The following is a 143,716-nucleotide window of genomic DNA, read 5'->3' on the forward strand; positions in this document are numbered from 1 at the left end:
TTGGCTGTTTTAAAAGTAGAGAGAGAGAGAGAGGGGAGGGGGGGAGGAGAGAGAAAAAAAAAAAACACTCCAGCCTGCATATCTCTGCATGCGCTGACTTCCTGTGCGTGTGTCGCCGAATGCCAGAGAAGCCACAGGATCTGAGTGGGTGCCAGCTGGACTGTACTGACAGTGAAGAAGAAGAAGAAGAAGAAGAAGAAGAAGGTTTTTGATTTCTACAACCACGGTTTTATTCCATTTTTCGGAAGAAGAAGGAGAAGAAAAAGCTCTGGCAACAGTCCAATCTGCGCTTCCCTCTCTGTTCCCATCCTAAAGGAAAAAAAAAAGGCGCAGCGTTTTCTCGGCGATCGCCGCTCTTGTCTCGCGTGACTCGGCGCTTCGTGTCGTGCCAATTGCGGTTCGGCAGGTGTCGGCGGGCGCCGCTCGCCGCCGATACTGTCAGTCACCGTGTTTTCCAATTACCGCGGCCGGCGCGCCAACATGATTGCCTGATTGGCAGCAGTTATTTCCGTGGCAATTATTACCATTCTGATTATGTCAATCACTCCGGCTCTCTGCTGCTCCGTGTGGCATCAAATAGCAGCGGCAGCCCCGAGCCGCCGGCGTTTCATTTCACCCCCGTGTGTCTGATGCCTATTTGAGGTACGTTCTCTTTCCGTTTTTTTTTTTCTTTTTTTTTCTTTTTTTTCTTTTTTACAATGGAGGGAAAACTTTTAAAAAATTCATGTCCCGCTTCCCTCCAGAGCTATTACCTTTGAGGCGGCACGCTGAAAATTACTAATGGCCTGTATACGGTCCCCATAATGATCATTTTCGCTTTCTATCGGTAATAATCGCGAGGTTGGTTCTATTTTAGTGCGAGCTCAGGGCTCCGGTGTTTTTTTTCTTCCATTTTTTTTTTTTTCCCCTTGTATTATTCATGTCATCGGTGTGTCTTTGACTTTTCTTATAGCGGCCTCCGTTTAACCAGCAATTATGGCTATTACCGCCTCGAAACTTCTGAGGGTTTTTTTTTTTTTCAAGGGAGGGAATTTAAAAAAAAAAGAGAGAAAAACGGGGGGGAAAGAGAGTCATTTTCTTCATTATTATCGCCACCATCGCTGCCGCTACCATTATCATGTATTTACTACATGATTCAATTAGTGTGCCATCAGATAAAAGGTCATGGCTATAATCATCCCTTTGAGAACAGTTTTTTTTTTTTTTTCCCCAGCACCCTCCCCTTTTCTATTTTTTTACATTCCCAATATTATATTTAACTAGTGCTCAGTGACCTTGGTGTTTCTTCACACGTCTGGCAAGAAAGAGCTTCGTATGTAGTTAATAGACAGCAGAGGTAGTGTTATGTGTTGGTGTTGCGCTGCCAGTGAGTGGGTCTGATTTCAATCTTGACATCCAGCCCCTCCGTCATGCCCCCATCACTATAAGGATACTTGATTGCAGTGGTTCAATTGAAAATTCTTAAAAAACACAAAGAGAAAACGCTTGCCTGCGATTGTTTTAAAACACAACCACGTTGTCTTGAAGGCCCAGTGTGTAAAATTTGGCTTGATTTATGATATTTATATTGGGTGTAAGCTTAACATGGGCAACGGTGGATCAGGAGGTAGAGCGGGTAGTCTACTGACTGAAAGGTTGGCGGTTCAAATCCCAATCTATCCCAGTCTGTCGTTGTGTCCTTGGGCAAGACAGTAAACCCACATTGCCTTGTACGAATGCGAGTGGATGTTGGGTGGTGGTCGGAGGGGCCGTTTGGCTCAGATTAGCTGCCACGCTTACGTGTGGCTACACATGTAGCTTACCGCCACCAGTGTGAATGTGGTGTGAATGAGTAATGGGTTTAATGTAAAGCACTTTAAGTGCCTAGAAAAGTGCTATATAAAGCTAATCCAATATTATTTGTTATTCATTTGGTTTTCCTACCCTTAAAGTGGTTCTCATATAAGAATATGCGTAGATACGTTAGCTGCCATCCTGTACCGTCATATTTCTAAGGAAGCCTGGTGTGGACAATCCAGCTGCCTGACAGTACGTTTGATATGTCGGATGAACGTTTGCGTCCTTAAATACACCAACGAAGAAGAAGGTGGAGGGGGGTATCCAGGTGTTGTTGCGCAGGCCACTGTAGTTTACTGGCAAACTCAAGAGGGGGATGGAGAGTAAAAGGCTCTGCAATCTGAAATGTGACCTCTTGATGTGTCTGTTTCTTCTTCAAAATGGGAACATGGTGTTAACAACTTGCATTTAAGTCAAGTGTAGTGTAACAATTCCTAGGATTACGACACTAGAGATCAGAAGAACTGTTCAGTTTGGACGCCTGGTGGGTGCGTCCTGACCGTTTTACTGCCTTTGCACACAGACAGCATAGATAAATGTCTTTGTCACTTTGTTAAACACATTTGAAGCCAGATGTCTTTCTCAAACCAGGTTATTAATAAAGGAGCCCTCACCTTTTTTTTTTTCTTTATTCGGTCACAGAGCGGGGGGGCCGAATCAGAATAATAGGCTCATTTGAAGTGTGATGTACCAGTGACAGTGACCTATTTCTTGAACGAGAGCCCGCTCACTCCCTCGCCCACGCAGACTGCATATACTCACAGTCTCTCCTGAACTCGCACACTGTACGGCTGTCTGATCAAAGAGGAGAAGAGCAAGACTTCAGTGTGTGTGTGTGTGTGTGTGTGTGTGTGTGTGTGTGTGTGTGCGCGTGAGCGTATGTGAGTCCGTTTCAGCAGCTGCTCTGTCAGCATCCTCTTAGTCCGAGGGTGGGGCTGGGATGGGTGGGGGGTCCAACACAGCATGGCTCAAGAACTCATCAACAACCCCGGGCGCTGCTGTGTCGACTCAGCCCCGGTGCACTCAGACACACACACACACACACACACACACACACACACACACACACACACAAATGCACTGGCCCAGTCATACACACATTAACTCACTGTCTGCTCTCGTCCGGCAAATGTGCTCGTTACCCACGAGGACGGGTATGTCTTAACAGGGGTTAAGATTCAGGAGCTTGTTATGGGTAAACCGGAATTTGATGTGTTATGAATGCAAGGCGCATCGCCGAAGAGCTCACGGGGTACTTAGCCTCCCACCACAGGCCTAATGAGTGCGCCGCGCTCATTTTGCGTGGCGCAGCTGTGTGCCGCGCCTGTTTGTTTTGCACTTGTCAAAGAAGGGGGCGAGAAGTGCGATGCACTCCTGTGACGGCGAGTGGCCTGGAGGTGCTGAGTCTAACTCACTCTCTGGGGCTAATTCCTCGCTAACAAGTCGGCGACGCCACGCGCTCGCCCTTGCCCACGGCCCAGCGGGCCGGCCCTCAAAGCAAACCAATTAGCCGGGCTCACTCTGGGTCTGTCAACCGCCGTCCCGCTCCCCAAAAGCCCACACAGGAAAAGTCATCCTAAACTTCCTCCTCCTCTCTTCTCCCTTGAAGGCTTCTGAATGGGGAAGGTCCGCGAGGAGCGTAAGAGGGTGCCGCATGTTAATGAGCCCCGTATCACTCACAGGGAAAGGCGTCTAGCCGGACACATCAAACACACAAAGCTTAAGCTGCCTTGCCAATTAGCTAAAATAGCAAGTTAGTGACAAATCTTCTAACCCCCGCAAAGAATCCGTGTCAACGCGCGCAGCGGTGGAGATGAATGCCGCTTTAATAGACGCATTAGCGCGCCGTGGGATCCTTTGTCGAAAACTTGCCGCGGCCTCATCGCCGCGAGTTCGACCAAAAGGGGAGGCGAGCGCGGAAGGTGTCAGGACTCGCGAAAGTGTAGTGACTTGACACGGCGCGGCAGCATTGCAGCAGTTCCACTGTGGGACTTGCTAATTGGATGGTAATTAATGGAACGGAGGCCGATAAATACCTTTGTGAGCGGGCTTGTCAAGGACGAGGAGGTGATGGGGAGGGAGTTAGGGAGGCGGAACGAGCGAGAGCGGAGGGAGGGAGAGGAAGAAGGACGGGGCACCTTTTCTTCACGGTGACAGCTAATCCGCATCCCTTCATCCATCTCCTCCATTCCTAAATGAAAGCGCACACACCACCACCCCCCCCCCCCTCCCTCATCAGTCCGACGCATTCCGCTCGGTTCTCTTTCCTCCCCTTATCAGGCCCCCTGCCTATTCTCCCCTGCCCCAACTTCGCCCGTTTCCATGGAAACACAGGATAAAAAGAGTTACTCCTAGATTAAATCAAAGATTTTGAAGTGCCGAAAATATTACAAGCTCCTTTGAATCGTGTTCCTCGAGTTCAGGATGATACTCTATTTTCGCCTTTCAGATAGTGCATGCGTGTGTGCCCCTTTCCGTCACTCCAAGCGCGAGCAGGCAGCGGCAGCACACTCGCAGACGCAAAACTAGAAGGCCTGCCTGTCTGCTGGGGACCAAAGGAAGGCTGATGTTTTTTTGTTTTTTTTTGTCGCGCTTGTTTTTCTTTTTTTGCTTTTGTCTTCAATTTCAAAGCATTGTAGGTGTCCCAAAATTCCACTCTGCCGCCATTACAGAGGTCTAGCGCTTCACTATTTTGTGCACATTTCATCAAGGCCAAGAGCGAGAACAAACCCTGAAAGGGAATGTTGCCACGTCGCCGAAGGATCCTGCTGTCAACGGTCTGATAAGATTGTTTGTCCTCAAACATACAGCGGCTTGTTGTGAACCGTGTCGTCTGCAGCCAGTGTCTTTGATCGTGTTTACCACCATCGGCACACATTAATGTCTCGCCGGGAGCCTCGGCTCACTTAGCTTAAGTAAACAGTGGCTTTTTCGCTTCGACGCCGAGCTCGCTAGCCTGCGGGCAATAAGGAAAGGCAAATGACTCCACTTGCCACTCGCCACCAACACTCAGTTAATGAGATGTTAGCCGCTAGTCAGACACAGAGACCATGACGGTTACATAACACAGGGCAAAAGAAACTGAAATATATTACCAAAAAAACACAGTCTGTCACATTGCAATGCCTTAAGAAACTTTGACTTATTGTGGACTCAAGTAGCTTGGTAAGATTAGAGCTGGACTTTTGTTTCTGAGCCTATAGTATTAGAATGCTGGGTATGTAAAACTACCACAATAGTCCCAAACACTTAGATTATCGCAGCAGAGCCATACCAATACAAGTAAAATACAGAAAACTTTCAAGAATCGTATTGCTTTTGTTCATTTCAGTTGCAGTATTTTTGCAAAGAGTTTGCTATTTCGTGTGAATTGCACGCTTGGTTGCATTTTGAAACCTTACGAGGAATCAACACTCCATCTGTTGTACATCTCAATAGTCTATCATCACACCTCAGTGGCGGCAGGATAAGCAGGGTGCTCCAGAGGTCTCTCTCCTGCAAGAAGTATTGTATTCCCTGAGCAGGAAGGATAAATGGTCCTTACAGCTTTTCCTGGGTATCTTCCCAGTTTGACGTGTTGGGAAGAACACCAAAAAAACAGGGTTCTCTGGAATATACCCCAATCAAAATGCCTCAAACATTTTTGCTGGCACCAGCAATGTTTTAGTGCAGCCATTCATTCGGGGATACCGCACCAAACTGCTTTCCGCGTCGGGCCAAAGGTGCTGAAGCTCTTTAAGCCTCTTTGATGGCACTTATCACCGCTTTTGAGGGAGAGATTTTTATCAAATACTTCAACACAGTCTCTGGTTTAGAAAATTAAATGAAAATATCTACCAGCAGACACCTTTTCTCTATTTCTAGACATCTGTAACCTATATTGTCTCCCTGGACAACATCTTGAGCTTTTGAAGCGACTGCTTAAACCGGGTTTTTTCCATGGTATTTCTCGAACTAGGGCCACCTGGTAGTTTTAATGATCGCTCCAGCATTCTGGGTTTTATGGATTTTGTGAGTAAGCATTGAGTGTTCTTCACGGGTATGAAACACGGACGGGTATGAGAAATAGTCCTGTGGTCTCACGAGAACCACAGCTTTTAGATTCTATATAGGGCTCTTTGTTCTGGTCAGACTGGAAGTCCTTGTTTGTCTGACATGACGGCAGAGCTGCGCGGAAAAGTCTTGAGTCCTAGTTTGGAGGGGTTGTTGCCCTTCAACGCTTCAGGAGGTCACCTCCAGCATCTCCGGGAAACAACTGTCAGACGTCCACTACACTCAGCAGAGACAAGTGTGACGCGACGTCCACAGTGACACCGCTTGCATGTAAAGCTTTTTTGTTGTTGTTCAGTAGACTGAGCGCGTCCGCCCTTCACGCCTGGCCGGGTCCTGAAGGATTTGCCAGAGTGAATTTTGCACCTGACTTAAGCGGGGGGGGGGGGGGGGGAGATGCAGGCACATGGACGCGTGCACGCGGGACACTGGTGCGGACGGACGCAGAGACAAACACAAGCTGGTTTGATCCCAGGAGGAGACTGGGAGGCTGGACATCGGTCTGTACAAGTGAGTGCACGCATCACTTGAGTAAAGGCGGCTTACCTCATAACCCCTGTCAAACCTGTCGCGCAGTTTGATGGAACTCTTCCTTGAGCGATACATTCATGGATGTGCAATTTGTCTCTCTTTCTTGAACACCCTTTGGGCCTGATTGACTCAAGGTTTGCGCGGAGAAAAATGGACAAAAACCACACTTGCAAGCGCTAGCTAACGATGTAGCTGGTCTAAGGGGGGGCTGGGGGGGGGCGCGGACCATTACTTCCGCGCTTTCAATTGAATAAATATGTAAATACAGGCCTTTCTGACAGAACGCTCAAAATACTGGGCGTAGAGGACGTAAATACATTACCAAAACTGATTGCGGCCGCAAGCCTCGCGTTTTTATGTAGCACGTTTGGAAGACTGGCGCTATGTTGACCGGGCTGCAGACACGGGCCATCTGACTCAAAGCCACTTGCTTCGATAGCCGGATCGTGAATGCATCTATTAGGGACCGAGCCCGTGAACAAGGACCATGGTTTAAATCCCTCATGCCAGTGATGTCTCCTGTCAGTCCAGACCTCACTGACCAACACCAACTGATGGTCCAACTGTCCTGATGACCATGCGCTTCAAAGTCAATCGTTTTTCGGCTCCTGTCACACCGTACAGTCCTGGTCACTGTTGCTCGTCACGTGCAGTCACTCCGCAGTCCTCACATTCTCTGTGGTGGACCGGGCGCAACTTCCTCACTCCAATTGAACGGTCTCACCAACTGTTGCGCAGGCAATCTCAGAAGATCACCCTCAACACGCAAACCAGCAAGACTCTCACTCTATTTGCCTGTGCGTGCTGTGTAGCGCAGGCATCTCAGTAAATCTGGCCCCCTTGTGTGAAGCGACTCCACCTGTGTGCACGATCCCCAGCCAGGGGACACGTTCTTCAGCGCATGCATTTTTCAACGTGGCTACGCGTGGCGCCTCCCGCTTCCTTTGCTGTGGGCGATACGCGCAGGGGAAGGGAGGGAGAGGATTTCACAGATTGCGCCACAATTTTTACGCCTCTGCCATCGGCGGCGTGCCGCGCCGCCCACGAGAGGGTCGGTGATTTACGAGGCGCGCGCTCACCAAATTGCGCCTAATGAATTGCGCCGCCGCCGCCTGAATATTACAACCCCCTCCATTTTTAGAGCCTTTGTTAAACACGGGTTAACTGCCACTGGAGTAGCGATCAGTGCCCAAATGGTTAACGAGTAAACAGCAGGAGACGGAGAATATGAGAGATTGATTCGCAACTCGCCTCCCGGGTGGGTGGGGAGTTCCTGTGTGTTTTCTCACGCCGGGGCCACAAAGATGCACTTCTCGCACTTGTTTGGGCAGGCCCTTGGTTTTTCCGTGTCCATATGTTCGACGTGCGTCCATGTACGCCTCCCACACCCCAACCCACCCTCCCAGAGAGTGGAATGTCACACATTTCACAATTTTCCATTTTCCATCTCTCAACAACCGTGTGTGTGTGTGTGTGTGTATATATACATATATAAATATATGTGTGTGTATATGTGTATATATATATGTGTGTGTATATGTGTATATATATATGTATATGTATATATGTGTGTATATATATATATATGTATGTATATATATATATGTATATATATATATATGTATATATATATATATATATATATATATATATATATATATATATATATATATATATATATATGTATGTATATGTGTATATATATGTATGTATGTGTGTATATATATGTATGTATGTATGTATGTATATGTATATATATGTATGTGTATATGTGTGTGTGTGTGTATAAATGTAGATATATGTGTGGGTATATATACATATGTATATGTATATATATATATATATATATATATATATATATATATATATATACATATACATTATCTCCTCTCCATCCTCGTTAATGTTATCACAGCTTTTTAGCGGATCGACAAACACCTTTCCGACTGCAGGAAGAGAATCTCAGCTTTGCACATACCTGCGTCAAATTGCCAACAACCGTAAAACACACATATAAATGTATCAAACATAACCCCCCCCACCCCCCCCCCCCCCCTCCTTGTTAACGTTGTCACAGCTTTTTAGTGGATCGACAAACAGCCCACGAGGGACTCATGGGAAAGAGAGCAAGGGGAAGACGAGCTAGAGCGAGAGGGGAGTTTATGATTAAAACACAAAAAGTGGGGGGCGGGGGTCTTTGTCCAATCCCGTCGTTATTTTTATAAGTCTTTACGACTCAATTTAGCGGATGGGGAATAAAACAAGCAGTGTGTCGGCGCCCCGCTGAGGGGGGGGGAGGAGGAGTTGAGTTAATGCCGTAGCGCCTGAGCTGTCAGAAAAGAGCTCGCCATGGCGGCTTTCTTGAGGGGCATGGGGGGGTGTAGGAGGGAAGAGCGGAAAGGTTTGGGTAAGCGGTGGGGGTTGGGGGTTGGGGTTTGGGGGGCGGCGGCGGCTAATCAAGCAAGTTTATTCAGATCAACATCAGCCTTTTTGCCGCCGCTTGAAGCCCTGAGCGGCTGGCAGTGGAGGGAACCGGGGGGATTTTCTCCTCCGAACTGACTGACTGACTGACAGGCTGCACCTCAGCCCCCACCACCCACCCCCACCCAACTACCCTTTCATCACCGACTCCGGGAGTGTCAACGCAAAATAGCTCCTTTTTTTTCATGGCACTCTCCCCAGAGCCGAGACATGCCTCGTGTCTTTAGGAGAAAATGTTTGACATCATATTTCCGGGGTTTGTTTTTTTTTTGTTTAGTTTTTTTTTTTGTCACTCAAGGTGGCGAGACGGAGTAGCTCCGCCGCACGGTGTTTTAGTATTGCCTCTGATATTGGGGCTTTTTTTGGCAGCCGGCGCTCTGATGCCGCCGCACGTCCCCTTGGCGCTTTTAGCTTAATGAATATGTACATACAGACTATTCTAATGGGCGGAGAGGACGCAAATAAAAGAATCAAAAATTCCCCAAAACTGAAAGTGACGAGCAGCGCGTTTGAAAGGCCAGGCCTGTGCTGACTGGCTAGCGATCGGATTCAAAGCCACTAGTCCTGAACCTTCTGGCAGTGAGATAGTGAAATCATTTATCATCATTATAATTATTATTATTGTTATTATTATTATCATTGGAGGAAATATTTGACATCATATTTCCAGGGGCACGTGCAAAAGGTGGCGAGAATCGCTGCGTACGGCGTGAATATTGTCTCTGATGTGTTGGCTTTTTGCAGGCGGCGCTCTCTGATTCCGCCGTGTTAATGGCACCGTCTAACCCCGCAGAAAGAAAGCCCCCCCCCCACCCCCTCCCCTCCCTCCACTCCGCCGTTATTTCAGACCAATTGGGAGCGCGCACGCGTGCGAGGGAGGGAGGGAGTGGAGGGAGGGAGTGGAGGCTCTGTAATTAAAATTCTGTTCAGCATGACGACGCTGTTTCATGCCTCTCTCACTCACTCGCTCCCCCCCCCCCCCCCCTCCCTCCGTCACAGGCAGGCCGAATGCAGGATGAGCGGCGGAGGCTCCGCTGAGGTGAGCGGGCTGTGGCGCCGCATCCCGAGGTGCGCAGGTGGCGGCGGCGGGGGGGGGACAGACGCACGCGGCGGGGCGACCCCGTCGGCCCCGCAGCTAGCGGGATGCGGCTAACGGCGCTAACACGAGGCGCTGCCTTTTTGGGCTCATGCTGTTCCACCACGCTGCCTGCATGCCTGCGTGTGCATGCGTGTGTGTGCGTGTGCGTGTGCGTGCGCGCATGCGTGCTATGCTTGCATGGTGCCGAACCTGTGATGTGTTTACTCACTCGGGAAGGGGGTGGAAGTAACGCACGCACACACACACACGCACACACAAACACACACACACACACACACACGCCTCATGGGACGTCCTCTACAGGGCTTGTCAACTACTGTCACTCAGTCCCCTACGCAACCCCCCCCCCCTCCACCCCACCCTACCCCAACCCCCGACTCTGGTTCTTCTTCCTGCCATCATCATATCCCACAATCCCCTGCTCCAATCAGCCACCCCCCCCCCGCCCCCTCCCCACTTCACTTCCCCCCATCCACCCCCCCGCTAAAAACAAAGACGGCAGCAGCCACAGCATCCGAAGGGAGCGCCTGCTTCTGCCAATGTTTAACCTCGGCAGCGAGCTCCTCCGTTCCTCATCCTCCTCCCCCTCCCCCTCCAACTCCTCTTCATCAAAGCAGCTCTGGCTATTTTGTTTTGCGGCTCTGCAGAGACTCAATGCCCACGACAACGATGACGGCCGTTTATTTTCTCCTCGCAAAGCCCCGGCCCCTCTCCCCGCGCCGCGCCACGCCAGGCCCGGGCCGCGCCGGGCTCGTATTACCCTGTGATATTCAAGCGCTCTCCATTAAAAATGCATGAACCCTGGAGATGAAAATTAATTTTGGGAATGTTCCCCCCCCCCACTTTCTCCCCCGCGCCGCCACCGCCCACCCCCCACTCTTTGAATGTTCAATATGCCACCGTCCGCCTTTCGCGCCGAGCCGTGAATTCATTATTTTATTTAGCTGTATTGGTGTAACACAATAAGCCGGTGCTCATTGGTGAGTGGGTGATATTGAGCTTTTTATAGCCAAAAACAAGAAGGGGGGCGGGGGGCGGAGGCGGGTTTGGGTGGAGCGGGAAGAAGAAGAAGAAGAAGAAGAAAAAAAAAAAACAACCTCGGCTGAAAAGGCGCAACGCAGACGTGCAAGTTCTTCACAAGATACGCCAAGTTTGGAGCCAGCTTGCCCTGAGCCTTTATCATTCATGAATATTTAGAGACATAAAAATATAAAATTGAATTATGCATGTATGAAGCGATGGAAAAATCTGCAGTAGGACACAGTGGATTTTTTTTTTTTTTTTTTTTTTTCCCTCTCTCTCTATTTGTGCTACATCGGTCTTCTGAGGAACCGGAGCTTGGGGTTGGGGCTTCTTATCCTGGTGACTCCTCGGGTTCCGGTCGCGCGACCGGGTGCAGTGCAGCCGCTGTCCGGCGTACCACGAGGCAAAAAAAATGAGAGTGTTCCTGGGTGACGAGCAGGTGGAAGACGCAGCAGATGGAGACAGGCCGGATGAGCAGGTTGCGGAGGCGAAACGAGAGGCGCTTGAAGAAACGGTCGCTCCGGCAGAGCAGTGAGGAGACAGGATGACGCCTCACCAAGACAGAGACAATATTTTGTCATTTTCAAGTGAGTCCCTAAATTCCAGACACATTTGGCCAATTGGATGTAAACCTTCTACTGCAGCATCGGCAACACGCAATTCACCACCAAGTCCCGAAAATCGATTTTTAGGCCGATGGTCGAACTTGACCCGGCGACTTGCGCATTCCAAGGACGACGTCTAGCCTGATCTTTCTAGGAAGTCTCGTTCGCTAATGTCTGTTTGCACGATTGATACCACTTTCATGTCTGCGAGGCTCATAATGTAGCTGCAGTCAGCATGTATCGCGGAATAACTTAACATAAAGTCTTAAAATATGGGAAACACTCCGGCTGCTCTGATCAAAGGGAGGGGTGGGAAGAAAAAAAATCCCTTCTCTCAGCATCTCTGAAGCTCAATATTTAAACATTTTATATCCAGTTAATGAAAAAAAGACAAAACAAGAACCCTAATTGAAGTCATAGTTATGGAAGTAGAGCAACGCTAGTCAAATTTGCAATGACGCGTTTGGCCACCGGGGGAATATGTTGCTAGCTTTCCGTTGTAAGTCAGCACTTAAAGGTTGAGTGTGTAATATTTGAAGATTTGGAGAAGAAACGGCGACATCAAGTGGTTACACTCGAGATTGCGGCGCTCTTTTGTTTACGCTCCCTTCCCCGAGCTTGCCAGTGAACTACAGTGGCCTGCGCACAAAATCCTGGATACCTCTTCTACCTTCTTCTCTGCTGGTTTATTTGAAGACGCGAGCAGTCACCCTGAATGCAAAGCGCGTCGTCAGGTGGGCTGGATTGTCCACACCAGGCTTCCGTAGAAATATGGTGGCTCTAAACGCAGGATAACCAAACTGCTTTTATTGTACTGTGAGTATAAACTTTTATTAATGTATCTCTGGGTAGTGTATTAAGCTTTCACCAATATGAGAATCATAAATCACGCCAAGTTTTACGTACTGGACCTTTTAACCTCTGTGGAAATATTTTGGAGTTGTTGTGAACCCGGTGCACGAGGTCGACTTGCCGCCTCACCGCTGAAGAATGAGGTCGATACCACGAGAACCCGGAACGTATCACTTAGAACACTTGCGCCTGCCAATTTCCGGTTCTCACGTGCACCTTGCAAGTTTCGAATACCTGTGTGGATGTTTTAAGCCAGAGTCAGTTGTCGTCTTCCTCTGTTTGCAACATGCAAAAAAAAAAAAAAAAAAAACACGTCACTGCACATTTGATTACGACACTTGGTTGCTCTAAATGCACCAACCCCATCCTCCCTCCATGATCTGCATTCGCTCAGAGTGGCTACCTGCTGCATAACTGCATCCTATATGAGGTTTTGTCAATACCCGATCCATACTGGAAAGACCTCCGTGTGTCTGCGAGCCGGTGTTTTCCCCCCGGGGCCAGGCTCTCACACAGCGATGCAACGCTTTCGCCCGCCAGCTCTGTGGCCGAGACTACAGCCTCTCTCGCCTCAAATCTCTTTATCACCTTTATGGCTGCGACCCGTTCCGGGCCGCTCGATACCGGCGCGAGAGAGAGATGTGGGCGACTGCAGTCCGTCGACGACCACCGCGGTCCTTATCAGGTGAAGGGGCTTTCTGATTAGCGTTAATGGCCGGGAACTAAACAGCCGACGGCTTTACCCATCGATGATTGCGCGAAAGCCCCCCCCCTCCCCTCCTCGCCGTCATCCCATGGAACGCGGCCCATTCGTCACGTTGAGAAAGACCGGCGGTGGCAGACGTTTTTTTTATGTGCGACACTCGCCTGTGATGTTAAAGGGGTAGTTAACCTAAAATCGCATTTCCACCCAATTGCTAATTGATGCTCTGGGGGGATGTTTGCTAGCCTGCGTCACTGCGGAGTTTGAGTGCCTGAAAGAATTCCAAGAAATGGATGCTTGAGGTTCTCACTGTCTATTCTGATTACTGTATTTGCATTACCACAGACTTGGACCATATCTTGTCTTTTTTTTTTTCCTTTTTTATTCCTTTTGTTTCTTTTGAATTAATATAATGTTCCTATCCTAGTACTGGATTACTACCCAATCTTGCAGTATCGCATACCTCTATTACACCGCACAACGGCATTTAGGCACACGTCCTCCTGAAGCTCAAGTCCATGGTTACTGTGAAACTCCGGAGCGGTTACGCGCGTGAGAAAATGTCACCCGAGCCAATAAAAAAAAAAAAAAAAAGAATACAAAAGGGATGAGTGAGCAATCCCTTCAAGACTCGGCTCTCTCTGCCGGCCCTCGGCCCGAGTGGCTGCGCGAGTTTCAGCACGTCAGCAGCGGCGAGTCAGACGAGAAGAATGAGGCTTTTCCCGTCGAGCGCTCGCTCGCTCGCTCGCTCGCTTGCTCGTCGCCACGACAACGCCGGGCATCTGGCCCCGACAGACAGACAGCCCCCTGCATGTTAATGCCGAGTTAATATTAATATTATGAACCGCTGGTGACTTCACATGTTAGCGAGCGCTCTGTCAAATTAATGTCACTCCCGCTAATGCCGCTGTCGATTTTTTTTTTTTTCTTCTTCTTTTTTTTTTTTCTGCAGCCAGACTCTGCCGCCTGCACGCCCTCTCTGGCTCGCTAAGCAAACCAGACTCACAAACACACACAGACAGACAGACACACACACACACACACGGAATTACCTCTGTGTCTCCACACTAGGCACACATTTACAATCTCAGTCACATCTTTTTCCCTCTGCGAGAAGGGAGACACAAGGGTGAGGAAAGCGACGCTAACGGCTCATTTATCACTCAAGCCTCCAAAACGTACCAACAAATCCAGTGATGAAAATCTGTCCTCAGAAATGTCAGGAAGATATTAACTCCAATACATCAAAGCGGCGCTCGCGGTCTGTGACGCTCGGCACTCCCCCGAGCACCCCCCCCCCCCCCCCCGGTTTTCGACGCGGAGGACCGGGGTTCGCCGGCTCCCCGACGTAATTCCCCACCAACTGCGGCCATTCGTCACGCGGGTGGAAACAAGTAAATAAGAGGCCGCGAGTCACTTCCGTCCGGAGAGAACAGCATCCGGAATGATGAAAAGCCAATTCCATTAAGCACGCCGATGCCAATTCTTTAGATCGGAGCGATCTCAGTGGGAGTGTGGGAGTGAGAGTGTTGGAGTTGGTGGCGGGGAGGGGGGCGGGAGGGGAGGGGGGTGTCTTCACATGTAGATTGCGCTAATCGCTTTCCCTGACAAACTACCAACCTTGTACTAATAAGTGAGTTCGGGCTCAGTGGACAGACGGAGTGAAACATCGCTAAAGGCTAATGGGGTCCTGAAGCGCCGCATGCCTGCATGGCCTTCCTAATTGTCCAGAGGAGATTCAAAGCGCAGGAAGTGTTTTCGCCGCTCGCCCGCCGAATTGTGGAGTGCGACTCACCGGGTTTGTTATCAGATTCCATATCTGCGATGTCTGGAAAACACGTTCCTTGCGATGCTGCTTCCGGTTCCATTCGGCAACCAGCGCCTGCAAAGTTTGTGTTTTCAACGCAAAAGCCAACAGGGGGCCCCGGTTGAGTCGGATTCAGAATCCGTAACTTTTTGCTCTTTTTATTTATTTTTTTTTAACAATTGTTGAGCTCGTGGCGGTGCCTCTGAGAATTGGGCCGCACGCCCGCCCCCCTTTCATTTGCAACCTTTAATCAGTCGGACGAGATCTGCTGCGCAGACGGGGGAGGAAAGTGGAGGCAGAAATGAAATGGTAATTAGTATTGATTACCTATGAGCACATGACCCCGCCGTCTCCTCCTGCATTCTTAAATCAACCCAAATTATTGGATTTGCTAATTTCGTTGCTCGGAGGAAAGGGGAAGCCAATGACGTGCGCATGCCTCCCAACGCAAATCAGGGTCAGAGGAAAATTATAGCCACGATTAACAAGCTGCTTTTTTCTTTCGCATGGGCAAAGGCGTCAGCGTGTGGCTGTGAGGTTTTCTTTCTTCTTCTTTTTCTTCTTTTTTTTTTTTTATTGGTCTAAGCTAATGATATAATTATTCTAAGAAACCGAAGGTAGTCCGGGGTGATTTCGGTACGTCTTGCATGTCTGCGCCGTTGCTGGGAGATGGCTTTAGCCTCGCCGTACTAGCATGCAATTACTGGCAGTTCAGAGGCAGAGGGAGGAAAGGGGGGGAAAAAAGTCCATTTAGGAAGTAAGAAGCAGCCCAATTACAGGTACACACAATTAATACACCAGTGGGAAATTGAAATTTTTCTGTTAAACGATAAGATTAATTCCTAATTACGGTCACAGACACGCGCGTGCCCGCAAACAAGCGCGCGCACGAGGCCTCACGCAGTTAATCCACTTTGTTGGATTCGAGCCACCGTACAGTGAGACGGTGACGGGGGAAGAGCTGGACAGCAGCTGATGGAGAGAATCGTGTCATAATGCACCCAGTGAACCCCCGGCGAGTGGCCGAGCGACGGCGCTCTGCTGCCATCTACTGGCTGCTGGGTAAACCGTAGAGCTGCGCGTTCATCCGTTCGAGATGAAACGGATCTTCTTGAAAAAAAAAAACAAAAAAAAAACATTGTTAGTTGAGTTGCAAAAGTTTCGAGATTTATCCTTTTGGTTGACTGTTGATCTTATATTCAGCAAAAGATGAAAGAAAGCTAAAGATGATTTTTTTTAAATGTAGTGTTGGTCTTTTCAGTCTGGCGATCTAAAGATATATAAATATATATATATATATATATATATATATATATATATATATATATATATATATATATATATATTTTTTTTTTTTTTTTTTTTTTTTTAAATGTGAAAAACATGTTCAATTATAGCAGAATGCAATTAACACGAGATGGTATGATTTTTTTTCTCCCCCCACGCCTCTTGGAGTTCATATTTGTTGTTACGTATCAAGTACGAGTATCTTTGTTCTCCCGCTTTATTTTTAAATTTCCTCTATTTCTTGTTATAAATGTGTCTTTGCGGGCTGTTTTAGCCTATTTTGTCCAGCCAGTATTTCAATGGACCACATCCATTGTAAGACAAAAAAAAAAAAAAAAAAAACATTCAAAATAAATCCAATCACACCTTTCACATGATCAGGTCTGACTTTTATTCTCTGCGGGAAACATTAGTCGGTTACACATCTAATTGGTCGGTGCATGGCGACAGACAGACAGCTACTTGGTACAGCAGTGCCTACACTTAATAGTAACAATATATATCCGTGTTGAACAGGCAAAAATAAAACAATGTCAAAAAAAAAAGATAAATATTAGTTTCAGTGTCGACCACCAGCAGTAGGGGGCACTACGTTGCGTCAGTCTGACATAAATACGTGAGGAACCTGGCACCGGTTCTAGGCAGATACACATGCTGGTTTCTTTTACAGCCGACGCAGGGAGTCTAATCTGTCCGTGTGTGCAGCTCCGGGCTGCAGAGCACTGCCCAAGCAAGAGCAGACAGAGAAAGTGCAAATTTCTTTAAAAACAAAACTGAAAAAAAAGAAGAAGAAGAAAAAAAAAAAAAAGACAACATCGACGCTAAAAACACTGAGTTGCGGATTTGCGACAGGACAGCTGTGTGCTTCACGTGTGCGTGAGGTGGTAGTGGCAGGGGACACTGCGAGAGGCTTGGTTAGGCTCCGTCGTCGCCGAGGGAATGCAAAGAGGAACGGACAGGAAATCAACGGGAGACACTGACGTCGTTACTGGCGCTCTGGGCCTCTTCATGCCCTCGCGAAGCTTCTCAGTCTTGCTCACACGCAGGCGGGCGGGGCCAAAGCCTCACATGGCGACCGAGGCGTCCGACTCTTTGGGTCGGATGTGCACCACGTGCTCCAGCTGCCCGGAGTCGGACACGTCGAAGCTGGTCTTGTACTTGGCCAGGATCTTCATCAGGGGACGCAGCTTGAGCCACCACTGCTCCTTGGGGATCCTGTGGCTGCAGAGGCAAATCAATGTCAGAAATGAGCACTGCAGACCAAGGACTCCATTCATTGGCCGTCTTCAGATCTTTGCTACATCATTGTAAGACACATAAAATGAAGAATCCAAAACTCTGCAGTCTTTCGTCAATATGTTTGGAAAGGGACTCGATAATTATTAATACTAATACATCATTTGCTGAATAAGGCAAAGAAATAATATATATAATATCTGGGCAGTTGGACCTGGAGGATGTGGACAGATTTGTTCCAAAACAAGATGTTAATATAGTGATTTTTAGTAGTGTAATATAATGGGGCATTTTCAAAGTATCTTTTCTTTGACATTTCCAGCTTTGGGACGCAACCGACAATCCCTTGTTGCTTGCTTTCCTGTCGTGATTGGTAGTTTCCTGTCAAACCTCCCTCTCGCCCTCTCTAGAATTACACATCCCAACATGTATTTAAAGTTTGCCTGTGTAATATTTGGAGATTTTCAAGAAGAAAACGCATACATTACGTGGTTTACAGCGTCTTTCACTCTCCCTCCCCCTCCCGAGCTTGTCGGTGAGCTACAGCGGCCTGCACAACCAGACCTAGATACGGTGTCTACCTTCTTCTTCGTTGGTTTATTTGAGGACACGCGCGCTCACCCTAAATACAAAATGTGCTGCCAGGCTGTTGGATTGTCCACACCAGGCTTCCTTAGAAATATGGCGGTGCAAAATGGCAGCTGCCTGGGAGCAAGACCGCTGATCTGTGAATATTCTTTTATACATATGAGGACCGTACATATGAGGGTAGGAAAACCAAATTACTTTTATAATGCAGCGATTATAGGGTTACCCGAGTTTCTCCTGTTCTTCCTCCCCAACCTGCACTTCAGTGCCTCATTAATTTTTTTGTTGTTGTCCAAGACGGGTCTCGCGAAAGGCTACCGTTGCGGCAGAAGTTTCTCTAATAACTTCTCGAGTGCTGACCCTGGCTGCTCTGCGAGTGTAAATGTTAATCACATGCAGTTTCTGGCTGCTCTCCGCTAATTTGAGCTTGCGAGAGAGGGGGCGGGCGGATATAAAAAAAAAAAAAAAAGTCAAATGTCAACTTTTGCTGCAGTACATCCTGCCTGTTGTCTCCGGATAAATTTGCCAATACCGCGTTACAGCTCTAAATAAGGTCACACTGTGAGGTTCTCTCAAGGGTTTACGCCCATACAAAACTAACATGGTCAAATGCAAAGTGATGAGCCGATGTTTCTGTAGTTTAAAAAAACTTTTCGCAGTCACGTACACAAAGTCCGTCTCGTCTTTGAGTTGCACGACGGGCTGGAAGACAAGGGCCCTGCGGCGCATCCCCAGCAGACAGCAGGAGTCCTCGCTGTTGGCAAACACCCGGCCTGCGGGCGAAAGAGACACCAAAGCGTCAAAGGAGGAGGCTGCCGTTAGCTTGGCTGACTTTTTTTTTTGCGGGACATGCAAGCGGTGCGGAAGGTGCCGTTTCGGCTGTGAGCAGCAGCAGAGGAGGATTCTGATGGTGATTGTGGTGGTTTTCGATCGGAAAAAACAACTAATGTGAAGATTTGAAAACGGCGGGAGGCGGCGCAGCGCTTGGAACCAGACAAAAGCTACAAAAGCCACATGAAGTGCAACAGACACTGTGAAGGGGAGAAGCAAAGAAAAAAACATGTATGTGAGGATGATGAATTGTGCCCATGGTTGGACACAATGGGGGTTTCTGCACAAGTGTAGTGTGGATCGAGGAAGTGGCAAAAGAGGTTCAAAATAAACAAAAACAGACAAACATTGAACTAATGGTCATGGAGCCAGCGTGAAATAAATGAAATAAAAATTTACCTTCATCTTATGTCATCCACGCATATAGGAAATAGACACAAAAATAACTCAAAGTTATTATAGAGGTCCCATATTATTGGTATATATTCTCTGAGAAAAAATATCTTTTAGAGTTTTTCTTTAATTTTGTTCTGAACTAATTTGTTGTGTATATGCGAGCTACAATTCAGCTTTTTGTGTTTGTCAGTTTGGTTGGCTTGGTTTTCTGAGCCTTTTCCAAGGTTCCAAGCTATTGTTGATGATCTGTCTTAAAAAAAAAAAATAATAATCTAAAAATGGCAATTAGAAAATAGTACAGATTAGTCAGTCGAGACATATGTATCCTTCCCTTTGCTACCTTGACTGTAAAAAAAAAAATAACAAAAAGCATAGCTTTAGCTTTGTCTGACCTTCTATGTGTCAATAATGTGGGACCTTAATCTTAAAATTTAAACCTCTTTACTCTGAAAATTTAATCAAGATTTTCCATTTAAGAGTCGGCTAAATGCGTCCGCCTTGAGTGACTCCATGACACCATGACTTCACATCACTGCAGTGGGGCCTGGGTCTCATCTATAGCACAGGTCACTTCACTGGCTCTCTGTTCCCGAACACTGCAACGCACCTTGTCTGAAGGTCTCGCTCAGCTTCTTGGTGACCCACTGCATGGCCTTGGCAGAGATCTTGGTCCCGAAGTTGCGGTCAAATGGAGATGGAGCTCCACCCTTTCAAATTAATCGACAAGAGAGTCACAGGATTATTTTTATTTTTATTTTTTTTATAAAACAAATGTTCAATTTGCATTCATTTCACGTTGATTTAAAACGTTGCCCTATTCCTGCTCAGCATTTTCTGAATAATAACCAATCTTCTTTAAAGACCAAACTTAACATTATCAACATTTTATGTGTAATATTTAGAGATTTATTTTAGGAAGCAACAGCGACATCCAGTGGTTACACTTTAGATTGCAGCGCTCTTTCACTGACGTCCCCCTTTTGGGGACTCTGCACCTTCCCTCTCCTGAGGTTGCCAGTGAACTACGTTGGCCTTCGAGCTCAAACCTGGATACCTCGTCTATTTTCTTCTTCGTTGTTTTATTTGAAGACACAAGCCTTCACCCTAAATGCCAAACGCGCTGTCAGGCAGCTGGATTGGCCACACCAGGCTTCCTTAGAAATATGGCAGAGCAAGATGGCAAATAACTGGGAGCAAAACTCTTTCTTCGGGCAAGAATACCCAATTACTTTTATTGTACTGTGAGTAAACACCTTTATTTATATATTTATGGGCTGTATGTTAAGCTTTTACTGATATAAAAATCATAAATTAAGCCCAATTTTACACACTAGGCTTTTGTTTTGTTTAAACCACTTTATTAATACTAATTATTATGCTTGCAACACGCCCAGACCAACTTCCATTGGGGAATCGTCAAAGCTCTGTTTGATCCCAATTTTAGCAGCGCTACTCTCCAGACGTTGCCGAGCCCAAGTACAACAAAGCCCGTCAACGTTGGCAGGGTGATCTTTTTATAGAACGCTCCGTCTGTCTGTGTGCCGCCGTGTCAGGGTGCGCGTGTGCACCAAAAATTACCGTACGGCTTTGTGCTACAGTCTCGGTACGCTGGTGCTCGGCGCGCGCGGCCGCCTACCTGCTGCATGTGTCCCAGCACGTTCTTCCTGGAGTCAAACACTCCTTTGCCCTCCTCGGAGTACAACTGGTAGATGAAGTCCGTCGTGTAGTTGTCGTTGCAGTTCTCGTTCCTGCACGCACAATCGCAAATTGCACCACGAATTAGAATCACAAAGTGAGGAAAGAATTTGATGAGGTTGTTTGAGAAGCATGCTGTTTTTACTAAGGCGATTTTTTTTTTTTTGTTTAATTCGGAGTATCTTGACTAAGACAGGTGTCACAATCGTTTTTTTTTTTTTGTCCTTCCTGTTTTATTTTGATAGTCTCGTCTCCTTGTATTTTTCTCTGCTTTACATCCTGCCTCTGTTTTCACGCCTTTTTTGTCGCCCCCTGATTTTGTCACCTGTGTATTGTTGTCAGTCCTGCCCTTGATTGTTTGCACCTGCGTTCCCCCGCTTCCTTTTTGTATAAATAGTCCTTGTCTGCCTTTGTCAGGTTTTTGTCACTACCATCAGATTGGAGAGACCAACTCAAACTGGTGCTGTTTTGCTTCTATTTGCCATTTATCTGCTGTTGCTTATTGAAAAAAAAATAAATAAAAATACTGGTACACATTAGTACATTAAACGAAAGTTGAGTTTTTGTAAAAACATTCACTGTGGAGGGTTTACAAAAGTTCACATTCTAGTGTCCTAAAACTCTGCTTCATGTGAACTCCATCTTGCATGTGTGCGGCTCCAAGCTCTCAAACTAGTTTGAGGGAACCCCTCCACACACACACACACACACACACACACACACACACACACACACACACACACACACACACTTTGCAACAAATCAGACCCAGCTGACGGGGAAACGGAGAGACACATGCGCGACTGAGTGTTTCCTCCTGCTCAGCTGCTGCCCGCGTGGAAAGCCGCCAATAAAGCTACGTGCTGAGTTGGCAGCTTCTCTCCTCTGACATCACATTTAAATGGCACCAGATGACACGGGGCCCTGCAAGACTGTCAGCCACCGGGACTGATGACATCAGCACTGGGTGCGTTTACTACACAGGCCGCGCTTCGTAATCGAACGCAGATGTCTGGAAGTGCGGGGTCACGCTGCAGCAGCAGCAGCAGCAGCTGTTTCCCTCACCACTGTCCGAGTCAAAGCGCATGTCGGCCTCAGCCGCGATTGGTGATTCATGCACCTCTCATGTTACCTGAGGACGAGCCCTCTCTGGATGCTGGTCTTCATTTTCTCCGTCAAATGTTCAACATTGCTCTGTGGGAGGAAATGGTAACAGTGAGTTATGTGGACCGGAGCTCGAAGGCATGACTGCCCCCTGGTGGACAAGGAAAAACATGGCATGTTTTAGGGTCCCATATGATGCCCACTGACAGAACTTCAGATTTAGATTTTTAGAAAGATTGAGTGATGTGGAAAAAAAAAACCAACATATTTAGCACTCTGTTTACACACTCCTGCAAAAATGCTCCAGGTATATTTGATTTTCCTGACATAACTGATGCTGCTTTGTTGGAACTTTCACTTGTGGAGCTGGAAAATGAAACAACTCACTGGAGGTGTTGTCGGTAATCAAGGAGAGGTATCAGTGCCCTCTGTGACATCACAAAAGGTTGACTACCACCATTGTTCAGCAGACCTTCGAAATTCAAAATACATCTGTATACATTTCTAGGAAGCTATTCGTATATACATGTATTTAAAAAAAAGAAATACATATAAATTAGGGCTGTCAGTCAATTAAAATTTCTAATTGCGATGAATTGCATTTGTGTCCTCAGGTAACTTGCGATTAATCGCAAATTGTGGTTTACAAGTGGCGTTTAACCTGCAGGTCTCTGATGTCAAACGGCTCCTCGTAGATGTAGGCAGCGTCCGCTCCAGCGGCCAATCCGGCCACGGTTGCCAGGTAGCCGCAGTAGCCGCCCATCGTCTCAATGATGAACACGCGCCTCTTGGTTCCGCTGGCCGACTGCTTGATGCGGTCACAAGTCTGACACAAGCGAGGAAGCCCGTCAGTGTCAATGCACGCACGCACGCGGGTGCGCAAACCGCACACGTCAACATATACGTCGAGCCAACAAATGATTTTAGGTCACGCGATGCTTTGAAAAGATCGACAACTGTTGTCAAGACCAGCATGCCTGCTCACAACCTGCACAAAATGTCAACATGCAACGCAGGCACGTTAAGGCCAGAGTGCTGCCCCCCTGTGGGGATGCTAGAGTCCTGCATTGGGGAGTGTGTAAAATGTCAAAAGGTACACACTCAGCTATGCTAATAAATACGTGAAACTTTAGTTTTGGGAAACAATTGACATGCTGTAACAGATGGAGGGGGGTTTAAATGTACCCTCTATAAAAATCTAGGGATTCTAAAAGGGACAAATTAGCAGGAGAAAGTAGTTTAACTCGACGAAAGGTCTATCCAAACCTCTATTTCTGCAAAACCCTGACACTTTGGTTTTAGAGTGCAGACTCAGAGCGTCCATAATTTAACGTCACCTGCTGACGTGAAATACCTGGGTGCATATTTAGAGTTCCAGACTCTTGACGAAGTTATTCATCAGAAAGTCGTGCATACAGAAACTTCCTGTGCGACACTTCATCTCACATCTGCTCCTGGAGCCTGACGGATTTCTGTGTTGCAATTCATGTTACATTAATACGCACTAGTAATTAATATACACTAGTAAACAGTAATTTGGTTTCTGTTCTTTGATTTGTACTTTAAAAATGATGGATTAAGGTCAGGATCGGGTTACCATGACCATCATAATCGATTAACACATAACAGATATGACTCCAAACCAAAGGAACATACACTTCTACTACTTCTACTACGTCTGCACTTCTACAACTGCAAAGGAATTACCAAAGACACTTATACTCTGATAATACATTGAGTCAGTCTGACAGCTGTTGCACAGCCTTACCTCCACAATGGCATTGAGGGCAGTGTCTGCCCCGATACTCAGGTCAGTCCCGGGCACATTGTTACTGATGGTGGCAGGCAGCATACACATTGGGATGCAAAACTCCTCATAGGTAGCGCGAGCCTCATACAGCTGTAGCAGACTCTCAAACGCCTGAAGCGGCAACAGGAGACGCGGCGTCAGGGCGAAAAAAGAGCAAAGCCGGGTCGCTGCCGTGCGCGGGCGTGAGGAGCCCGCCGTTTTTTTTCTAGCTCGGTCCGTTGTGATAGCGACCAGCGGCTTCCCTCTTGGCAAGAGGAGGAGCGGGAGGGAGATGGAGCGGAGTGGTCAGGGGTTGGAGGGGAGCAACGAATGAGATGAAAAATGAAGAGATGTTGCGCCCAAGGAAAAGAAGCGGAGGGTGGTGAGTAGCTCTGTGAGCTTTAGCGGCCTGGTGCGTAGGGCCGGGTACCCCAACTTCTAGCAAAAATCCCAAAAATTAATCATCTTTCCGTGCCAAATTACAATGTTGAAGAAAATATCGGAATTTGACCATAGTTTGGCACCTGCTAACCAATAATCGGCGGTTGGCTTTCACATTATAGAGGAGTGAACCACACTTTGGTTTACAGATTCAGAGTGAAAATTAGCATCACGCCAAAGAAGTCTAAAATGTGGCTCGACTTCATTAAGTCGGATCAAAATACAGCAAAATGCAATATTTTGTGCCAAGGACGTAGCGGAAAAGGATGAAATCCAAACAATCTTGATTTTTTTTTTTTTTTTGGGGGGGGGATCCTGATTTGAATCCCAAGTGAAATGGAAACGTTTTGTTGTTTTTCAGATTGTTTTGTGGAATCCCCCCAAAAAAGGATCATTCTGGAACCGGTTATCGAAACCAAGGTAATTCAAAATTGGGAAACATTTTGAATGGTACCCAGCCCTACTGATTGCGACCAAATGACCAAAGCAGGCAGGAGGAGCAAATACGCACGCGGCGTAAAACTTTAACTCTTTGCGGTTGCTGCAACTCATGCAATTTGCAAAGCTGCGCGCCTCAGTTAATGAGAACAGGGAGAAGGCGCAGGCAGAGCAGACAAACGCGTGCACCCCACAGCAGCATTCCTGCATGATGCCCCCCCCCCCAACTTACCTGATTGGGGAAAAGGTGTGAGCTAAAGTGTTTGCTTTCTCTTAATGTCACAATCTCTATGTTCAGAGGTTGGGCGTGATATCCGAAAGGGGGTCTCGATTTTAATTTCTAAAAAAAATATCTTTGTACATCAGACCTCATCAGATTTCAATGTGGAACAGAATCACACCTTTGGTTCTTCTCAAGGTAGTTCTAACCTTGCAGATTTCAACTCTTGTTACAGAAGTTAGTATAAATGCTACAAATGCAGCTTGTTTAGCATAAGTGGGGGGGGGGGGCTTTTTACCTGCCTCTATGGAAAATATTACTGCCGCTGAGCAGACTGGAAAATAGTTGAGCAGCTCACCTGTCGCTATTGTCGCTGCTCACACCAATAGAAAGCCCGGAGCTGCAGCCACTTGCTCAAACTAGCAGACTGAACAGATACGACCCTAAAAGTTGCATTTGGAAGATTTGACCTCCACCCACAAGGATACAAGATTAAAAAAAATCTAAATGATTTAGAAAATGCCACGGTCGTCATGTTGTTTTAGTGTTTCCCGTTTTATTTTGATAGTCTCGTCTTCCCCTTGTGTTTTCTGTACTGTACTTCCCTTTTCTGTTTTTCCTCGCCTTTTTTTTTGCTGCCCAGTGATTACATCAGCTGTGCCTCGTTATCAGCCCTGCCCTTGATTGTTCTCACCTGTGTTCCTCTGCCACTCTTGTATAAATAGTCCTCGTCTCCCTTTGACTGCCTTCGGTCGCTGGTTGGTTTTCTACGTCTCATCTCTGGGTCTTGTTGTATGATGGTCAAGTCCAGGTCAGTGGTTTGTTGCGGTTCTTCGAATATCACTTTAAGTCTAATCAGTTTTAGTTTTCTACCCTTAAGGACACTTTCTGTTTCATTTTTCATTACTAAATAATGAATCCAATCCTACGTGACAAAAAAAGAAATTGTATATATCCAACAGTCTGAAATCTGAGACTCACGACACCCCTATTCTGCTTGTGTGCGCGCGCATGTGTGTGTGTCATTGTTCATCATTTCCACCTAACGTGTCCCTGAGGTCAGACCCTCCCCGGCCCGGGGGCCCCGGCGCCATCACTTACAGTAGTGATGGCGTTCAGAGCCGTGTCAGCGCCGATGCTGAGGTCTGAGCCCGGCACATTGTTGGAGACAGTGGCGGGGACCATGACCATGGGCACACAGAGCTCGTCGCGTTTGCCGCGCGCCGCTTGCAATTCCAGCAGCGACAGGAAGGCCTGCAGGGCAGAGCCAAGTGATTTTTTTTTTTAGTGTGTGTGTGTGTGTGTGTGTGTGTGTGTGTGTGTGTGTGTGTGTGTGTGTGTGTGTGTGTGTGTGTGTGTGTGTGTGTGTGTGTGTGTGTGTGTGTGTGTGTGTGTGTGTGTGTGTGTGTGTGTGTGTGTGTGAGGTGGGGGGGGAGTCGCAAAAGGAGGAAGGAGAAACAAGTGCCAAGAGAAAGAGCCCTGGGTTCTATCACAGCAGACGGCAGTGAAACGGGCAGGTCTCGCTCCACGCAGATACATTGAATACATTACTGTCACATTCAAATACATCAATAAGCAAAAACTGTCACAGAAAAAATAAAGATGGTTAACAACAAAAAACATTTGTAAAACACTTAAGTCTTAAAGGTCACATATTTTAGCTTGGTGGTCCTTGTCAAGAAAGACAATTACAATGTCAATGGTTCGACCAAAGGCCCTTTTTTTTTTTTTTTTTTTCCTATTTTAAAGGATAAAAGCAAATGTGATTTGAAGGAAAGGCTGACGTAATTCTACTGAAGCCGCTTGACATTCACTTAGAACATATAAGTCAAAAACTGGATGTTTTTGCATGCACGCATGTGTGTGTGTATGTGGGTGTGGTCTTTGCGTTTGTAGCTGTTTTTTGATTTGCTGATGAATTAGCGTTAACTCCTCGCCGGCACGACTTCGTTTGTAGCCACGTACCTCAAATCCACCGACAATCAGCAGGGCGTTTATGTTGTGCGTCCTCATCTGGTCGGCGATTTTCTCGACGTACTTCGCGGGGAGTGTTCTGAAAAGCACGAGCGGGCGAAATTGCACTCTTTCGTTGGCCTCGGAACAACTGTAAACATCGGGATCAGGCCCGCAATTTGTAGGATGAGCGTTTTTGTTGTCGAGGATCACAGGTCAAAAAGTTACCTCTTGGTTCCCAGCAGCGATCCGCCCTGGCCCGTCCATCCCCCTACATCGGCCCATTTAATCTCCTTAATCTGAGGACAACAGCGACACATTGAAACGTTAACGGACAGCAAGATGACAACTTGCAGTAGAGCTCTGGATAAATTCTGTTTTTTTTTTTTTAATATTCCCGAAATTTCCCTCACTTTGTCCAAAACTGTGCACATTTAGTTCAGTAGAAAGGCATTCTTGCACTCTGTTAATACATACTTTGCTATCTTGGTGGTGTAATATCCAAACGACTTTCCATAAAAAAGTAGCTTCCTGCACCAAACTGCAGCAATCCCTTGATTCCAATTGGTTTAATCTTCTTAAGAGTCGGTTGGCACGGCCCCTGTTTCAGCTGACCCAGGGTGCACGCGGGGTGTTTCACTTCACAGCACGCTCGTGAGGATCAATGGTCAAAGTGCTTGTGAAGGAAAATCGAATGAACGGCGACGGTGTTCAGAATGAAATTTAAGCCTCCGTGTCAGTGGAAAGTGAAAGGGGAGCGGACACGTGAGAAAAGTCAGACCAGTTTCGCAGCTTTTGAGGCAGGCACAAACAAAGGGTTAGAATCCAGTTCCACACAAAACAAGCCTCTCGCAGGGAGTCACATGGAACAGGGTGTAACTTACTGGCATTTCACTCAGGAAAAGAAATGAAAGCTTTAAGGGAGCAAAAGCTTAGATTCCAAAATCCAGGTAAGTAAATGCTAGCGTGCACTAGCCTATAATGTCTTGACGTACGCGTGTCAAGATTTGAAGTCGCTGTTGATTGGCTTTGAAAAAAAAAAAAAAAAAAACAGGGACGTGAGCTAAAGACACTGGCAAACTTTTGTTTTATGTCGGAGTGAAAATTAGCGTCACGCCAAAGATTCTAAACTCCGGCTTCGCTTCGTTCAGTTGGATTAAAATGAAGCAGAACGTAACAGCGGCCCAACCTGTCCTTTGTAGAAGCCCTCGAAGCCGTCGCTGACGGCGAACATCTTGTGGCCCTCGGAGATGCCCACCCTGACGGCCGAGCGCACGGCCGCGTTCATGCCTGCCGCGGGGGCGCCCACGTTCAGGACGGCCACGTTGAAGTTGCTCTGAGGACGGTGATGGAGGGGGTAAATATAACAGGAAACGCGGATGCATCTCACCAAAATTTGAAGATCTAGTTTATTTCAGTCATTCCATTCAAAAAGTGCAATTCATATATTATATGGATTCATGACACACAGAGTGAAACATTTCATACCTTTTTTTTTAAATTATTTTAATTGTGATGATTATGGCTTACAGCTATAATTCAGTATCTCAGAAAATTAGAGGATTGTGAAAAAGTAGAAAATTGTCGTGTTATAATCAGCTAATTAACTCAAAACCCCTGCAAAGCCTTTAAATGCTCTTGTCATTCTGGCTCAGTAGGCTACCCACGTGTGTTTGTTTTTTTGTTGTGTGTACCGTGAGGCAGTAGCTACGTTTCAGTTACCCCTAGAATTGCGCAAACATAAATATCGCAATTAAAAAAACTGCCAATGGAAACGCCTACATTTCAAAAAATCTCTCAAATATCACTTACAAAGTTTTGACGCTCCCATGACGTGGTTTTTCAGATGTATCGATATAGAGGAATATCGCAAAAGTGTCATGGAAACACTTTTTTTTTTTCGCATTTCAGCGTCACCGGATGTGACGACGGAACACGTTTCAAACAAGCCCAGAAATATCTGCCTGGCGCTAGCTGCGCTAAATATGCTCCGTGCACTAGTTACCACGGCATTATGCTAGCGTGGGGGTTCCCAGCTAACCCTCCTCAGTCGGCGACGAGAGAATGTAGCAGATTTCATCCGCGGGCCCCGGCCGCACTCGCTATCGCAGTTCTAGGGGGCGCCTCTCCGCCTGACAAGTGTGAGCCGCTGGCTTTAGAAGCTCCTGGTGGGGTTGAAAAAGTCATCTCCCAGCAGGAAGGAGGTGGAGAGGTGGGGGGGGGCGGCAGGTGCCGTCTGATGCAGTCAGTGCACGGCAGAGCGACGCTGAGCCACCTGCGGCCCGCTGCGGCCACTTAGCGGCTGCACGGAAACCGGAGGCGAGAGTTGGAGCTGTTGTCGTGATTAATTACGAGTCTGCGACCGTAATTAGACAACAAGGTCATTTACAGCCAGCGGCTGGAGTCACGAGTGTTGACGGGAAGCCGATAATAGCTTTATCATGCTGATGATTGATCTTGTATACATTGCAGAAAAAGTTTATACATAAACTGTGGTGGAAAAAGGTTTTTCGCCCTTGAGCTTCCCGTCATTAAATATTTGTTAGGGAATCGATTTGCTTCTCAAAAGGTTTGGCTGCTTCAGCGGCACACAACAACAAACGGAAATTAATTTGTCGTTTACGGACACTAGCCGCGTTGCCGTTACAATTTATCGCAAAACAAAAGCGATATTTCTCAAATTTCGACAAGGCACAATTGCGATTTGCAGGTGTTGCCATTGAACGGTGCGAAGCGCACAAGCTGCAATTCTATTACATTAGCGTTTGTTTTTTTCATTTGTTTGCTGTCACGAATGGTTGTTAGATTTTTCTCTTTGATTATGTGTAAAAAAAAAAAGAATCCGTCTCCTCCTCCGTCCACACAACGCACCATTTTCACTTGAAGTGAACAGGTCACGTGACCACGTACGTTACGTCCGCTGACGCGTAAATGCGCAAAAAAGTGTTTCCATGGCACTTTTGCGATACGCCTCTATAGTGATACGTCTGAAAACCCACCTCACAAGAACGTCAAAGCTTTTTAGCGATATCTGAGAGGTTTTTTGAAGTTTAGGTGTTTTTCCATTACCACTTTTTTTATCGCGATATTTAGGTTTTGCGCAATTCTAGAGTGTAATGGAAACGCGGCTACATACAGTAGTGGGGAAAAAAAACAACTTTCCAGACGCACTTAAAATTTTACTCAATCTCAATTATTGTTATTAAATATTTGCAAGATTTTTGGGGGGAATATTTCAAAAGGACACAAAGCAATTGTTTTGTTGTTTAGTGTTAATGAGACCAAATGAGAAAACTTGACTATTTCTTAGTTCTTGTACTCTGGGATGCGTCACAAGTGACGTCATGCTGCTTAAACATCCAGTTCTGAGCAGGGGGGCGGAACAGTGCACGTGCAGCATGCATGCAAAGTGCACTTGGAGACTAAAGACTGATTATCGGCGCAATACAGTACATTGCAAATGCACGAGGTGTCCAAAAACATTTGGTGTTTGTCAGCGGTGCCTGCTGGACGCAGAGAGCCCACTGGGTGATTGTGGAGTTTTGGATTTGCTGTTGAGGTCACAGAATATCCCCACTCATAGGTCACTTGTGTGAGGACATGAACAACAAAAAAAAAAACAAAGTGGTGAACTGACTCACATGCGGAAGTTCAGATTCCGGTTTCCGATGTGCCAGCAGTTTGTATGTCTTCAGATTGTTCTCAAAGCTCCTGGAAGCAGGGGGGAAAAAAGAAGACGCATCAGAATATTTTAACTACTGACTCGTACTAAGCAGTAAACGTCGCTCTGAGATCATTACTGTACTCGGCGGTCAGGTGCGGTCATACCTGCCCCGAAGCTTCACCGCATCCTCAAAGCGCTTCTCGTCCATGGCCTTCTGGACTTGCTGCGTCTGAGAACAGAAGAGCGGAACAGGAACATTGACTTCCTGTTTCAGGAAGCAAAGGCTCGGAGCTCTCAGTCTAATCGGGCTGAGATGATAAAATACCGAAAAGGCATTCAGACGGCGCTCTTTGACGCGTCTATTGTGAGGAGGAGAAGAAGAAGTGTTGAATGTGATCCTGGAGGAGCTTTGTTGTTGGAAACGAAACAAAAAACACGCCGCGTCCGGCCCAGCTCTGTTGTGACCTGCAACAGCGACGCTTATGCTCTGTTTCCATGAAAATTACACATTGCACGGCTTGCCAACTTGCTCCACAAGATTATTATAATCGCAGCCTTGCCTCAGATGAGCTCTGCTGGCCAGCGCCCTCTTCAGGTAGCTCGAGCTACTTGTTACTCGGAGTGACTCCATCTTTTTTTGCAGTGTATCCTGCTCCTGCTTTCGTACAAGGAGTTAAAGGTCTAGTCTGTAGAATTTTGAAGGAAGCCAGCCTGACTTTTCCTATCTAGGCCACTCACTGTCAGTCAGGCTTTCTTAAATAATGCAAGTTGGCAGCTAGCTCTCTGTATGTTCTTATATATCGTTAGCCTAATAGTATAGTTGCCTAAGTCATATTGAATGTTTTCGGAAAACAAGAAAAAACACTTTTTTTTTAGCAAGCACATTGGTAAAGTAAGGAAGATATCACAATTTGGCCAAAAAAAATGACTTAGGCTCACGATATATGAGAATTGTTCAAAGGGTAGGAAAACCAAATTACTTTTATTGTACTGCGAGTATACACTTTTATTAATATATTTATGGGCAGTATATTCAACTTTTTGCAATATAAAAATCATGAATGAAGCCAAATATGACACACCGGACCTTTAAGTGTGTGTGTGTGTGTGTGTGTGTGTGTGTGTGTGTGTGTGTGTGTGTGTGTGTGTGTGTGTGTGTGTGTGTGTGTTCGGGCCGCTGGCTTGGATGCCTACCATCTCCACGCACTCCATCAGCGGCAGACGCACCGACTGGTTGCCGCATAGAGAGACCACGCAAGCCGGCGTGTTGGCGGTGGTCTCCAGCAGGGCCAGGACCGCCTCCACGCCCATGCGACTGGCCTGCGTGAGAGTGCAAACACAGGACACAACGCGGTCAGATCCCGTTCATCCCCCCCCCGCCTCGGGTAGGAAGTCGCGCACGCTGTGCCCACGTAACGTGCGGCGTCACATGCTGCGGGCCATTAAATCTGATAATGTGCTTAACCCAGAACCGGAGGACCCTTCTTCCTCAGTCACAGAAAGGATTAAAGAGGACATGCTGTGGGCAGCTGGAAAATTCCTGTTAGCGAGGGCGCCGGGCAGGAGCGCAAATGTCTGCAGGTTCGACAGCTCCCTGCTAAAACTAATGCTGTGGAATGTGGACATATTTTCAAAGGGGACCAAAAAAAAAAAAAAAAAAACGAGTTTAAAACAAGGTCGTCAGACAGGGGGCTGTTTTGCATGCATTAGCATAACTTTTTTTTATGTGTATATTTTCTCAGTTCGGGTGACTTCAGTGACAGTAGCTGCGTTTCCACTGCAGTTTATCGCAAAATAAAAGCGATATTTCTAAAAAATTCCGACAAAGCACCATTGCCATTTGCGGGCGTTTCCATTGGATGGTGTGGACGGCATTATTCGTAACTCTCGTGAAATCTCGTCCCGCAAGAATTCTCTTCATTCCTGCTGGACGTAACTCTCGTAAAATCACGTGCACGCGCAGCACGTGGGTAAAGGTCGGCGACTGCTCTGAAGTAAAATGCATCGGGGCGACTGATTCTTCACATAGTAACACATGAGGTGTCCCAAAACTTTTTTCCCCACCCCTTTACATACAAAGCATCGGTCGTGCAAAATGTGGAATATTTAAATTATGAAGTAAAAAAACAACAACTGGGAAGCAAGTTAGCCAAATGCAGTTCAGTTCTCTTAACGAGCGTTTAATCACTCAGACAAGTTTCAAACGGCAAAACAGTGAATCAATGTGAAGGAAGTGCGAACCTACCAGGATGCGGTCAAACGCCGACGGGGTCCCTCCCCTCTGCACGTGACCCAGGATCGTCACCCGCGTGTCGAAACCCAGGCGCTGGACGACGAGCTGGCAGGGACGACGGTGCACGGGAGTTAGCGTACGTAACTAGCGGTTGCTTGCTACAACTTAGCACCGCGAGCGCGGCGTTATCTAACGATGCCGACGACGTGAACGCGCATAATACACACACACACGCACGCACAGGTTGACGGGACACGTCACGCACTGAAACACAGAAGAGAAGAGGAGGGGAAAGCACAAGCAAGCCATTCAAGTTCTTCAGTCATGTTAGCTCTTAGCTTGTGGCCGGAAAAAAAAAAACACCACAGAAAAGACCAAACCAGGATAGGCTAAAGAATAAAATTAATATTAAAAAAAAAATAATAACCGAGGTGGGCAAAAAAAAAAAAAAAGTGGCGTCTCCACACAAGGATCAGTTAGTGCAGGGTTGTGGATGCACTCTTACTTACTTCCCCCAGAGAAGATTTTTACCACACGTTGGAGGTAAGGCGGCTACAAAGACGCGGCATTTGCTGCTTGCTTGCGGAGCGGTGTTTTGCTCGGAGCGTGCCAGGAAAAGGAGCAGAACGCCGTGAGAAGCCGTCTTACCGAAAAACAAAGAGAGCGTGTGCGTCTGGCAGAGCGCTCCAGGAAACACAGTGACAGTCAGAGTCGGAGCCGCACACTGGGGCAGCGGTGCAGTGGTCAAACAGTGGTCGGGTGGCGGGGAGGGGGGTAGGTGGGAGGTGCCGTCTGGACACACAGGCGCTTTCCGTACTTACATCCTTGATATACTCAGTGGTTATGGTCTTGTTGTTAATATCGATCGCCCCCTCGGCTACAATTATGATATTCAGCCTTTTCATCCCCGCTCGGTTCTACAGGGGTTGGGGGGGTTGAGGTTGGTGGAGAGAAAACATGACAGAAAAACTGAGACTTTGGCTGCAAAGTGGTCTTTCAGAAGCATGGCAGCCCGACCAGGACGGACTCCTTCGTGGTGAAAGGTTGTGGAGTTTTTGTTTGTTTTTTTTTTTCTAATCTGATCGGGTCGGACGGCTGCTATCTCCTGCCCAGCTTTTCGGGTCGATCCCCATCCATCCGTCGGCTCTCCATGCTTCCGGCTTCCCCCTCTCTCCGGCACGGACACGTGGATACTCACTTCCTTGACAAAACTAGAGGTTATCGGCTTCCCGTGCCTGTCAATGGCTCCCTCTGCAACTATGATTATGTTCAGCCTCGTGCCCCTCGAGCGGGTCTGAGCGGCGCGACAGAGAGACACACAGTGAGACACGCTGGATTTCAAAGCAACACTGCGAGTTCCTTCCTAGTTGGAAAACCTGACAAATGCAATGGGATATTTCTTTTCTTTTTAAATAACCAAGAGGAGACTGGTGAATCCTGGACGGTGGCACGACGTGGGTTTACCGCAGAGAGCTTCTGACACATCTTGTCCTCCCAGCCGTCCTCCGGGGGCATCTCGGGGATCAGCACCCAGTCGGCGCCGCAGGCCAAGGCGCTCACCAAGGCCAGGTAGCTGCGGGTTGACACGGGCAGATGTGCTACCGAGGCCGCGGCTGGCAAATCCCCTCGCGTCGTACGGCAGAAATCAAACGGAGGCACTCTCACCCGCAGTGTCTGCCCATGACCTCCAGGACGAATGTTCTCTGGTGACTGGAAGACCCGGGATCAGAAAGTCGACGTTAGCATTTCGCAGCGCAAACCTGCCTCCCGTTAACCTCGAGCGGGCCCCGTCACCTCTGTGCGGTGGTCATGATGGCGTCGACCACCTCGATGATCCGGTGCAGCGCCGAGTCCGTGCCGATGGTCATGTCCGTCCCGCAGAAGTCGTTGTCGATGGAGCCCACCATCCCCACGATGTGTAGGGCCGAGTACTTCTGCACGGCGTCGGCCTCAATCAGGCCTGAGGAGGAGGAAGAGGGGGACAAGAAGTCCAGGGTTAAACCTGCTGCAGCCAAGACGGGCTCTTCTTCTCGGCTTGTTGTCAAAACACGACATGGGCAGAAAACCGCAGAGCTCGGGGGAATGAAAACCTGAGATACTCCTTGCCCGTGTATTCTAGAGTGTACGGCTACGCAATATGATGGCAGGGCACAACTCAGTTTAAAGGTAAAGCGTGTATTATTTGGAGATTTTCAAAAGAAACGGCGACGTCGAGTGGTCTCGTTTTAGATAGCAGCGCCTTTCACTCCCCCTCCCCCTCCTGAGCTTGCCAGTGAACTACAGCGGCTCCCATGCAGAAAGTAAAACCCAGGGTAACTTGACATTAGTCCAAATACTGAGGGAAAAAAAAATCCAAATAACAAAAAACTCGTAAAGACGTAAAGAGGAGGGTCGAGTTCGGCCGGAGATACCTTGGTCCACCAGCTCCCCCAGCAGCCCGCTCCACTCCTCCCTGAAGAGGTTGGCCCCCGTCAGGCTGCCGTCTCCGCCAATCACGCACAGGTTGGTGATGCCGCGCAGCACCAGGTTGTGCGCTGCCTTCAGGCGTCCCTCGTGGGTGCGGAACTCTTTACAGCGGGCGCTGCCAATCACTGTCCCGCCCTGGCCATGACAAGTGGGGCAGACACCATTATTTTATTTTATTTCTTTTTTTTTACACTGTGTGTGTGTGTGTCCTTTTGTTATATCAAGGACAATTTCACAAGAGTAAACACAAACCAGCTGGTGCAGACCTCTCTCTGTTCCACACAAATGTTAAGCCCGACATGCAACATCCTCTTCATCTCACTCACCACTTGCAGCATGCTGGAGACACTTTCCCACGTGGCCTCTCTGATGTTGTCTCCCCCGTCCACCATACCCTGATATCCCTAATGAATAAATGACAGGCAGCTTTATGTTACAAGAGTGCAGTTGTTTCCCCCGAAACCCGGGTCGCTAAGCAGTTCCTCGATCACGCTGAAGTTATGCATGAATTCCTCTTTGCTGTTTCACTATGACGAGGTAAAACAATGCCCTCTGTTGTGCAATTTTGAAGTTTGTGCCGTCGCTGATACCTCTTTTTAGCTAGTGGTCCAAGCCAGGTGTCTTTTGTATCTTCCGATTTTTTTATTTTAGGTCCAACAAAGCATAATTTTAAAAAAGCAGGAATTGCAGCATTGCAGGAAGCTGTAAAGAGTTTTTTGTTTTGTTTTGTTTTTTGATAATTGTATCAAAAAGAGTATTGTCAACTACCTGCATGAATAGGAGTTCCAAATGGGGAATGTACAGCTTTAATAATAATCGTATGTAATAATCGTGTAATAACACTCTTATTACTTCTAACTTCCTCAAGCTTGGAAAAGGAGGATGGAATCTTTGTTGAAGAGCAAGCTGGAAGCATAATTTGGGATTATTTGACGGCTGTGATGGTGATTTCAGTCAAGGAGCTGGCGTGCAACAGAGCGTGCCCGGAAAACAACAGCTCATCTAAAATCTGTTATGTGAGCCGTTCTTGTCGCTGTACGAACCCACCTGAATTATCACCACAATGCGGCAAAATGCAGCCGTACCCCCTTTCTGAAAAGCACGCGCGGCCGTGAATAATTCCTAATATTGCCCGAGCCAATAAGTCTTGGATCTGTTTCGTTGATGGGCACGGCGGTGAAATGAGAGAAAGTGGCTCACCTCATGAATAAAATAAACTTTAGCTCCCACATAGGAGCCCATTCGAACCACGGCGCGCACAGCAGCATTCATACCTGGAGAAAAAGAGGGACATAATGACATTTGCAGTTGGAAACAATCCCGCGGTGAGCAAGCCTGACGTGTTTCGACCTCAGCGAGGTTCATTTGTCGATTCGATATTCTCGTTTGTAACTTGGCCGCCGCGTGAGACGGGGCAAGTTGAGGTGAAATTCAGGGCCGCTTCTTTTTTGTTTACACTACTTCTATCTTCCTGCCGGCCTGCCTTCCTGTCTCTCCGTCCGTCCAAAAACCCTCCCGCTGCAGCACTTTTGCCATTTTTGGTCAACAAGGACTCCCAGCTCCTCCTGCAGCCTCCCAGTTGCTGCAGAGAGCTCGCTAACCAGTGAGCAACGCTTCCCCCGCGACTCAGGCGGCAGGTCGGCTCGCACATTTCGGAGACCAGCTGTATTGGATGATGATAAAGAAGAAGAAGAAGAAGAAGTGAGGAAGATATAATGGATGATGTGGCAGGTTATATAAACAGGAGAAGGGGGCCGGCTTTTCCTTCCTCCGGTGGGCAGCGCACGCTGTTACTAAGCAACTCGGATCCAAATAATCATACATAGCTGCCTGGAGTGACCAATGTACACTGTGGTCTGTGCAACAAAAAACAAACAAACTTTATTATTGTTTTTCTGAATGGCCACAGAGCCGAGACAGCAACTATCATGAGCAAGAGAAAAGTGGCTGTTGGCCACACCATACAGGGTGCCAGCCCATACAGCGGAGGTTACATAACCACATGCAAATGAGCAGCCTTTAGTTTTCAGGGGGTGGGGGAGGGGGGCAGGAGTGGTTTATCGGCTGAGGAGCCCTCGGAGTGACACGGAGTGTTGCTAAGAAACACAGAGAGCAACAAACACACAAAAGCCAAATTTGATGCAGCTTTTCTTCTCTTATTTTCTGCTCTGTTCGAGTATTCAAATCACTTTGTATGGCCGCCGCCGTATTTTGGGAGTCTCCGTACGTCTCCTCCTATGGAGTGAGCAGCCGGCCACACACCGGTGCCATACAATGTCCTCTGACGCTGACATTCATCTCCTGTCATGCATACCGTGGTCCTATTGGTCCCCCCCCACCCCACCCCACCCCACTCCACCCCGGGGCCAGCAGCTCCCTGTGTCTGTGTGGTTACATTCGTTCCAAACCTCACCACCAATTGATTTATCACTGTTGCACAAATTAGACGGTAATTAAATAGAAGCGGAAATTGTGGCAACGTCAAAACACAACATTGACGTGTACTTTTCTTCTTCTTTTTTTTTTTTTTGTAAGTGGGAGGCTGTGCCATTCTGTGCAGAATGCTTCTGTAACTTCAAACATACCGTGACATTCTTTTTTTTACTTTGAACTTTCTCAAGCTCGGAAAAGAAGGATGGAATCTTTGTTTGAATTTGGAATGGAGCCTTATAAAAATCCATGACAGAGCTGCAGCCCATGATGGCAGGATACATGTTCTCTTACAGCCCAAGCGCACTTCAAATGTCTCTACTTATACTTTTTTTGGTAATTGCAACAACAACAACAACAACAACAACAACAAAAAAGTTCAATTTCAATTTATTCCAAGGCTTTTCAAGCACACTCGTCTGCTCAAGTCCACTTCCCCGATTTACGCTCAGGATAATTCACACTCTGACGCAACCCGTGTGAAAGATGCAAAGCTGCGGGCATCGTGGCTTGGACCCGCCGGTCCAATCAAAACCGCGGGCGGCCGTCACATGGTCGGGGGTTTCCTCCGTGACGCATTGGGGCCGAGTGGAAGAGAGACGCAGCGGGGAGATGTACGCATGTATGCCGCTCATCACGTACACAGAACGCTCTCTCCAAGCCATCTCTCACTCAACTCGATGCGACCGCTGACCGCAGCGGACCGCAGGATGCTGTGGGGTTGGTTGGGACGACGTCTTTTAAGAAAAAAATAAAAAAATAAATAAAATGCTGTTTTGGCTCCACCTGCCCTCTGCTATTTATTCTGCGGGACCGCAAGTTGCTGATGCCGCTTCACACCGACGTAATAAAGTGAGAATCCCCCCCACCCCCTGAACAGTCGCAGAAGCGTCGAACCCTGAAGCGGTGAAGTCGCCTCGGCATCGCCGTGGTAAACATAGCGCACGGCACAGTTGATGCCACGGCGAGCCGGAAATGTGGCGTTAGCACGTTAGCCCACGTCAATGTCCCTGTAACCTCACTGTCCTCTCGCCGAGCTGCTGCTGCTGCTGCTGCTGCGTAGCTGTTGGCTGGGGGGGGGGGAAACAATGGCACTTCCCATTTAACGACAACCTCGGCGCGCCTGTTCTCCGAGACTGACTGACTGACTGACTGACAGACTGACGCTTAGGTTGCGGGGGGAGGGAAAGAGGGGTAACTCGCCGCTTTGCTTTGCTTTTTTTTCTTTCTTTTTTTTTTTTTTTTACCTTGAGCATCCCCTCCGCTCGTCAGCACCGCGATGGCTTTGCCCGCTCCCGACAGGTTCTCGAAAAATATCTTCTTGCTGTCCGGCTGCGCCATTTTCACAGCGTTAAAGGTTACAGGAAATGGCAACAGACGGGGCCTCGCAGCGGCGGGGAACTGTGCCGAAAGGACTTGAAGGACAGCGGCCGGTCGTCCTCTCTTCTCCTGTCTGCTGCTGCTGCTGCGCGCGGCCGCAACGCTTCCCCTTGTCGCCCCGTTCTGCTGCAGCTTATTCGTCCATTTGCATAGACTGACCTTGAGGGGGCGTGACTGACAAGGATGTGAGCCAACGGAACACGGATGGGAGAGAGCTTTGCGCGGCGCGCGAGCCAATGGAAAGGCGGGGGGGGAACCGTCAATGGGCGGAGTCGAGCTTGAGAAGGATGCCAATGAAATTCCTCCGAGCTATTGGCGTGCGATTTCCCGTTGTTTGAATGGAGCCGTAGCGTAGATGATTTTCGTCTTACCACTGAGCCGTTGATATTTGTAATTTGTATTGGGTCTTTATTGATCAGCAAAACGGTCAAACGTGATGTGATTAAACGAACAGATCACATGTAGGATACCATACCAAGGCACGTTATATCTAATAACAGGAGAGAACAGCAAAGTCAGCAGACACTCGATTTCCGCTTGCTCTGTGTACACTAGGTATTACGGTAATTTATCTACGTCTATCTGTATCTAACTATATATATGTACACATGTGTGTGTACGTACGTGAATACATGTTTGATTGATTGATTGATTGATTGATACATATGCATTTTATCGTCATATTCTTCAGCAGTAACGCGAGCTGAGCACCTGCTCTAACCTCTCGTGCTTGACACCTGTTGCTTCGACTCGCAGGAGCGAGGACGTCGATGGGGCTCCAGACGGAGAAGAAACGCGTTGATTCAGTGTCGAGCCACGGAGCTGAATGCTGTTTGTGGACCAGACGGGAGAAAACGTCTTGTTAGGATGGATGGAGGCGCATTGATTTCCACTTGTTGATCGTTGCCATGGGGACTCGCAGTCTCTGCGTTCCATTGTTTTGGGCTTTGTTTGCGCCGTTGTGGCGCATGCGCTTCACTTGACGTGAACATACTTGCCACAGTTGATTGGACGAGTTCAAATCAGCTGTGCTGGGACCGGATACTCGGAGGTTTTTGGGTGTTTTTTTTTTTGTTTTTTTTTTAACTTTATTGAAAATCTGAAAAAATACAAACTCTCAAAGAGGATAAAGAACACAGATAAAATAAATGCAATATAAAGATAAATGGAGATACCTGGAGTTTGCCCTGCTCAGGGTCATTAAACTCAGAGTTTGAGTCGACAGAGTTTGGGAGAAGCACACTTGGCAGCAGGTGAAGATGAAATATAAAAACATTGTTCAAATAGGTACGAGCTTAGCATAATCTCAAAGGGATGCCTCACTTTGATCATGTTTTACATTGTAAAATGTTATGTGGTTTTATCACCGACATAATGCCGTTTTCACACACACACATGCGTCTTCTCTTCTATATCATCTGCTACTCCTATGATATATTTTAGTAATGTAATAACTAAGCCTATTTTAACTAACACCGACTTCTACTCGGCCAACAGAAAGAAGGCAGGTGCCCATAGAACGCGTGGCGGACCTGCACCACCACCTCTTAACAGACGCAGAGGCCCTAAGCCAGAATTTTAGGAAGGCCAGTGGCTGAGCTCACCTGCCATTACACAAGTGCCTTTAAAGAATGTAATATGCCGAGGCCTAGATATCATTTTTAAAGCCTATTCGCACAAATATATATTTTTTTCCTTTCATAACTTTTACTTTTTACGTGTCCCAGCAGATTGTGTTGGTGCTACCTGCCTGGTGAAGCCAAGACGAAAAACACAAGGGGAACTCTGTCTGCCGCCTTTATACTGAGGGAGATTACGAAAGGCCCATCGAGGTAACGTCTTGATATGTTGCCGACAGTTCTCTTCCTTCTTGCCAGTCAGGTGGAACGTATGGTAACATTGAGCCAGTGCTGAAGTATTAACACACTGTCATATTTTTAACAGGGCGTGGCTGGGAAGCAGCAGGAGGGGTCCCTCAACTTCACATATCGACGCAGTGAGATGGACTGAGAGGGCGTGGCTTTAATAAAGATGATGACGATGGCCAATCACACGCCTGCGATTCTCCACTGATTGCCTGTAAAGACAAGTGACCTCCAAACCGTCCACATGTGCTTGATTTCTAACTTCCTGTCTTGTGAAACATCTGGACCGCCTTCAAGAAGTTGTCTCTTTTTTTTTTTTTTTTTTTCTGAGGGGAAATCTCGGTGCTAATTTATTTGATGTCAGGTGGCAGCGGGACACTGAACACATACCTGTGCACTGTTTTTTTTTGTTTTGTTTTGTTTTGTTATTTTTACTACCGTGGCTCAGCAGCACTGATGCAGGTCACTGGCCCAGAGGAGATGTGGTGGGTGGAGCCCAGGCGAAAGATTGGAGGTGTCAGAACGACCTCAGCCGGTCCTCAGCCGTCTCCCCCTTAAAGCGAAGGGGGCTGCAGGTTTTCCCGCTGACGCCAGCCTCATCTGCTTTTTAATGTGCAATGAATTAAAGTTTGGATTTGCTGGTGTTGCGTCACCTTTTGTCTGCTTTCCTGGGCCAGTTTGGATGCCGTAAAAGTCCAATTACTATTGATTTATATAATTAAAATATGAACTGGAGATCTTTAACGTGGACACGACCAGAGTCACAGAGCTTGAACTGCAGTCGAGTGTGTGACTGAATTTTATTCACTAAGATGATGGAACTAATGTGGTGAATTTTCAGTGACTTAAACAATCAGTTTAATAGAGGTCAACTGGACAGGTGAGGAAATAAAGAAAACAGTATTCCATTTTATGTGATGGGTGACTGGAAATAAATACAATCAAATAGTTCGACAAACGCACCCCTTTCCCGCTTAGCAGTTGAGTTGGTTCGGTCCACAGAGCGGCTCGCTGCCTGCAGTCTTCCACGCCGGTAGATGGCAGGTGACCCTCATCAGCTTAATTAGACGCACCTGTCTCCTCAGTCACCCTGGCCTTTAAAAGACTGAAGTGATGCCTCGGTCAAGCTGTTGTTCAACAATGGCGTGTTCAACTAGATGGAACAGGAGAACCAGCGCCCATCTGCCTACTTGGCTAGCACCGTGCAACCTACACTATACACACCTGTAGTGTCTGGCTAGCACCGAGCTGTGGAGCTACCTATCGACCTGGATGGCGAGTCCGGATTCAGAGGTAAGACGCTAAAGAACACCTGGTCTGTTTTTGTTTCATTTATGTAACAGTTTTGTGTGTTTCAGTGATGGTTGCTGTTCCGTGTTGTGACGCCACCGGTTCACTCGGAGCCTCTGTGTCAGCGTGGAGCCAAAATGGCTGCCGGCGTCTGTTGGCTCCGAAAGTTACGAGGACTCTGGTAAGGTTTTAACAGTTAATGTGACGTTTAACAGGGAGTGTGCCGTGTTGGTCTAATGCAGAGTCTGGCTTGGTGCGAAAGCGACCTGGCTCGAGCATAACATTTATCGGTAACTTCTTTTTAAAAAAAAAAAATTTATTACAGTTTTCATGTTTTCTACGTTACAAGTTTTATCCCTATTTTTCCTCTAAAGAATTGTGTCATTCCTTCTGCAGGTTCTGACGATGAGAACACCTGTGGCTAGTTAGGCTGGAAACGAACTAGTCAACACAGGTGTCGGCAATGATGGTAATTGATGGGAACCTGGCCTTCTTCCCGGAAGTGAAGCTGAAATGCTGGTCCCTGGACCTGTGAAAGCGTTCTTGGGGAGTATTTTTATTTTTGAATGTTTGAGTTTTTTTGCTCATGTCTGATTGCTGCACTGAAATCAAAACCATCCAACTTACTTTTAAAGCGCTAATTTGCATCCTGTAGTATTTTGCACATAAATGAGTGACGGCCACCCATTGGCGCGTGTGTGCCTGTATGTCAGCAGGTATCGCAGTGGGCGTGGTTTACTGTGATTGGGGAGCACCTGGCCAGTCTCCCCAAGACCTATAAAGCCGGCAGTCATCACTCGGCCGCCCTCTCTCCAGCATCTGACAGACCTGCACCGCCATATGTTTTTGTTAATCTTTTATTTTGGGGCTTAGGCCTAGCTAATTTCATTTTGCACTCTTCAACACTTGCATGCATCACACTAACATTTGCAAACAGCAGACACACTGACAAAGCCATAATACACATCCCATTTAGTTATTGTGATTTATTTGAATAAATCAATATTTTGCATTGACAAAAAGCCATGACAAAAGGGAACACGCGGTTGAAGAGCCGAGTCGTGACATGAGAAAACATAAGATTCCGCCAGAGCAACAGGGAGCGACAATGAACATTTGAATCTTCTTTAAATGCTGATATTGATGTGGAACATCCTTGGAAGTTATCATTCTGAACTTTAACAAAGTGTTTATTTAGTTTAACACAATTTTGCGTCTCACTTGTGTACTGAAAGTGTCTTCTCCTTGCTGTCCACAAGGTGTCATGAGGCTTCAGTCTCTGGCTGCACAACCTGAGCAGACTGCAGCACGGCAGTGATGACCAGTGAGGCTCCAGAGGCGGATTTAAAAAAAAATAATTAAAGGTCAGTGTCTCGTTTGTTGTTTGAATCTTTAAGCCTGTAGTCAGCCAACATCCTTTCAGATTGCACTAAATTTGAAACTAATTGCAACAATTGACGTGTTTTCTTTGTCCTTCATATGCTGGTATTGAACGTCTTGTGCATCTCCCATCACACTTAAAAATTAAATCATGACACAAAGTTGTGTTCATCCGGCAGTTTGACATTTTTTTCAATTAACTTTCCTAGTAGAACGACGTGAAGCATTTTCTGGATGTCGCATGAAGCTGATTGTGATTTCCTTGTGGTTGTCTTAATGCAGTGATGCTTTATTGGAGCTCAGAGGCGACGGGCTTCCTCTGCTTTGACCAGGCTGTTGGATCCAATGACATCAGTTACTAGTCATTCACTGGCCTTGTCCGTGTCTTTGCAGTTGAAGGCTTCCAGCAAACCCTGAGGAGGAACCCTGTCACCTGATCGTGAATTCATTTGGAACTTGCTTGCGTAAAAATGCATCCCGGCCAGAATTGACTTTGCTGTGTTAATAATAATAATTTCTTGAAATGTTGCCGCTCCATCCTTCAAAGCATTTCTTTCTTTTGCTCAACACCACCACCTGTGTGTGTGTGCGGTGAAACTGATTTTGCAGGAATGAGTTGTGACTGATGACCGTAGACGCTGCTCAACATCCAGAGAGTGTTGGAGCTGAACATTGGCACAAGGTGAGACATTTGTCTTCTTGGAACCAAATTGTTTGACTTTTCTGACGTGAAAGTATTTTTCTTTTTTTACACCAGAGTTCCAGGAGACCAGACCAATATCTTGAGTGGCTGAAGTGACTTTGTTTTTGCACATTTTTTCCCTTCAGTCTTCAAGACCAGGTTCTGACTCTGTTCTCTTCTGTCAACAGGTGTTGCGGTTGTCTCCGATGCCCATGAAATGAAGGGGGGGAAATTGTTTCTCCCCCCCTTTGGGTTTTCTCCCCCAAATATGCTTACCCCTTTTCAATGTTTGTTCTGAGCTTGTTGGCTGTATGTTCACTTTCTAAATAAAATTTTTGCAAAACCTACTCCATGTTTGTATTTTGCTCACTTGAGTCTCAGGCAGGCCCCTTGGGCCTGCTGAACTGAGGAAAAGCCACTATATACTTGGTTGAAATATATAGGGCCTTTTTAAAGGCGCAATAGTATAGCCTGAAGTGCCAACTTTATGCAAGTTACAAAGAGCACATTTAGTTTGGAAGTCCAATCTGCTGGCTGGATCCAGGCACTGAAAGACAAGCTCATTCAAATAAAATGGGGAAATGACTAAACTTTATTGAAGTTCAACACAATTTGTCAGCTCTCTGCTTGATGTGTTTCAATACTGTAAAAGGAATTCAAAGCAGAACATCCAATATAAAACAAGGTTATAAATCGAACGCTGCATCGGTGACAAAGGACAGAACCTTTCTATCACAGTTCCATTGTTTAGCTGCACGGTCTCGACACTTCTCCAGTACAAACACTTCAATATGAGTCACTGCATCGTTTGTTGCCACGAAATGGAAATAAAACAAATGCATACTTACATTTCTATGACGCCGTGTCAACGACGTCCTACAAGGAACAATATGAGCCACCGCATTGTACGTGTGTAAATAAGATAGAAAACTGCGCTTCTCCATTAGCGACACGGGCTGGAAAAGGAAATGAAACAATAAAGAGTCAATAGTTGAAAAAACGTGGCAGAGCAGCTCGGTCGCGCGCTACATCATGGACAACTAGTGAGGCTGCTGGAGAGAAAAGCGCACTGAATTAAAATTAATACCTGAACGACGAATAAACAACATTCAGCTCCATGGTTCGACACTGAATAATCCACGTCTTTCGTCGTCTGGAGTTCGTCGGCGTCCTCGTTCCTGCACCAGACACAGCGAGTCAGAGCAACAGGTGTGAGCAATTAGCAATCAGCCCGCCACCAACGCTGGAGCAGATGCTCGGCTAGAGCTAGCTGGCTAACTCGCTCTAAACTCGGCTGCATTTCAGAGTGCGACGCTAAAATGCAGTTGGAGAAGCGAGACGGAGACGTGAGTTTGAAGCGTGGAGTGGAGTGGCTGAGAAAAGTGCAAACAGTCGCCGAGCGGTGACAAAGTACCTGGTTGCTTCCGCTGAAAAAGCGCTGAAACTCCACGACGTCCAAACACCTCCGTTGTTTCGGCGAACCTATACAACTCCTTGTGAAATAAACTTAATGAAGAAAGCTCAAAGTGTTATACTCACTGAAATAATCCTAGTTTTCTCCGAGCAGCCTCCGCTCTATGCCACGCGTGTCCTGCTTCAACCACTTCTGACCTGACTAAGTGAAAGCGGTCGAAGAAGTCGACTCAATTTATGCTCTTCGGACGACTGCCCCCTGGTGGCCAGAGTGTGAAATTACGTATATTTACTCCTAAACAAGCTTACACAGCATCTTCAGACGGAGGATGCTAAACAAGGCCAGGAACATTACCGGTGGGCACCCCCTGACCCACACATTTGCTTTGCTTCCTTCAGGGTACGTGTACATATATATATATATACACGTGTGTGTGTGTATGTATATGTATGTATACGTGTGTGTGTATGTATATGTATATATATACGTGTGTGTATGTATATGTATTTATATACGTGTGTGTGTATGTATATGTATTTATATACGTGTGTGTATGTATATATATATATATATGTATATATATATATATATATATATATGTATATATATATATATATATATATATATATATATATATATATATATATATATATATATATATATATATATATATATATGTATATATACACATACATACACACACGTGTACATATATATATATACATATATATATATATATATACACACACACGTAGATATATATATCTACGTGTGTGTGTGTGTTGTGGGATCTGCTGCAATCCAATTTCCCCATGGGGACAAATAAAAAAGACTACTACTTCTAATAATAATAATAATAATAATAATAATGGTGGTGGTGGTGGCGGTGATGATGATGACAACACAGAATACACTGTTTACTTTGCTGGCAAACAACTTTATTCTGAAATCAAATAAAAACATAAAATCCTCAACAACAACAAAAGAGAAGAATCATGAAGTCACACTTGATTTCTAAAGCAAATCGCACTAAGCGATGATAATCAGACCGAAACAGTCTGGGGTAACTTTGAGTAATATTCTTGCATTTCTGAAATTCGATGGTCCAGTGTGTAGTACCGCTCATAGCCAAGAGATGGCGGCGACACTTCTTCTAGCTTCATCTGTAAATCACAGCCACAAGCAACCTCTTGCTCGATGGCACCAAGCCTGTGAGGTTATTGTCACGCGCCTATCACGACACTTATACCAGGACCATTATAGATGAAATGCAAAAAAAACCCCAAAACAAATCAGATCATTTTCACAGAATAAAGGGTGATGGTGAGTGGAAGGACAGGAAAACGTGCATTGGAGCTACATGGCTTTGCGTAGGTGGCACACAGTGAAAATTCTCCTTCTTCGCAGAGCTGCGAAAACGGAGCTGGCGCCAAAAGAGTCTTTGGCACCAGCTGGTGGTGTGCGGATCGCCTATGACAGTAAGTACAAACACAAAAATGAGCAAATGGGCATGCAGTTGGAGACTCACTGCTCATCACAGGCCCAGGCTGTTTCGCAACACTCCCTCCACCACCACCTAACTGCACATTTCACTGCACTTAACGAGTGACAACGGTACAACCACGGCAAATACTTCTCACACCCCTTGAAGTTGCAGAAAAGGCTGACGTCGGCGGTGCCAACGCCACTTGCGTGCGTCAGCTCTTCCTCTCGGCCTCGGCGGTGCGCTGCCGTCGACCGTGCAAGACAGCTGACATCCAGACTCCCAGCACGCGACGGAATGTTCCACCCTGGTAGCAAAACAATGGCCCTTAAGGTTGGGGAGGCGGGCCGGGCGCGACACGCGTCGGGAGTTGTGAAAGGTCAGGTATGAGCGTCGCGGGACAAGGTGACAACGCCGCTCGTCACTTTCTCCCGTTGCGTATGGCGGCACATCATCGCCGCGCGAAGAGGAGGCCCACCTACCCTGAAACACACTCTGAGTGACAACTCTCCTGACCTTTACCTTCTGAAGAAATTAAATATGGAGCTCTCCAGCCGGGTGGGTGGGGGTGGGGGTGGTCGCCAACCCATGTTCACATTGTTAATTCAATATTCAATTTAGATGCTCGGTGGTTTGGTGAGTCTAGGGAGACTGGTAGGTTGTGGGTTCGATCCCTCGCCGGGTCATACCAAGGACTGTAAAAAATGGCACCCATTGGCTCCCTGCTTGGCACTCATTATTCAGGGTTGGAATTGGGCGGTACGATAACCCAATGATTCCCGGGCACGGCACGGGATGGGTCAAACGCGGAGGACAAATTTTGCAACCTTCGGGATGTGACGGTCACTGGGCCTTGAATTAGGGCTATCAAAAGATTCATTTTTTTTGAAATCGCAATTAATCACAGGATCTTCACAGTTAACTGCGATCAATCGCGGTTTGAATTGCATGTGTAACATTCTGTCGTTTTGCATTTCAAGGCAGTTTTAACCCCATAATGTAAAGCCTTTTTTACTCACCCATAGTCGGCCCCTCTGGCTGATTTCTTGTAAGAGAGACTAAAAAAGGCTTCAGCTGTGTTCACACCGGATGCGGAAGCGGCGCAAAGCGGTGCGCCCACAAGCCACAGCCCTCCTCTTCACACCAGACGCACATTTCTCCACGATGGTCGACGAGCACTTCTGCTCAGCTGTTGTTTACTGTTTTTTTTTTCCATCAAGATCAATTTCTATCTTCCGTCTTGACTTGACAACGATCCGTACCGTGGTGCTTCGCGGCACTTCTGGTGTGAACCCGGCCTTAAGTTTGAAATGCAATAAAAAAATAAAAAATGCGTTATAAATTGTATTTAATTAATCCCGATTAATACGTTAATGCCGACAGCCCTACTTTAAATGCGAGCAAAGTTATTCTAATGCATGTAACTGTGAAAACCACATACAGTATAATGCAACATTTCACATTGTTTGCTGTTTGTGACGTTATGTTTAGCATTATGGCTGCTGTTAAGCACAAGCAAAAACACTGCTAACAAGCTTAATGGTTCTTTAAAAGTCTGACATGATCAAGTTTTTCTTGAACAAACAACTGTGAGTCCCCTTGCGTTGTCTGAAAAACGATACAGTCATTTCGGTCAGGGGTGCCACCGGTGCTAATGTGACTAACAAGTGCACTCAAGGATCTGCGAAGGGACGTGTCAAGTGTTAGCGGGGTCTTAGCACGCTATGCAGGGGTCTTGGAGCAAGACATGTCACTCGCAACTCTGTCTCAGAGAATTTATCACCCTGTAGACGGCTTTACACTTGCAGGAGCAACTGGCGGGGACCGCACCACTTGCATTGAAACAATTCCCTTGCAATCCAAGAGGCTTCAAATACGTGAGAACGTCATATTTACCATTAGGCTAATGAGGTGGGTGTTATCTTCGGGATGAAGTTAATAGCAGCTACCTTTAAAAGGTCCAATTTCATACAATTTTTAAAGACCATAATTTCTCATTTAGGACAACGTTTGTGCAGCCAGTCCATAGAAAACAAACAAACAAACTAGAGTCACCCACAAAACTACCTGCTTTTAGCTTCCTGCTAAAAACAATGCTTTGGTGGATCTTACATTTTTGAAAGGGGAGTAAAAATAAACCTACGAGGAGTTTCAGAGTCCATAACCCTCTGGGGGGGGGGGGGGGGGGTTGGGGCTGGGGGGGTCTCGATAAGGCACTAATGGTCTTAGTGATGTTGTCGTTCCACATGAGGTACTTTCCACAACAGACTGTTTTAGCACATAAGTAGAAAAGCAAAAAAACCAAAGGACTAAACAATCAGTGAAGGCGTCACTTCTTTTTTTGTTGCCATTTGTTATTCTATTGTTATTCTCTGAGCCCTAATTGCGTTTCTCATACACAAAAGTGAAGCCCTGATCAGAGGCACAATTTTTTTGGGTTATTTTTATAAGTCACCTAACAAGTCGGTCACACTGTCACCTCAGTGAAGTCACCGGACCCGTGATGATGGCAAGGAATAAAAAAAGGAATGTCACGAGTTTATCTTTGTCCTCAAGGGTAAACCGAAGGAAATCATGCCAATGCCAACAAGAAGGAGTGTGGGGTTACAGTATTAAAGTAGCCACAAGTGCCAGCATATACAATAGTAACCCCAGCCTGATCAGAACAACAGCTGCGGCCGTGAAGTTATTCACACTTAACATGTGTTGTCCTGTCCTTTCCATTACGCGGCTATTGAGTTCATCTAAGAAAACAAGCTTTCGCCATCTGGCCTTCACGAAAAAACAAAACATTAATTGTTGTTAAACACGGTGCAAAGGCAGTCCGTGTGCTATTCCAAAGGTCTAACAGAGGAAACAGCCACCCAGCTAAAGAAAAAAAAAACTCAAAGAGAAGACTCCCCCCCACCCCCCCCCCCCCCCGCCCTCACGCCGCCCCTCCCTGGTGTGAACGGGTGTGAGTCTATCTTTAATCCCAGCCGTCACTCAGGTCTTTGCGATGTGCTTCGCCGCTCCGCTGGCATTTAAGGCGACGGCTCCGCGAACGTCACGCGGTTGCTTTGAGCTCAAGGACAAACGGAAGACAATGTGCCATAAACACCTCTCAGTCCACTGTGTCGCTGCTTTTGAAGACATCCGTATATGAGAACTCAGTGTGCTCAGGAGTCTGTGAATGGAAAACAACAGTGGACACAAGTTGTACTGTGCTGCAAAAAAATAAAAGTTAAATCTAATATGATGTATAATAATAATAATAATAATAAAAAAATAATAATAATCATAATAATAATAAATCATTATATATGTCTATATACACATTTGAATTACGATCATATCCTGCTTTGATTTTATTACTCCAAAAGATGTCAAACCTGCAGGTACAAAACCTTAAAGCATTTCAGCTATGACCACATTTGTGACTCTCACTTTCCACGTCTCGGAGGGCCCCCCCGATTTCATCACCAGCGCCGGCCGCAGAAGGCCACAAGACAGCTGGGAATGGCAGCCTCAGTGCTGCCCTTGACGCATCGACGGGCGGTATGCCGCGCAGACGGGCAACTGTCAAGACCTGCGAAGTGCGAAGTCGTCAAGTTCAAAAGTTGCCCGTCCGCTTCTTGAGGAGCCGTCAAGGCGGTCCGACACCCGTAAACCCCCGGCGCGAGGAGGTCCGCCGCCGCTAATGTGGCGGTTACGGCAAACGCTTGACCCTTCATCCTTAATAATGTGTACGTAAGGGGGGCAGGCGCTAAGTGTTCCGTATGACCCGAAAGTATTTCTCCGCGCCCCAGGCGCTGAAGCCGTTGACATCGGGGCAGCTGTCATCTTTTATTATAGACGGAGGAGTTGTGGGCTCGACGTCCGCTGGGAGGCAAACAAGATGGGTCTTCAAAACTTCAGAAGTTTGTCTTTATCCCTGAGGGCGAGAGAAGACAGGCTAGGGTTCTGTGTCTCGCTGTTGACCATCGGGCACTGTTGCATTAGAAATGGTCCATCCGTTAATCGCATAATTAAATAAATTCGTTTATGGAATTAGTTAAAAACAACGTTAACCTCTGATATATCATTAGAAAAGCAGTTTTCCAGAGGAAACCGATTGAATGAAGACTGGAACTATTAAAAACACAAAGACTAAAATACATTAAAAAAGAAGATAAGAACAACAAACGATTGCATGCGCCCTCGATTACTTGAAGGGCGATTCAAAAATAGATGATCCCGAGGGACGGAAGACAAGTTTGAGTGCACAAGCCAATTACTTTGCAAGGGTTATTGTTGTCCGCTCCTTTGTCTCCAAATACAGATGCAACCTTTTTTTTTGATCAGCGTCCGTGGTTTCCCTGCCCCTCACTCATTGGGTGGCTGCAGTTCCAAGCTCTGCCTCCTGGATGTATAAAAGAAGGGCTTCAGGGAGACAAATAAAGAGAGGAACAAGTCACTTACGGGTAAGTATTGATTTACTCCACTTTTGACTTCTTAATTCCTGACTTCAACTAATTAAATGTAATCAGGGTTTTTTTTTTCTTCTAGAACTCCATCTCACCACATTAACTGAGGGATAAAGGGACAAGAAATCAGGTAAACCCCTCCTTAAATGTCCTTTTTTTCATTTTTTCATTCTAACATCCCGGTGCATCATGCATCAAATTGACAAATCCAGAAAAAAAAAAGAAAAGAAAAAAAATCTTTCTCCAGAAAACAGCAAATTTAGCCCTCTGTTTATTACCTCCCACCAAAAATTGGACTTTAGGCTTCAAGGAAATAATGTTTTGTTGGACATTCCGCATGTTTGGAAGTTGACAAAAACAAGGTGGTCTCAGCATCTGTCTGGGGGGTCTTGTCACTAACCTATAGAGAGCATCAATGCCTTATGTGACATCGTTTGGAGCTCTGCAATTCAATTCAATTCGATTCAATTCAATTCAAGATCCCAACCATTCAAGACCAATTCTAATGACTTTCCTGACTACGAACATAATAAAAAATAATAGAAAGTCAGCCCCCCCCCCCCCATCAGACTGCACAGGTCAGCTTTCAAATTCAAGTTCTTGGTTCATAGCTTTCAAGATGTCGAGTGACTCCATCATGGCGGAGTTCGGCCCCGCCGCTCCTTTCCTGAGAAAGTCGGACAGGGAGCGTCTGGAGGCGCAGACTCGGGTCTTCGACATCAAGAGGGAGTGCTTCGTTCCCGACCCCGAGGTGGAGTACGTGAAAGCCAGAGTCACTAGCAGAGACGGCGACAAAGCCACCGTTGAAACGGAGTTTGGAAAAGTAAGCGCACATTACACTTACTAGCGTGGATTTATCGTTTATTTATCCTCGATAAAGGTTTGGCACAGCTGTTTCAACTTGTACCCTGAGAGCAAAACTTTGAAAACAAAACTTTAAAATTAACTTTCCATTGACCACAAACGTACTAAACCATTTCGTGTGACGTGTTATTTCAGACTGTGACCCATAAGGAGGTTGACATCCACCCTCAGAACCCGCCAAAGTTCGACAAAATCGAGGACATGGCGATGTTCACCTTCCTCCACGAACCCGCCGTGCTGTTTAACCTCAAAGAGCGTTACGCAGCGTGGATGATCTACGTGAGTGAAGACGAGAGATGCGCCGAATTGAATCTCGGTCGCCTCTGGTAGTCCAACGAACCCAGACTGATCCGTGTGACTGTGACTGCAGACGTACTCGGGGCTCTTCTGCGTCACCGTCAACCCCTACAAGTGGCTGCCGGTTTACGACCAGTCCGTGGTCAACGCCTACAGAGGGAAGAAGAGGACCGAAGCTCCCCCTCACATCTACTCCATCTCTGACAACGCGTACCAGTACATGTTGGCAGGTTGTAAAGCCGCTGCCGATCATTGTTGAAAACATCTCATGGGAACGCTTCCAACCAAATAATTTGTTTCCGTTTTACAGACAGAGAGAATCAGTCTATTCTCATCACGTAAGTTAAAGGACTCACAGTGGTTGTATTTTTCTTTGCATGGCACACTGAGTTTGTGCCTTTGATTCAATTGCAGTGGAGAATCTGGTGCAGGAAAGACTGTCAACACCAAGAGGGTCATCCAGTACTTTGCCAGCATTGCAGCCGTCGCTGGCAAGAAGGACGCTAGCCAAGAGAAAAAGGTTACATACAGTCCGTTTTCTTCTGCCCTCAATGCAAGCAAATTCAGAAATTCAGTGTTAGTCAATTCCAGAACTTGTTGTAATCCTTAGGGCACCCTGGAAGATCAAATCATCCAGGCTAATCCCGCCCTGGAGGCCTTCGGAAATGCAAAGACTATCCGAAATGACAACTCCTCCAGATTTGTAAGTCAGGAATGATCAAGCGGTGCATATATATATACTGTATGTGATGATGCGAGCGAAGCCTTATTTTCGTATCACAGGGTAAATTCATCCGTATCCATTTTGGAGTCAGTGGGAAACTCTCCTCAGCTGATATCGAAACATGTAAGTTCACGCGGCAGAACTCACAAAGGCAGAAATGTTCCCTTCTGCACATTGTAAGTGCAATTTGTGTCATTTCAGACCTGCTGGAGAAGTCCCGGGTGACCTATCAGCTGAAGGCTGAGAGGGACTACCACATCTTCTACCAGATTCTGTCCCAACAGAAACCTGAACTGCTGGGTGAGTAATGGATGTAACAAACAGGATCAAGCGTAAAGGAATCTCCAACAGCAACAAGAGCTAAGGTATTTGTTTTTCCCTTTGGCAGAAATGCTGCTCATTACCAACAACCCCTATGACTACAGCTACATCTCCCAAGGAGAGACAACCGTAAAATCCATTGACGACAAAGAGGAGCTGATGGCTACAGATGTGAATAAAACAGAGCATTTGTCAAAAAAAATAAAAATAAAAAACATCTCCACATTGTTCACAGCTAAATGAATCCAATGTTGTAACTTCAGGAAGCGTTTGATGTGTTGGGCTTCACCCAAGAGGAGAAGAACAGCATCTACAAGCTGACTGGCGCCATCATGCACCATGGGAACATGAAGTTTAAGCAGAAGCAGAGAGAGGAGCAAGCTGAGCCCGATGGCACAGAAGGTGGGGCAACATTAGGACCATTAGTAGAAGCCAGCGATACCACTAACGCAAAACATTGTCATCTTCTTTATATTTCTTGCTAGACGACATTAGAACAGCCGTATACAATTAATAACCCATTGAAACTCTTCCTCATTTTGAAAGAAAATGTGTGCCTTCACAACAACTTTTCCAACAGATGTGGATAAAAGTGCATATCTCATGGGCTTGAACTCTGCTGACCTCATCAAGGGCTTGTGCCACCCCCGAGTTAAAGTAGGCAATGAGTGGGTCACTAAAGGGCAGAATGTGCAGCAAGTGAGTAAAAAAAAAAAAAAAAATGCAAGAAAAAAAAAAAATCAATTCATTGGTCGATTAAAAAAAAAGTGGGATAAGTTTTGTTTCTTCTTGATTTTATGCAATTAGGTGAACTACTCCATCAGTGCCCTGTCAAAGTCAGTGTACGAGAAAATGTTCCTGTGGATGGTGGTGAGAATCAACCAATCCTTGGACACCAAGCAACCTCGCCAGTACTTCATTGGTGTGCTGGATATTGCTGGATTTGAGATCTTTGATGTGAGTACTAAGTGTTTCGAGAACATTGGGTTACTAAATGTACTTTGTCTAAGATTTATTTTTAAACGTGTCTCCCCAGTATAACACCTTTGAGCAATTATGCATCAACTTCACTAATGAGAAGCTGCAGCAGTTCTTCAACCACCACATGTTCGTTCTGGAACAAGAGGAGTACAAGAAGGAGGGCATTGTGTGGGAGTTCATTGACTTTGGCATGGACTTAGCAGCCTGCATCGAACTCATTGAGAAGGTTAGCGATGAACGCAATTCCCCAATCCAAATTTGACCCGTGCCTTAAAACACTTAACATTCAGTCACTTTAACAATTCCCTCTTTTTAGCCCATGGGTATCATGTCCATCCTCGAAGAGGAGTGCATGTTCCCCAAAGCCAGCGACGCAACATTTAAAGCCAAACTTTATGACAACCACTTGGGGAAAAGTCCTAACTTCCAGAAGCCCAGGGTTATCAAAGGAAAACCAGAGGCCCATTTCTCCCTGGTTCACTACGCCGGCATTGTCGATTACAACATCACCAACTGGCTGGTGAAGAACAAGGACCCGCTGAACGAGACTGTGGTTGGGCTGTATCAGAAGTCTAACCTGAAGCTACTGGGTATTCTGTTTGCTGGGTACGCCGGTTCAGACGGAGGTAATTACCGTAATCTTTTTTTTAATGTTGTAGTGAGATAGCTAGGCAGCCAGATGGATGGTTTCCTAAGCACTTTAGACTTATGTCAGGCATACATCTGGCAACAGAACTGAACAGCATCTGTGCAGCCACATCACTGATCTTTCCTCATCTTTCACATTAAGCTCAAGAGTCAGGAGGAAAGGGAGGAAAGGGAGGAAAGAAGAAAGGTTCTTCCTTCCAAACTGTGTCCGCCTTGCACAGGGTATGATATACCAACAACGTGGACCATGTTAAAGGCCTCATGAATTGGTTATTAAAGACATTTTCCCAATCAACAGGAGAACTTGAATAAACTGATGACCAATTTACGGTCAACCCACCCACACTTTGTACGCTGTTTAATCCCCAACGAGACCAAGACTCCGGGGGCGATGGAGAATCCTCTGGTCATGCATCAGCTGCGCTGTAACGGCGTACTGGAGGGCATCAGGATCTGCAGGAAGGGCTTCCCCAACAGGATCCAATATGGAGACTTCAAACAAAGGCAAAAGGAGCAGAGTTTACTGAGCCGTTTCTTAACATTTCTTCTGCTGCACTCTAAAATGTTATTTTTATCTGTGGTGGTTTGAAGCAAAACAACATTTTAAAGGGTCTTCTGATTGTTTTCTTTTTTTTAAATGTCTGTCACAGATACCGCATCCTGAACCCTAATGCTATCCCAGAGGGACAGTTCATTGACAACAAGAAAGGAGCAGAGAAGCTTTTAGGCTCTTTGGACATTGACCATGAGCAGTATAAACTTGGACACACCAAGGTTGGTTGAATGATCACACACTGAACTGTTACAAAAAGAGTGGAAACTTTTGTTGGGGTCTGAATCTCTTGGTTGGAAAATATTATGGCAATTTCAGGTCTTCTTCAAAGCTGGTCTCTTGGGTCTTCTTGAAGAGATGAGAGACGATCGTCTGGCTCTCATTATCACTGGAATTCAAGCGAGATCCAGAGGACTCCTTGCTAGGATTGAGTTCCAGAAAATTGTTGAGCGCAGGTTGGAACATTGCATTTGCTTTTAAATTTACTCTGACAAGACAAGGGAAAGAAAAGTGTAATGAAGTACACACTTGTTTTCAGGGATTCCCTATTGGTTATCCAGTGGAACATTCGTGCATTCATGGGTGTCAAAAACTGGCCTTGGATGAAGATGTTCTTCAAAATCAAACCTCTGTTGAAATCAGCTGAGACCGAGAAAGAGATGGCAAACATGAAGGAGGAGTTTCTGAAGCTGAAAGAGGCCTATGCTAAATCCGAAGCCCGCAAAAAGGAGCTGGAGGAAAAAATGGTCACCCTTCTCCAAGAGAAGAATGACCTGCAACTCCAAGTCCAATCTGTAAGACCGGCCTTCCATCAAACCATCAGGTAACATGCTTTTATATTCACAGACGTTATCAGTGATAATAATGGTCTGTGCAGGAACAAGACAACCTTACAGATGCTGAGGAGCGCTGTGAGGGTTTGATCAAAAGTAAGATCCAGCTTGAGGCCAAAGCCAAAGAGCTGACAGAGAGACTGGAAGATGAGGAGGAGATGAACGCCGAGCTGACGGCCAAGAAGAGGAAGCTGGAGGACGAGTGTTCAGAACTCAAAAAGGACATTGATGATCTTGAGCTGACTCTGGCTAAAGTGGAAAAAGAAAAGCATGCCACAGAGAACAAGGTAAAAAAAAAAAAAAAAAAACCTAAACATTGTTTGTTAATTATTCATAATTAGATTTCAAGAAGCGCTTCTCACGAGATGTTCATTTAGGTTAAAAACCTGACTGAGGAAATGGCTGCCTTGGATGAAATCATTGCCAAGCTGACCAAAGAGAAGAAGGCACTTCAGGAGGCTCATCAGCAGACACTGGATGACTTACAGAGTGAGGAGGACAAAGTCAACACTCTAACCAAAGCTAAAACCAAACTGGAGCAGCAGGTTGATGACGTAAGTCATTTAATGTAATGTTTTGATTGACAGTTATCAATCACTCAAACAACTTTTAAGTACAATAGCACATCTAAAGGCAACACAGAGCAGACCCCCTACTCTGGTCAGCCCTCCTTTGTGCCGAGAGCTCTCCGGCAAGGCTCAAGATGATCTTAGGATGCCGTTTTAGATCATGTTATAAGTTATTAAACCCTGATGGATGTCGTAAAATGTTTCATTGAGTTTTGAGATGTTTGGGACGCCTCGTCTGTTAGCTCGAAGGGTCACTGGAACAAGAGAAGAAAGTGAGAATGGACCTGGAGAGAGCCAAGAGAAAACTGGAAGGCGACTTAAAGTTAAGCCAAGAGAATGTGATGGATCTGGAGAACGACAAGCAGCAGTTGGAGGAAAAGCTCAAAAAGTAAGATGGGTCCTCTGCAGTTGTAAGTCTGGTGCATCAGAAGCTGTTTACTGATGTGTCACATCTTCTCACTGACTGAAGGAAGGACTTTGAAAGCAGCCAGTTACTGAGCAAGATAGAGGATGAACAAGCCATGGGTATGCAACTCCAAAAGAAGCTCAAAGAGCTCCAGGTACATGCACCGTCTGAACAAGTTCGTATTTTTAGACTCTGGAAAAGATTTTTCTTTAATTATCCAATAAATGCTGCCCAGGCTCGCATTGAGGAGCTGGAGGAGGAACTGGAGGCCGAGCGAGCAACCCGTGCCAAGGTGGAGAAACAGAGGGCTGACTTGGCCAGAGAGCTGGAGGAGATCAGCGAGAGGCTGGAGGAGGCCGGAGGAGCCACGGCCGCCCAGATAGAGATGAACAAAAAGCGAGAGGCCGAGTTCCAGAAGATGCGCAGGGACCTCGAAGAGGCCACCCTGCAGCATGAAGCCACGGCCGGCACGCTGAGAAAGAAGAACGCAGACACCGTGGCCGACCTGGGGGAGCAGATCGACAACCTGCAGAGGGTCAAACAAAAGCTGGAGAAGGAAAAGAGTGAGCTCAGACTGGAGCTGGATGACGTGGTCTCCAACATGGAGCAGATCATCAAAACCAAAGTAAACAAACAAAAACGCGAGATACGATTCAGCATTTACAAAAATGGCAACTAAAGGGCTCAGGACTGTTCCTAGTGCCTTGCCAAATCATTCATGCAAAACTTTAGATAAGCAGATGATGATGCATTGTTCATCTTCCAATTTGAGTCAATGCAAATGTACAAATACTTCATTTCAGACCAACCTGGAGAAACTGTCCCGCTCGCTTGAGGATCAGATGAGTGAATACAAGACAAAAGCGGACGAAAACCAGCGATCTATCAATGATTTCACAATGCAAAAAGCAAAGCTTCAGACAGAAAATGGTAAACGGATTTATTTACCAATTCCACGTAGGGCATTATGAATGCAACTGACATTTTACACACGTCTGTATTTTACAGGTGAGCTCAGCAGACAGCTGGAGGAGAAGGACTCCCTGGTCTCTCAGCTGACCCGAGGGAAGCAATCCTACACTCAGCAGATTGAAGACCTCAAGAGACAACTTGAAGAGGAAGTCAAGGTACCCATTATCGCAATAAACCGTGTTTCAATAAATCTTTGCGAAAGGGCCTTTTTTTAAGCAAGCATCATCATCACCTTGCAGGCCAAGAATGCACTTGCCCATGCGGTGCAGTCTGCGCGTCACGACTGCGAACTGCTGAGGGAGCAGTTTGAAGAGGAGCAGGAGGCCAAAGCTGAGCTCCAGCGCAGCATGTCCAAGGCCAACTCAGAGGTGGCTCAGTGGAGAACCAAGTACGAAACCGATGCCATCCAAAGGACAGAGGAGCTGGAAGAGGCAAAGTAAGAGCAACGGTCGACTAGGAGAGAAAACAAGTGTTTGGATAAGGCTGAGAATTATTGTCACGTGTCCATGCGCAACAGGAAGAAACTGGCCCAGCGTCTGCAGGATGCGGAGGAGGCTGTCGAAGCTGCGAACGCTAAGTGTTCCTCGCTTGAGAAAACCAAACACAGGCTTCAGGGTGAGATTGAAGATCTCATGGTGGACGTGGAGAGATCAAATACTGCTGCTGCAGCTCTGGATAAGAAGCAAAGGAACTTTGACAAGGTGATGACAGGGAAAAATACAGAATATAAGGATTAGCCGTATACAATCTAATTTTCAATGCCGCCCCACCAGGTCCTTGCTGAGTGGAAGCAGAAGTACGAGGAGTCCCAGACTGAGCTGGAGGCTGCTCAGAAAGAAGCTCGTTCTCTCAGCACTGAGCTCTTCAAGCTGAAGAACTCCTATGAGGAGTCTCTGGACCATCTGGAGACCATGAAGCGGGAAAATAAGAATCTGCAAGGTCTGCAAGGGGAAAATGTTTTGTGAATTCGGTGAAAAGATGTATTTTCTTAACTTGTTCTTTTATTGATAGAGGAAATTTCTGATATAACTGAGCAACTTGGCGAGGGAGGAAAGAGCATCCATGAGCTGGAGAAGATCCGCAAACAGCTGGAGCAGGAGAAGGCTGAGATACAAACTGCTCTGGAGGAGGCAGAGGTGGGAGAAGTTTATGTTCTCATAGCTCTCGTCTTAGTCAGAAAGAACGCTTTGTCCAATGCCAAAAACTTTTCTTGCAGGGTTCTCTGGAGCACGAGGAGGGCAAGATCCTCCGGGCTCAGCTGGAGTTCAACCAGGTGAAGGCCGACATCGAGCGGAAGTTGGGCGAGAAGGACGAGGAAATTGAGCAAGCCAAGCGCAACTCTCAGAGGGTGATAGACACCCTGCAGGGTTCCCTGGAGGCTGAGATTCGCAGCCGAAATGAGGCTCTCAGGCTGAAGAAGAAGATGGAAGGAGATCTGAATGAGATGGAGATCCAACTGAGCCAGGCCAATAGGCAGGCATCAGAGGCCCAGAAGCAGCTCAAGGGGGTCCATTCCCATCTGAAGGTAAGTTCAGGTGATATTGGATGTTTGGAGATCGCTCAATTTGTTTCTTTCTATCAACGGAATGCTATTTTTTTGGGGGGCAGGAATCTCAGATGCAGCTGGACGATGCTCTCCGGGGCAACGACGATCTGAAGGAGAACATTGCCATCGTGGAGAGACGCAACAACCTGCTGCAGTCGGAACTTGACGAGCTACGGTCGGCGGTGGAGCAGACCGAGAGGAGCCGTAAGCTGGCGGAGCAGGAACTGCTGGATGTCTCGGAGAGAGTCCAGCTGCTGCACTCTCAGGTCTGTAGCCATGTCCTGCTATGATGGATTGAATTGCATACATGTTTTACAATAAAAAGCACTCATGACATCTTATCTGGACAATCCATCATCGTCACAGACTCGTACAAATTCCTCGTAACCCACATTAGTAATGCACTCAAATGGTATGAAAATACCTGTCAAATCATCAAACAGCCAATCCAATACTAATCCATCTCTGGCAGACTCTTCCTCTGATTCCATACAGCCATCCTTTAAAGAGTCCTTACTTCATCTGTCACAGTCTGGGCGGTTAATCGCGGAGTAAACTTCAGCGCATAATCAAAAAAAGCATCAAAAATCACTGCCACCCCCATCCCATCACTAGCTTCCCTTTACCGTAAACGCACCATCACAATAGCAGGAAAGATAGTTTCTGATCCAACTCATCAAGCTAACTACTGGTTCCAACTGTTGCCCTCAACAAAAAACCCGGTTCAATAACAGCTATTGTCCCATTTCCATCTGGTCTCTGAATTTCATGACACTTCTAGCCACGTGCTTAAAAAAAAATCCTGTAGCAATAGCATATTTTGCCGATATTTGTTGTGCGGTCCCTGATCAATCAATTGAATTGATTTGAATTGACAGAACACCAGCCTCCTGAACCAGAAAAAGAAGCTCGAGTCTGACACATCCCAGCTTCAGACTGAGGTGGAGGAGGCGGTGCAGGAGTGCCGCAACGCAGAGGAAAAGGCGAAGAAGGCCATAACCGACGCAGCCATGATGGCAGAGGAGTTGAAGAAGGAGCAGGACACCAGCGCTCACCTCGAGCGCATGAAGAAAAACATGGAGCAAACCATCAAGGATCTGCAGCACCGGCTGGACGAAGCTGAGCAGATAGCCATGAAAGGTGGCAAGAAGCAGGTGCAAAAGCTGGAGTCCAGGGTGAGCACTTCAATTACAACTCCACTACCCGTTCCTCATTACACTTCTATTACCGTCTACAGCCGTTTGCACCTTTTGGCCTTTGAGAATTTGCAAAAGCCACCTCTGTCCTTTCACTCTTTTCAAGGTGAGAGAACTCGAAAGTGAGGTGGACATGGAGCAGAGGAGAAGCAGTGACTCGGTGAAAGGCATACGCAAGTACGAGAGGCGCATCAAAGAGCTAACGTACCAGGTGTGAACTACATTCACAGCGACTCCACAATAGGGCTAAGCATCAATCCAAATGTAAGCCAAGACGTAATGAGGAGCACGTCCTTATTCAACAGACGGAGGAGGACAAAAAGAACCTGAGCCGTCTGCAGGACCTGGTGGACAAGCTGCAGCTGAAAGTGAAGTCCTACAAGCGGACAGCAGAAGAGGCCGTGAGTGAAAACGCAACACCCTGGCGGCGGGTAATTCGTCAAGTGTGCCAGATGGCCATTTGCCAATGTTTGTATCCATTATTTTTTTCAAGGAGGAGCAGTCCAACACAAATCTGGGCAAGGTGCGCAAGTTGCAGCATGAGCTGGAGGAGGCCGAGGAGAGGGCTGACATTGCAGAGTCGCAAGTCAACAAGATGAGAGCAAAGAGCCGCGACACCGGCGCCAAGGTCTGCGATCATTCAAAATAAGGGAAGCGTTGGGAATTGAGTAATAGTCAAAGGAAGAATGGACCTTAATAATTTGTTGTCTTCCCTCTATACAGAAAGCCCATGAAGAATGAAGAGGATGTAGCTCCAAAGTCTTCAAAGACAGTCACTTGTTAGTATTTTAGGTTCTTTGTTCTCCATGCAACATGAGTGGAATAGAGAATAAAATAGATTTGACTGCACCAGCTTGTTCATGTGTCATGAAAATCGATTTTCATCTCCAAACAAAAAGACAACAGCTGCCTGAGGAAATAGCAAAGCAGAAATAATGGCACAGCATTTGGACTGAGGCGCAGTGTTACGCCCTGAGAGACTATAGTGGTAGTCAGGACTAACAATATGGTAATTTGAGTTACCATATTGTGGTAATTGAATGTGGTAAACGTGGTAATTAAAGATGGGAAAAAAAACAGAAGTGATAAATTATGTATTTAATAGAGTAAACTAAAGTACGGGTTAACAAAGAACAGTCCTTGTAATAAAGGACACTTTAATAATCAATTTCAAACCAAAACAATCCTCTCAAACAGAGGATGACGTAATCCCCACCGATACTCACCACAGGGCTAGGACAAACTAAAATCAAACGCACAACAAGGACTAAGACAAACACTGCTCGGGCGGCACACGACGAGGCTGTGGTACTGCTGGGTCTTCACCAGGATCAGCGACAGAGAGAGAGTTCTGCCTCTTTTGCACTCCAGGCTCGGCAGCTTCAGGTGATGTGCGTTCTGCAATTAGACAACGCACACTCACACAGACACACCCTCTCTGACAGTCACACATTAAAAAAACAAAAAAAAACAAAAACACTCCCACATACACACGCATGCGTGACACGCAGTTAAAGTGAACTACACTCTGCCGCCACTAGATGGACAAAGAGCTCCACAAATAAGAATATCTTGACCTTTGAAAACACATGTTTTCCAAATTTTGATATAACGTTAAACATTCATACGTATCAGATCATGGAATTAAATAACCTTTTTTTCCATTTAATGTGGAAAAACAGCTGCCAAAGCATTATGCATACATGCTTCACTACTGGTCTGTGTTTGACAAGAGAATGCTCAAAAATACACAATTACGACAGAAGCTCGTGGTCGAGAAGGAGCGTATATAACATTGTGTCCATGTCAGATACCTTTTTCCCTTAAGTCAGCGTTTCAAACACTTCCTTTTTTGGTAAACCCTTGTTTGACTTTGAAACACTGCACCTGCGAATGGTATGCACAACCTGCTCATTCCCACAAACACAAACAAAACACTTCCCTGACTGTGGCATGACATGGCAAAGCAAATCACCGCTTCCAAAAAGGCGTTTACATCGGCAAAAGCTGAATTTGCCGACATACGCACTTGGTCGTGACCGTCCTGCACAAACTATTTTCAAACGTTTTAGACTTTTTTTCACGGAAAGTGAACAAGTCTGAGACTGTGAAGTTGTGACAATGTATTTCCACAGAAGTCGCCTCCAAATGTTTTAAAAGCCTAAACATGTGTCAGCGCTGAAATATCCCAGTGGTCTGGATGACACTGTCCACAAAAAATGTTGCATCATTACCAGTGCAACCAGTGTCTGACTTTTGCGGTGACGTAAGATTGGAAAACAGATGCACTGGAAAAGCTTTGAAGACTGTGACACATTATGAGAAGCAGTTATACCCTTTCTCTTGTGAGGTCATGGGTAGTAATACAAAGCAGATTTTTATTGCATCACTGCCAATTTACAAGCAGATGACCAATGATGATTACACAACCCAAGCAGCACTGTCTAAAAGGACTTTCAACTTTGCCATCACCACAACAGTGTGCGTGTTGTCACAGCTAAGATCAGGGAACACCTACTTGAAAAATGTGGAAGTACTGAACAATTCCGCTTATCCTGGTTTGAACATTTTGATCATTCTATCAAATTTTACCATGTCTAGAGGTTTGTAAAAAAATTAAATACACACACACACATTCATTTAAAATAGACACAACGCCAGTTGTTTTTGAATATATTACATTTATTCCAAAAAAATAGACAGGAATTTGTCTCAGTGCAATTTGCAAGAACAGTAGACAACTTTGACATATTTGATACTAACTCTGAATTTATACACCATGTGATTAGCTTTCATCAAAGAATTAAAAACAATCCTTTTTTAAAAAACCATATGACATTTTTAATATTAGCATGATGCCCATTAGAAACACCAGACAAAGAAAATAAATCTGCTTTATACATTTAAGTTACATTTGATCTTAAAAGCAAAGCAAACCAATAACAAAAACGGAGAATATAGGAGTCAATTTTATCAGCATTTATTAAATAGATGAAATGCAAACCTCTTTATAAGCCTCGCTTGAAAGGTTGTCGCTTGATCACGACTAAACCAACCAGAAGGGCACTTTCTCACCCATACCATGCACATTACTAACTTCAAAAGTTAAGCTATGGTTATTTTTCAATGTCCAGATGTTTTTGATTTGCGTTCAGTAGAAAAACAGTGTGCACACTAACCTGAGCTGATAATATCATGCTTGCTCATTTAATGTCAATTTGACAATGACCATAGAGCTAAAAACAAAAAAACAAAAAAAACAATAAAAAGCAAATCATGCAGGAAATGAACTGTGCCTTATGACCTCCTGTTTCCGTTGGCACGCTAGAGCAGAAAAACAAAAACCACACCATTAAAGCAGAGGTCACTTGACCAATCTCTTCTCACATGGTTATCTCTACATAAAATTTAGAAACATTGAGACCCACAAAAATGAGGACAAAAGGAAATAATGTTTTCACAACTCTGTCTCTTTTTCCTCCATATCTCCCGTTTCTAAATAGTATTCGTCATCTGTTGTTGTGTCTGAGCTGCTGTCGGAGTTTTCCTCAAAGGTGCTGAGACTTGACATGTATGATCTGGGGAGTGAATTCCCCCTGGAGGACATGCCCTCTGTGTGCTGCGTTGCTCTTGAAGGGCCAGGGAATGTAGGGGAGGAAACACTGGAAGCTTTGGACATCCGCCTGACCACTGGGGACAACGGAGGAGTTGGAGGAGGGGTTGGTGGACCCTCTGTATCCCAAATAAAATGTTGTGGCTCCCTGTTTGATTTCCAAAGGTGAGTTGGCTTAGAGGTTATATTATGTCCTGGTGGAGGAACCGGGCCCCAGTCGGCCAGATGTCTGGTCAATGATCTGGGAAGAGATCTCGATCTCATTCTATTAGGGTCACTAGCATAATAATCTTTCAACTTCTTACTGGGCATTAGGTTGTATGTACCTCCGCAATCAGGTTCATTGGACCAGTCCACGTCATTGCTATTACCTGCACAGGTCAAGGTAGATTCACAAAGATTCCCAAGACTCATATGCCTGGATCCAGTGGAGATGCGAGCAGGGGCTGAAGGTCGGCTGCTTAATACAGAGCTAACAGAAAAGGACCTCCCAGGTTCAATGCCGTACTTTAAGTCGGCGTAAGAGGGCGATAAGCGTTCATTGTCCTTCAATGGGCAGACGCTTGGAGGACCAATGGATGCCCGGCTTCTTCTTGAGTTCCCCAAACTGTATCCCTGTACTGGCTCACAGGGTGAGGATGATTCTTTGCGACGCTGTAGCTTTGGGCTGTAAAAAACACTGTCATCTGTAACATCACTCGTTGGAAGTGAAGGAAGAGGGGAAAGGGAGGAAAACGGGGAAAACGGGCTCCTTGGACAGGATGCGGGCTTCTCATGCTGAGGGGGATGAACAGGTGAGGGACTGGTGTTCCTCCCAGGACTGCAATCTTTATAGGAGAGGAACTCATTTGTTGGTTTATAATCAGTCACACTGTCATCATAAAAGTCAAATTGCTGTGGTGTTGGGCTGTGCATCAAGTGGGTTTGTTTTTTGGATATAATTTCTGCACTTTTAAATTGCTTGTCTTGGTCAGTGTTGGGAAGTGATTTGTCTGACCAAGGGAAAGACACATCGCCAGTCACAGGAACCCCAGGATCAGAGGGTGGCACAATGATGTATTTGCTTTGTGGCCATTGGTAAACATCCCCAGTTCCCCTCTCACGGCCAGTTGGCACTGCCTTTTTCTTTTCCTCTTGCTTCTCCATAGTTTTTGCGCTTTGAAGAGAGACATCACTGACACTGCTGATGTCACTTGAGCCACTAACAGAAGGTGTTTGAGAGTTTTTTTTCCTCTTCCATAGGAATGACATATCATCTTCTGACCTTCTAGTACTGAATGTTTGTTTCAGCTTGTTAAAGACCTGGTCCATTTTGTTATTAGTCTTGTTGGCTCTGTCAGAATCTGACCTTGTCAAATTAGAACTTGGAGTGTTGCTACTTTTCTTGCCCCTTTTTGGAACTTGTTCATTGCTGCAATCCACTGAAAAAAATTTGCCTTTGCAAATCATGCTGTCCTTGACTTTATTCCTTAAGCTTTCTTTATCCCTGGCTTGACTCCCTGTTGAGCTGCCACTGCTGGAGCCCTGCTGTGACTGACCTGAACCCTCTTTACTCTGCTGAATTTGTGATTTTTGACTTAACTTGGTTTTAAAATGAATTGCTGTGTTTGGAGTCTGTTGAAAAGGTGTATGAACAATGCTAGTTGGAACAGCTTTAGTAAAGTCTGCTTTTGGTTCAAAGCTGTAAACTAGTGTCTCAGTTACAAGTGCTGGGGAAGATCTATGCCCCTGATCCCCTGGGAGAGACTGTGAGTAGATATGTACTCTGTTGTTGATGAGTAATATCTTGCCTTTCTGGGAGTCTTGGCTTATGTTCTTACGGTTCCTATTTTCAAGTTTATCTATGTCTAAAGTCCCAATCTTCAAACCTTCTCTGGTGGAAACTTTGTTTTGGAACTGTGCAGTTAGAGGCTCTTGTGGACTGACAGGAGACATAGAAGGTCTGGACAAAGTTATGGCTTTTACCTTAGCTGAATCATTATGTGTACTATAATTCGCCATAGATGTTTGTTGGAAAAGCAGAGATCTTGGGGTTATAGTTTTATGGTTTTCAGCCTCTCCTTGTGTTGACCTGGAGGTCACGAGAGCGGTGTATGGTGGGGAGCTGTATCGATGCTTATAGCCACTTGAAAAGTCAGCAGGAAGGGAGAGAGGCACAGAAGAACGGTAGTGAGTGGTGCCAGACTCCATAGATAGAGTCCTCCCATGTCTGGGTGTGCTAAGGTCCAGTTTCTTCTCAGATGGCAAACAGTCACTCGTCATTTGTTGTGATCTCTCCCAATGTGTGGATGGTGAATCGACAGCATCAGATGAAAAGGACCGACACTTCCCTGCCTTCGTCACCTGTATGTTTGAACTCTTGGGGGTAGGGGAGCGAAGAGGTGCTGTGTTTGGCGGATTGCTTTGCCTCAGAAAGGAAAAGATGGATGGAGCTTTGATGCTGACAGAGGACCTCGCCGGAGATAGAACTTCAGATTGCTCTGACTTCTCGACGGTGTCCGAATCAGAACACTGCCAATCCACAGAGTCATCCCATGTTACCCGTCTTTCTCTTTTCTCCTTACTTTTTCCAAATTGTTTAGTTGTGTCTTTCTCTGGGTCATGTAGCAAGGTCTTTGGGCTGGTAATAACTGGAGTGGCTGGTGGAGTTAAAAGAGAACTAATAGTGGTTGGAGAAGATGAAAGAGTATGGTTGGGAGGTTGAGTAAGAGGGGACGAGCTGGGAGCAGTCGTGGTTGCAGGATGGTTGTTAGAGGTAGATGAAAAGACCATGTGAGCAGTAGTTACTGGACGATACTGCACACTGTTTGTTTTGGTTAAAATGGAAATGCGACTTTGATTCGAGTGGAATTGTTCTGGAATTGCAGAATAGCTTCTTTCAAAGCCAAGAGGTGTGGTGTCAACTGATTTGGTGAATTTGGATGGCTGTGAGCGAGAGCTAGCGCTTGATAGAGGCTGAACACTGGTCTGCAAATCAACTGGTTTTGAGGAAAACAATGGACTTGTGTTTGTGGTTGCAGGGACAGTTGACGCAGCATGACAGGTTGGATCTTGTCTATTTGCACTGCTGCCAATACTGATGGGAGGAGAATGTTTGATATAACTTTGTGAGTCCTTGTTTTGAAAAGACATTAAGGATTTGGGGTTGGATGAAATGTGATTGTTGTTATATTTTGTGCTGACATCAGAGGGTGTATTCTTGCTCTCGAAACGTAGCAATGGAGGTGGTAATTGATTGAGATTTGTTGTAAATGAACGTCCACTATACTTGGAAAGATTGTTTGGATGACTGGGCATACTTTGAAGATTTTGCGGTTCCCGTGTGTTTACACTGGAGACATATTGCTCTTTGATGAGCTTGTCTGCTCTCTGGTTGGGTGGATCCTCAGTCTTTTTAAGTTTAAGGTCAGGAGTTCCTCCTGATGCCTTTTTATCAAGATTTATGCTACTCTTGTGGAGCAACTCTGTTGTGTTAATCATGCCACGGTTGAGTATTTGGTCATTTAATGTTTGTCCTTCGTTCGGATTTGGAGATCTTAAGCCACTTTTATCATTGCAGGGCCGAACTGAAGGTGTATCTGTCTTGTCAGTGATGTTTGTTGATGGGGAACAACTGTCCTGAGTAACCTGTTTCCACCAAGATGTGGATGTCAGTGTAGTTCTTCGAGGCAAAGATTGTCTTTGTTGTAGTGGAGAGTGGTCATACAAGGAATTTCTTGGTGAGGAAATGGAGCTTGTTAAGGTTGTTTGAGATTCTTGGGTGAAAGGCGTGTTTTTGTTTCCAGGTGGACCTGAAAAGAAACGTGTTTCAAACGCTGTTCTGTTTCGGGAATCAACAGATGACGAAGAGAAGATGCCAGTGCCAGTTTCAGTAGTCCGATAGGAACACGATGGTAGAGGGGGAAGAGTCTTTGATTCCTGCCGTGTAGTTAGTTCTGTTTGATCAGAGCGAAGAGGAGTTGCGATGGGACTTCTGTCATTGGAATTGCATTTTCTTAGAGACAGAAGAAGACTGCTAGTTGTTGGTATGGAGTTTGTAGATAACAGTCCTTCCTGAAGACCAGTCTGTGGGTGCCTTCTTTGTCCAGTGTCCAAGACACCTCTTTCTCTTTTCAAATTGTCACTTCTTCCCAAATTAGCATCCAAAGAGCCAGTCTGAATAAGGCTCCTCTTTTGTTCATTGCCCACTGAATCACCTACAGTGTTCCACCTGGTAACCATTAATGGCACTTTTAACTGACCTTGTGACCGATCAGCCAATAACATGCCCGTGGGTTCTTGTACTTGCTGTTCTTGACCGTTTGTCCCATCTTGCGTTTCTGTCGTGCCAGTTCCTTCAAACCGTTTGTTCCGTCTTAGACGGCCACTCCAATGTGGAGCGAGAACTGTCACCATAGACGAGGAAAGCATTTTTGCTGGGTCGGACGCTTCCACCAAGTCAGGTTGCTTCTTGAGCTCTGCGTGGTCTTTTAAATCAATGGATTTCTTTACAGTCTGCAATTGTGACCTGTCTGGAAACGTGCGTAATCCCTGTTGCTCATGTAATCCAACATTTTTCTGGAGAAATACTGGAACAATCTTGAGTTCAACTGTTGGGTTTTGTCCATTAACCTGTTGAGAAAAGAGAACCAAGGATAAGTAACAAGACAATTCATCTAAAGTTAAATTTATGTTCTGTCACAATTACTGTATATGTGTGTGTGTGTGTGTGTGTGTATCAACAGTGACGGCACCATTGGCATTTGCATTAGCATGCTGAACACTTAAGTGTGATATTTACAGTTTATTTAAATGTGCAGCGTATTGTACATTGCGTGCAACCAGAGGCCAGAGCTCTTGTTCCCATGCTGTAGTTATTCAAAAGATTTGGGCATTGTCAAACAGGTTATTTTGAAAGACTCACACACACGCACACGCACGCACACGCACACGCACACACACACACACACACACACACACAAACACAAAATAAAGAAACACGTGAAGGTGTGTATGTAAAAACATAATCACCTTCACCTTACCCGAGACATTATAATTTATAAGTGGGTAGAGTTATCAAAATTATATTCAATTTACATTGTATTATATATATATAATGTTGTATCAATTCTATGTTGTACTGATTTCAACGTATTTACTGTTGAGACTGAGGCAAATTGTTACCTGACAGACGCTGTTCTCAGCACTTTGGCTTCCACTTAAACTGGTGGGAGAGGACATAAACCCATTAGGATTACTACATAATGACAGACCGGTCCTCTATATGTTCACATGCAATGTCCACGATGCAGAAAATGCAATTAGCCAGACGGAAGAAAATCATTTTCGACTTGCAGGCGTTCAAAAAAATGATCTTCTAACCATCTAAGCTAAAGCAGTAATTAAAACAAACACACATAATATCAAGTAATGACATACAGTATATGTATACATATATTTTTGTTTTAACCTTTTTCCTAAAAATGGCTTTTATAACTTATATGTGTGCAACGATATCTAATAAAGAGCATTTCTTCAAGACACCTAATAAAATGTGGCATTTCAGATAAAGAGATATTTTTACCTGGGAAAAACCTGCCCCAGTTGTTACCGTCAAAGTAATCAAGATAGATGAATAAACTGTTATATAAGTTTAGTGCTGAGATAACAAAATGCAAAACTGACTAAATAGATCTGCAATAAAAATACCTGTCCCCATGCAACAAGGGCCATGGCCGCCTCCACAGTAATGTTTTGGTGAGAAACGTGTCTCAAATTAACCACAAGAATGCAGATCAGCGGGCTGATCAGCGTTCCTCCCTCCCGTCCTCCTCTCCCTCTGATTCCCACTGTCGAGGAGCACCTTGCTCGAGTCACACCGACGTTGGACGGAGCGGCTGCGGATCGTGCGCGTACGAGATCACGCCCCGAGTACAAAATGTCTGTGAAAGCTTTGTGCGAACTGGCAAGAAAAGGACACGGGTTGGCTGCCAAAGCAGTTTAAGGGTGTGTTCCCTCCTGGAATAATAAAGGCGGTTCTATTAATTGACCTCTGTTGTGGCGCGCACCTGAGCAAGTAAAGGCATGCGCACGTGGCTGAAGAAGACGTTCAGGAAGCACAGATTTGCCCGACGTAATATCAAAAACTCCGTGTTGCACTCATTTGTCTTTGACTCCCTATGGTTTTAAGAAAGCTACGCTACGTAACCAAAATGTGGATTACTTGCATAAAAGGCAGGCGTCTTTCCCGAAAGTGAAAGGAGAGAATGCTTTGTGGTTAACGAGGTAAAATCCTATGAGAGTCGGAAGCCATTAAAGGCACTGTCAGTTCTATCAGCACATAAAGTCACACCGCAAGGTTCAAATGTTGCCACAGGGGGGATTTTTTGTAACGAAATTTGCTTCCTTGTTTATAGAAGAAGCTGACCCATTGCCGATAGTGTGCCACAGGCTCAGATATGCAGTTAGGGCTCAGTGGTTTAGTCACTGTTTGACTAAATGTCACAAATGACTTGTGACTTCAGGGAATGATTCAACCAACAGTGCCAGATGTCTCTTGAGCACTTTGACAAACCGCAACCTAGAATGTCAGCCTGAGCGGCTCAACGACTGGAGTGCAACCGGCAGAGAGTCCATGCCAAATAGTTGGGTTGTTTAGACAGGGTGCAAAACACCTTAACAGTGCTAGCTTGCGGCTAATGGGACACTGCTTTTCTTGTGCTTCCTGCTTTCGACTTCATGTTTAGTCTCAGCCCTCAAGTGGAGCCGTCCTACACGATGAATTGAATACTTGATACAAAAATAGCTGATTTCAAGAAAATGTAATATTTAGCCCTCTGTTTGCGGTATGCTACAACATCGATGGAATTTGGCCTAAAGCTAAAGCTGACGATATGTTTGAGTGCTCACATTTTTGAAAGGGGACAAAATCAAGGCGGTCAAGAGGTGTCAGAAAGGGCTGTGTTATGGCTTTTTTGGCAGGTGTGCCTGAGGCATGGTAGGTTTCTTCCTTAACCTATGAGGTTTCTGTTATTTTGTTTATTTTCACCCGTTTATCTGTAGCTTTTTCAAGACCCAAGACTCAATATCAGGGACATTACATTACAGGGAAAATTAGTTTCTATTCCTTTTGTTCTTCTTTTTTTTTTATTTTTTTTTTTTACCTGCGTCCATTTTTCTTGAGCTTTGCATCTGGAACGTCAAGGCTGAAGCTCTTGGTGATTTTGAAGAAGAGGGAGTTGGTGAACCTGGGCTCCACTGGCCTTGTGGTCGGGACCTCCGGTGGTTTAGTGCCAACTCTCCCCTGGTGTGTTTGATTGGCTTCTAGTGTAAGTGCTGCAGCAATTTCAAAACAGACGTCACATATTAGTCGATTGCAGGGTTGCAGAGACGCACGCGGCGGTGTGCAACGCAGGCGTGCGCTGGACCTTTGTGTGCTTCTTCCTGTCTGATGACAGACACGCGGCGCTGTGGTCCACTTTGTGTTTCACGACCATGATGACTGTCCAGTGAAGCAGTTCGCCCGAGTATGACATTCTGTTTCTTTCTGAAAGAAAATTAAGTAAAATTTTTTTTTAAAGATTTATTCTTTTTTTAAAATGGCATGTCCCAATAAATACTGCAATGTGTGCAGCAAATTTGGAAAGATGGCTGTGAGCAGTTGGGATTTGAGATTCACAAGATTGTCACTTTGGTAATTACATGTTGCAGGATGATGCTGTCTGTCTATGCAAAGTACAGACACACAGGAAGCTAGAACACATTCATTAAGTACCAAAGCAGAAGAAAACATTACTATTATCTCAAGCTGTGCGCTTCTCCTTTGTCACGCAAACATAAATTATGACAAACCCGTGAATTTTCTCATGAAAAAAAAAAAAGAGGTGGGGACCAAATGTTTGATGCATTGGATTTCAGGTCCAATGAAACCCTTCTCAAGCCATAGTATGACCCACTTAGGCAATACCGGAATGTGTGAATCTTAACAGAAGTGCTTCCGCCCGATGAGAAGGACAACATGCTGCAGCACTCTCAAAGTGAAGGAAGCACAGCTAGAAACTCACAAACTCTTTACTGCTGCAATGGGAACTGAGGAAATACTGCTGCAAGTAGAGGTTTGGGTGGGCGAAGAGTCTTGATCGCTCTCTTTCAGTCAGCTGAAGGTTACAGTTTTTCATATCGTTCTTATTCTCGTCTTCTCCTCTGGCCAGCACTGCCTTAGTCTTGCATGCAAAGCTGTCTTGGCTGTGTCATGTGATCGTCACTGCTGAGTTTTGTAATTTTGTTCACACCTATCAGCAGATGTGGGTCCTTCATCGATATGTTTGAGGGGGGGTGTCAGCTATCCCCTTCACCAATTAGTAATTGTGTCCACATCACGTAATACGTTGTAAATGCGGGTAATTTATGAAGAAGGATTCCTGTTTCAGGTTCATTAAAGGATCTTATCTTATCTTATCTTATCTTATCTTATCTTATCGGCCCCCCTGTTCCTGCACTGATAGAGAGCAGTTATGTAACATTCCCAGCTCCACGCACTCCACACTTTCCAAAAAAAAAAAAAAAACAGGTCGCAGGGAGAAGCACGCCCACTCACATAGCCACTGGAGCGTGCATATCTGCGCTCGCTTGCAGCGCAGATACTGTAAACCTAGCCACCGGTGCGATCATTAGCCGTCGGATGCAATAGAGGCATCGAAAACCAGCGGCCCGTCGGGGGATGAGGATTCGCGATCCTTCCGAAACCTCCAGTGACGGCGAAACGCGGGGAAAGCTGACGTAGAGCAAAGCACCGTACTTTGTTTTTGTTTTTTTTTATCATCCATGACCTTTTCACTGAGGGCGGACCAACACTTCTCCCTTTACGCCCTACCCTGCCTTCAGGGGCAGTTCACCGGCCTCATTAAAGGTCTGTCGGAATAACATAAAACACCTGGCGTGACATAACACGACATGACGAGAGAGAGAGGGAGAGAGAGAGAGAGAGAGGGAGAGAGAGAGAGAGAGAGGCGGGAGTATTCATACGCCCCGGCTGCTCAGTCACCGCCAAAAGCCAACATGCCCATCCACACCTGTCGCTGTCTCCAAAAATCCCGCCTTCTCCCCGAGGCGATTTTTCGAAATTCCTCGCACATCAAAATAAATAATAAACCCGAGGCTTCACAACACAGCGCCACCCTCACACGCCCGTCTTGGTTAGCAGTAGCAGAGTTCTCCCAGCGTTTTATGACGGCGCTAGGAGCAGAGACGTCAATCATTTTAACGTAGACACACTTTGATTAGCCGTCAAAACAGATGTAATGACACTCGCCGATTTCGCAGACATGCAATTAGACTTTTTTTTGCGCAAATCTTTAGATTCAGCTTCATTTCAGAAGTCCTGAACTCGCTGGCAGGGTAGGGTCACTGACCTCTTTAGCTCGTCAAAACATCGGGAAGGTGAATGTTGCGCAAGGTGGAATCCATTACTCCAAGTTTGGCCTAGTTTGTCATTGCTTTTACGCTGTGAATGTGGTCATGAGAAAAGTAATTAACCAATAACAGGCATTTAAAACCACATGACGAGTGGGCTGACTTTGGACCGCTCGTGGTTTAATGATTTTACTCCAGTAGTGAGACACATGCCAGCAATCTACATATATCAATATAGAAGGAGGATGTATGAAAGGATGTGCATGACGTTGGAAAAAAAAAAAAAGTTTGTTTGCCTTGGACGCCACTGCATCAAACGCAGGTTTAGGGTTAGGGCCTAATTTGGAAGCATGTCACCAAAGCTCGACAACACATTTCTAAAACGATAAGGAACGAACCAATGGCACGCATCCTCTGGCAGAAGCGCTTGACTTGGCATTTGCTGGGAATGAGAGACTCACAAACAACGGTTGTCTGTGGTGGCTGCGTCCAACTGTGACATGCTGCACACGAGACGTACTGATCCTCCTTTTAGAGAAGTCCGTGCTCCGTGTCGCGTTTCGCACCTGCACACCTAGCCAGGGGTTACATTTGTCCGTCTTGCATTTGGAACGGCAGCGCTGGAATGCCAGGAATGTCACAACTCCTTGTTACAAGTCCATTACTTGTCGCCTGCGCGAAAAGGGCGTTTGACTGACAATACCTCCCTTTTTTTGTAGACTTATGCTGGATGTTTGTTTCTCACGCCACTTTGCAAGACTCTGCTACTAATGTATCTGCCGTGACAGCAGTAGCGACTCGCTGATATGGATTAAATGAAGATTTGTTTCAGTGTAGTGCTTCTTATAAATCAGACAAAACTCAAAAGCTTGTTCTTGCCACAGACTGCAAGAGAAACGGTTAAAAAGCGTTGTCAGTTGCCAATGAAAGAGAGAATGCCTGCGTCTGTGTTGTACTTGGGTTCAATCTCCCACCCTTATGTTTACAGTATTGACACAGTTTATAACCCTGCTTCAATGTGAAAGTAAAAAACAAAGAAAGAAAGCCCAGAAGCAAAACAAAAACAGGATTTTTCCAATTGTAATTTTTTTTTGGTTTAATCTGGTTTTGTATTTCAGAAAACTGCCCTTTCCCTGTCATGTTTACACTGCACAATGAGGTTGCATTCTGTCACATTTAGCACTTAAAACGCATTAAATTGTGTCTGGGGGGAAACAAATTTCGAGATCAACTGTAGGGCGTGACCCTATTTTTTTTCTAATGTTTCAGTTTGAAAGGACTCCATTTATATTACTAGAAAGTTATATAATCATATAATCATAGACATATAATCCTACTTTAATCTGGTTTCTAAAATTAAAGTCAGAGACTAATGCATTTTTTTTTTAATCCCGGGTGTTAACAAAACATAAAAAAAAAAAACTACAGCTAATGCTTGAGCTTACATGCAAAATAGACAATCTCCAAGTTTATTTGGATGGTTTAAGAACTGATGACTCACTCCTTTCTGACTGCTAGAGGCTCGTCGCTCTGCTCCCATTATGTGCACTGTGCGTGTGTGCGACACCGTGTATTCTTCACTAAGCGGTTGGCCTAGCTGTGGGTGTGCGCCTGCTGTTCACTGCTTACATAACCCTAAGGATTCAGTCGGACTGGAGTGTGGGTGCGAACTCCCCGTCAAGCACGTCACTCTCCGACTACAGCAAACGATTTACGCCCTCGACCTCGTTCGTTTAGCCCCCTGAACAGCCACCCAAAGAGATGTTAATGAAGCCGCGATGACTTCACGACCATTTATCTCTATCTGCCTTTGGATGGGTTTACAAAAGATACATTTAAAGGGGAATTAGCGGAAGGATACGCAGATCATTGACAGAGGGCAGAGCTCCCAGTGCACACAGTGGTAGCATTGTGTATTCACTGTAAAATGTGTGCACAGGGGCTGGATATACGTGTACGATCTCGCCTGCAAAACCCACTTCAGGTTCAAGACTAAAGCGCATCAACATGACATTGTTTACGTTGTCTGGCTTTCCGGGTTACTTACATAAGCACAGCTAGCAAAACTTTGAGCTAGATCCAGCAAGTTCATATAGCAAAAACAGACAGTACGTTCAGGACTCGATTCGGCATATCCCACACACCCACTTCAAGTCAGCAGCGGAGCCAGACATTTTTCCCTTGGGGTGGCCACAGGGTGAGATCATGAATCACACAGCGGTGGCAATAAGTAGATATGTGAAATGACCACATGGCTGTTATTAATTATTCTGACTGTCACTGTAGGTTTTGTTGTTGTTGTTGTTGTATTTATTAAATGTTTCAAGGTGAGTTTATAATAGTAGGACTGTCAGCACTCCTATGAGTTAGAGGACATCAAATCGTCACCACTGTTAATATTAATAATTAACCTATATCAGCTTGTTTCTACTGTCAGGGTTAGTGTCAGGTTAAATTTGATCGAGCGTCTTGTGTCCACCAAGAACAAAATTCAGGCCAATCATCAAGTCAGAAATGCATTACAAGTATTAAACACATATTTTGAAAAAGATGCTGTACTTCAAACAACAAAGACTTGATTTTAGTGTGGAGGGCTTACTGTCAAAATACCCCCCCCACCCCGCCCCCCCCACCCCGACCAACACGTAGCTCCGCCCGAGCTTTAACTTTACGCGAGTTAATACGTATTTTTCCTCGTTTCACGAATGCATTCCAAACATACCCAAAGAATCGTTCAACCAGCAGAATTCTGATACAACCCCCCCCCCCCCCCCCCCTCCACTACGCAGCTTTTCCTATAGCAAACCTTACCGCGCCATTCACGCCTACTCCTGTCAAACAACCCACGGTGGCCAAGCCAAAGTCGAGCACACCCCCCCCCCCCCCCCCCCCCCCCCCCCCCCCCACTTTAGCGCCGAAGCGACTAAAGTGACACCACGAATTCGGACGCGACTCTACGGTGCGGAGACAGGCGATGTATTTTCGGGAGAACCGTCGCGACGCTTAAACACACAGATTTGCAAAAGCAGTTCCACTCGACTGGGTTGCACCACGCGCGCATTTAAATTAAAAGTGCGTTGCGACTTTCTTTTCGTTTTTTCGTAGGAGACCGGAACACTACTACCTACCTACCTTGAGTAAAAGAAGCCCCTTCGGCGACATGTGAACGTACCTTGCGATTCGTGTTACTGCTCGCACTATCCCGTACGAAGGCGTATGTGACGTCTCTCCTCCTCCTCCTACTCCTCCGACTCTGAGCTCCGACTCTCCTGCGTCACTTGTTGACATCCTTCTTTCAGCCGGTCCGGTTACACTCCGCTCCAGTACCGCGGCAGGCTGCGAAAAACATCCCAAAAACGCTACACACACATATACGCCTCAATCTCGTTTGACTTGTAGACAGGAGCGCCGCGTTCCGCTCAGGCGAGGGTGAAAGGTCAACACCTTCACCTGCCAAGAAGGTGCAACAAAAGCCGCGGGGGAGTGTCCTGTCGGTACACTTCCTTCTCAGGACACTCGAGCTACCTGTGGCCGACTTCTTGCTAACTGTGTGTAGGCAAGATAAAGGTCTAGACGAGTTTTTTTTTTAGAACGTTTTGACCAGGAGACTGATGCGAAACGGAGGTCAATAGTCCGAGGTGGCAAAAGTATTTCCATTCTGTACTTACTAGTAAAAGTAAGGATACTTGTGCAAAACAATAACAAATTAAATTAAAATCTGGTAAAGGTAAACGTACTGACTCAACTCGTCTACTCTAGTTAAAGAAAGTACGTGTTGGTAATTTATCATCTTTGTAAAAAATAAAAAATAAAAGTTGTGATAGAATAAGTGGACTGAACTGACCATAGCATCATTCGCATCTGAATGGAAAACAATCAGTTTTCCAATGTAAGAGGTTGAAAGTATATTTGTGGACAAATGCAGAGGTAAAAGTAAGAAGTCATCAGAAAAAGACATGCTCCAGTAAAGTCCCTAAAGATAACAACAACACAAAAAAGAAACTACTAAAGTACAGCGATTACAATACTTCCCACCTCTAGTCACTAACAAAAGCACATTGCACCCTCCAAACTGGTGTAAATGGCAATTTGTTACAAGAAACCTGCTGTTTAGTATTTTGTTTTCTTAACCACTTCAACCTTATCATACCATTTAAAAAAAAAAATGATTTAAACAATGCGCGTAGGTGCTTCCTGACTACAATAATTCCATCATTTCCTCAATTCAGGAGATCAGGCATTGCTGTCTTTTTCAGTGAAAGTATTGTGTCGTGCAAGTAATAGTTTGATCCACAGAAAGAACACCATTAATAATCATGTTCAACATTGGTGAATAGCTCTCGGAAATTGTGCAAAGTCCCTCCTCAGTAAGATCACGGGAGTTTTATCATGTACCGGACAACACCCTTTAGCTGGCTGCCAAACAGCCTTTTTATGGCTGTGTTTACACAGGAAGAATGGAGTCCCTTCCTGCTCTGATTTTGTGTTTCTTCATGCTGGATTAAGGAAAAAAGGGGGTGGTCGGAAGTGTCGATTAAATTTGTCTCCAGGCGTCTGTTAAAGTGCAAACAGAAGAAATAAAAAATACATTAAATTAGCTCTATAGTCCCCCCCCCAAATCTATTTACTGTAGCACAGCATTGGCGAAATTCTTTCATGGGCCTTGTAGAGAAGTTCACCGCACGCATTTCTTTTGGCTGCGATAAATCCCACAGATCATTGCAGGTTTCTCACGCCAGTTTCTGTTTCTTGTTAAAAGAAAAAAATAAAAATAAAAAATGAAGTTCTCATCAGTAGATGTTGTTTTCATGGATTGAATTTGGGCAAGGTGCAATTTCAATAATGAACCACATGAGGTCAGTGTTGTGTTACAAAAAAATAATAATTTGACGTCCTCCGTTCACCGTCAACCAAACCTCTGTTTAAATGAAATACTGTTGTTCGATAGTTATTCTCAACAATCCGTAACTATATTACTACATGTATACTATCTTACTGTTTGCTTTGTGAAAACAAAGTGTATGATTGCTGTGCATTTACATGAATATTATTATTATTATTGTTATTATTATTATTATTTTAATTTATTTATTTATTTTATTTTTTAAAACAGGACTAAAGAAATGAAATGACAGTGACGCATAAACCCCCTATTGTGGGTTACCAGCGCTGGACATAATTAAGGCATTTTGCATGTTGGTGCATTTGTCGGCCGCGCGGAAGGGATGGGATTAAGTCACGCGAGCGATTCGGCGTAATCCCGTGTCGTCGCTGTGGAGGAAACCCGTCATCCCCCTCCCACCCGAGGATGCGGGATACTTTACCGCCGGTCCTGTGCTCAGACTCCAGACCGCGCACGCACGCAAAGCGGGGGCCCCCCTCCCGACCATCGCTTAGCAGCGGGCTCCCAAGTCACGCTCCCTTAGATCGCGACTGAAGCTTCCAAGAATCCCATCAGCATCTCTTGCAAACAAAAAAGAAGAAGAAGAAGGAGAAACAACGGAAAAACCTTTACGCGTCTATTCAGACACCTCGCAAAAAAAAAAGAAGAAGAAAAAAAAAAAGACGGTGCCCGGACCTTCACGTTTTCTTTGGGAATATTCCAATAATGGTGCGCTTTAAACGCACATTGGCGCGGACGTGCAGCTGAGCTTTCCACTGAAGACACGGATTGGATTCTCACAGAGGGATGGATACAAATGAGTTTGCGGGGCTGAAACTTTTGCTTCTTTGTATTTTAGGTGAGTAGAGCTGTTTGTCTCCCCCACCACCCTCGAGGTTCACAGGGTTTACAGTTTTAGGGGTCTGTGTGTTTCTGCAGTTCTTAACCAACTTCACCATCCGCACGGAAACGACTCGTCACTCATTTATTTATTTATTTTTTTATTTATTTTGTTTACCGCGACTCTGTCACACACACACACACACACACCCCCCCCCCCCCCCCCATCTCCTGTAATACCTGCCCGAGTGTGTCAGGTTGCACTGTGATTAACCGGGAATGCCAAAAGACGGAAACAGGAACATCAATCACACCTCACAGCCCACACTGATTGGGTGTATACAGTGCTGCTGTATGTGTGTGTGTGAGTGTGTGTGTGTGTGTGTGTGTGTGTGTGTGTGTGTGTGTGTGTGTGTGTGTGGCATCACGCCCCAGTGGACAGACCTGACCTATATTGAAGGGAACCCAGAGGAATTTGTGGATGTGACGGTAAAAGGATGAAATCGTGTATGAAATCCGGTTTGAAACAGAACCACGTGTTTCGCTGCGCCGCTGTTGACGCTCTGGGTCATGCTTCTTCGTCATGATGCTCTGAGGTCCTTTTGAGGCTGCCGCCTCAGACGAGTCGACTTATTTTGCATCTCGGGCGCTGGAGGGAAAGTCCCGGCGTGGTTTCGAGCGTTTCAGGTGAGCGTCGCAGACTACTGTCGCGTACGCAACGCCGACTTCCTTGTGGACCGGATTTCGATTTCTGAAAAATTCAAAAGCAAACCCCCACCACCACCACCACCCCACCACCCCACCGCAACTTGGCTGTTTCACTCTGGAGATGAGAGCCGCAGGGCTGAATGGAAGATGAAGGCACGAATCCAAGTCCTTTTGCCATTTCAAGAGTCATCTTGAACTGGACCTCTGCCATTCGGCAGCTGTTGCCCCACAGCGCAACGAGGCCAAGCAGGAAAAAAAAAGAAAAAAAAGGAGGAGGATCAAATCTCCCTCCAGTGAATTGCAGTGATTTATGCCCCAGTGTCTCCCCTAAGCCCGACGCTGGCAGCGCGGCGGGAAGTTAGGGAGAGATTCCGCGGCACCGGATTGACTCCGATCTGCGCGTCGAGGGTCCGTAAATGGCAGACGCGTGAACGTCAGCTGCCGCCACAGTGTGCAGAGGTGGCGTTCCCATGGCGCGGAGAGCGGCGGCTTCCTGTGATAACTCTTGCCTTCCCCTGCAAGTGTTTCCCATCAAGATTTCCCAAAAGGGAGGAGAGAGACCGTCGGAGGCCAGATGCAGCAACCCGTCAGAGCGAACCTGATCTCGCGGGCCTTTTTTTTTTTTTTTTTTAAGAGGCCAAGCAGCAGAAACCCAAGGACCAGGTCCCCATCTGCTGACTGTGAGCATCTGCTCGTACCAATAAACAATGCTTCGTGCTCTCACAGCGAGGGGAAAATGCCCGGGGCTTCTTTTGTTCTCCCGCCGTCTGAAAATAACATTCTCACACGGATCTCTTTTTAAATGCCATTCATAGACCTGTGGTTAGATCCAAGTGCGTCGAGCTCATTTAAATGCATGAGTCTCACACTCGCATGGTACGTGTGTGTGTGTGTGTGTGCGTGCGCGTGCAGTTTTTACAAGGGCGGCGTTTGCCACCTGCACGTCCCAGTGATGAACGCCTCCAAGTTTTATAACCAAAGGCAAAATCATCTGCGCATTTAAAAATATGACAATCTGTGCGTGTCTCTCGGCCTGTCAGTGGATGCTGCCTCACCTGCTTCAGCCCTCGACGTGTCGTGTGCGAGGTGGAGCAAAACATCAAGTTCAAAGTTTTGGCAGGAAAAGCCAAAGCTGAGGGTTTTCACAGCTGTTTTTTGTGTTGATAGGTCGATTTTTTTTTTTTTATCTTAAATTATTAATTAGTGTGGGCTGCTAGGAGGACGAATCTGAAAAAGAAAAGATAAGATATTTATGAACTCAGCAACTTCTCAAATATTGGAATTTATCTTGCAGTCTTATATCATATTCATGGGATGTGTAGAACTATTTTTATTTATTTATTTATTTTTTTTACACAATGTGGTCATGATTTTTTTTTTAAACTAATTTGATATTGAAGGTGAAAAAATTCCCACTTACCTGCGCAACAACTATGATGTTCTTGAAGGTGTCGGCGCTCCTTCACCCTCACAAATGTCAGCTGTGGCCCGGTCTCGAGGTGGCTTTTCGCAGATGTCGTCACGTTTGCGCCTCATTCAGGCCCGGGGCCCCCGCAATGTGATGCATTTCAAGGGATCCTTTAATCTTTCAGTCGCATGTTAAATATTAAGGCACTCGTGAGGGCGGGAAACTTCTCTACTCTAAGTGCTCATCATCTCGCAGGCCGGCGCTGATGTCTTGCTGACTTGAGGAAGCCGAGAGCCCCCCCGCCCCCGCGCGCGCCAAATGGACAGCAGATTGCAGATGTGTGTTTGTTTTTTTTTTCACTTTCTCGATGCGCCTATTGCGCAACATTTGATCTGCTCTGCCAAACGTTACAGAAGTCGTTTTCCTATTATAGTCCAGATCAGTAAACGGCAAAGAATTGATTCGCGACTTGTGCAATTTTTCCATCCCTGTGAAAAAAAGAAAAAAAGAAAAAAAGAACCCGCTTCAGTGCCGACTTCCGATGGTGATATAAGAAATGTTCTGAGGACAGAGCCCAAGGACCAGCCGAGCGTTCATTATGTGCTCTCATTTGCAGAGGACGTCATGTACTGGTCATGACTCCTCGAAGAAAGAGCAAGAGACCAGGGCTAAATGGTTCTTGGACATTGGTCCCCTTTCTGTCAGAGTCCTGGAGATGTGACACGGACTTGGTTTCCTGTCAGAGGACCCCTCACGGAATAGAAAGAGGTGGCAATGAGCGCCTTTCGGCTCAGCACCGAGCTGAATGTGCAGCTCTGAATCTGCTGAAAGGCCGAATAAGGATGAGCGAAAGGGGGATTCACGCGTACGATTAAGTGTATTTTTTAAATTTCCATACGCATCAAATGTGGGGAAGAATACAACAAATCCGACGTGCGTCACGGTTAATATGCAGGAATACACAAATCCTTCGTTGATTGACCTTTTTCCGTTAGAAATAAACCCAGCCTGTGTTAAGGGGTCAGGGTTAGCATTTATTTGCTGTGGTGGAGGATCCTCTGGAGGATTCTCTCTGCAGACTCTGACAGGCAGTTGATGTCATTTCGATCACTGCATTTCAGGATGCTGACTGGTCAGACTCCCAATTCAGCTCAGTTCTCTTCAGAAATGGGCATCTGAAAAGCTTTGCTCCGTTCATAAACGCAGAGCTAGCAAGCGGCTAACAGTTGAATGTATAATGATGACTTACACATTCTTCTAAATATTATCTTCTTAGATTTCCTTAAACATGCACAACTCAATGTATCATTGTTGATCCTGTCTTATCTTAGTATGCCTTATGAATACTGCCTGTGATTGAAAAAAAAAGAAAAAGTCTTTACCTTGTTCGGTTAGCTTGGTGCCATCTCAGACGTTTCGCTGAGTTGAATCCATCTCCTTGTAGCCTTGTTTTTGTTTCCTTTCAAACGCGCCTACGGTTGAACAAAGCATCACGTTTTAGCCGGAAGTTAAAGCCCAGTGTTGTAAACAGTAGGCTGTGGATCTGCCTTGCAACACTGATCAACCAGTCCGGTAAATGGGGAACAATCTACGACACCCATTTTCATTTTCTTCCCTGACAAATTAACGAAGGAGTCTGTCGAGGGGGGTACTTTGAGGCAGCTGTCCTGGCAACAGCTGACTGATGGAAAGCACGTTAACTGCTTCACATGCAGCCTGTCTGGCAGAAACGTGTTGCTCTTTGTCAGTTCAGCTTTCGCACGTTGGCGGCTTCGGCGAAACGTGGTGGACGGCGGCTGTCACGTTGTCCAACTTGACCTCGGGGGATCGGAGGGCTTAGACGCAAAACAAGTGATTGCGTACTGATAAGTGCAATCCGGCAGATTTGTACGCACGGCCCTCTCCTCCTCCGTTTGGATTGTTTTTTTTTTATTTGACGTCCCTGATAATGTCGTGGCCAGCGGTCGTGGCGATTGTGCATTCCTTGCGCAAGGCTCCGGCTTTCGCCTCACTCGTGTCGAGGGCTTGCAATTAGCATGCGGCACGACTTGACATATTTATTACCCATCAGCTGTGCGAGTGCGTTGGGTTTGTTTTTTTGTTTGTTTTTCCAGGGAGGAGCTGCAATCTGTCTGTTTGCAGACAGCAGTCTACATCTCTGATTCTGACTGAGGTTTGTGGTTCGATCCCATGGAGGCTGAATATCCGGCTGAGGGCGAGAAAAAGCCATGAAAGAGTAGAGCTGTCACAGTGTCAATGCTGCCTCAGCCACACGGTTTACCTTCAGGTGAGAAGAAGTGGCCGGTTTATTACTACATCGGCAGCATCAAATGGCCTGAATTGCAAGCACGGCTGTAGATGTCGACCAAAAATTCCGATATTTTTCTCAATTCAAACGGTCCAGTCGAGTTTGCCTCAGGCTTTTGTCTCCTTTTTAGCTTTCATTTGACGTATTTAAACACTCGTCTCGAATTGTGGAGAGCACGTAAGGAGAACACAGATGACACAGATTCCTTGGAATTTTCTTTTTTATTTCACAAACAACGCGTTCTGCCGAATAATCGGGTTAGCGTCGTGTCCAGGCTCCGTATCTTTCGCCGGTAGCTTGCTTGGCACGTCTGCGTGGGTGCGCGCCGGTGCCTTAATGCTCATTTTGAAAAAGGACTTCTTGTCGAACCCCCCCCCCCAAAAAAAAGTCGAGAACGAGAACCCCAGATTTCGCTTCCCAGAACTTTTCATCCAGAAGCCGAAAAGAGCGGCGCGTCCCTGCGATGGTGCGCCGTACGTCGCGAGGCGCCGCAGACGGCCTCAAGCTGCTGGAGGCTGTCCACCCCAAAAGCTTGGCTGCAATTTTCCTCTCCACGTGGTAAATGGAGCGCATTTATATAGAACTGTCACTGTGAGAGACAGAGAGAGAAAGAGGCTTTCACCGGGGGCCTCGCTGCCACCCGCGCCATGCTGCGCGGCGCCGCAATTATGAGCCTACCTGCTTCTTTGTCAGCCCTACCTACACATATGGCTGGCGTAGTAAGGTCAGAGAAGAACAATAATGATAATAATAACAAATAGGGATGCACTCGTACCACCTTTTTTTTTTTTTCGAGTACGAGTACTTGCATTTCCGTAATCACCAAAACCGAGTACTGACGTGATAAGGCCGTTACACATTATGGAATTTCTTCAGTCCCCCCCCCACAGATGCTCTTTTATTTGATCAACATTCCTCAACGTGCTTTTCTAGAATATGAGGTGACTGTCACAGGTTTCACTGCACTATAAATACAAATCCAACACAATTGTCATATACAAAACTGGTATTGTGGTATTGAGTACTCAACCTGTATGATACTGGTTTCGGTACATCCCGACTACTAATACTACTACTGCAGCACTAATACTACTACTACTACTACCTCAGCATTCATAATACTAGTACTACTACTACCACCTCAGCATTAATAATACTCGTACTACTACTACTACTACTACAGCACTAATAATACTAATACTACTACTCTACTACTACTACTACCTCAGCATTAATAATACTAGTACTACTACTCTACTACTACTACTACCTCAGCATTCATAATACTAGTACTACTACTCTACTACTACTACTACCTCAGCATTCATAATACTAGTACTACTACTACTACCTCAGCATTAATAATACTCGTACTACTACTACTACTACTACTACAGCACTAATAATACTAATACTACTACTCTACTACTACTACTACCTCAGCATTAATAATACTAGTACTACTACTCTACTACTACTACTACCTCAGCATTAATAATACTAGTACTACTACTCTACTACTACTACTACCTCAGCATTCATAATACTAGTACTACTACTACTACCTCAGCATTAATAATACTCGTACTACTACTACTACTACTACTACTACTACTACTACAGCACTAATAATACTAATACTACTACTCTACTACTACTACTACCTCAGCATTAATAATACTAGTACTACTACTCTACTACTACTACTACCTCAGCATTAATAATACTAATACTACTACCTCAGCATTAATAATACAAGTACTACTACTAATACTACTACTACTACAGTACTACTACTAATAATAATAATATGACTACTATACTACTACTACTACTGCTACTACAGTACTAATAATTCTAATACTACTACTACCATTACTACGAGCAGCAACAGCAGCAACACTGTCCAGAATGTCCCACTGAAGTAATTTTCTCCACACCACTGTTGGTATTTTAGTTCTGTCTGTCTGTCTGTCGGTGCCCCACCTCTTATGCCTCCCTCCAACTTCCTGCTTTTGTTTGCCAAGTACCCAGAGTTCCCCTCTGCGTTGCGCATCTGTGTCTTTCTCCTGACCTTCCCGCCGCTCCTCCCTGACCCCGACAGGAGGCTTGCGGAGAGGCTTGCAGAATCACTGCGGTGATTCACTAAGACACGGGCTCCTACAAATACCCGGGCGATCCAATATGACTTTGTCTGACTTTCACGTTGGATGCTGTGGGACTTGCATTGGATCGTGCCAAACATTGAAAACAAAATATCCAGCATGTTTATTAACATTTACCATTTCGAGATAAGAGAGGGTCCGACTTGACCCAGTTCAGCAAAAACGCATTCACAAAGGACAAATGCTCGTTGGATCGACCCGCCACCCTCGTTCATTACTGGGGTAAAATTGGGTTCGGTATCAGACTTAATATTATCTAGTGTCAGGTCAGCACGAATTGCTCTCCTCCGCAGAGTGTCTGACAGAGCTTTTGTTGGCCTTATCTGGCCCGTATGTGAAAAATAATCACCCTGCAGCAAATCACTTCAGCCTTCCCGCCCACCGTTGCAAATCTAACAAGCTTGTTTTTGATTAGGATGTGGTCAGTTACTCTCTGCAACACCTTGTTTGGAGAACAACATCTGGTCATCAGAGATGCAAAGGCATAGGCATGGTCTTCTACATATTAAGAGTTGTAGTACTTTCATATGGTCTTGTCTTGTCTTGTCTTGGTCTCGGACATGAGACCAACGGAGGAACTTCAAAGAACCGGACCAACTGATCCTGGTGTGACGTCCTTGCTTAAATAAGCAATAACGTAAATCTAATTGAAAACATGCTACAAAATGCCTATCAAGCCATGCCATGCTATGTTTTGCGCCTGTGGTTAAAATTATGCCCTGATAGATGTATTGATCTTACAATATACAGCTGAACCCCAAATATAAAAATGAATGCTGATGATTAGGTTTTAGTTCACTGACAAATTTTGCACAATTATCTGACTCCGGCTTCAGCATCTGTGCTATTTTTGAGGGGCAACACACGTCTATCTGTCTTTTTCCTGTTTTTTTTTTTTTTTTTTTTTAAAGGGCAGCTTGCAATACTCATTTCCTGCTCTCACCCTTGACCAGTTTGTTGATTGGACGACTTTATCAAAACAAAACAAAAAAAGCAAATCAAAAATAACTACGGTACACTGAGGTTTGGCAAGCTAGATATATGTTTTATATATATATATATATTTTTTTTTTACTATTTTAAATTTCCACTCCATGTAAAATAAAAAGGATCATGCAATCTGTATAAACATACAGGTACAGTAGCTCTTGACTCCAGCAAAAACAGAAAAAAACCTCGTCAGTCTGGGTGCAACAATGAGTCCAGAAAGTTCTTAACTCTGAAAAGATCAAATTTCACATCATAAAGGAATAACTATGACAAAAAGACCTACGCACTTGAACAAGTGGAGTTCCAATCCAGAACAAGTGGATCGTCGGTGGCAATGTAAACGTATTACGTTTGCAATTATAGCTTCGCAGAAGTCTGCCGACTGTTGTTCTGAGGTCAATACAAGACTTATTGGCTTCTGCATCGGGGAGCGAAAAGTAGAACGCCGAACGCTGCCACCTTGGCAACCTGATTTTCTCTCTGCTGTTGTAGCCTGCGGCTGCTTTCATCCACTGAGTGATGCTCTTCCAGCGCGAACGTGAAAAACGCATGCAGGCCAGGGTTCCTATCACAACAACATCCTCCCCCTTTGTTATTGTGTCAGAGGCGGTGGACCTCTGCCTCAAGGTCACTCACTGTTCTGTCAGGGAGCTGATAACACACTGCAGGTCCGTCACTCTCCATCACCGGCTGGAAGGTCAAACTGATGCTGCGGCTCAGATTCGAACCGGGAAAAGGCAGCGTTGCCTTGTTATAATGCGACAGGCCAGATGGAAAACCTCCAAAATGATTTCGATTTATCTAATCGCTTCATCGTCCACTGCTCGCAGTCGCTTCCAGTTCATATTCTTCCTCTTCTTCTGGGTTTTTTTTGGGACTTTTAATGGCAAAATTCGCCCTGGTTTCAGCACAACTAAATAGAGGCTGACTAAGTTTGGGGGTTAGGTGGTTAGGGGTTAGGAGTTAGGGTTGGGGGTTAGGAGTCTGGGTTAGGGGTTATGGGAGTTACTGTTAGGGTTAGTTTAAGTGGTTCGGAGTTTGGGTTGGGGGTTAGGGCTAGGGTAAGGAGCTAGGGTTGGGGGTTAGGAGTTTGGATTAGGGGTTACTGTTAGGATTGAGAGTTAGGAGTTAGGGAGTTACTGTTAGGGTTGGGGGCTAGGGGTTACTGTTAGGATTGAGGGTTAGGAGTTTAGGTTAGGGGTTAGGGAGTTACTGTTAGGGTTAGGGTAAGGAGTTAGGGTTAGGGGTTAGGGTACGGGCTAGGTCACACAATTACAAACAATACAACCTTTACACAGAGATGGCACATTTGCTATCCGGGTCTTTATCTTTACCGGTTTCAAAAAGTTGTTTCCAAAAAAATATTAGTGCCCATACAAAACCACTGGAGACGACCGAACTGCTGCAGTATGTGTGCCAGGTCTTGAGGCGCACACCTGAAAGGGGGCCCGGATGGCACTAAACAATGGCGTTTACAGTGAAACTTGGTTTCGTCTCAATCGGCGCTGGAGATTGGCAAAATGAAATGAGTTTCTCAAAATCGCGGCGATCCGCCAGTTGCTGTCCAAAGATTAACAGTGTCATCGCACGGAAATGGCAACAATGCGCTGAGCGGCGGGACGCGGCTGCCCACACATTGGCATCGTTAGATTAAATCAACGAGCTCATAAGGGAGGGGGAGGAGATGATAAGTCGTCCGCCCGGCTCCGTCCCACTCTGCAGCAGCTGGCAGCTACTCAGCTCCTGCCTCGGATTGCTCTAGTTTGAAAGTCTCACATCTTCATTTGCTTGGGTAGTCTTGAGTCTGTCTCATTGCTTGGGGAGCTTAGATTTATAAAAAAAATCTGTTACGATGTTGAATAACAAGCAGATGTTTCATTTATCTTTTCGGACAATTTTTCAGAACAGCACCTCCTAAAATTGTCTGTTTTTACCGTGATAATGATGTCTTTGCATAATCAAAAACATCTCATTTGAGCAATAGAGAGAAGTATATGGACATTCCGTTGCAGGCTGGTAAATACTGCATGTTCTCAACAAAAGCAGAAATGAAAAAAAAAATAGAAAGGGCCGAACTTTTAGCTTCAGATGCTTTCGTTTACCACGCTCGTTCTTTCGCGTCAGTGCAGATTCTGATCTGGTGCTGTTGTGGAGGTCAACTTGAAAAGCCAAGATCGCCTTGATCTACAAAGCCTGTCCCGAAAGAGCAGACGCAGAGGCCTGGCGCTTATTAATGAACACGGGCACTGAGCTCCAGATGCAGTCGGAGACACGGACGCTCTTTTATCTCCCGTGTCCTTGATATTGCCGTAACGTGTCCGCAACACGGTTGCTGCATGTACAGTACAATGATGTGTATGTGTGTGGGGTAAGGGCGCAAAGTCCTATCTTCGTGTTAGCTTGTCTGAGATCGGAATTGTTGTTCAAAGCCTGTCTGAATTGGCTCACTTTACTTTAAGTGACTTTATGTATAAATAAAAGGCAGAGTAAGATTTTCAAAGACTGCTAAGACATAAAGTTATACGGGAATTCTTCAAATACTGCCCGTGATGCATTGCCACCGCCTCCCATCTTGCCACGTGTCAACGGCAACTATCGCGTTTGCCGCGAGATCAGAGGTTTTTTGTTTCTGTCTTCAACGGCTGCAGCCAGTTCGATCTCTCCTCTGATTAAAATGGACTGCGGCTCTGAACTTTATCTCTGCATCAGTCAACCCATTACTCTCCTGTCTGGGTGCTGGTGAAGTATTTTGGTGTGTGTGTGTGTGTGTGTGTGTGTTGCGTGACGTAATGAACGGCCAATTTGCGCCAGCAGCGAGAGGAGAACGGGTTCACCGCTCAAAGCGCGACGACGCTCGAGTTTGTCAAACTGCCACCGGACTCTGAAATGTTGCGTTGCCTCCGTTTTGCTCCGCTTATCTTCTTTGTTGTTCTCTGTTGTTGTTGTTGTTTTTTTCTGTTACTTCGCGCGGTGCTTTTCCTTTCAACCAAAGGACAAACTCTCCCACGGACGACAACTAACGTGACCGCCACCTTGAATTCATTATTCATCGGCTACTTTTTCACCGTCTGTCTTCCTCTGGTCTATATTTATCCAGTCATCCAGTGGCGACGAGCGTGCAGCGGATGACAGCCCGTTGGTGTGCCAGCTGAGCTGGCAACTCAGCTGGCGCCCTCTCTCTCACACACACACACACACACACACTGTGATTTATTCCATTAAGGCTCCAAATAACTCTTATTGACCGGCGTCATTTGAATTTAATGCTGTTTGAACACTGCCGCCGTGGCAGCTGATGTGACAGCTGAAGTTCAGAGTCAAAGTGTGGCAATTTAAAGTATTGCGATGGAAATCCTGCCTTTGTGCAAAGAGTTTCTATCATTTTTTTTTTTTTTTTTTTCATTTGGATGCGAGCTGAAAGCTAAAGACTTTTACTTTCATAGATCTTTTTATTCTGCCAGCCTGGTCCAACTGACTTTGACAAGCATTTCAAAAGTACATTTTACATGCTTTTTCTTTTTTTTTTTTTTAGTGTTTTCTTTTCAACGACTCCAACATCATTTTTGAAGGGACCTTGTCAAACGTTGTCTGTACACCTGTGTGTGTGTCAACTTGCCAATTTAATTTAATTTGACTTGGCAAAAACCTGAAAAACTGCAGATGCCGCGTGACATGTAAACAACATCCGTGAGATATATTTCAGTCGTACACCGTCTGGTGAGATCTCATTAGGCCTTTTTGTTTTAAAAAAAGAATTACATGTTGACTAACGGCATCCCTCCGTGAACGCTGTTTATTGCTGGAAACCGGAGAAGATCTCTTTGAAGAAGCTATTAAAATGTTAATTTTCCAAGCGTGATACTCTCGCTGCACTTTATATGACGTCTTTAAACTCCGGTGTTTACGCGCACGTTGTTTTTCCCTTTCCATAATCTCAACTGATCTGATTATATCACAAAGGGCTGGGCTTGATCCTCGCGGCGCAGTTGGCAGGACGGACTTCATTAGCATAGCGTAGCAGACTGTGCGCTCATGTGACCGCTCATGTGACAGAGGTCTGTCTGAAAAATGGTTTTAATAACGTGGATGTCATTAAACAGGCACGGCATTAAACATGCAAGGGACCGATCTTTGCTCCCAATTTGTAAAGTAACCGTTTTTAACGTCCATGCAGAGAGGTAAAATAAAAAACTGCTGCCCAGGTTATAAGGTATATTAGAAACAATTTACATTGGACATAGACAGACTGATGTTTTTTTTTTTTTCTTTCTTTAATCATAAACAGTCTACAGTCATAATTGTTAATATAATATCGTTAATATGTTGAACGTCAATGGTTGCACTTGTTGACGGAACACATTCTTCGAGGCAATTATTGATCCATTTGTCCGCTGCCGTTTTTTCCGCCGCTGGTACTTTGGGACGTGCTGCTCAAGGTTTTCACTGCGTAAAGTCAATAAAAACTATTACTTTTATTGTTTTCCGGGGGAAACAGAAAGAGGAACATTTTCTTCTGGAATATACTTTATCAATTGACAAGTGGATTGTGCAAAATGATTTGTTGTACAAAATCTGAAAGCAGCAATTTTGTTATCTACATATGTATGTATGTATGTATGTATGTATGTATGTATGTAGGATTTTGTCCTACTATGACATAACTGTTCCTGTTATTCAACCCATACAATCAATCTCTTATGTATAGTATATAATCATAATAATGCTTCTTGGAAATAAATCTTATATCTTTGGAAAGCCCGTTTAGTCCCCTTTTAAATGGTGCTACACTTGTAAGGAACATGCAACATTGTGGGGTGAGCGGCAGAGCCGAGTATCTGGGTTGCACCCATGATAAATGTGAGCGATCTCTGCCGAGTCAAACAGCTTATTCTGCTGTTGCTGACGACTCATTTTCACAGGTGCTGCCAATCAGGCGCTTGATTGGCAGCACCTGTGAAAATGAGTCTCTCTCTCTCTCTCTCTCTCTCTCTCATAATAATCACGTTAACATTTAAAAGTTGTTCCCACTGTCTCTCTCTCTCTCATAATAATCACGTTAACATTTAAAAGTTGTTCCCACTGTCTCAGAGGCCAAATTAAAATCTTGTCTGGCCGATTTACAACACTGGCCTATCACCTCTCTCTGATATTTCATTTGCCCTAAATCCACAGTGCTGCTGATTTGGCAGGGAGCTGTCGCACCGCACCAGGATAAGAGGCGTGCCAAGCTGCTATAATGCACTCACTCAGCCAGCCATGAACACACACACACACACACACACACACACACACACACACACACACACACACACACACAAGTTGGCAGAGTAGATTCAGTTTCTTCCCCCTCCTTCTGTTGGAAGTTATTTATTCTCTTCCTCCATCCTGCTCCCTTTCATTCATACTGCAGGGAACCAATAAAAAAAAAAAAAAAAAGAAATTTGGTTTTGAAACGTTGGCTTCGTTTTCATAGCAGATGTAGCCATCTGCTAGCAGAACACCTGTGATAAAATTAGCATCCATTGTTTGCTTTCAGAGGAACGTTCATAGCCGCCGCTGAATTTGTTTGTCTTGCACAGCGGCTGCTTTCTTACGATTGTTGTTGTCAAAAGTAGCTTGTTGTTTGGCGTCTCCGGGGGTTTTCTCACGCGGTTTTAGGATTCCTTTGCCAGTCGCCTGCCTTGTAGCTCAGTTAGAGTCAGGAAACAACTGGCGCTAGCTCCATAACATTCCCAGACAAAGTTGAAAAATGTGCGATAGATGAAAACATGGGCCCAATTGCTGCTAAATAGATTAGCATGCACGGTAGCGCAGTAGCAGTTTTGTCGGAAATTGCAAGTGCCTCGTTCACGCTTCGGCACGTCTTACACAAATATGTTGTTTGTTTGATGTTGAGTCATTTTAGAGAGAGTCTAAGACTTACTATAGAACTGTGCACTTCAGCTCGAGGAACCCCATGGGTGCAACAAAAAACGTGTTTTGCTGTTGCTAACTGGCTCATTTTTGCAGCAAAATATCCAAAGTTGGTGTGAATATCTTCATATGTTTGCCTCTCTTGTCTCCAGATAGACACGTGCAATAAATCCAAAGAAGATTTTAGAGAAAATTGCGTTAGATGTGACAGGCGATTGATTCAGCAGTAATGCGAAAAAGATTCACATTAGGAGGTTTGACGGGATCCAGGCATCCGGTTCCATCAAATGACATTTTTTTGGGGGATGGTTATACCGCAGTACCCGACAATGCGGTTCTTAATCCTGCGATCAAAAGGTGCAGGTGGGCGACCGGCTTGTGCTCATTCCTTCCGTTCTGGAGCTTAAGTATTTCTGCTGGATGTCGAACACAAGACGTTATTTTTGGGGTCTCGCCTGCGCGAGGCTTATTGTCAGCGGAGATGAAATGCAAGTGCAAGCAAGACCCACGGGAACCAGAGGGCTGAGAGCCAAGTTCCCGACTTTCCAAAAGTTTGGGCTTTACTCTACAGTGCTTTTTTTTTTTTTTTTTAATCTGATGTATTGATCAGTCAGACAGAGGACGTACTTATTTTTGTGCCACACAGAGACTGAAGCAAATGGTCGAGGGAATGATTTTCTGTCTGTGTGGGTCTTTTAAAATTGTTTGTGTGGACATAAAACGAATGGAAGCCTACTTTGGGGGTAACATGAATGGTGTGTGACAGCCGAGCGCGCTGGCTTTTGTGTCTGTTTTTGACTCGGAACGACTGGGAAATCTATTGACGACTCCAAAAACTTTTTTTTTTTTTTTTCCTTCTACATTTAGGCCTTTGGAAACATCACAGGGTGAGAGAGAAAGAAGGAAATATATTCTATTAACCTCAGGCAGCCATATAATAAATTATTTGGCTAGTCATATTCGCTAAAGTTTCAAAGAATGAATAACAATGCAGCCAAAAACCTGCTTCACAAAGATCAACAGAAACAGGAAATAAAGGCTGCGTGGATAAAACTAAGTTGGCGCGGTGAATGCGGCGCCAGTGACGTTACATAAACTGCCATCAACGATACAATAAACAAGTGTCACTATGGCTTGTCAACAGACACACACGAGAGGTAACTGTTCCCCCCCACGTGCTTATTGGATGCAATCTGGGGGACGGGATCTCGGCTGAATACAAGATCTAAACATTGAAATGTCAAGCGAGTCCTGCTCAGCCAAGGATGGAGCCTTGCTGCTACCTTGTAGACTAATCGGAGAGGATTTGGGGGAAGGTGCGTGTTGCGGCGCAAAGTGACGCTTCCTGATCCCCGTGATTTGACGAGCAGTAAATTCTCGCTACCGATTGTGAGTCGTGTGAGCGTACGACACAGAGTGGTGGAAAAAAAAATAAAACCCTCGCAAAAAGGCTTGAAACGCCAAAACAACCTCAGGTTCTCCAAACAGGGAAGTCTATCTTTAGCGCACCGACGTGACCGCAAGTCTTTGTCCTGCGGGGCGTCTGTTAAAACTGATGCTCGCCTTTGTATGAGTTCCACTTCAAAGGCAGACACGCCTTCCTGTGCAGCAGCACGTTTTGCTTTGGTCATTTTTTTTTTTTTTTTTTCTCTTTAAACCGCGAGTGCTGCCCAAGTGCAGGAGGCCCGGATCAGAGAGTGTTCTGGGTCGCGCTGCACGCCGAATCAATTTTCTATAGTGCATTTGTACCTTCAAATAAACTCGAACAAGATGGTTATGTGGGGCTGTTCAGGACCCTCACCTTAGCTAACACCAGCATGCTGACGTTCACATTGCCCGTGTGCTGTGTGTGAACGTCACTAGGGCAGCATTGACATTTTTAGTGTTCCAGTCACGGACTAAGCTCTTTATGAAGAGTGCAGATATACTGTCCTGATGACAGGACATGATAGCAAAATATATATTTTTTTTTTTCCCCACGAAAAGAAACAACATTATAGGTCGTAAAATAATGCGCGACTGAATGCCACAGGCACCGTGAATGCGTCCTTTTTTTTCCGTCTTAATGTATTTCAGGAATCCGCATACAATGCAGCTCACACAACGCCGGCCTGTGAGACCCATTAACGACGCACTCTTCGTGTCCCCTCAGCTGCCGACACGTTCAGCGTGGAGCCCACCACCGCCTGGACCCTGAAACTCTGCAATGAGTCGCGGCTGCAGTGGGAGGTGGAGGTGTGCGGCGAGGAGTTCAAGCGGAACATGGAGCACATAGACCCGCAGTACTGGTGCAACCTCACGTCCTTCATCAGGTATGCTCTCGAAAAAAGAACCGAGGGATTTGTGTGCATTTTGTGTCTTCAACTTTTGGAGTTTAGACGCCGCCCAACGTTGCGATGCTGCCGCACAAACAGCAGCCACCTTCTGGGATTTTGAGTCACAGTTCAAAGCAAAAAATAAATAAATACATTTTAAAAAATCTAGTCGTTTGAATCCCTGCGATATTCCTGCACGTGCATGTGTCTGTTTGTCTTCGCCTGTACGAGAAGTGATAACTCAGCCCACACGCCTACACACATCACAGAGTTAAGCCTAACCTGACTTTGCTAATCCCAAAAGGAAGACCGACACACACTCCCACTGCAGATTAAAGCACAAGTGCGTTGATGTGTCACAGTATGTTACGGGAGCCACCCGAGTGCCCATGGGGCAGCCACGGGAGCGTTTGTCAGCGAGTGACAGTCATATTACCGAAGAACTGTTAATCCAAGACTTCGGAATGACCAAAGAAAAATGTCAAATTACCGCAAAAACTACCTTGTGTGAGTGTAAAGCCTTTTATAGGGAGTATATGGGAGTTTATTCAAAATTGTCTCCTGTCTGTGAATTCAGTTTGTACAGTTTCAGGTTGAACACACCTAGTATTACATGGTAGCTAGTGGGGATGGACTGATACCAGAGGTGGGAGCAAGTCACACATGTGCAAGTCACAAGTCACTGCAGTGGGAGTCAAGCAAGTCAAGTCAATGCTCAGGTTAAGCAAGTCACAAGTAAATAGCAAGTAAATGTCTTCATTTGACGTTACGTTGATGTTATGCACATCTTACAACTTAACATGGCTTAACATTAGCATTTATATCAGCAAATGTTAGCATTCTTGCTAAGGTTTGACCAATTTGACCAGCCAACAAATTAGCTAAAGACACTTTAATTGCAAGTTTTATCGAGAGGACATACCTTACTTAGCTTTCAAGCCACGTTAAGTTTAAGCTATGTTAGTATTAGCGAATGTTAGCTTTCTAACATTCGTAACAGCTAACCTTAAAGTCCTTAAAATCATCTGTCTCAAGTCCAAGTCAAGTCTCAAGTCATGAAGACCAAGTCAAAGTCAAGTTGAGTCTCTTATCAGTGTCAGTCAAGCAAGTCTCAAGTACTCAAAACTTTCGACCAGTCCCATCTCTGACTGATACCAATACCAGTATCAGGTATCAGGTACCGCACTTGTACTTATATGACAGTTTTGCTGAATTTTTTTTGTGCTGCAGTGAAACTTGCTCTAGAGAAACATGCTGAGGAATGTTGTTCAAACAACAGAAAATCTGTGGGGGTGAAAAAAAAACATCAAAGTAATTCTATGGTGTGTAATGGCCTTATTAAGTACTCGGTATCAGTATTGGTGAGTTCCGAAATGCAAGAACTCAAACTATTCGTATCAAGGGACAAAAAGTAGTATCGGTCCACCCCTATTGGCTAGTAACTAGCACCACACCTATTGTTTCCCTCCATTTGTCACATGCTGTGACTCAATGCGCCAGAACAAAACAGTGACTCATAAACGACAAGACGAGCGCCTCCCATAATTTGACTGCCGTCGTCATTTCCCCGTTCTCAAGTTCAGCTGCGCTTTTAAGAACAGTGTCCGAGGGGGCCGTCGTCTGCCTGAGCCTCCTGGTGGACCTCGGATGGGGGAACAGTCAGAGGTTCACCTCCCGTTAGGCCGGAGTAAGGCCACAAGAATATACACATGAGAGATTCATGTCAAGCGCAAAGCACGCATCCGAGTCACAGTTTAAAAAAAGGAGTCATTCCAAGAACCTCCGGGCTCCATCCATCTGTCCTCCTCCTTTTTTTTTTTTTTCTTTTCCCTAATGTTTACTTTCCAGGAATGTTTGTCATGCTTTCATTCCTATGAGCAGAGAGCTCCCTGCAAGTCGTCTCACACGGACGTTATTTCATGTGGGTGAAGATGGTATATAAGGTGCTGTGATTCAAGATTAACAAGACATATTAACTAGAGTGAGCCAACCCAACACTGAGCCCACCAGATAAACGTAAACGTGAGGCCCAGCCTTGGCATGCTTTTATTTTTATAGCTTAGGTGTGTATTGTTATTTACCTGCTGGAGCTTCTTCCATAGTTTTTAGATTGCTGTTATATGTAAAAAGCGTCGGTGTTTCTTCTGTTTGACTTGACTGTGGAAAATGAGACTTCGACGTGCTGGGAATGTATTAGTGCCGGTTATCATTAGGATTTCATCTGATTGTTTTCTCAGCCATCTTCTCCAATAATGCGGCGACAAAAACACAACACGTGTACAAAATGTACACCGATAGCACTAAAAATAAAAGTAGCGCTTTACAAAAAAAGAAAAGAAAAAGAAAACTATGTAAGTGATTACAGCGGAATGATGACAGTTGTGTGGGGCTTTTTTTTCTTAGTCCACGGTCCCTTTTCTCAATCCACCAGCTCCACCCTGATCGCAAACCTCAAGATGAGGCAGAGATGTGCCTGTACCGCGCCGGCGTTCACACGATGTGCTTTCACTTTCTTCTTTCCCTCCTCATTTCCGCCTGAGCTCGTTCTCATGTCACGGTGCTCCCTTTTCCTGCCACGCGTCCAACTGTGCCGTGCCTGCTCAGCACGCACGCGCTGAATCCAAATGCACGCAGAGGGTGTTTTACAATCTGAAAGCGAAGAGACGTGGGACCACGGCCGAGACTTGGCTTTTTTTTTTTTTTTTTTTTTTTTTAGGCACTCCAGGAGGCCTCTAGTTTGTCAAGCTGTGATGAAGAGATTCCTATCCCTTTAGATGGTCTACTGAGAGGCCACAATCCATTACACTTCTTGAGCAAAACAGGCTACAGGTAAAATTAAACATCTTAAATTGAGTGAAAAAAAACAAAACAAGACAACAACAACACTATAATACAAGGAAAACAATCCTCTACAGTATATGCCAGTAAATAGAACAAATTGAGTATTTATAAAACTAAAAATAGATGTTTACTTTCAATAAGAAAATCCAACAAACCAACAAGTGCAACAATAAGAAACAATCCAACACTTAAAATAATGCTTAATTGCCTTAGCCTCACACTTATCAGCAGAACACCTAATAACAACACACATTATTCACCTGGACAGAAGGAGGTTCTGAGGAACGTGATGGTCCTTGGAGCTCCCTGGTCAGGATGTTCGGGAGATCCCTCTGGCTCAATGTCTGGAGCTCCAAAATATTTTAGAATTGCTCCTGCAAAGACAAAGCTCATTGGATCATCAAGCAAAAGAGATCATGAGTGCATATTCCTATTTTATTTTGACAGTGATGTTGCACGAATACAATTTGTTTAAAAAAATTAAACACTGTGATTGCAGTGTCCCTTTAAAGCTTTTTCCCAATTACAAGATTCTCACTTTTTTTTTTTTTTTTTTTGCAGTAGTTTACACACTGTACTAGTTAAAGTACTAAAACTAAATAATCCACTGCCACAATAGTCTAAAATAGTCAACACCACTCCCAATAAAATGTTTCCATAAAATATTTCTTTGAATTATAAAACAGTAGCACACTTCTAATTAGGGGCCAATAAAATACACAATAAGCTGAGTAAATTAATCCTAAGTAAGTCTAAAAAAAACAAACAAAAAAAAACATTAAGTGTCAAATATGTGGGAGACAAACTTCCACTGAACAATGACAGGGCACTGACTACAACAACGTGTCCTCCCTCCCTGTTATAATCTGAATAAACGGGTCTCGAGTCCATCAGTCATTCCCATGGCACGGCAGGCCAACTTGGCAGGACACGGCCAACTTTGATAAAACAAACAAACAAAAAAAAAAGCCGAGTTCATGACGAACAAATATTAGCCAGCCAGCTAACATTTATCCGACGCTAGCTAGCTGGCTCGGAGGACACCAAAACAAACTTGGGGGGGGGGGCGTTTCACCTCCACGTCTCAAGCCCACATCACCAACTTACCTTTATCCCCTTGCCTCGCTTTTCTTCATCAGTTTTCTTTTTCTTCCGTTTATCTGCACCACTGTAATAACTCCTTTTGGATGCCATTATGGTGTTTCTTTTTAATCCTCTTGCTAACGGAAACGAATGGTCGCTGTCAATCAGTCCATTCATACCTGTCGGCGTCGCCGCCCCGCTACATCACTAACTGTGTGACAGCTCGACCAACGACGTAATAATAATGCAAAAAAACAAAAAAAACAAACAAAAAAAACCACCAGCCACAGCTTATGATTGCAGTTTATTTATTTTAGCCAAGGTTTATTTTTAAGCGTTCTAGGGCATTGGTCCCCAACCGCCGGTCCGTGGGTCATTTGGAACCGGGCCGCGGAACACTTTTATTTTGAAAAATTACCGGATTTTCTCCGTTACGCCCATCTAACGCTCAACTCTTGACGCATGTCACGGCGCTTGTCTTACAAGTGGCCCTATTCAAGGCGAATCTACCAATTACATTTGATTACATTTAAATACGTTTCCTAAAATTTGAACAGATGTTCTCAACTGTTTAGACGAGAGAGCGTTCAGCTTCCAGCAGCACTCAAAACACAGTCAGGCGAGTGGCAGGGGGCGCTGCAATTCCGAACTTGACCGGAGCACCAATCAGGAGCATCAGAATAGTCACACGAGAAAACTGAGCCCAGCAACAAAATCAAAACGATCACGCCTAAAGCTCAGCCTTTATTTTTGAAAGATTGGTCAGATGTAATTAAAACTGTAATTATGAATAATTCCATAAGGAACTGTAATTCAAGTACAAAGTTTTCCAGTAATGTAACTGATGACAATTGTCTTTATTTTGCATTTGAATTACAGAACAGTCTTACACGCGTCTAGTTACTCTCCAACACTTCGGCACGTCGGCTCAGTCGGCGCGAGAGGAACTGGAGCGGGGTGAGAACAACTAGGGGGACCAGAGAGCAACGCGGGGGGGGCCCCCCGTGTCTAAACGAGCGCTGACCTCTGCCAGGCTTCCTCTGTTTGACAAATGAGCCGTGCCTCGCCGGCGTGATAGCTGCCGGGGCCAAGCGCTGGCAGCCGGCGTGACTGTTATTGTTTGTAATGAATTGGGACGAGACCACAGAGACACCTCAGAGACCACCTGCAAGCTAGTGTTTGTGTGTGTGTGTGTGTGTGTGTGTGTGTGTGTACATATATTTCCTTCACTGATTCACTTTCAGTATTACGTTACGCATTGATTTGCCGTACTGAGGAGTTTTTCGGTCAGGCCTCGTTGCTAGTTTCCCCCGAAACGGACCTCCGTGGACGAGATACTGTTCTTCAGAATCTTTCCACACCTCCACACGAGCACAATTACCTGGACAGAAGGGACAATATATTCCATGAGAGCTAAAGGTCCTTTTACTCTTCACATTTTTGCATTTTTCTTTTTTCAATCTTCAGCTCCTTACAGGCAGCCTTGCATGAATGACCCTTTTTACGCTTGAATGAACACTTAGGTGAACGGATATTAAAAAAAACGTCATTTTCTATTACGTGAATGGGTTTTCAAGGTGGTTTTGCACTCACTCCAACACAGTGGAGGCTACAGTAGCCAGCCTATTTAGCCGCAACTTGATTTTGTCAACAGCCGAGTTGGCCGACAAAAATAAAAACATGCCGAAACAGCTTTGGGATACCTTGCTGGAAGAAACATGCTAACGTGATTGTACGACTAGTGTGAAATTAGGTAATGTTGTAATGAAAGGTGCGTCTATTTCATACATACTAAAAAAAACAACAACTCCAGATTCCCGTAAAATAGCACATTTAGCCCTTTGTTTACAGCCCTCCACAAAAACACCTCCTAAACGGACAATTTCCCATGTTTGGACAAAATGAAAACTCTGAACAAGCAAAATAAATCAAGGATGGGCTTTTAATAATATGGAATCTGAAAACAGCGCAAACAGCCAGGACAACTGCCCTGACCGTTGGAATTGTGATTACGTGATGATTTAAAATGCAAAACCCACTTATTAATAAAAAAAGAAAATACCTATTGCGAAATAAACTGCATATATTGACTTATTTCTAATCACTTCTCTTTCCGTTTATTTCGAGAACATTTAGACGTTCACGCAAACAGCTGCATGAAAAATCATCTCACGTCTCCGGATGCAGTCGCGGCTGGTAATTAATGTGGCTGCCTTGCCAATCTTCCCTGCTCACCTGTCTGCGTGTGTGCGCGCCTGTGCTCGACGTGTGTGAACGTTTGTGTGCGCGCACAGCCGAGAGCCAACCGCAATCAAGCACACCTGTCTTCAGTCCTCTGTACCTGCCAGCTGATCATCACCTCCCTCGAGCTCAGCCTCACTAATACTTGAGTTTCGAGCCAAGCGCGCACCATCCGCACTGACCCGGTTAATATCTGCCGCGCTCTCAGCTGGTTGCTGTGTCTGTGCCATCGGTCATCCTGCTGCTCGAGCGTGTGGACGGTTCGACAAAGCATGCAAGTTAGAACAGAGTGTTTGGCAGTTTCATAGGGCTCTGTATTGTGTTTTTTATTTTTTTTTTAAACTGTGTATTCCATTCAAGGCAGAATCACTACAAAGATCTGAAATCGGATATAAAATATGAACTTAAATAAATGAATGTGTATGCATTTGTGCAGCAGAGGTGTAAAAAAAAAACACCAATGAGCTTCAGCCATTTTCTTGTAACGGTTATTATCAGTGGAAAATAATAATAATAATAATTAAAAAAAATCCTTCTATTTGGTAACTTAGCAAAACTCATTTCTTGGGTTTCACCTGCTGGGTTGTGTTATTATTTTGGAGATTTTATGACCAAAACTAAAATCCACAATCCAAATACAAAATGTCAAGTCATTTTTTTTTTTTTTGTCAAGTAAATGAAAAAACAAAACAAAACAACAATACATGGACTACAAAGAACATACATAACTTTAGAATTTTAAATTAGAACTAACAAATAGTCCAATCTGTGAGATGCCATTATGTGGTATATAATTTACATCTTGCTTTTATTAGCATATGTCTTTTGCTATTGCAGAGGATTTAAATAAATACGCTGTTGTTCACAGCGCTATTGTATAAGACTATTATCTTTTTAGCCATTCGTAATTTGACTAAAACAAAATCATAAACAAGTCAGCTTGGGAGAACAAATTGTTTTAAAATTCAGTGCTTAGCTACAATGCTTAGGAATTATTATTAATATTATTAATAAATAAGAAAATGCATTTTATGAATACATCACTGCTCTTAATCCAAATGATGTATTCACATCGTTTTGCCGTGAGTGCTGGAGGCAAGACCTAACTGTTGCCTCGCCCGCCGTCGTACGCAAATACCGACGCTGATACTGAGAATCCCGATGCCCTCCAAACGTTAAGAGGAACGTATGTCTACCAACACTGGAGATCCAGGAAGCAGTGACAGGAAGAGAGGGGATTAGAGCTGGATGAATGGCTCCATCAAAGCAGAGCTGTAGGCTTGAAAAGCTCAGTGAATTCTCTCATTGACATCAACATTCCTCTTGAACGAAAGGAGGGTGGTGGTGGAGAGATAAATAAATAAAACGGCCGTATATCCCCAGTCACAATGATGGATTACTTTCTAAATCTCCCAGTGCTTTGATTAATGCTACCTGGGGGGCTTTTTTTCATTGGTTGCTCTCTTTCAGATGAATTAAACTCCGTGGCAGTAATCAGTCTGTAGTGCGCCGTCGAGTCAAGCTACGTGCAAAGCTTGCCTCGGCTTTTGAATTCGATTCAAACATTGCGTGCGTGTGAGGAGAAGCCTTTTTTCCCCAACACTCAAGGGCACTTAACAGTAAATAATTAACAAAGAAAAGTGACATATTAAATCAATTAGAGACTGTGGGAGACAAAATTGCAGAAGGAGAAGTGAGGTAAATCAAACAGGAAGGCTTAATAAAGTTTCAAGCTTCATAATGGAGGAGCAGGATGTAAAAAAAAAAAAAAAAAATCCTGCGTGGTAATGGAAGAAGGCGAAGAACGGAAGTTCGGAGGAGCAGAGAGGGCTTTGATTTTGTCTAGTTTGAAATGTGTATATGAAAGTGAGTACTGTCTTTGTCCCGGCATGAAAGACAAGGTGAGACGCTGTCGTTTTCACTCCAAAGCCTCTAAAGGGCCGCCTCAAAAAAAGACGCCGGGATTTTCAGAGGGAGCAGGGTGCTTTCCGAGCCTGCAAACTTCCTGGAATGCAGCCTCATTGAGTTCATTTTTGTGGCACTCACATTATTTTACTTTATATTACAGTACATTCGGCAGTGCTTAACCACCCAGTGACCACGTGACTTGGCGAAAAAAAACATTTTGGATCCGACGGAATCAAAACGGTCACAAGTTGGAATGCAGAACGGCGCGGGGGACTTTCAATTTTTCAGATTTCCAGGCAATTTCTCTCGCTAAAAATGATGCCTTTTTTTTCACATGATTGGGGAATTTGTCAGCCTCATGTTAGTATGAGACCTTTTTTAGCAAAGACCCCTTGTGTCACAAAGTGTGAACAAGTGATCTTTTATCTTATCGTATACCGAAGTAACGCCAACAATGTCTTGCCTCTGAGCTCCCCAGATCACACATATAATCCCAAGACAATCAAATAGGAGCCACAAGACCTGATATTTGCAGCTTATAGAAATTTTTCCATCATTATTCATCTGCTATGCGTCTAAGTGTAGTACCAAGCACGTTTGGCTTGGATTAAGGTCAACAACTGGAATGTCCCAGTGTGCCACGATCAGACTTAGCATGATTTCTGCCCAGATTATAAAAATAGCACGCCTTTGGTCAGGCGTGTAACCTTGGCCATTGTCCATTAATCACTGCTTTCTCCTTTTCCTCCCCAGTGAATACCACCAGTTCACTCACTGTACGGAGGAGAAGTCCAAGAAGGTGAACTGCTACTGGCCCAACCCGCTGGTGGAGAGCTACATGATCCAGATACACAAGCACTTTTTCTCCAACTGCACCAACGATGAGGAGGTCTGGGTGGACCCGCCGGATGACACGCTGGCCATCCTCATCCTCATCCCCGTTTTCCTCACGCTGGCCATGATCGCCCTCGTCGTCTGGTGCAGCAAGAGGAATGACATTCTGGCATAGGAGGAGCGAGGAAGAGTACGGAAGAGGAAGGAGAAAGTTTGTCGTCAGTCCAAACTGACGATTTTTGGGACATTGAAGTTGTTGTGAAGCATATATGTAGCTGGGGACAGCAGCTGGTTGGCTTTTATTTGAGACCTGAAGTGATGGGAGACTTAGTGTTGCTCTTTCCAAAGGTAATCAAGACTCAGCTTGGCCGGCACCTCAGTAGCTCAACGTCCTATCAACCCCAATTGTTTCCCAGTCCCGTTCCAAAATCCAAAACGATGGTCGCCAGAAGAAACAAGTCAGGACTAGAGGAAGTCATTTAAACTACGGTGTATCTCCTTCCCACCGTTTGTTCTGGGTAAAACACGCAAACGAGAGTCATAGTTGAGGTTAACAGTCGATTTGGTTACTTGACTTGGAAAGAAACGCAGACCTTCACATTTAACTTGGCCAGAAACATGTGAGAACAACTTCCTGAAAGACTTTTGGTTCTTAAATGTTATCACTTTGCGTCAGTAAACCAAAATTGCGAATACCGTGTTTTTTTGTTTTGTTAAAAAAACAACAAAAAAAACTTAGATTCCAACCATTGACCTCTGGGACTCAGACATCGCCACAGGGAGCACTGCATCGCCGCTGAAGCCCAAAGCATCTACCGACCATGAGAGACAGTGATGGAACTTTGTACTGATGGGACACTGTGTATTACTTTTTTTTTTTTTTTTTTACAAGACACTGAGCGATGGCTGCGATCCACAGAGGAAGCCAAATGCAGACTAAATGTAGAATACAAACACTGCAAGTTGTTATTTCACTGCTGAGGTCATCAATGGAATGTCCCCACTGGGAGGGCACAGTGGGGTGCAACCCAAAGACAAGAGGACTCTATTATTCACAGATTCTGGGACTTCCTGTGTGACTGCCTGAGCCTCAAGGAACTGTTTCTATTCTGGACAGAATAACTTATCACGTATTGTTGTATACCATACTATTTTCAGTGACCAACGGTGGTTCTCGATAAGGGGGTAAAACACCTGGACTCATTGAGGCCGCTTACTGTACAGTTATGCTCTGTGTTTGTGCCGTCTACTGTATCTGCATTGCCATCCAGAGTTAACCTGACAAAAGTTTTAAATGATTCCTTTTTCAAAAAAGAGTTTAAATTAACGTCACCTCGTCGGTTCCGTGGCGAACATTCCTCATTGGAAACAAAGGAAACTAAACCAAGCACTGTTTTCATCCAAAGCATTGACATCAACCTTTTCAGCTTTCACTTGCACATGATTTTTTGTTCTGTTGTAACTCCTTGGAATCTTGATTAAATGTGTGTTAAAATACCCGGCCACTTCTTGTCTCATATGAACAAAGCAAACATCACAGAGGTGCCTCAGGTCACCTGAGGTGCTTGAAGCAGATTCAGCTCTGTTTGCTCCAAGCGTTCTTTGGTCTTTGCACCCATAACGTGGGACTTTTTTTCAAATTTAGCAGGTTTTTCCTTTCTTTTAAGGAGGAACCATAAACACGTTCAGTTTGAAATGACTCAGCAATCAGAGGGTCAGTAAATCGGTGGGACGTCTCCCCTGCTGGAGCAAATCACTGTCAAACAGCAGCAAATATTTACACAGTCTCTCTGTGTGTGCGTGTGCGGATGATAAACTACAAAACTGCGCACACTTGACCTGGTGTCCTAATAATAATAACGTTGTTGAAATATAGCACACATACAATACATCACCCGAAAATGCTTAAACTGCTCCGAAATCCGAAATATTTTGTATTGGCAGTGCGTTTTCATCGAGCCACCCTTACCGATGTTTCTTGTCAAAACACACTTGACAGCAAAAGTATGCTTGGTTCTTGACTAGTGTAAGGATTCAGGATCAAATGATGCTCAACTGAGGAGGTGAACAGTCTATGTAAGAATGATGTAACATCACAGACTCCTCAAGTCAAAGGAGACGCTGCAATCAGCTATCTGTTTTTTCTATGCACGTACATGTGTGCGAAACATCCATCAACGTCAAAGGGGAAGACAATTATGTCTGGCTTTCAGCATCACATAGACGATATCGGCATTGATGTTCATGGGGGGTATGACTGCAAACGTTCCATCTGTTCACTTACTCATCTCTGCTGGAGCAACTCCCATTTGTCTTGGGGTGAACAAAGGGGTGCACATTGGAAAATGTTTGTTGTTACACAGAGTTACACAGAGACCAACAACCAGAGAAATTAGAGTTGCGAATTAGCCTAACGAGCACATTTTGGTGGGAGCATGGCATCGGTCCAAACTCCTATTAGTCCGACAAATTGTCCATTTGGTCCGACCTCCCATAACCCTAACCCAAACTTTAACCCTAACCCTAATGGAAGGTTGGACCAATGGCCAATTTGTCTGACGAATTGGATGCCGGACTAATGGGCAGATCCCTGTTTTTGGACTGTGCGAGGAAGCTGGGGTACCCAGAATCCACAAAGACAGAAGGAGACGCTTGAAAGTCGACATAGAAAGGGCCCCAGAGTCTGGGAATTGCACTTACAACCATCTTGTCTTGAGGCTACAGCGCTAACCACCACACAACCTATTTGACCTGGACTAAACCTAGTCCATGTGGCACTCGTTGTTGCTAAATCCTGCAGGTTTTATAACCCAGCAGCAGCTGTTGAAATTCTTAGTGGGTTCTTTGGGGTGTCTCGATAATGTAAAATTGGGTTGGTGTTCGTTCATGGCACTGGGTTGTTCTCATGTGCTGCTACAGTTGTGACGCTGTGCTGATGTTTGCTCCGCCAGGGCCGGTGTTCACTTATTTTTCTGTATTTTTCGGGGGGACAGGTATTCAGTCGCAGCCGTGGCTGGTTGATCATGTATGCTGCCGACTAGCGCTACTGCTACGCCTTGACGTGCACTGCGGTGTTTGAGGAATTGAGAACAGAAAGGAACGGGGGTGGCGAGGAGCAGGTGCAAATTAAAAAGATGAAAGCTGAGAGATGAAACGGGTAAGGCAAGATATTGAACCACTGTTACAGTCAATTCATTACCAAGTCTTGGAATAGTGGCATATAACATTACATTACTGGCAGACTTGGCCTTGTGGCTCCAGCAGATAGAGGCACCTGGCACGAGCCTCTGAGTCCAGAGTGGGCAGGTTTGCCCATTGAGTGCATATCATTACAATTAATATATGCTCAATATGATGAGCTGCCTGAGAAACTAGCTGAGTCAGCACGGCATTAATGAAAGAGAACTGAATCATTCAGAAGGCTTTGTAAAAGGGGAGTTTTGCGCTGGGAATCATCAGCAGTTTTTAAAATGTGATTTTGTCAGAAGTAGAACCAGGAGCCTCGAGTGATGAGGGAATCGCTCTTGCCAGACTGTAAAGAGCAGGTGAGCAGTTGTGCTGAAAAATGTTTAAGAGCTGCTGAAGTGAATCTACCTTGTGGAGTATCAGAAAGAATGTTAGAAAAATACGCTGAATTACGAGGCTTCACAGAACCGTGTCGTATTGTTGACTTGACATGTGAGGTCACCATGACATGATTTCAAACTCCGGGCCAGACCATGAGTAAAGCTTCAATATATTCCCCGGCCTTGAAGTGTTTTTAGGTCAGGGGCTCTTAGATTTGACCCTTTTAATTTATTCTTCAGAGAAAGATGTCTAAAAAAAGAGTTTACGACTTCCTTTTGCACCAATAAAACACGCACTTTTGGGAGCCGAGAGGGTCCACTGGGAGTCCCCCCCCCCCCCCGGGACCGGCATGTGTTGCTCTCACGGACCACGGCATTATTCTCTTACTAATGCCACAATTTTATCTCCATCGAAACAGGCGTGGAGCTCAGTCCTTGGCAGCGGCGTTATGCATCTGTGTAAACCATTGGAACAATACAAACACAATCGGCGAAAAAAGCCGTTTTCCACCTTATCGCCGCATCGCGTAAACACGCCGGCCCCCGCTGCACAATGCACTCGCCTGCCTGACGGTGGCCGATGTTGACTTCGCAGTCCTGATCCTCCAGCGGGACGAAACCCATTGAGCAAATCACAATTCAAGCAACACTGGTGATCCCACACTTAAACAAACAGAACTAGAGATATCAGGCAATATTTATTCCATCTGAATCGCTGCAGGAAACCGCACAAGGGTTTTTGTGTTTCTTTGGAGGGTCTTGGAGACACAAACAGAGGGGGGGACAATAGTTCACCCAGCCTTGGGGGAGTTGTCGGGGGACGGGGAGGGGCACGGCGTCGCGATGTTGCCCTCGAGGATGGCTTTTCGCAATCCCTCCACGGGGCCTGCGACTCGCTCGGAGGCAGGAAGGATATTAAGGCCCTTTTCCCAGAGTTGACAGAAGAATACAGGGAAGTGGGTTGACCCGGCGACTTTGACCAGAAGCTGCGCAGGAAGTGCGAGAGTGCCCATGCCTTAGCGGCGAGCTGTGCCGCTGCAGTGCTGCGGTGGCGGCGGCGATGACCAGCCGGCCAAGACACCGGCGAGCCACAAAAGCGCCCCCAAAGCTGCTCGACCGCGACCGCTCAAGGCTGACCTCAGCCCGTGGCATTGTGCGACAGTTATTTTTGTTGTCATTGTAATATTGAGCTATTGTGCTCTTGGACGGCACTCTCCCCTCTCAAGCAAACACACAAAGGTATTCAAAAGACCAACCAGTGGGGGGGGGGCGTCAAGGCCAAAAAGGTCTTCTTTGCTGCTCTAAAAAAATATTATTATTATTATTTTCACTGTTCATATTCTTCCGTATTATATCCACTTGGCTGTGCTGCTTCCAGTGTTGTATACAAGTCTTTATCCAATCATATCTCAGCTAGCTTATGTTGTCAGGTTCTACGAAATCAGCCTATGGCCTTCAGAAACAACTGTCAGTTGCGATAGCCAATCAGATCTCGAGTCTTGGATACCAAGGCCAACCAGAAGGTCCCTTCTGCTGCAAAGTCTCTCAATCCTCTCCAGTCAATGAGCTCCCCAGACATGAGAAACATCCATCTTTGTTCCTCTGTTCTGCTCCACATTCAGGAAGTTTTTTGCTGGAAGGTTTAAGCCTTGATATCATCCCTTTGTGATGTCGCAAAGGGCTATGGAGACGGTGAAAACACCCTCGAGCCAGGCTTCTTCACCAACAGTGTTGACGAGTAATCTATTACTAAGTAATCCACGATTGTAATGAAACTACTTTTTTTTAGTAACGGAGTAATGTAATTGGATTACTCTGGCAAAACTGGTAATGATATCATAATTACTTTATCAACTAACGATCCCATTATTTTTCTGAAATATTTTGCAAGCCCAAAATGTCCTTTTATCCACAAAAATGTCTGAAATTTACAAGACAAGACGTTCTCAACTGTGACTTTACTTTATCTTTTTAAACTAAAGTAATGGATTACTTTTATGGAGTAATCCCAACAACACTGTTCACAAACTTTTTCTTTCCAAATGTGAAAAGCGAGGACAAATCGTCAGTTCAGCACATAAAAAGCTTAAACCGAGCCTCGCTGAAGGAAGCTGTGAAGGACAGGAGGGCCACACACGCCGTTTTCCTGCGAATCTTTAGTTTGAAATAGTTGCAAGGGGTTAGGGAGAGGCCAAACGGAGGAAGAGGGGAACCCGAGTTCAACCGAGGTGAGCCAAAACAAATCTGCAACTTATCATCTACGTAAAAAAAACAACAAAAAAAAAAAACAGATGAGTTGACCCCCAGTCAAAGACAAATCCGTCCCTTTCGGAGTTCGGTGTTCCTACTTTACCCAAACGCTGTCTGTACGTGTCACTCGCAGGAAGTCCACCTCTCATGTCTGATTTAACGACCTGCGCTATTTTCTCTGTTTTCATCGCAAAATTCTTCCTTCTGGTCCCCCCCACCCCCACCCCCACCCCGTCCCTGCCCTCCCCGCGCACTCACGTTTTCCCGACTGTTCTATTTTGGATGTAATGTACACAGCATGACTGATCACTGTTGGGGGTTGGGGTGGGGGGGGGGGGGGGGGGGGGGGGGGTCAAGTGCCATGTTTATGTTTTGGGACTGATGGTTAAATTTCTGTTCTTGTGCAATTGTGTGTGGTGTGTGCGTGATGTCATGAGGGCTTCGGAGGGCTGTCTCCCACACTGAAGAAACACGCGTTGCAGTTGCGAAACACTGAAACATACAATGAAATATTGTCACATGAAAATATGCCCGGGGCGAATCGGGCCGTAGCAGGAGGGCTGTTCAAAATGAGCAAAAAGAGTAGCGTAGGGTCTAGACTGGACCACACGCGCGCGCGCGCACACACACACACACACACACACACACACACACACACACACACACACACACACACTTTCCCACAGTAAAATAGCTCCAGAGCACATGACCTAAACAGGACATCCTCACCCCCCCCACAGTTCCCACCCCTCCTTCCCCCCATAAACGACTCGTTCCCACTTTTTTTTTCTCTCATTTTTTTACAAAAACAAACTTATCTGTTTTGTTGTGTTTTTTTTTTTGTTTTTTTTTTTCACTGCAGTGGCATTGAATTGGAAAACTGGAAAACTTCCACCCCCCCCCGCCCCCCCACCCCCCCACCATGTTTATGCAATTGTAGCTGTCAGGCTGGCTTAGCTGCAAGCTTGCTCAGAGGTGAACAAATATCAACCCATCTAAATGAGCCCATTCTGGCTCTAAAGATGGAAAAAAAAAAAAAAAAAAAAGTCCTTTTTCGTCCACGGAGAATGTGGTCAATGATTTATCTTATAAACCGTTTCCAAAATAATCCTGTTTTTTTTTCTTCTTCTCCTTCTTCTTCTTCTTCTTCTTTTCAAGGATTTCTTGAGTTTTGTGTGGAAAGCTGAGCAGGAGCCAGGCTCTCAGGCAACGTCAACGCTTTCACAAACCGACTCGTCAGTCACCTCTAATGCAAAACTTCTCATGCTCAGATTGAGAGGAGGCAAAAGTAATCACATTCTGCACTTAAGTAAAGGCACAGATACTTGAGTAAAAGTAAAAGTACTACTTCAACTGCGTAGAACTTCCGTCACATTTAGCCATGATAAATAAGAAAGCAAGAGTAGCAGTACTAAGCGAGGAAGTCCGTTTCTAGTAGTTTGATTTATTTTGAAATTCTGATTGTGTAAAGTGGAACCATTTTTTTGCTGTTTGGTTCTGGTTGTTTCGACAATTTAAGGGTTAAATTCCATTGCATCTCAGATCATTTTGTTTGTCTTTATTTAGTTATATTTGTATTGTAACGGTTGAATTTTTTTGTACAATTAAACCGCTTTACTCAAATAAAAGTCAAAATAACTCACCTAAACCTTCAGTGTAGCTTCCCCACTTCACCTTCGTGACAGCTTTTAACGTATGGAAGAGGACAGAAACTAAAGACTCTGGATCCAACACCTGGCTGCTGGTGTTGTCACTCAGCCTGGGAGAGGATTCGGCAAAGTCTTCGTGCCCTTTGGGACGTCACTGAAATGTGCGCCAAGACGCGGCAAGTGGAAACTTTCTGAAAAGTGGAGCAGGCAAAAGAAGCCAAATGTGGACTTTTCCAATTTCTAGCGAGAACACCGGCAGGTTGTTTTTTTTTTTTTGTTTTTTTAACACATTTTCACTAACCGGAATCATTAATAACACCCCTGTGATTGTTCCTAAACTGTAAGGCACCGGTAATTGCACAAGTTTTGTTTCTGTTTCCAAGAAAACAACTCACTTTGCTGATACTTGGACACCCCCCCTGGACCCCCCCACTCCCCTCCCCTCACCCTGATTTCACCATCTTCCCTGCCTGGTCTCCATCACCCGGTGTTGACATCTCCTCTGTCACGCTCTTATTTTTTTTTTTTTCGCCTGCTCTCACCGATACCATATTTTTGTTCTCCTCCCCTCCCTCTCTCTCTCTCTCCCGTCCTTTCCCCCAGTGACCCCCCACTACCCCCCACCCAGTCCTCCTCTGTCAAGCTGTAGGACTCCCCCCTATGATGGAGCAGACCCCCACACAGCTGCACTCAGTCTCACACGCACGCACGCTCACGCACGCACACATAAACAGCTTGCTGAATCGTTGTTCCCCCCCCCCCCATGATTTGTGTTTGGTGTCGCGCTTTTGACACATCTTGCATCATCGCTTTCTAATAATTGCAGGAGTCCGGGCTCAGCTTCACCTAGTCGTCGTTTTTTCCCCCACATCTGCCCAATAGTTGCAATACAATACTTTCTACTTTCCTGCTTCAGATGCAGTTTGTCTTTTCAGTTTCTCCTGGACGGAGATGCTAATTTTGTCACCGTCGTTCGGTAAAACTGACGGGGACGAATTGGAAGGGAAAATGAGATGAAATTTTTAGGGCTTCCCTGTTGGAAAAGTGGGTCGTTGCCGCAGTTAAAAATCAAATATGTATCATGTATGTCTTAAGTCCTTCTCATGTTTGTATATTTTATTCATTCACCTACTACCTCTCTATGAGTGGGTTGTTTCTGCGGCTCGCAGTGGAAGCCTGATGTTTATCTTGGGGACGGTTTAGCTGACTGGTTCTTTTTTTTTTTTTTTGCTGTTGCATCCTGTTGTGCAAAGTACAAAAAAGTGAATCCAAGATTCAGCTTTTGGGTTCCAGTTTACCTTTTTAAATGCAAAATCTGTTCTTTGACCGACACGCATTTACAAACGATGTTAGCGTGTGACCTTAGCGAGGCCGTTTGCTAATCCATTTTGACTAACATCCATTAGAGAGATGAAGTATTCAGTTGAAATGTATTATTTGTTGATACTGCCACCAAATCTGCTTCTTTATGGTGAAAGAACCACAACATGTGGGGGGCGGGGAGGGGGGAGGGGTTAAAAAAAAGCTAACATTGCGCGAGGACAGATCTGATTGGTCAGACACGTTGTTCGCCTGATCAACCTGCAAATTTTGACTCCCCTCACCGAATGCTTTCCATTGCCTCTCTCCCACATGGATACCTGAGACCAATTCAAACACTTGTGTGAAGTGTGAGATCTGAAGCGCCAGGTCATTTTTTTTTTTCACAAAGACGCTTGGATCTTGCATTCCAGTTTCCATTCTATCGCCTTACCTTCTATCGTTTGAATAAAACCGACATTAGTGTCGGCGGAAACGGAAAAAAACTTTTATTTTTACACAATCTCATCAGCAAGCCCCGCATGAATCCCTTTAGAGCCGCAGAAGACACCAGTCTCAGTCATTTTCCGAGGAACCAACTCAATTTCAAGTGAGGGATGCGGGATAAAAACCGCCCTGAGAAACCTTTTTTTTTTATCACTTTGATCAGTGTCCCGTTTCAGAACAAGACTTCCCTCATCTTTCATTCCCCTGTCTGTTCCAAGGGGAGCGAAGGCACGCAGTTAGATGAGTGAGGCGACATTCAAGGAATGACAGTCATCACGGGATTGTTTGAAATGTCAAGTCGCATATTTGTTTTTTGTTTTTTTTTAATGCTCAAATAGATGTTGAGATCCATCTGCGCATTGGTCATTTCTGTCATTTTTACGACTGATTTTTTTTTTTCATGGCTTGAATATTTGTTATTGTCTTTCTTGCTGTTTTCCTACAACAAGTTTGAGTTCAGTTGCTCTTGGTTCTACCTTGGTAGCCCTCTTGAGCAAAGTCAAATGTAACCGATCATGGAATGTTTGGTTTTCTAAAGATGGCAGTCTGGCTTCAGCCCTTTCACAAAAAAAAAAGAAAAAAAAGAAATGTCATCCAAATTTTCAGAAACCTGAAATCAAAGCATCTTCTCTCTGTAAATCCATAGCTATTAATTTCACCCATGAATTCACTGGCGGAGGAATGATAACAGCGAACGTTTCAATACTGCGCAGACACAACCTGAGCCGCCGCGTCGCTCTAATGGAGCTCGAGACGCCCACCAGTCAGTGTAAACATCATGGCCCTTGTCTGTCTGCACAGCTTAAGTGCAGAAAGCGCGCATCGAGCTGTCACTCAAGGTGCCTCCAGTCTTTCACTGTCCAATAAAAGCTTCATAAAATGTCTGTCCCCACGCAACTGGGGCCATTAAGGACTTGTTGCCAGTGTATAATCCCACTCTGTGTGAGTGTGTGCGTGCGTGCGTACTTCCGGCTCCAGTGGCCACTTTCATTAATCAGATCAGAATCAGACAGCTTTATTGTTATTGTGCCAAATGCTACATGGAATTTGCGACCGACGCGTCCACAAACACGCTCCCTCCACATCTGCACTGCACACTGTTGATAAGATAAAAGAACAATACTTATGGAACAACAATAAGGTGCCTGTATGGCACATAATGACCACAATAAAAATATAAATCAAAATGATGCTCCATAAATAACAATCCGGCTTATAAATTCATTTGAAGGAGACACACACATACATATATATATATATACACATATATATATATATATACATACACATATATATATATATATATATATATATATATATATATATATATATATATATATATATATATATATATATATATATATATATATATACACACATATATATACATACGTATATACACATATATATACATACATATATACACATATATATACATACATATATACATACATACATATATACACATATATATACATACATATATACATACATACATATATACACATATATATACATATATATATATATATATACACACACATACATACATATATACATATATATATATACACATATATATATATATATATACACACATATATACATATACATATATACAGACATATATATACATATACACTCACACACATACATATATGTATGTATGTGTGTACACACACGTGGTGGTTGGTGGTTCAGTATCGAAAAAATATTGATATTTTTGACAACACTATCTTCCAGGTAACATCCACTGACATTATGACTGAATCATTCTAAATATATTAAGAATAAACCAGAACATAATGTGAGCACGGACACAGACTTTACACTTCACAGAATGTTTTTGGTTTTTTGTTTGTTTACCAATTACATCGACTAAAAATAGCACGCTGTTCTCGTACGGTCAGTGTATAGTGTAGTTTAATTTAGCGTTTCACGCTCTGCATAAGAAAACCTGCCCGCAACGGCCTGCTCAAATCTGCACACAAAGGGTTTTCGCTGTCGCCGCTTCCTCTTCTGATGACGTTGTGCAAAGCAAGCGCAGCAGCGGCGCAGCAGCCCAACGCTGTTAAGATAACTGTTTAACTGGCTCACATTAAAGCCATCGCGACTCACGCTCAGCACGTCAGTTGGAGCCTGTGGGTTTTTTTTTTTTTTTTCTCCCGATCCTTGCGAAAGGCTGCGTGATCTGCCCTGGCAGTTATCCCGCGTGCTCACTGTGCGCCGCCCTGAGTCGCAGCGAAAAAATGAACGTGATGCCGGAAAAACAGCCGCGAGACGAAGAAGGTCACGGGCTCGACGGCGGCGGTGCGCAGGCGATCGATTCGGTGAGGTCGCGCGACTGAAGGCGCCGTGGAAGCGGCGGGAAAAAGTGCTCTGCCTGCTAGCGGCCGCCTGCCGCGCCTTTACACTGAGCCATCAACACCAACGAGGAGATGGGATGCAGAGCAAAGCGATGCATCAGAGGCCCAGTCCGTCCCCGCAGGGCACACAATGCCAGGGTGCATATTTAAACTTAATGCATTCCTGCACAGTTGGTTATGTGTTCGAAAAAGCAAGCAGGCCAGCGTGCACGGAAATCACCGCGGTGGTTGTTTTTGTTCTTGCTGTATGTTTGAAATGATTGTGCGAAACCTACTGAGCCGACAAAATGTGTTCATGGTTCACGCACTTTGTGGAAAAAATGTTTAGCAGGATTGCCCGACAACAATGTAGACCTTTGAGATTGGATTGCATTGTAAGTGTTACAATTATTATTATCATTATTATTATTATTATTTTTTTTTTATTATTGGGAGTTTACAACAGGCTTGAGAAACACGCGGTTCAAGGTCTGTGGGGTTTGTTTTTTTTTTTTACCTTTTTTAAATAATGAATAAATAACGTAATAAAAGCAAGTGGCCTGCTTCTCTGGAGATGGGGATGAAAATCAAAGATTAGAATTTGGGCATGAAAAGTTTATACTTCAATGCAAACTTTGCAAGAACAAAACAAAAACTGTCACAAAGTGAATTTCCCCTCATTCTCAAATCAGGCATTGATCCAGTGGGTAGTTTTGGCCCCTGGTTGCAGTTTCTCGCTTGTCTGATGTTACATTCAGCTGGAAGAAGCAGCTACGGTGGGTTTTTATAGGTTTGCTACAACAAAATAATGAGCACGGTGCTTGTATGTGAGAGCTCAGAGATGAGAATGAATGTTGCCCGATAGGTTGTGTCCACACACACACACACACACACACACGCACGCGCACACACGCACACACACACACACGCCTTGTCCTCAGGTGGCATGTCTTGCGGCTACAGACGGGAGGGGACCCGGTAGCGTAACAGCGGCAGAGTGCTACTCCTAATTGATTCTCACGGCAATCAGAAACAGGGGAAGCTGGCATAAACGCAGTCATCAGGCGGGGAGACGGGATTAATAACAGAACAGGTTGGAACCAGGTAATCAGTCCAAGGGCGAGGCTGGCAGGTACAGGAACAAACTGGGTGGGCGGCAGAGAGTCAGTCTGCTGGAAACCGCTTGTGAAGACGATCGGGCAAAGAGTGACCGTGGGGCTGGAGCTGATTGCAGGGGAGGAGCTACAGGTGTGTTGATTGTAGGGGAGGCGCTGCAGGTGTGTTGATTGTAGGGGAGGCGCTGCAGGTGCGTTGATTGCAGAGTGGCGGCAGGTGTGTCAGTCAGGTCAGGGGGGGAAAAAACTGGGGCCGTTTTTAGGTTGGAGGTTGTGATGTGCAACCTCCAACCTCACAGAAGTGCCAAAATTAAAAATAAATAAATAGAGATATGAAGGTATTTTTTGTCACTGACTTTTCCCTTTTGTCACTGTAAAACACAAATGGAGAAAACAATGACAAAAATTCTGCTTTCGCCTTTCCTTTTGCTACTTCCAGGACTACTATTCATGGTCGGAAAGCCCCGCCCAACGCCATTTGATTGACAGACCAATTCATTTATTTTTAAATTTAGCACTGATGTGATTCCATACATTGCTGCCATCCTAGAAAAAAAAACATAGCTCAGTATCATGTTATAACGTGATAGTTTCACGTTTAACCGTAAGCTACGAAAAACTCTTTAAGCGTTTTTGAATGTCCCCTCAGTATCACATTATATCGTGAAAAATATCACGTAAAAACGTGAAACTATCACGTTGTTTGGTCAAAGTATCAAGTTATAACGTGAAACTATCACGTTATTTCGTGAAACTGTCACGCCATAATGTGTAAATTATTTTGTAAAAACGTGAAAGTATCACGTTATGAAGTGATACTGAGCCCTATTTTTTTTATTTCTAAGATGGCAGCAATGCGCTTCTGTAGGATTAGAGAATAGAATTTGAGGTTTTTATGTTCTATGTTTTTTTTTTTGTTTGTTTGTTTGTTTTGTTCTGGTTTAGATGACTCTGGTTCACACTCCAATACAGTAGCTGGCTGTAATACACCTTGATATTAACTGCCAGAGAAGTAGAAGAAGAAGAAGAAGAAGAAGAAGAAGAGGTTGTGACATGGCAGGATCTCTCTTTCTGTCCTCTCAGGCCCTGTGTGAGCTCTGTGTTTCAGCTCTGAATGAGAGCTGAATGCTAAATGGCTCAACCATGTTCCTGACAAAGAAACATGTGCTCTCCCCCCGCAACACAGTGTGACAACGGGCCAGTGGTTTGAAATATTGAGCAGACCCAGCTTCGAAAGCCAGCAGTGTGACTACAAATGGGAACTTGGGGGGGGGGGATGAGGGTTTTTCTCTCTCTCGGCTCAGCGCTGCTCTCCCTGCCTTCTGGAGAAACAACAAAAACTTGTGTGTCCAACGCGCTGTTATCTGTAACGATGGAGGAGCACAAGTAGACGTTAAAAGCTGCATACATTTTTATGCAGTTTTTGTAGGAGCGGGGCTTCAGAGGTTGTGGCAAATTGCAGGGATGGAACTGCAGCAGCAACATTTCCTGGTTGCAAACGGTATCTGAGTGCTGTTGCCGACCTGTGACGGTTGCAAATTACAGGTGCTAGCGGCAAAACGTGTAGCTGTAAAGCTAAAGAGAGGAGCATGAGTGCAAATGCGTTTCCTGTTTATGTGTCATCCTATGGATTTGGCCGACCTCACACAGGTGTAGTATTTTATTTTTTTTTTTGCGATACTTTAACGATCGATGATCACTTTGATACCTCCAAACACGCTGTTTTACCATCTTCGGGAGGTGCTGTGGCACCACTGCAGACTTGCAGGGAATGTGCTGACTGCAATTTACTGACGCCTCATTCCACTGATCTAATTTAAAATCCTGCTGCGCTGCAAGCTTCGGCCTCCCAGAATTCAAATTTCTAGATGCGTGCAGACAACAATACTGTGGCCCCGAGCCTGCAAAATCATCCTACTTTGTTGCATCTCAGCTCGGTGGCCTCAGTCGCTGTTGTGTCTCCACTGACGATATTCAGCGATAAGCCCTCTTTATCCTGCTTTTGGGAACAGGAAATAAGGGTGGGAAAGTGGAACAAAGCGGCAGTAACATATTGCGCTGGTATAAACAAAGCCGCTTTTGCCAGCATGTCAATTGGTCCCTTTTGGGTCCGAGTGAGCCGGCGGAACCTTGAAGGCATGACGCAGATTTTCCAAGGGGTCAGAGGTGCCACTGACCCAGGATGGGTGACTGTAGCCGTTCCCTCCGTCCACTCTGAGCTCATGTTCTAGTTTAGTGCTTGGTGTGGCCCAGCGCCCTGTTATTTGTGGCTTGGTCCCTGCTCTGACTCAGCGGCCTCAAGCCGCCACCCTTCATGTGCGGCCCGTGAAGATTTTTAATCCGGCCTGCCAAACTTGAAGAATTGTCAGTGAGTCATTTCAATAAAGAGCTAAATACCGTGGGGCTTCAAAAACACTGATTTTGTTGTAGTTTTGATTTGGTTATTTTTAAATTGACATTAAACCATGTTGTCAACATATCCCATGATATATTTTTCCAAACACTCCATCCGCTGCTCCGGCCCCCCTCTGTCAAATTTTACAACCCCTTGTGGCCAGTCAAAAAGTTTGCTGCATCAAGTCCAAGTCCATGTCCAACTTGCAAGGTCTGGTCAACCATGTCACAATGGTTGACCTTCAAAACGAAACTTTGCAGGTCCATGAGACCAAGCTTAACGTTTGCAGAGAACTTTAGTTAGACACTTTGCCTGGCAGTTTGTTTGTTTGTTTATTTTTTTTATGTCTTTTTGGATGTGTTTTGTCCAAGGAATTATTAAAGACTTTTTCTTCACTGTTTTCCATTGTTGGAACTTTGTCTTTGCAGTCTTTGCACTGGGATCCTGGTCACCAGCTTGAACAGAGGGGCTCCAAAGCTTTTTGATTTTGGTTTACTTGCAGTGCTCAGTGGAGACATTCGCTCTCTACTTAAAGCCACTTTAAAGTTCGCACACATTTACTGGACACTGTCTGACATTTACTCAAGGTCTTTGCTGTATTGCCTCTCTTGGGGCGGGTACTTTTTGTGTTGTGTTTTTGGCCCCTGTGGAGTTTTACTGTGTATAAACTCACAGATAAGTCAGTTTGGATTGACTGCTAGCTGACCAACGTCCAGGAAAGGAGTAGACCTTGGGGCTCGTCCTCATCATTTCCCAAACTGGTCCTGCCGGGAGTTCTCAGGCACCGTACGATGACGATTCGATAAATACCATATATTTCTAGCCCAGGCCGACGAAACTTTCCATGATGACAAAATGTCTCTGGAAACAACAGGGCTGAACATCGTTCTGCCACTTCATCAAGAGATTTCCATGTTTATCTTACATGCCTCATCTCACAGGGCTGCCTTCATACTGAGTCGTCTGCATGATAGATGCGCCGATCAGTTGTTGCACAGCGGCTTGGGTTTGAGTGAAATCCCCCGAGGCTCGTTTTCGCTCTTAATGCCTCTGACTTTTATTCATCTCGTTGATTTATGATGCAACTTTCATCTTGATCGCTTTGCATCTCTGCTCCTCTCTCCCTGACTTTGAGGTCCTATCGCAAAACCGCTGATAGGTGCGTAAGACCCTTTAATGTTTCAAAACAAAGGTTGCCGATGCCTTTGTGCAGAGAGGGCTTAGTCAAAAGTGAAACAAGATTAAAACATGTTTAATGTTATTTAATGATATTATTCCAATATAAGAGCAATTGCATTGGCATAGAAAGTTGTTGCTACAGCAACCTGTCAGATGGGTCAGTAACGTGGCCAAGTTTGAACAGAGCCAGATCCCATTTGGACACCTGCTTAAAACAGTGTGGACAGTCGGCCCGAAAAATCTGATTTGAGAAGGAATCTGATTTGAATCCCATTCACCTGCAGTCTGAACACAGCCTGAAATCAACCTCTCGGATTCTCGTCTCACTGTGTCTTGAGCCGCACAATTTAATTGTCGAAGATGCCCGGTGTCGTGCCATTGTTATTGTGTAACCTCATTATCTCCTTCCCGGCGTGATCTTTGCCCTGTATCGTTCATGTACACATGGGCAATTCTAGGACTGAGCCCAGGCAACCATGCGCGGCACAGTGGAAATGGGATGCTTGTTGTATTGAAATAGTTTGGCTGTCATGTTTCCTGTTGGCCGACATTGTTCCATTGTTTTTTCCCACAATAAATTTTCTAAACAGTCTATTTTAACCGAATCTCATGTGACAACTGCTTATGTCATGCTAAACGACCCCTTTAAGCCAAGCGTGCCATTTCAAGGAACTTGTAAGTCTCTGGCAGGTGGGGGACATACTCCTATCTGATACCAATTATATTTGACAATTATATAATAATGATATAATGACTGTATTATACAATGTCTAGAATGGCCACAGTACTGAGGATCCTTCAGAGATGGGATATATCAAAAAGCGCTCTTCCCTGTACATGAGCGACATTGAAAGCATTCAAGGTCGTTGTGCAACAGCAACTGATTCAAGGGACCAGGCGATAAACAAAGAGATCATAAAAAAGAGAAGATAAGACACATTCAATGTATCAGTGCAGTACAATTCAGTTCAATTAAATACAACAGACTCTTACTGAAAGCTTTAAAAGAATGGATTTATAACTACATTTTTTTAGACTCTACTATATGCTGATGATATACATTTTTTCTCTCTATTAGGCACTCTGCAGGTGCTCAGAGTGATGATAGTGATTCTCCCATAACCACATTATCAAGCCTAGCAACCAATGGAGCTTGATGATCTTCGCGGGGCTCAGGGCTGCAAGCTGCTTTAACGGAAACGTCGCTGCCAGAGACGACGCGACTGCTCGTGGCGTTGTGTGGGAGTACGGGAACCGCACCAAAGACACCCAGGAGAGTTGAGGGCGAACACAATGCCGAACTTTGAAATTCTCATAGATGATATCAGGTCCATGCGATTTAGATTTCCCTTGCGCTGCGCCAATGAACTGAGACGTTCTTGCTTTTTGGCGCAGAGGCGTAATCCTGCGCCGTGCGCCAGGCACTCAAATCCTGCGTAGTCCCGGTTTTCAGGCAAAGCCAAGCACTACTTAACCTGATTCCAGTTCCAGGTCCAGAAATGCCTTTACGTCATGTTGAGTATGTGTGTGTGCGTGCATGTTTGTGTGTGTGTGTGTGTGTGTGTGTGTGTATGACATGCATCACCTTCATGTCTAACACTCATTTTTTATCAGCTCATCCCCACTCAAGGTCATGGGATCCTGGAGTCAATCCACTGTACGGTGGGTGAGAGGGATTTACAACCCGCAGGTCACCAATCTGTGACAGGAGCCTGTGTGTGTGTGCATGTGTGTGTGTGTGTGTGTGTGTGTGAGAGAGAGAGAGCTGTTGTTGTTGTTGTTGTTGTGTGTTCTTTTCCAGCTGTCTGCCTGCAATCCTGTTTCACTGTTGGGCAAGCCACTCAAAAAATGATAAGGATGCAAACGGAATCCAGTTGCCAAGGTTTCAAAGCATGAAAATTTCAACATGTTTGAAATGCTGCGACTGAAGTCAAGCGAACTCTGTTCACCTCGCACACTCGGCGATTTGAGAGTTCTGTGCTCGCTTGCCATGCTGACTGCAATCGGGTGTAAAACAAAGAGACCAAGAGATTAGGATGAGCCGTAAGTGGATCTGGGCACTAAGTATAGAAGAGGTAGTACAAAACTGAATAGTATACATACGTGTGTGTGCTTGTGTTACATATATAATTACTTGCTTGTCGCCACTGTTCACTGTTCATATCACTGTATTCTAGAGATAGATAGGCTGAGGAGCAGGAAGACGGGCATGCAAAAGTAATTCCTATGCATTTGTGTTTATTTTTTGACATTTAATTTTAAACTGTCCTTCACCCGTAATAACACCGGGACACTTTTGTGTCACCTTGATCCGCCCATGTTTGTGCACGTTTAATTATTTAAATTTGCAGCACTCAACAGTTTTCCGATCCGTTCTGTTCTTTCAAACCTCCTCTTTCCCTTCCTCTTCTTGATTCTAACTTCTGAGGGAAGATCGACTGACAGGGGTTCGCTCGGTGTAAACGGCTTCGCTAATTACGTCTCTTTTACTCTGGGAAGATGTCGTTAAATCGCACGGTCGCCCACTAAATTGAAATAATTAGATTTTTTTTTGACGCGAGCCTCTGTTATTCCACCCAAACACACCAATAATTACTTGTCCTAATTATGCTGGCAGAATGATCCAAAATCAATTACATAATATGTATTCAGCTCTGACAAGGAAAATCCGATTGTATTCAAAATTTATGGGCAGCAGTATTCAGTTCCGCCGAGTTCTAGTCTGTGCCTCATTCAACAGTCTCTTATCTGCCAGAGGGGTAGTCGCTTGAAGTGAGACAAGGAACTGGGGGAAAGGTCCAGGTTCACAGGTTCAGCGAAGTTAAAGCGGCTGCAACCATATTTGGCAATGCAAGCTGCTGTTATTGCGCCCGGCGGCGAGTCAGTCAAGTCAAGGGTTGGCGACATGTCAAGTGAGCGTCGGGAGACCCTTCGAAGATAAACTTTAGGAGGCACACGGCCACCCCCCCACCACCACCTTCAACCACTTGTTTGTGACAGCAATGACAACAATAGTATGATCTTCTTTTTGACACGAGAATGTAAAGTGCTTGTTTGTAAATAAACCTTTTTGGACTTTTTACGATATCATCATCCCATTTTCCAAACATGCCCACTGACCGGATTTGGCACAAATACCTAATCAGTTGATCACATGGCGGCAACTCTACTAACTCTACTTCTATCTCTTGATTTTTTTTTTCACCCCAAATGGCAAAAGCAGAGATGGAGCCCTTGGTTTTATCTTAAACATGCATTTGAGTATTATATTGAGCATAATATGTAAGCATGGCTACAGTACAGTCTACACTCTACAACATGAGTATCAGAAGGGAAAGGGACTTTGAGAATGGCATGATTGTTGGTGGCAGACAGGAAGTGCCATTGCATGTTTTCGTTTTTTCCTTTTTCGTTTTATTCGTTTTATTTTAAAAGTCTTGTCTGCTCTTGTGTTTCCTGCACTTTTACTACCTGTTACAGTTTTCCCGCCTTTTTTGATCCCTAATCATTTTCACCTGCGCCTCGTTGTCAGTCCTGCCCCTTGATTGCTCCCACCTGTGTTCCCCTGCCCTCTTGCATAAATAGTCGTTTCTGCTCACTTGTTTTACGTTCCGTCATGGCTGTTTCTTCTCGTCCGCCTTGTCTTTTTCCTCCCGGTTGTCGGTATCTTCAAACCGGGGACCCGTTGCACAAAACTAGGGCAAGGGCTTAAGCCATGGTCCCAGCCAGGGTCATATTGGTCCCTAACCAGCCGACCACTGTCATCGTCAGGGAAGGTGGCTGGATTATCCCAGTCCATTTCTGACAGCACTCTGCTGTGCTTCCTGACTGTCACTGTATGGTGTCAGGAGAAAAGGCTGGCAGGCATAACCCCAGTCCCCCAGCAATACACCAGAGAATTGACCTGTCTATACAAAATCTCATCATCACAATCTAATAAATGGAGTGACATTCTCGACACAGACATAATGTAAGATAATTTGAACTTTTTGAATTGGGTTTTTTTTGAATGAATGAATAGTTTTATTGTCATTGTGTCAGGTAAACACAACGATATTTAGTGAGGCTTCTCCGTTTATCAGAGATACATAAAATCTTAAATAATCAATAAAATAAAAACAAGATAAGAACATGTATGCGTGCAATCCAATGCTCCAATGACATTTGGGACACCTGTAACGCAAACCAATAAGTATCCTACTATGATTGTTTGCAGTGGTCCTGTAATTTGTAGTTTCTCTTACCTCCTATCGTATAAAACTCCTCTTTGACGTCAGAGAGTCCTCTGTGGCCAGGGAAGGTGATGAAGACATCTGCCAGAGCTTTAATAGCCACACACCCACACTACGTATTGTGCGGCAAATTGTGGCCTTGTTCAGCTGCTGCGCATCTCCTACCGAGTACAGGAAGCCGCCACTTGCAAAAAAGCGCAAGGCCACACAAATCATTTGCTCCACACTCAGTGCATGGCTCCTTGCTGTGTGGTGTCTGATCCTGGGACCAAACAGTCTGCACAGATACCTGATGCCATCTGCAGAAAACCCCGTACCTCTCATACAGGTGGTCATCAGGAAAGGCCAGTGGGTCCAACCGGTCCCTAAAGTCCCTCTGTTGTCTGAAGGTTCCCCTGACCACAAGGGCTTCTTCATCTACGACGTCTTGCAAAAATGGGCACGCCATTGTTGGAGTAGAAGGAACTGACAATTATGGGCCTTGATGTAGACTGTTGGTCCATTTCACTTAACGTGAAACACCTTTATACCCTCACAAACGGAAAATGGTTCATTTGTTATTGTGGTACCCCCCCCGCCCCCAATTCAATGTCATTGTGATACCTACTACCTTAAGGAATAAATCATTGAACTGTTCCATCTACTCACTTTTTATTACCATAAAATGTTTTAATATTTCCAAGAAATTGCATTTCAGGCTACATTAAGTGTCTTCTTCTAACCTTATGAATGATGCCAGTGTTTCAGCCTCCAACCAATCATAGCACTAAGGTAGGATTACAATTGACCTTTATTTTTTTAAGGTCAAGGCCAGTCTTGTTCCTTGAGCTGGGAGAAGAAAGGAGAATAATTATTACATGCTTTGAAAGCATGACCCACCTCCCCGTTCAAGGTTCTTTTATTTCGAGGTCGAGTTTTTTTTTTTTTTTTTTTTTTTTTTATGTTTTCCTTTTCATTTCAGACTCTAATGAAAGGTCTTCAATTTTTCTTTCAGCCAGTTCTATTTGCCGCTGTAGATGCTTGGCATACTGAGTCTGAGAACTCGCGAGTTCTGCAAACACATGACAATTAGCACAGTGGGAATTTTGCATAATGGGAATATTCTTCCATTGACTTGGCACTATGTTGCCAGGATGACTCTCTCCATAAACAGCATCTGGCTCCTGTTACACAAATTACATTTTGTGTGGGCACCAAATAATAACGCCTCACTATTATAGACTGAGAAGAACGTCCAGAATTAATTGACTAATTAAGAAAACTAAAATGCAAAATGTTCAGCTCAAAACACACCAGAAAAGTAGCCCAACAATGCTAATGTTGCAGCATTTGCCATCTTACGGTAATGGGACTGATGTGATTCTATTAAGCTAAGCAAACAAATAATAAATATAGATCGCATACTTTTCAGGATGTTTTTTGTTGGATTTGGGCTGCAATCAATCATTTATTGAGTTCCATGGTGTGGCAGCATTTAATGTCGGAACGTGAATGCATCGTTGCGAAAGATGTGGCTTCCCCACTGGGACCCTAACCCACTGGGCTCGAATTCTTTGTTGGGATTTTACTCACAGTAGGAGGGAAGCCAGAGGCATTTCGCTTCCTGTGTTGACTAAAGATAAGCAAAAAATGTCATCTTTTCCATTTCATTTCAATTTTATCTAGGGTGACCAAATTCTGAAACCCAAAAAGAGGACACCCTACCGAGCCTGTTGGAGATGGTGCAAAAATACCCATAGATATTCAGTGGCAACAAAATTGCTTTGTACATCACATTTATATAAAACATTCATTTTCTGTTTGAATTTAGAATTCAGATATCAAAACAATCTTTAAAAAAAAAACAGATTTCTGCGCTAATTTAGCATTCAGCCTTGTCACGCGTGCCTCGCAACATGCTTATCGGTGGCGAGGGGGTTATCCAAATCTCCAGACCCTTTATTTGTTGCCAGCGTTGCAGACAGTCCTCCATACTGTACACAGTCCGCACATTCCCATTGGCCACAATCAAAACCAAAAAAAAGCTTTGCTTTTTCAAAAACTACATTTACGTGTGAGGTTGGGGAGGATGGCATTGGTCCGACCTCCCCTTAGTCCGCATTGGTCCGACCTCCCCTAACCCTAAGGGCTTGAGGAGCCATGTCTGGGTATGCCTTCTTGGTCGTGCAGAGTGCTCTTGCATCGACCACTTCACCTAACCCTAACCCTAACCGTAACCTTAACTGTCACCGTAACCGTAACCCTAATGGGACGTCGGACCAATGTGCAATTTGTCAGACGAATGGAAGGTCAGGCTAATGGGAAGTTCCCTGAGGTTGTTCCTTAATGTGGGCTCGCAGCGAAGGCAGTCGGTGCATCTTTTGACTTTAGATCTCTCAGAGTGTCGGCCACATGGGCTTTTGTAAAATTTTGTAAACATCCCCAGACTTTTAGGACCCAATAGGAGGACCCAAAAACCTAAAAGCAAAGTCAGTGGACCAAACATCACTATTTTCACTGACGACTTAAGGCTGTGCACACACTCGTGTTGAAAAGTTCAACTCATGTATTAATGGTACACTATAGACGGTTGAAGCTGCGATTTGCAATCACAAATGCTTCCTCTTAAAGCCTAAAAAGACCCTGTGACCTTTCAAGAGCTGCAGCTGTGTAAATCAGGAACACAGGCTTTGAACATGTTTAACATTTGAACCCATCCTCTGGGGTGTACTGCCAATAGATGGACACGGATGCTGCGTGGAACGCTCTCCCCCTCTCACTCACACACACAAACACTTTCTCACTCTGTTTGTTCAGCTTGTTGCGAGTGTTGTTTCTGCACCAAAACCGGCAGATGTGCTCCAGCTCCAAACATCACAGCAGGGTCTCCAGCCCTGCACGTGGAAGAAGAGGCAGACAGACAATAAACGTACCCACGACTGAAGTGTGACTTTTGTTTTTAACTCAGGTTTATTCAGTTCACCTGTTCATTGATTGTATTGATCAGACAAATTGCTGGCAAATTATGAACGGGCTCATTTATTTGTGCTGGGACAGTACAGGAGATACTGCTTTATTGTCACGGCATGGTTTCAACGATGAATCCTTGCCAAATCAATTCCATCGCCCTCCAGTAAAAAGTCTCGGCAAGCTAGTCCATACCCTACCAGCTATTTTTAGTTGTCGCCACAGCGGGTAAGCGTCTGCAGCGAGCTGCCATTTAAACCCGCAGAAGATGGCAGAGAAGATGAGCAGGAAGCGACAGAGTGCCTCGCGATACTCGCGACAGTAGCAGCGACTTGAACCCAACTTCACAGGCATTTTTTTTCTTTTTTTAATCAGAAAAAAAAACATGGAATAACCGTGCATGCTTTGTTTGCTTAAAAAAAAATATTTTCTCAACTTCTTGTTTTGGAGAAGCATTGAGTTCAATACTGCTCCTCAATATGGCTGATAATATTTATTGAAATTGAACTTAATGGAAAATCAAAACAGGAAGTGAAGCTGCTCAATTTTGACACTACATTTTAGTTTCCACAAATATCACAAGATCAATTGTTTATGCAGTTAAATCATCAACATTATTATTATTATTATTATGCATATTATTTCCATTATTTATTCGTTTTGCACTAAACAATTCTCGGAGAAAACAAACAACATGGCATATTCATATAGCCCACCCAAAAACCCAAATATCGCTAGGCTGAATCATATTCTTCCATAAACCGCCAAGAGCTTGACACTCTGTCTGACCCGACACCCCTTTCGAAAACGGAGTGCCCGTAAAAGTGGCACCAAATTAAAGCTGCAAAGCTATTAACCAAACTGACCGCTGTGTAACCTCGACGAGACAAAGGGAACTAAGAACAACACTCATGACCAGCGTGCTTAATTATGAATCCCATACAGAAAAGAGCATTGTTCCGGCCAGTCGGGGGCCCCTGCGTTGTAACACGGTGGGATGTGAGAGGCACAGACAGCTTCATTAGAGTGAGTCGTCATTGTTTACCCGCCACTGGTAACATATCCTATTGACCTCAAGGCGTGTGGCCGCGAGCGAGAGGCTATGAAAACATCTGCCGCCACTGTGGGTGTAATTAAATATCCGGCAAACAGGAAACGGTATGATGTTATGACACATAACTCACGGGGGAAAATGTTGACCAGGCTGTTTAGATTTTTTTTTTTTTTTTTTTTAAGTAAATGGAAACCAAGTGGAAGTTAAAAAAAAACAAACAAAAAACTTTTTGGTGTAATGTTGTAACGAAATATTAGCCGCTCCAAGCAAAAAAAAAAAAACCCCAAAAAATATTTTGCACATAACTCAAGGTATTTTTACCTTTTTACTATTCCGTTGTTGTTATCTGAGTGTAATTAAAAGTTATTACATACAATCAAAAACAATATATATATATCTGACAGAGGTGACCTTCTCCAGTCCTGTTGCAGTCTCACGCCCCGGTGCTGAATTTATAGAAATACATTTCCGAGAACGCGGATTAACAACAAGCATCGTTGACAGTGAGGCTGATGTTCCAGCTGCCACCAGCCGTAACCGAGCTCATTAAGACTTCCTTCGCGGCGCTGACGACACTTCAGGAGCTCTTGACTTACGACTTGTTTACACGGGAGGCAAAGACGCGCGGAAAAGGCCGACGACTCGTTGTTTTTTTTTTGCGCCGCCACGGCAGATAACGCTCATTAAATGACGCTGATAATTCAGGAATTGGATAAAAAGCAAAAGCAAATTTCATACACTGATAGTGGCTTAATGACATTTTATAGGTCGAGTGTGTAATAATTAGCTTGATTTATGATTTTTATATTGGTAAAAGCTTAATATTCTGCCCATAAATACATCATTAAAAGTGTATAATCGAAGTACAATAACAGTCATTTGTTTTTGTTCTACCCTGAGAACAATTATCATATTTTTCAGAATATGCATATGCTGTAAACCCGAATAAGTAAGTCAAACAAAAACATTTAATTTAAAAGTCAATATTTTTTCTATTCATAAAAATACACAAAATATATCCAATAAAAACAAAACAAAATGAATAAAAATCAATTAAAAAGTCTACTCCTGGCCATTTTCTTTGTACTTTAAGTGCTGCGGACCCCAAGTCCTGCATGTAGGGCATCAGCAAGTCTTGAGTGGTGATGACCATTTAGAACAAAATGAAACGTAACTAACTATTTAAGAGACAATCGTCACAAAAAAAACAACAACAATCAAATACAAAGAAGAAACAATTAAAGGCACACTTTGGGTCATCCGGTTGTTAACTTCCAGTGCAGCAGTGTAATAACAAACTTCTTATAAATTTTTCACAACAAGCTGCTAAGAATTTTCAAAACTGTACATTGACATACAACGGACAAAGCCTTCCTTTGGCTCTCCGGTTAAAAGATGGATCACAGCAGCAACTTAAAACGCACTATCTCCATTTTGTGCTGCTGCTCGGAGGTGGAGACAGGGAGACCTACTGCATAACGAGATCAACTGAGAAAACAATCTTGAAATTCATTATTCTAGGAAAAAAGAATCTGAATTTAATCATACAAATATCAATAAGTACACAAATTTGAGAGACTTCTGTTCATTCTGCTGCTTTATGCTCTCTTTTGCCATTCTTGCTAAGTCACTTTCTATAGAAAGAAGGTTACTCTGAGGAATTTCTAAAGAAGCCTTGAAGCACGCTTCATATTTAGGGTAAACGCTTGTGTCTTCAAATAAACCAACGACAACGCTTATGCAGGCCGCTGTAGTTCACTGGCAAATTCGGGAGGGGGAAAGAGAGTAAAAGAGGCTGCAATCTGAAATGTGACCACTTGGCAGTCTCTTCTTCGAAAGCTTTAAATATTACACACTTAACCTTTAAGTGGAGAGTGACATCACTGCATCCTGTGTGTTGCTTGACTCCAGCTCGTCCGTGTGAATCCCTTCCTCCTCCTGGCCTCGGCGCATCCGCCACTGTGTCGCTAAACAACTATGAGCGGCAAACAGACAGCGCGGCTCGATGCTAATAGCGTAGCCTGCTGGAACGGTTTTGGCGAAACTGTTTTGTTTACAGGAGCACAATGCAAACACATACTGAGGGGGACATCTGGCTCCGGCTGCAATATTATGAATTTACTGCATCACTTGACATTGTCTCCAAAACTGTGATGGTCCCATTATATCCTTGTTTACAAAGTGGACTGACAAAGGGCGCTGATTACGTGCCTGTCCTGGTTTGGCTGGGTGCACATGTCGAGTGCAACATTTACAGCACTTAACAAAATAAATGTAACATGTTTGTTAGCAAATAATATACGTATCTGAGGGTTAATGTAGCTCAACAGAAGACTTCATACGATGTGCAAATCTAAATCGAGATGCAAGATTCAAGGTCTTTGTTGTCATAATGGAAGTAGAATGAACTTTTGAGGAGTCACTCGGCTGAAAAAAATAGGAATAACATGCAAGTTAAACGAAAGACAGTCGCTCAAAGACGTTCGCCTGAAACTTCCTAGCTGCCAATTAGCTGCTGCGTGAAGGAAAAGCTGGCAGAGGTGGTGCCCACACCGGAACCGCACGGTCTCACATGTCATTACAGCGAAAGAACAGGAACCTCGGGGGTCGCGGACCTGCCGCCCCCACGCAGTCATCAAATTCCTCCAGGCCACTGAACTCCATCAGAGCTAATGTACCCAGATTAACCAGGTCCTGGTCCGGGGGGGGGGGGACTCCTGTCTCATGATTAGGACGGGCGCGAGAGGGCTTTGGTATGTGCAATCAGCTGCTCGCATTATTTGAGACATTCTTTGTGTTAATGAGCAGCAAGGCGGAGGAGAGGCCTTGGAGGAAGTTCATTGGCGTCTTTGCTCCGGCTGAAGAAATGATGAACGCAAGGGGGAAACGCAGCACGACAGAGGAGCAAATTGAAATTTGAGTTGATCAGCGGTTTTTGTTTCGACTCACGAAGGGGAACGACACAGGTGTCATTGCAGCTTCCTGAAACTTAAAATTTGCGCGTTCAGTGCAAACGTTAGAGGTTGTTCTTCTCCATTGTACAAAAACTGAGGCAGTGAACCTTCAACCAGTCGGACTGTCGCCATTCCGGAAAGCTGAAATGAAACTTTGTAAAAAGATTCCGTGCCATTTTGCTGATCAGTTTTGCAGCTTTTGCGCGTTTTGGAATCACGTTTTGTCTTAACTCTCTGAGACCAAGCAGCAATGATCATTTAATTCCAATTGGAAAATAAATCTGCCAGATCCCTGGACCGGTACACTGGCTCGTGGCTCGGTTTCCCACTGACGGGCAACAAAATCTGGCTGTGGGGAGGCGCGGCGCTGCGCTGCGTCTCCCCACATCACTTCAACGCAGCCGAGATGGTGGATCGTGGAAGCTGCTGCCGACGTGTGATTTGTTGTGATGCTGCGGGGGTGGGGGGTCTGGCCCGCATCTTATGAGAAGCATCCGTCTCCGTGGATCATTAGAAGACGGAGAAGAAGAAGAAGAAGAAGGAGTGACGGGGGAATTCCCTGAGGAACCCTGGAGAGACTCTCGCACTTGGAGATGCAAATTCTCACATTTAGGGGGTGCGTCTCATATTGCCGTTGTTTATCAAGGCATAATGATTCCGAAAGGCTGGGTGATGACCTAGAATATGATTGTATATTATATTGTCATTATGCGATGTATCTGTCAAAAGCTGGCGGCAGCTTGTTTGATTGGAAGAGTTCAAAAAAATGTTGGAAAAAGGTTTTGACTTTAGACTTACAAATTGGCCACTATAAACCCTTGGAATGAGTCCCACGTTATGTCAAAGTTTACTGACCTTTTTGTTTTTTGTTTTTTTTTGTTTTTCCCCACTTGCTTTGCTTGCGCCATTTCCCAGAAAGGGTTGGATGTTCTTCAAATCGGCCCCCCTGTGGTGTCAGAAAGGACACAGCAGCTTCACAGACATCCTCTTAGTTCCCCTCCCACAGTGTAGCTGAGACAAACTGCTCGGCGCCGGCGTTTTTTTTTTTTTTTTTTTTTTTTTTTTTTTTTTTTTGACAGATCGGGAAAAAAAGGCCCTTTCTGATGTCACAAAGGGACTTGCTACCTTTTCCAAGTTGACCACAAGCCCAACTGCTTCAAGAGACGAGCTTAAAACGAAATATCTTTGCTTCAAGAGTATCAGGAGTAAGCTAAAAAAAACCAAGCGTTGCGTAGGAGGTTCTAAACAGAGGGTTAAATGTATTGCCCACAAGAGAACCATGGATTTTTGGGATATTTCATATTTCAGAGCTGCTCCACTGGGGTCTGACATAAAACGGCAAAAAAAAACAGACAAACGGAAAAGAAAAGAAATCAGCTGAAAATGTGATTTTGGACCTTTAAGAATTGCTGGTTTTCGTGCAAATGCCCACATTTCAGATGATTCAAGCACTTTCTTTTGCCAGCAGTGGCAACGTTTGTTCCCCCACTAAGAGTTTCACTTCTTCATTGCGGCGGCAGTCCCATGCTAGCGCCAGTATATCAAAGGTCAACCTTTATTTATAGGATCCTATTAACCGCTGCTCTCTGCTGCTTCTTGATCTAAGATGATAGCGTGGGTGCCCATTTTATTTTATTTTATTTCATTTTATTTTATTTTTTTTACTGTTTTTACTTTTTTTCTTAAAGGCTGCTTTAAATCACTGTCACTTTGTGTAAACACACCCCGCACTGTTTACGTCCCTAGAGCCTGTAGTGGAGCCGCGGTGCCTTCATACCCCTCGGGCAGATAGGAGGAAATGAGTTTAAGCCGATGAAGCCTTGGCTAAATTAAAACAAATGCGTGCAATTTACAGTGCGAGGAACCAACTTCGGGGTTCATCAGCGTGCCTTCACTGCGACGCGCCACTGAAATTAATTGGCGGCCACTGGTGGTTTGACGCCGCTGCTACCGGGGCAGTCAGATCATTTTTTTTTTCCGCGTCTGTTTGGATTCGGTTTAAACACCCTACTCGGCCTCTTGGAGATGGTGCAGGAATACCCAAAGGTTCTCTGACACAGTTGCTTTATAAATCATACATTTAAGTAAGCGTTCTTTTTCTATTTGGATTGAAAATTCACAACTTTTGCGCAATGATGCATGGCGTATTTGACTGTGTATAAAGACGGACAGAGTCGTTGCGACGCCATCCATCGGTTTACGAATACACATTTGGAAGGCCAGATATAAGCCAACTGCAACTGGCTACTAAACTTTAGCGACGCCTACAAATCAACGCCCAGTTGTAGCCAAAATTTGACCAAATCAAACAAAATGGACATCAGGACCTAAAAGTAACTGTTGCTTTAGATTTAGACCGACAAAAATATTCAAACCAGTTTGTAATGGTATTAATTAAGGGTCATTTTTACAGTTTTTGCAACCAACTTTGCCGGGCCAAACGACAGAATGTGGGTCATTGGTTCTTCCACGTTGCCCCCCCCCCCGTTGCAACCGGAAGCTCCGTCCGTCTTTTCATGCGGTCAGAGTGATGCATGTGCAACACTGTGACAGGCACCTCTGAATAATGGCAGAGCAGTGTCTAAATATTTCATTTAAAGTGCAATAGGATTAATGATCTGTAGAACAAGCATGGCAAAACCTGAGCGGTCGTCCAGGATGTAATTTTTCGGATCCAAAAAGGAGGACGCGACAAAGAGGACATGTGGTCACCGTGTTGAACGCGAGGAGGATATCTGGAAGAGCACGTTGGGGGGGGAAAAAAAAAAAAAAAACACCTCCTTTGCTAGCGCACGTCTCCATCAACACCTCTGCCTCCAGTTTCTACTACAGGAGGCGGAGGTGCTGAAATGATGCAATCAAGGGTGTGTTTTCTGTGTGCAAAGTGCGAACGTGGGTGGGAGAGCTGTGAAATGGGCTCGCTTTGTCCCGGTGGAAGGAAGCGGTGACACCAGCACCCGCGGTTTCAATATCACATCATTTTGGACAGTTTTAAATGCAATCGCACAGTAGGGGACTTTTTGTCGTAGAGTGGCGAGCCGTGCGCTCGGGCTCAGTAACAAACAAAGCTGAGGGCCGACATGTTCGCCGATGACCACCCACGTAGACAGAAATAATAAAAGTTTTCCCCTGGAGGCATTATGATGCACTTCTTCCACTTAATTCACATCTGGTTTGGTAACTAGTGGCTTTTTTTTTCCTTTCTTTTTTTTTTTTGTTACCAAGAAACAATGAATCTGCGGTGCTGTTTTTCTCTGATAGTTCATTCTCAAATCTGACTAACTTTAGTCATGAATGTAAAGTTACGCATGAAATAAAATGCTGTTATTAAGTGGTCGGTCTTATACTGCATAATATATATTGCTATAATTGGGCTTTTATTCAGTCAACGTATGTATTATCTGATTACTCGAATAATCAATGGAATATTCAATAAAATAATTGATTACCAAAATATTCAATAGCTGCAAAACACATTTACTGAACTAAAGGTCCTATATTTTGCATGATCAACAACAATGCATCGCTAACACGTCTGCGAACTTGCCAGAAATGACCAAACGCCATCGTTTGACTTTGTCTATTTTTGATTTTTTTTTTTTTTTTCTTTCTTTTTTTTTTTTTTTAAACTTCCTTTTGCCATATCTCTATAGTTACAAACAGGTTGAAGGTCCGGCAAAGCATCAGCCAAACCCTTCACTTGTTCAGGAGTCTGCAGACAGAGAAACCAACTCTGCTGTTGTCTGGAGTATGTGTGGATAAGCAGTCAAACGACTGCTCCCCTGGATGCATCTGATGGTGGGTATAATACGCGGCCTGTTGTTTCAGGTCGACTGATTCTTGTCTGACCAGAGTTGCGACATCGACCCCTCTAATCCCACCAAACCCTTTCCCGGGGAACGATGACGGCTGGCCGGTCTCCTCTGGAAGCAATGCTAATATAAATAAGCCTCCATTTTCTCCATAATCCACAATTCTATCGCTGTTACTGTCCAGGGTGACTCACAAGCGCAGACTTCCCCGTCAAACCCGCATTAACTCGCTGCAGTGTCCTTTCCTGCCACATAACCAGGTTGAGGTCAGAGCCTGCTGACCTGTGGATAACTGTAAATGTTTCCTCGGGTGAAGTGCCCTTTCTCATTCGTCTCCGGTCAGATGTGCGCTGATGGGAAGGTGCAGTAATGAGTATTGGTCCGGACTCGACTCTGACAGCGCCCCTAACCCTCTGCTCTTAACGTATTCTGTGTGCGAGAAGGTAAAATAACGAGTGGAAGCAGTTTACCTGAGGCCTCTTTCACCTCGCCACAGTTTATTTCACTCTTCTTTCAAGCAAAACGTGTTCACTTAAATTAATGAGGATGCATGGTAGCTTCATTCATCTATCAATTTTTAGTGAAGGCATTTCTGTGCTAACACTGATTGATATGCCGAACTGCCCCTCTGGAGGGGAGCCGGCAGTTTTGTAAAAGTGAAGCAAAACATTCAAGCAGCCCAGCCAGTTTTTTTTCCCCCAACCCTTGGTTCATGGAGTTTCATTAAGCTCTTGCCAAAGTCAGTTAAAAGTAACGCAAACTTGAAATATTACTGCTTGCAAAGTGATCATCTTGACTACAACAGTTCCCTTTTATAACAAAACAAAACAAAACAAAACAAAAAATTTCACTCCCCCTTTCCAAATTGCATTTCGTGGTTTTTCTTCTCTTGCCATTTTGAGGCCATGTTCAATTTTTCTGCCGCTGCTTCACAAGGCTCTTATTTTCCAAAGTTCCCAGAACGCTTTGGCGTCTGAGTATTGTCTGACAGTCTCAGTAACTTTCCCTAGGAACTTTCCGTGTAATCTCTTCGACGATGTAACAGCACCAGTGATGTGGTGTCCGTCCGCTTTGCGGCGTCAACACTTGCACCGGCAAACAATTTGGAGTTGCCGGTTTACACGGAGACAGGGTTCTCTGTTTTACTTTCCATTTGTTTTCTGTTTGGTGTGGGGACTGGGGTATTGCGGCAGGAAACAAAGTACAAAAATGTTCGCGAATTTTCACTGGCACGGCTCCCCCAGTCGAACTTAACATGGACCTTTTTAGGGCTTCGTGTTCTAAAGTAACTCGAGGCAGAGGTTGAACGATCTTTCGTTCTGTTCTCTGTGGCGCTAATGTTCACAGCGAACTACTGCTGCACGCTTAAGGTCTTCTTCTTCTTGTTGTTCTTCTTCTTCTGCTTTCAGGGAGTAAACTTGCGGTGCCACACCAGGCCTGGCATAGGTACTACATCGTTTTCAGTCGTTTCCAGTGTTTCCGTGTTTTTGAATACGGCTTCGTGTGAGCGCGTTTTTTCCGAGAGCTTTTTCCGAAAATGTGAGGTTTCAAAAAAATAAATAAATAAATGAATCTGTCTCCGTGTAAACAGCCTCAAGATTGAGTTAGGAAGCCAAAGTAGCTGGAGGGAAGCCATGGAGACACAGGCAAGAAAAAAAAAAAAATCACGAAAACAGGAAGGCACTAGGTTTGAACCAAACGCAAAATCTTCTTGATTTGGTGATGGGGTCAAACTTCCTGTGAATGAACTCATGCGTTTTTAAAATATCATCAATGTCATCTGCTAATCAGAGGAGGCGGAGAAACGTAGAGAATGAACCTTCACTGAACAAACAAGGATGTGACGGGACCATCGCCAGAGGATGTCCCTCTTGCTTGCTTCCTGTGAAGGACTATTTTAGTTTTTAAAGGGCGAGTTCAATGTTTTTGGCAAATTTGCCAATTGCCTGAAATCCCTGTGAGTGGGTACACTCCCTTTTAATTGACCGTGCCTATTGTTTCGAGATCGGTAGGGCGATGAATAACAACACGCAATGGAAAACACCTGCAGACATTCATCCTCCCTTGATCCCCTTCTTTGATTTCAAGTAGTTTGCCAGTAATGTCAAATGCTAAAAGACACAGTCAAACTCTTTGGCCCGTCAAATGAAATCAGTCTGCCCGTAATGCAAAGCATTTTAAATGCCCACAAGTAAGGCCTGTCACATATTGTTTGTGGCGCTTTATGGGCAAGGAAAGTTTCCCAACCCGATCGTCAATTCAGCGTTAATAAAACTTCCCAAACCATGAAATAACCCCGGTGCGGGCCCTGCCTCTCCTATTATAAGCCGCCAATGTTGTGGGTCCGCATTGTGATTGCATCAGCATGCTGTGTGTGCACGCGAAACATTTTGTTGCACGACACAAAATACAAGCGCGCGCATGCGCAGGCAGGCAGGCAGGCAGGCACCCACACGCATGTAATCGCAGGCGGCAAACAGCCGTATTGATTGCAGATCCCACCAGCCGCCGTCCTGCGTTTTCACTCGCTGCCTCAACAGGACATTTAGCAGAAGTGAGTCACTCTTTTGCTATTGCACACGCAGGCTCTGCAGCGAGTGGTTCACAGGTTCACTGTCTCTGTGTAAAGCTTCCGTCCTGTCAGATAGAGAGAGCCTAACAAAAGACGTGGGATGTGTTTGCGTCCGCCTCGAAGAGTCTGTCCTGTTTTGCCATTTGGTTTCAATAAAGAGGGAAAATTTGAATGCATTTTTTTTTTTTTTTTTTTTTTGGGTGGTGGTGTTGTTGTTGTTGTTCTCGAACAGCCTCCTCATCAGCGAGCGACGACGGCTGTTTGTCTCCCCGCGGCCTCGCCGTCAGTCATACTAGGGTGCTGCTTTGACATATCCCTTTAAAAAAAAAAAAAAAAAAAACTCAACACAGATATCATAACGATGATAAAAGTTTGTCAGAACTCGGTGTTCTCTCCGAAACAAAGGCACGCCGCCGCTTGTGACGAAGGTCCAATGATGCATCGGCTCAATTCAACGCCGGCTGTCACTTGGTCGCTCAGGAGGTCTCCGTGAAATTCGGAAAGCGTTCGGAAAGCAGCGTCTGCAGCAGGGGTTGGAGTAAATCACGCGTGCGGGTCACAAGCAAGTCTCAAGTCCTAACCTTCAAGTCTCAGGCAAGTCCCAAGTCACTGTGGTGGGAATCAAGCATTATATGACATTACGTTGATGTTATGCATATCTTAAACTTAAACATGGCTTAATATTAGCATTTTTAGCAACAAATGTTAGCGCTCTAGCTCACGTTTGACCAATTTGACCAACCTTACTTAGCTTTCTAGCCAAGTTAAGTTTAAGCTATGTTAGTATTCGCAAACGTTTTTTTCTTTTTAACAGCCATAACAGTTAGCTAAGAAGGTGCATTCGCGTAGCTTACCTTTCTTTGTTCGTTTTGTAGTGACGGATGAAGTTGTGTCGGTTGTGTCACTGATTTTTGAGCTGCAGACCTTGCCACCGCTGTTCTCGTCTTCATCGACAACATCATCCTTAAACCCAAATTAAATTATTCTTGCCTCCATGACTGCAGCACATGTGTTGATCTGTTGACCGCTGTTGGTCTGTGTGCAGCGTGCGTTGCACTGTAAAATCACCCAATCATGTTTCAAAATAAAAAGCATTTTCAAAGGTAATCTAAAAAAAAGTTTCAAAAAATGTAAATATTTTTATTTTATTTTTTTCAAAAGTCAAGTCCTTTCGAGTCATCTGTCTCAAGTCTCAAGTCATGAAGATCAAGTCCAAGTCAAGTCTTTGATTAGTGTTAGTCAAACAAGTCTCAAGTCCTCAAATTTGCGACTCGAGTCTCCCATCTCTGGTCTGCAGTTCATCTCTCTACGAACGACCCATCTGTATTCTGCTTTTGCAGATCGATACCGCATGTGATATTGTCAAGAAATGTTCAGGTGCAGCGGGTTGAACTGTTTTCAACGTAATTTAAAAAATGTTTTTCCAACCACAGCTGCCTGAATTATGAGAGAGGGTGAGAGGGGATATTTTGGTGGAGTCCAAGCTCATCCATTTGCACCAACACTGAGCCAGAGGCATCGTGCTTTAAAAGCCGCCGCTGTTCTACCGTTCCATCACGACTAATGTCGGTTTTCAGTGAAGAAAGCTGCACTCAACCTGTGCCCGCCTGCCTTTATTCCCTCCTCCTCATGAGCCGACTGCAATTCAGGTTTCTTCAGGAATCGATCTGGCAAGACAAAGGCCTGCTGTGTTCCCCTACTACGCTTCTGAGACCTTTCTCAAGATGGGATCTTAAAAGACATGACAATACACAGCCCAGAGAAAACAAGGTGTTTTGTCTTTTTTTCCCCCCCTCCTTCTGTCTAAAGCCCCAATTCCACTGCCCAAAAAACGTGGGTTTTTTTTTTTTAAATAATCGCCATTTGGTGGCGGTGTCAAACGACCCGGGAAACAACCCAGGTCAAAATCGTCTCCGATCGGCTCCGCACTAATCGGCATGCGGTGGAATCTGTAAACCCGGGACAACACCACCTTTTTTTTTTACCTGCCGCACGGGGCGTTGACGTTATATTATAATCATAATATCGCGCCAGTCGCGGCGTATATCAAGCACAGATGCGAAAGTTTTCGATCACGTTCCATCAGCGCTGGATAATTGTTCATTGTCCTCTTGGCTGTTTCGCCCGCTGCTCGCGCGCAAAATGGACCAGACGGCAAAGCAATCGCTGCACGGCGAGAAGCGGCCGCGGAGGTGCGCACCGCTTCGAGTCTGGCCGCTTCAATTTTAGTGGAACAGAGGCTATCGAGTGAGACAACGGAGTCGGCATCAGATTTTTTTTTTTTTTTGTAATGCTGCTGAGTCTTAGCACTCAGCAACCATTTGACTCGCACAGTTCAATTAAAATTTTCACTCATTTAGTCATTAGTCCACGCCTGAGAGGCAGACAGCTCAATTTGAAGGTGTGGAGCGAGGGAACGCGTGGGTTTGGAGGTGGGGAAAGTTTTTGCTCCGATTTGACTTTGACTTTCATAGCCTGCACTCTATTTGAACTCATCAAATCTGCTGAATATTCACCTCGATTGTGCACCTGTTTAGTCATGTTTCATTCAGGTTGTCCGTGGGAATAGTTTGGCTGGTATTATGGTAAGCTAACTCATCGCCATCACGCTAAGGGGCAGCTGAAACAAATTTAATTGGTGTAGTATGTAGCGTTTTATTAAATGATACAGCCTAGCAAAAGCTAAATTTGAATGAATGTACATGTTTAAATGTAAAAAAAAATATATATATATATATATATATATATATATATATATATATATATATATATATATGTATATGTGTATATGTATGTATGTCCGCAAGCCTAGTTGAGAAAAGTAAGATTGATGACTGGTGCTTCTCGGCATTTTTCATTTTTTTTACTTTACATTTCTGCAGAGTGCAACCGCTGACATGAAGGTCCAGGGCCAGTCAGTCAGCTCTGCGGAAAAGTTGCATGACGTAACCCAGAGCTGTTTACCATGTGCTACCTGAAGATATCAAGGGTAGAACATTCCATCAAATCTCTTGCGAAAAAACACTTTTACAGATGGATTTTTTTTTATATATATATATAATTATTGGAACAACTTCCTTTGCTTTGCCGCCAAGGCTTCGACCTTCATGGATCGTTGTATGCACTCTCTTGCCAGTGGGTGATTTTTTTTTTTTTTTTAGCAATGTACATTTTCTGTTCTTTTTTTCTTTTGTTACTTTTTCCCCTTCTAACTTTTGATCTAACCCTCCTCAATGTACAGTATAAAGCACTTGGTGAACTAGTTTTCATGAAAGTGCCACACGACTAAAATTATTCTTCTATAATCATTGTCATTATCACTATTATCATAAAATGAATCAATATGACGATGAAGTCTGCCATTGTGTCATGGTCTGTTGTTTTAGTGTTTCTTTTTTTTTTTTTTTGACAGTCTCGTCTCCTCTTTTTTTTAGTCTTTTACTTCCTGTTTCTGTTTTTCCCCACTTTTTTTGCCCCATGATTTCATCACCTGTGTCTCGTTGTCAGTGCTGCCTTTGATTGTTCTCTTCAGTGTTCCGCTGCCCTTTTATATAAATAGTCCTTGCCTCCCTTCGTCTGTGTTCGTTTGTTGTTCCCTTTCGATTGCCGTCGATTGCGAGGTTTTCTTATTGTATCTTCGCCAAGTCCAGGACCAAGGTCTGTTGTCTTTTCCCATTCTGTTTCAATTATCGGTTGAAGTCTCCCGTTTTAAGTTTTGTTTACTTTCTACCCTTGATGGCACTTTCTTTTTCGTTTACATGAGTTTTCTGAAATAAATCGTTTTCTGTTTCCCACACTTTGGAGTTTTGTCTGCATTTGGGTCCTGCCAACACTCCATGTGACACAGTGCCAATGCACCGATCGATCAGGCAGAGTTGAGCAGGACTCAAAATGCTGCTGGTACATTTTAATACAGTGAAAGCATTCACTCAATCTACTGTCAACTGTTTTCCTGTGCGAACTATGTCTTTACAAGAGGTAGAACTTAAAGGTCCAGTGTGTAAAATCTGGCCTGATCTATGATTTTTATATTGGTAAAACCTTAGTATACTCCCCATAAATACATTAATAAAAGTGTATAGTCACGGTACAATAAAAGTAGTTTGGTTTTCCTTCCCCATAGAACGGTTCTTGAACGCTCACGTCCTCAAATAGGCCAACAAAGAGGAGGAGAGTGTGTGTGCACAGGCCACTGTAGTTCACTGGCAAGCTTGGGAGAAGGAGGGGGAGCGAATGAGCGCTACAATCTAAAATATGTCCACCGGATTGCGGAATTCTACACGCTGTACCCTTAAAAACATGTTGGAAAAAAAAAAACAAAAAAATCACTTGCAGGGAACAACAACACAAAATGTGGTCATCGAGACTTGTTGTGTGAATCATACCAAGTTTTAAGCTGCAATAAAAACGTGAAAATTGAAGTGCGATTGAGCTCTTCCATCTAGAAAGTAATAATGTAGAAATGACTGGAAGAAAACCAGCAATAATGCACAATATGTAAATAGCTGCAGTGGAAGGCTGCACAGACTAAGTCAATTGTTGACGAATGGAGATGTTTACGGCTCCTGCTGGTCCTGTGCAGGTCATTAAGTATTTACCGCTCCGACGATTTCCCCTTCCTCCAGGATGTGGCTCAGTCTGTGAACTTTGTTTGGAGCAAAGTTAGACAGAATGCAGACAAGTGCATCTATCATTGTTATCGCCGGCGGCCTCCGCGTTATTGACTGCCGTCATGCCAGTAAACGCTGGCGCGCCGATGACACGTGTTCCTCTTCCCCGTTGCCGGAGCAGCCGG

General features: G+C 44.9%; 3 protein-coding genes and 2 long non-coding RNA genes across 14 annotated transcripts; 3 read left to right on the forward strand and 2 right to left on the reverse strand.

Moving 5' to 3' along the window:
• Positions 1-16,641: 16,641 nt before the first annotated feature.
• Positions 16,642-39,236, reverse strand: LOC142880867 (ATP-dependent 6-phosphofructokinase, platelet type-like). Of its 6 annotated transcripts, XM_076014834.1 has the most exons (23): positions 39,006-39,236; positions 36,529-36,602; positions 35,655-35,732; positions 35,274-35,463; positions 34,657-34,822; positions 34,528-34,572; positions 34,327-34,435; positions 34,061-34,156; positions 33,684-33,779; positions 32,875-32,967; positions 31,824-31,949; positions 30,794-30,858; positions 30,607-30,676; positions 28,155-28,301; positions 27,194-27,264; positions 26,978-27,065; positions 23,893-24,045; positions 22,786-22,950; positions 22,153-22,214; positions 20,962-21,073; positions 19,933-20,032; positions 18,766-18,871; positions 16,642-17,495 (listed from the first exon to the last, which is right to left on the reverse strand). In XM_076014834.1, exons 1-23 carry the CDS (start codon positions 39,097-39,099, stop codon positions 17,339-17,341), a joined length of 2,463 nt encoding a protein of 820 aa, XP_075870949.1. In that variant the 5' UTR covers positions 39,100-39,236; the 3' UTR covers positions 16,642-17,338. The 6 variants fall into 6 exon arrangements, with proteins under 6 accessions (XP_075870949.1, XP_075870950.1, XP_075870952.1 ...); XM_076014835.1 differs by lacking the exon at positions 34,061-34,156; XM_076014837.1 differs by lacking the exon at positions 33,684-33,779.
• Positions 28,185-43,281, forward strand: LOC142880868 (uncharacterized). 2 transcript variants are annotated; one of them, XR_012925485.1, is made up of 5 exons: positions 28,185-28,322; positions 40,869-40,970; positions 41,083-42,296; positions 42,362-42,474; positions 42,690-43,281. It is a non-coding gene; the product is annotated as an uncharacterized LOC142880868 (long non-coding RNA). The 2 variants fall into 2 exon arrangements; XR_012925484.1 differs by lacking the exon at positions 28,185-28,322 and adding an exon at positions 39,987-40,189 and having other exon boundaries at positions 42,690-43,280.
• An 8,491-nt stretch (positions 43,282-51,772) lies between these two features.
• On the forward strand, positions 51,773-62,256 carry LOC142880865 (myosin-7-like). The gene is made up of 37 exons (XM_076014833.1): positions 51,773-51,827; positions 52,309-52,520; positions 52,697-52,840; positions 52,932-53,088; positions 53,169-53,196; positions 53,273-53,378; positions 53,469-53,561; positions 53,642-53,705; positions 53,784-53,882; positions 53,971-54,074; positions 54,167-54,305; positions 54,484-54,602; positions 54,711-54,860; positions 54,940-55,110; positions 55,201-55,510; positions 55,681-55,754; positions 55,831-56,036; positions 56,183-56,306; positions 56,404-56,540; positions 56,624-56,879; positions 56,963-57,205; positions 57,296-57,472; positions 57,730-57,875; positions 57,957-58,047; positions 58,129-58,518; positions 58,697-58,823; positions 58,902-59,020; positions 59,105-59,301; positions 59,383-59,566; positions 59,639-59,804; positions 59,877-60,001; positions 60,082-60,390; positions 60,474-60,677; positions 61,290-61,586; positions 61,714-61,818; positions 61,913-62,008; positions 62,101-62,256. The coding sequence occupies exons 2-37, from the start codon at positions 52,317-52,319 to the stop codon at positions 62,254-62,256; spliced, it is 5,817 nt and encodes a 1,938-aa protein (XP_075870948.1). The 5' UTR covers positions 51,773-51,827; positions 52,309-52,316.
• A 2,014-nt stretch (positions 62,257-64,270) lies between these two features.
• On the reverse strand, positions 64,271-78,192 carry LOC142880866 (uncharacterized). 4 transcript variants are annotated; one of them, XR_012925480.1, is made up of 5 exons: positions 77,783-78,192; positions 72,627-72,745; positions 72,363-72,534; positions 70,384-70,423; positions 64,271-69,831 (listed from the first exon to the last, which is right to left on the reverse strand). It is a non-coding gene; the product is annotated as an uncharacterized LOC142880866 (long non-coding RNA). The 4 variants fall into 4 exon arrangements; XR_012925481.1 differs by having other exon boundaries at positions 77,739-77,793; XR_012925483.1 differs by lacking the exon at positions 77,783-78,192 and adding an exon at positions 75,131-76,830.
• A 1,996-nt stretch (positions 78,193-80,188) lies between these two features.
• On the forward strand, positions 80,189-106,543 carry LOC142880885 (receptor activity-modifying protein 3-like). The gene is made up of 3 exons (XM_076014861.1): positions 80,189-80,351; positions 95,977-96,136; positions 104,966-106,543. The coding sequence occupies exons 1-3, from the start codon at positions 80,300-80,302 to the stop codon at positions 105,219-105,221; spliced, it is 468 nt and encodes a 155-aa protein (XP_075870976.1). The 5' UTR covers positions 80,189-80,299; the 3' UTR covers positions 105,222-106,543.
• The last annotated feature ends 37,173 nt before the right edge of the window (positions 106,544-143,716 follow it).

This window comes from Nelusetta ayraudi, unplaced genomic scaffold, assembly GCF_046127955.1.
Source record: "Nelusetta ayraudi isolate G7.1 ecotype Tasmania unplaced genomic scaffold, CSIRO-AGI_Nayr_v1 ptg000174l, whole genome shotgun sequence".
Classification (NCBI taxonomy): Eukaryota; Metazoa; Chordata; class Actinopteri; order Tetraodontiformes; family Monacanthidae; genus Nelusetta; species Nelusetta ayraudi.

Excerpts from the sequence above, each read along its gene's own strand:
- LOC142880867 (XM_076014834.1), bottom strand. The coding sequence starts at position 39,099 with ATGGCGCAGCCGGACAGCAAGAAGATATTTTTCGAGAACCTGTCGGGA. Across the intron at positions 34,573-34,656 it reads ATCATGACCACCGCACAGAG|TCACCAGAGAACATTCGTCC; the intron begins GTGACGGGGCCC and ends CGGGTCTTCCAG. Across the intron at positions 24,046-26,977 it reads TGATTGTCGGTGGATTTGAG|GCGTTTGAGAGTCTGCTACA; the intron begins GTACGTGGCTAC and ends TTGCCGCTTCAG.
- LOC142880865 (XM_076014833.1), top strand. The coding sequence starts at position 52,317 with ATGTCGAGTGACTCCATCATGGCGGAGTTCGGCCCCGCCGCTCCTTTC. Across the intron at positions 60,002-60,081 it reads CTGCTCTGGAGGAGGCAGAG|GGTTCTCTGGAGCACGAGGA; the intron begins GTGGGAGAAGTT and ends CTTTTCTTGCAG. Across the intron at positions 60,678-61,289 it reads TCCAGCTGCTGCACTCTCAG|AACACCAGCCTCCTGAACCA; the intron begins GTCTGTAGCCAT and ends TTGAATTGACAG.
- LOC142880885 (XM_076014861.1), top strand. The coding sequence starts at position 80,300 with ATGGATACAAATGAGTTTGCGGGGCTGAAACTTTTGCTTCTTTGTATT. Across the intron at positions 80,352-95,976 it reads TTTGCTTCTTTGTATTTTAG|CTGCCGACACGTTCAGCGTG; the intron begins GTGAGTAGAGCT and ends GTGTCCCCTCAG. Across the intron at positions 96,137-104,965 it reads AACCTCACGTCCTTCATCAG|TGAATACCACCAGTTCACTC; the intron begins GTATGCTCTCGA and ends TTTCCTCCCCAG.